This window comes from Mustela lutreola, chromosome 1, assembly GCF_030435805.1.
Source record: "Mustela lutreola isolate mMusLut2 chromosome 1, mMusLut2.pri, whole genome shotgun sequence".
Taxonomy (NCBI): Eukaryota; Metazoa; Chordata; class Mammalia; order Carnivora; family Mustelidae; genus Mustela; species Mustela lutreola.
In genome coordinates, this window is record NC_081290.1 from 24,538,135 (window position 1) to 24,682,313 (window position 144,179).

At 44.2% G+C, this 144,179-nt stretch overlaps 1 protein-coding gene across 4 annotated transcripts; it reads right to left on the reverse strand.

Annotated features, from left to right (window-relative positions):
• Positions 1–11,305: 11,305 nt before the first annotated feature.
• Positions 11,306–98,416, reverse strand: KIT (KIT proto-oncogene, receptor tyrosine kinase). 4 transcript variants are annotated; one of them, XM_059161159.1, is made up of 21 exons: positions 98,171–98,416; positions 60,804–61,073; positions 57,759–58,040; positions 56,303–56,439; positions 51,583–51,751; positions 47,091–47,280; positions 44,108–44,223; positions 29,610–29,724; positions 27,805–27,986; positions 26,076–26,182; positions 25,854–25,980; positions 25,467–25,571; positions 25,270–25,380; positions 23,920–24,070; positions 21,657–21,748; positions 20,888–21,015; positions 19,682–19,804; positions 15,476–15,587; positions 15,261–15,360; positions 14,759–14,864; positions 11,306–13,678 (listed from the first exon to the last, which is right to left on the reverse strand). In XM_059161159.1, the coding sequence occupies exons 1-21, from the start codon at positions 98,235–98,237 to the stop codon at positions 13,550–13,552; spliced, it is 2,919 nt and encodes a 972-aa protein (XP_059017142.1). In that variant the 5' UTR covers positions 98,238–98,416; the 3' UTR covers positions 11,306–13,549. The 4 variants fall into 4 exon arrangements, with proteins under 4 accessions (XP_059017142.1, XP_059017123.1, XP_059017132.1 ...); XM_059161140.1 differs by having other exon boundaries at positions 27,793–27,986; XM_059161149.1 differs by having other exon boundaries at positions 51,583–51,754.
• Between the last annotated feature and the right edge of the window lie 45,763 nt (positions 98,417–144,179).

Sequence of the window (144,179 nt, forward strand, 5' to 3'; positions counted from 1 at the left end):
GGTGGCTCAGTTCCGGGGTGTATTGGGGAGACATATTTGTAGGTCTAGTCCAGAGCCCCCCTTCTAGCTCTTTAAACCCTGTCCAAGTACCAAATTCCCTATATTAAATCCCTCTCTGCTTGACATAGAAGTTATGGGTTTTGCATCAGTACTTTGAATGATACATAAAGTTCCATAAGCTAACATAAACCTTAGAAAAATAGTCTGGAAAATGAAATGAGGGGGAAGCAAGCCATGTGATTAGCATAAAGTGTGTTCATCAAACTGTCTCCACTTTCAAGAGGTAGAGCACTAATTTGGCTCTAGAGAAAGAAGAAGTATTTGATTTACAAAATTCATTAAGCCAAAGCATTCCATTTCATGGAAAAGCACCCATTTGTTACAGAACCAGAAAGAGGTTTCTCTCTTGGGTTTTAAAAATGCTGTTAATGATAATATAGTAGAAGTGATCTGGGCACAGTTATTCATGAATGGATTTAAAAACAAAATTTTAAAAAACCCAACACTGATTAAAGCAGGGCAATTATTTACAAAAACATCATGATACAGGAATATCTTACACCTCCTATTTAAATTAGTTCTAAGAATATATGTTTGTTTCCCAATCTTTTGGTAGGGCAGTGTCCTTTCTTTGATTCTGAATCCTCTGATTTGAGTTATGGGGTCATCTTTCTTCTGTAAATCCCCCCACTTTTAAAATAGCTGTGATACCCATATCTACTTTGAGAGCAATTTTTCTTGGTCACTCACCTTTATGAAGTTTTTCCGAATACTTCCCTTAATTTTTATTGAAATAAATTGCAGTCATACTTTTTGGAGTATTTTAATATAAATATCAAAATATACTACAACGGTAAGTTCAACTGACATAAAAATGTATGGAATGAAACACCTTGCCTGGCGTGAGCACAAGTGGGTAGGCCCAGTAGAGAATAACCCTATTGGCTCAGAGTGTCCAGTGGGTCTGGACATCAGTCTTTATGATTCACAGAGGGTCTAGAGGGCTGGGGTGAAAATCATGCTCAAGGAAGACCATGAATTGATAATGTACTGCCAGTACTTAACACAGATGATCTCATTTAATTCGATGAACAGCTTATGACCTAAGAGCTCTTCTATTTTGATTAAACAGATGAGACAGCTGAGACTCAGAGAAATGATAGGACTCGCCTAAAGTCTTACAGTTAATAGATGGCAGGAATAAATTAAAACTCACGTCTTCTTAGGGTACCTGGGTATTGAAGTCGGTTAAGCGTTTCATTCTTGCTTTTGGCTTGGGTCGTGATCTCAGGGTCGTGAGATCGAGTCCCGAGATGGGCTCTGCGCTCAGCAGGGAGTCTGCTTGAGTTTCTCTCCCCTCTCCCTCTGCTCCTGTCCCCACTCTGTCTCTCAAATAAATAAATCTTAAAGAAAAAACCCACAGGTCTTCTCAACTCCAAACATGAACCACAATAATGTCCTTTTTATAGTATCCTTAATCTGAAGTGGAAGCTGATGGATTACACGACAGTCTAATTCAGCAAAAGCATTTCTGGGGGTTATGGTACAATACAAGCCAGTCCGTGCACACAGCTTTCTTCCGTTCATGGATAGAACTTGACTTTCAAATGAGAGGGGAGATGAACGAATTATTCTTTAGACAACTGTGATTAAGCATGGTTTCTATCAAAGAGGTTTTCTGGGGGTCTGAATGTCAGGGAGTTGGAGGTTACACTGCCTGACAAACACCTGGAGTGCAGCTATTTTCACTGTCAGGAAAGAGTGGGCGAATGCTTTAATAATCATCCCAAAGAGAGGCAAAGATTGACATTCTTGGGGGTAGGGGAGTTGCGATCATTGGACAGCAGTTCAAAGAGAAGGTGATGGCCTATTTTAGTCTGAACGGTTCTTATCTAATGTAACCCTGCTGGGGTTTAGCTTTATTTTACTCATAGGCAACTGAGCTATAGAAGCATGTGTGTGATTGAGAAATAACTCTTTTCTTTCAATTTCCCTTAGCCATCTACGAAAAGCTAATAATCTTACTTTTAAAATACATTGAATAAAAACCAATCCAGGCACACTAATACTCCTTCTCCTTCCTTTGTCCTTTTGTACTCACTGAAGGATAACATTTTCAGACTTCAGTAATGAATGATGCCCCGACCCAGCAGCCCTCCGTGCCCCCTCGTGTGGATCGTCTTTATTTAATAAATGGACTAAAATCTATTATCACATACTTCCCCGTGACCTAGCTTCTAACCCAAACAAACAAATGCATGACATCCTCTACATTTGTTAGAAGTGGACCCCAAATACTAGGTCTTAGGCTTCCAGGAGCCAGTGTGACAAGTTCTTAACTGAAAACATCAGGTTTTTTCCATGTCCATCCTATGGAAAATCAGAAGTTTAAGTTATACATGATGATCTGGAGTGATGATCACAATATATTGAACGTTAAAAGGTAAGTTATAGTATTAATATTCCCATTTCTTTTTAAAATTTTTAAAAGATTTATTTATTTGAGAGAGAGAGAGAGAGAGAGAGAGAGTGGGGGGGGAGGGGTAGAGGGAGAAAAAGAGAGTCTGGAGCAGACTCCCCACTGAGCACGGAACCCCACACGGGGCTCAATCCCCTAACCATGAGATCATGACCTGAGCTGAAACCAAGAATTGGATGCTCAACCTCTATGCTTATTTCTTTAAATAACAGGAATATAAATATAAATATTAATTATATTATATTATATTTATAATATTAATTATATTATACCTTATTAATATTCATTAAATAAATTTAATGTTGATTAAATCAATATTAAATTACTTTTAATAATTAATAAATTTAATATTAATTAAATATAATAGAAATATACACATCTATATGTAAGTAAAATTTGGAAGTTAGAGTTAGAAAGAAATTTGGAAACAAATTGGTGCTGGAGAAGTCTGGAAAAATGGCAGACAAGGGGCGCCTGGGTGGCCCAGATGGTTAGGCCTTCCACTCAGGTCATAATCCCATGGTCCTGGGATCAAGCCCCACATCTGGCTCCCTGCTCGGGCAGGGAGTCTGCTTCTTCCTCTCTCTCCCCATTGTGCCCCCTGCTAGTGCTCTCTCACTCTCTCTGTCAGATAAATAAATAAAATCTTTAAAAAAAAAAAAAAGGCAGACAAGGAAGGTGTCCTTCCTTCCCTATCTCCCTGTTAAGTCAGAAGGGGAGGCTGTAGTTAAGTGGCTGGGCACCGCCTCCGAAGTGCTGCAGGCCTGGAAGTCTTCAAGTAAGAAGAGGGGCGAGCTACAGCCAACCACAGCAGGTGGGATGAGATTTTAAGCTGCTGAACTGCGCGGGACTTTCACTGGTTTCCCAAATGTGGTCTGTGGGAGATGACAGGGTCTGGGGGTAGCTGTGGGACAGGGGAGAAGAGCCTGGCAGGCAGACATCTGGGACCCCACTGCCACTGTTTTGGGATTTTCATATAACTTGGGCTGCAGCAGAGGCAGCAACAAAAGAAGGTGAATATTTCTAATTCCACTGAGAGGGACTTTGGAGTCAAACAAAATTGACTTAATCTTCCTTACACCCCCTCTTAATGCTCATCTGTATAATGCAGATAAATTCATACTTTCTAGGACAGTTATGAGCATAAGGTGAAATGATGCTGCTAGGCACTTAGCGTTTAACATCTATGGTCACTTCAAAGAAAAACAAGGGTCACTTACGTGGTAAACAGAGGCACAAGCAAGGCCAAGTGACGGGCTTGGAATGCCTTATACCTCACCACTGTCTTCAACTTTCCCTGTTACCTTTAGACATTATGCATTTCAGAGACCTGGATGAAATGATCACCAACATGTGTTCTGAGCCCCTGTTCCTCTTTCCCTGTCTGGAAAAGTCATCTCCTTTTGCAAAGTTTCTACCTGAAAGGCTCATCAGCCTGGGGGAAAGAAGACCATTAGGACGGGATGCTCCTGTTTAGAGACCATCACGGGGAAGACCCCTTCTTGGATCACAGGCCAGGCCAAAATGCAAGTCCTTTACTGACCCAGGTAGTCTGTCTTGATCAAAACAGGACAATAAATACACAGAGAGGCAGTTTGACATAGTGTTCAGAACCCGAACTCTGAGACTAGACTCCCTGGATCCCTCTGAGACTAGACTCCCTGCCCCAGCCACTTACTAGCTACATGCCTTGGTCATGTTGCGTCACCTCTCTGTGCCTTTGTTTCCTCATCCATTAAAGAGTAACTATTGTGTATGGTTGTCTAGAGGATAGATTTGTTCACGTATGCAAAGCACTCAGGACAGAGTAAGCGCTGTGTATGTGTGCACCATGAGAGTTAGCACGTACGCTACGTTTCCCATACCCACGTCCGTGCAGACATCAATCAATGACAGCCTTCTTTTTCACTGAATCTCTTTGAGGTCTCTGTATCCTTCCGAACAAAGCCCCTCCACGTGGTTGTTAACTGATTAGCTCGCCAAATGAAAACTATTCTCACATCATAGGATAATGTCAGCTAGAATATTTAGAGGTAAGCGGTAGAGAAAGTTCACCCATCAGGTCACCCATCCTAGTCTTCTACACGGAACACTCCACAAAAGTAATAATGTGTTCTTATTAGAGGCAAATGATGCCATATAAGGGAGATTCGGCACCTAAGCCAGGCAGCCTGCTGCGTAGACACAAATGTGTTCAGTTGCCCTATGTGAATGCATATTCACATCCTGAGATGGGCAGCCATGAAAATGTCCTTTTGCCTGTCCTCATTCTTCATTTGCTAGAGAATCAGAGTGGCTGCTAAGCCACAGACCACAAAGAAAAAGGTCAGTCTCATAAAACACACTGCAGTCCTGCTGATGTGCTTGAAAAAGCACGCACACTTCAAAGCCAACCATGGACGGAGACACATCGGAGAACCACTCGAGAACATTTATTTCAACTGGGAACATTTACCCCGAGGACCTAGCCCTTGTGAGGGCTCATAGAAGAACCCACATCACAAAAGCTGCATTTAACCAACAAAAGGGGAATCAACAGTGAAGGGAGACATCTGGGTAACAGCTTGTTAATTTATAACCAACAATAACAACTGTTTGAAACAAAGGCAAAGTGGAATTTTCACCCCCAACTCTCACTGAACTGAAATTCTTGATTTTCTCTCTTTCTAATGCTCTTCTCTGCACTTCAGATCCCAACCCCTCTGCAAACCCAACATTTTGCTTTTCTCACGAGGCTCAAATGAACAAGACTCTTCTTTGAAAGATAAAGGGGAAAATGTTCCTGGAGGATATGGGGAAGTTCACGTGGTACATAAGGAAGTGGATACATAATTCTGGAACCTCGCATTAATTTTTACGTCAACCACCATTCTCATCAACATTTAGAAGAGTTGGTAATGAGTAGCAAAGCAGTTGATTTTATTTCTTTACCTTTTCTTATGTTTTAGAAGGTGAATGAAATGGCCAAAAGATCATTGAAAGCCCCAAAAAGGACAAGAGAGGGCTTGCCCATATACCAACTAGATTGATGACCTTACTGTTTAAAATCCCAGGATTCGGGGGTCAAACAGACTAGTGCTTGCCTCATGGTTCCAGTGCTCTTAAATATGAAGTTTATGGCAAGGCCATGAGCCCCTGAAAGGCAAAGTTTTTTTTCATCTTTACTTTTAAGATTTATTTATTTATTTATTTATTTGAGAGAGAGAGAGAGAGAGCATGAGCAGGGGAGGAGGGACAGAGGGAGAAGCAGACAAGCAGACTCCCTGCTGAGCGGGAGCCATTGTGGGGCTCCATCCCAGGACCCCAGGATCATGACCCGAGCCAAAGGCAGATGCTTAACTGACTGAGCCAGCCACGTGCCCGTTTTTCTATCTTTAAATAGAGATAAATAATAGCTACCTCCTGGTTTTAAGTATATGTAGAATAGCCAATACAGATCCAGGTATATGGTAAACATTCAATAGCGATTTTCATCATTATCATCGTCATCATCATCACTGATAATGATCCAAGCAAGGTAACCTACCCATTATCACTCTTAGTTATATGACCAAAACATCTAGAAAGATCCCAGAGACAGTAAGTGAGACTCAGTGAGTGTGTGTGTGCTTTAAGAGAGTAGGATGTGTGGTATCATCTCACAAGGCAAGAATAACTGAAAATCAATTCACTGAAATTATATTAATATCTATGAACTACAAACAGGTATGACAGAAATGGCAGGGGGATGATGGCAATGTTCTGAAACTGCATCATAAGGATGAATGCACAACTTTGTAAGTTTAATAAAATCATTGAATTATACACTTACAATGGGGGGGGTTTACTATATGTTAATTATACCTCAATAAAAATGCTAAAACAAATTCTCCATGGACAGGAACTGAAGAGGAATTCAGAAAACAGGAAGACCAGAAACCACCTTGCATGCAGTGCAGCAAAGAAAGATAAAAAGAAGGAAAATATGAAAGTCAGATTAACAGACACTAAGAACAAAGTTAAGAGTCTCTGTGGTACACTGAACTGGAATTCCAGAAGTGAAACATGACATCACAGGCAGAGGCAACTTAAAAAGGGCTGAGGACATCCCAATATTGATGACAGACACCAGTCCACAGATTCTAGAAGCCAAAGAATCCCTAATAAGATAAATGGAAAGAAATTCAAGTTTAGACACACTATAGTGACACTACAAAGCCCAAAGACAAGGAGACAATGTTAGCATCAACAAAAAAAGAGCGATAACTATCTTCAAAAGAATAAACTGATCTTAATTCTCAATAGCAACAATGGAAATGAGACAAGAGTGGAAATAAATGGGCTGAGATGAATGTGCTAAATATAAATGCCATTCTTAAATTCTATTTCCAGTGAAAACACCATTCAGGGATGAGTGACGCTTAGGTGGCTCAACTGGTTGAGAGCCTGACTCTCGATTTCGGCTCAAGTAATGATCTCAGGGTCCTGAAATGGAACCCCACATTGGGCTCCACATCAGTGGGCAATCTGCTTTGCTCTTTCTCCCTCTGCCCCTCCCCCTGCTCGCACACATTCTCTCTAAAATAAATAAATAAAACCTTTTTTTTTTTTAAAGAAGGAAGGTAAGAGAACACATTTAGACACAAAAAACTAAGATTTGCCACCTACAGACCTTCAAGGAAATCAAATTCCTCCTGGTTTTTTTTTCTTCCTATCACTGAAACTCTACATTCTTTCCCTGGGTTGAGCCTTGAGTAGCCAACAATTAATTGGGAGCAATCCCTAACTTCAAGATGTCCCAAATCTAGACAAGGGTTATTAGATTTAACAGACAAAATACAGGATATCTGGTTTAGTTTACATTTCAGATAAAGGATATTTACTTATCTGTGTGTCCCAAATAGGACATGTAACTGGATGTCGTCTGTTTTACCTGGCAACCAGAGTCTGAGAAGGAGGAGGTCAGAGAGAACATTGGAAACTGTCAGCTCGCAGGTGATATCTACATCCCAGGGTGGGGACTGGATGAGATTGACCACAGCTTGGTAAGACCACGTCAGGTGAAAGAAGACAGTCAAGGACCAGACCCAGCGTTCCAACCTTCAAAGGGAGATGACAGAAAACAGAACAGGAACACCAGGGAGGGCAGGCCAGAAGGCAAGTTCCAAAAAGGGGGGTTTTCCATTTTCCATCATATGAGGCTGCATTCATTCAAGTATTGAGTGTCTGCTACAGACCAGGCAGTGTTCTAGACACTCTCTAAACAATAGATACATTGAAACGGATGCCCTGAAATTTGCACTTTGGAGATCATATTCTTCAAGTTTTTAGAGAGCCAAATCTACTACTCTAGTGAGGCTCTGGTCACCTGCTACAATATGGAGGGGTTTGGAGGCCCTTCTGTTATGGATTGAATTATGTCTCACCAAATTCTTATGTTGTCATCATAACAGTAACTAGCCCCCAGGACCTCAGAATGTGACTGTACTTGGAAATCAAGTCATTGTAAATGCAATTAGTTAAAATAAGGTCATAGGGGAGTCGGGTGGGCCTTTAATCCAACATGACTGATATCCTTGAAGAAAGAGAAAATTTGGACACAGACATACACATGGAGGGAGAACACCATATGAAGAAGGCAGAGTCTACAAGCCAAGGAATGCTTAAGATGGCCAGCAAATCACCAGAAGTTAGGAGAGAGACTGGGACAGATTCTTTTGCAGTGCTCAGAGGAACCAACCCTGCCAACACCTTGTTCTCAGACATCTGGTCTCCAGAACGGAGACAAGACATCTCTGTTGTTTCCATCCCCCAGTGTGCAGTGCTTTGTTACAGCAGCCCCACAAGATTAATACTTCCCTGCACAAAAACTCTTTCAAATGCTGACCAGCTAATACTTCCTGCTACAGCCCAATTGACCCCAAAGCCCCTCCTAGGGGGAGGTGTTTCCCCATGTAAACGTCTGCTGCCCCCACTGACCCTCTCCCAAGGTCAAGCCTGGAATAGGGGAGATCTTCTGTCTGCAGTTTCTGTCCTTCCAGCCCAGGGACGTGTTGGCAGCTTCAGTGCCTTTCCCCCATTCCAAGCCTCACCCCTAGTGTGTGTGTAAAATGAAGCCCACCTCTCAGGTCCCGCTCTGGGTGAAAGTCGCATTTTGGGCGATTTCCTGTCTTTCCAGGACCCATGTCTTCCCAGATGGCTCTCCCTTACTGGATGTTTAATTATTCATTCAAAAGTATTAATCACTCAAGAAGCACTGTGCTAGAAGCTTCAAGAGTGTCTGAGACAGAGAACCACCTGTGTCTCATGGAAGTTGAAACGTGGTAATCATCTACATGTGACAGATTAAGACTCTCCTTAGGCTAACTCCAATAGATTTGTATAGGCTTCCTGAAGACAACTGGGATTTCTAAGATGTCATCTTGGTTCCATGAGCGTGATAGATAGGAGTATGTCTGTGAGGACATGGAGTGGGGGATGCCCACATGGGAAGACCATGATATTTGCTACCACCAAAGTAGACTCTGATCTCCATGTCTATTTACTAAGTGAACTTGGGCAACTCTTTACCTCGCACAGCAATTGAACCTCCAAGTGCTTGGGTAAGTGTTTTAACAAGTAAGTGATAACCAATAAAACTAGCAATCGTAGCACATCTAGGTATTTTAGGGTTACCTGATTTTAAGACAGAATAGAGCGGGGGTGGGTAGGAAATAGGAGAACCAAAATAATTACAGTACAAGGCAGAAGAGGTTTAAGAGCAGTAAGTACAGGTACAGAATGCCATGGGAATTGAAAGGCAGCTTCCATCTGAGATCATCTCCCTGGTCTTGAAAGGTAAAGGCAGAAAGAGTGGGGCATATTCATGGGTCTACGGTAATATAAGAGAAGGAAATCTTGATCAAGAATAGGGAGCCCTGAATTCCAGGCTAAAGACTTAGGATTTTAGTAAAACACAGAAATCTCTGAGCAAAGTCAAGTTTCACAGCAAACTAGTGTGATACTGTTTGCACTTAGGAGAGAAACAACTGGAAGCAAATTTTGACTCTACAGTTCCACATGGGATACCAACTGGGTTATGCTGGTACAGCGGCATCTTCCTAGTTAAGTCTAACTAGCCATGAAAAAGTTACCATTTATGACCACTGTTTATGTATTAGGCATATGATGTGGTCTTGACAGCTTCTTATTAGTGCATTCAGGCAGATCATGCTATTATGGAAACTAAGATTTCAAGAGCCGGTCTGCCCAATACCACACACAGCAGTAAGTGGTCGAGACGAGGCTATAACCAGGTCCTACTTGAGCCAGGACACCAAACACCTGAAGCTAGGTGGGCCAGTGAGGGAACTAACTATGGGTTAATAATACAGCGACCGTTGACTGTTTTTTTTTTTCTTTAAGATTTTATTTATTTATTTGACAGAGAAAGATCACAAGTAGGCAGAGAGGCAGGCAGAGAGAGAGGGGAGAAGCAGGCTCGCCACGGAGCAGAGAGCCCGATGTGGGGCTCAATCCCAGGACTCTGGGATCATGACCTGAGCTGAAGGCAGAGGCTTTTAATCCACTGCTTTTAACTCAAGATTTCACATACATGAAAAAGCCTCAATGACAAGGAAAACCTTCAGAAAGAAAGGACTGCTTTTTTTATTTTATTTTATTTTATTTTATTTATTTGACAGACAGAGATCACAAGTAGGAGAGATGCAGGCAGAGAGAGAGAGAGGAGGAAGCAGGCTTCCCGCCGAAGCAGAGAGCCCGATGCGGGACCCGATCCCAGGACCCTGGGATCATGACCTGAGCCAAAAGCAGAGGCTTAACCCACTGAGCCACCCAGGCGTCCCAGAAAGAAAGGACTTCTTTGTTTTGTGGTCAATTAGCACTCATTCCAGTCTGTAATACAGTAACGGAAAATGCTGGGCCAACATGTGGTTGTTTTTCACAGACTCTTGATATGTTCCTGGCCACATGATTCCTCCTGATGGCTAAAGGATTCCTCTTCATTACAGATCACAACTTTCACCCCTCTTTCCCTTTCCTTTCTGGACATATTTCTTTGGCAGGTATAGATGCGTCAATAAGGAAAATCAAAACTGACGGAGTTTCATGCGCCTAACTCCTCTGTAATAGGATTCCATGGTTCAGGGTTGTTGTTTCAAGTTGGGAGGACTCTCGGGCCTTTGGCAGGTTCCACTGGTCTGGACAGTACTTCCTCATCACAAAGGATGCTCCAGCCACAAGAAACGACTCAACTGATAGGCACAAATCACCTTCCTCCAAGCAAGTGATAGAGCTCAACTCTTCCAGAAGCAAGGGAGAGTAACCATTAAAGGCTAGAGCAGGAACACCTCGGGATGGACTAAGCTCTCTTCAAAATCCAAGCCAACAAGAAAACAAACCACTTTCTAAGGAGCCCTCATGTCAACCCTGCAGATTACAATTCATTTGTAGACAATCTTTTCTACGAAGAAACACGCTAGTTACATCAGACTAAACCACATGAAACTGCTATTTAGCTATCATTTTGCCCACAAAAACAGTCATTCCACATAAATCAACCTAATAATAATCGAGCAATGTGTAGTGTTCTCAAAATGTTTCCTGTATTTCTTTTTCAATTTAAATGGAGACCTTGGGTTGTAAAAATAAAATGAGAAAATACAGCACATACTAAATTCTTAATAAATATCTGTTGAATCGTCAAATATATAAAGCCTAGTGATCTGATGGTCTCGCTTGTTATCTAGGGCATACTAGGAACAAACTTTCTAATGTCAGAGTGAATGCGCTTTAATGCTTCAAAGTTGAGTTTCACCAAAGCTTGAAGAAATAATAAAAAAATTCCACTTGATTTATATATGTACATTTTTATTAGAACTCTTCAGAACTGTCAACATAACAGGAAAAAAAAACACATGGAACACCAACATCCTTTAAACTTGCACCGCTTACATATTTACACATAAAGTTACTGTATATATAAAAAATATTTTCAAGGACTCGTGGGCTTGGGAATATTCAAAAGACATTATTGCTACATTTCAATATTTACAAAAAAGCCATAAAACAATTTCAAACAGTAAGCAATGGCAAAGAAACATCCAATGTAAAAAAAAATTATAAAAATATAAACTTTCAAGAATATCCAAGACAAAACTCTCAGTGAGGTGCCCCTGAAGTACCTAGACATCTACAATGAACCACCACTTTTCCTACTATAATCAAAGGCAACAGAAACACAAAGGAAATGTTCCGACAGAGGATGGCAAACAGCGACGATCTCTCACGTGACAACAAAACCCCAAAATCTGTTACCTTTGGAAAGGTGCGAGAGTATAGAACTCCAGTGCAAATGGTAACTTCCAGATAAATGACCACAGTTCTCTAAGCGGAGTCTGAGGGACCCAGGAGGGGGAACCGTGTAGGCAGCACACCCGAATCTCGCAAGACAACACACAAACCTCGGCGCACACCCATGGACCTCTGACAGTTGGGCAGTTTTCTTTTTTTTTTAAAAAAAAAAAAAAAAAAAAAAAAAAGGAAAAGAAAAAACAGGTGAACTTGAAGAATAACATTCAGGCTACTGCCTAAAGGGTAACATTTAAATATGCTTTAGTGGGAGAGCAGCCTTAGGTCTAAGGAAGGGGTACAGTATGCTGAGTACAAACACCAGGATGCTTGAGGTGTCGGTGACTTGCAAATAAATAAGTATTTAAGCACTCTGCTTCCTATTAGACGCTACGTGAGCTTTGGGGGAAGCTCCTCTAGACAGCGAGATGCAGAGAAACGAGCAGTGAGGATGATGAAGGCCAAGCTACTTCTGGAGTGCTGAAGGACCCTCTTGGGCTGGACAAAAGAAAAAAATCCAAAATATTTGTCTATAAGCATGCGCGGAAGTGCGCGCACACACACGCACATGCGCGCGCGCGCGCACACACACACACACACACACATACACACACACATACTGGCCTGGCGTCCGGGACATGCCTGCAGAGGAGGCTGAATCTATATTTAATTCGAAGAATCCAGACTAGCACAGCACTGTTCAGTCCCTCCTGCGGGAGTCATGCAGTGAACCAGTCACTTTTTCCAACGGCATCGAAGCCATCAAGCACGATGCCTTTCTGAAGCTGGTAGGTTTGCTCTGGAGAATCTGGGGAGCAAGGTTCATAGACTACAAAAGGGGATTTTTGTTAAGATTGTGCTTGGCAATTATGGTCTATTTTTCTTTCAAAACAAAACAAAACACTGTTTCCTTCCAACTCGTCTGGCTCTTCATCTATTTCTAAGCACAGCAGACCTGAGCCAGGGTCGCATCCAGAAACAACACCTTGGGGGACGTCCCCCCGCGAGTATACGACCATGTACAACGTGTAGATGAGTATATACAAATGCCGGCTGGGAGGCCTCCTCTAAGACTCGGCGTCCTAACAGCAAACTCTATTTACAAACCCGGTCAGGAGAACAAAGGCTCATGCCCGGGTCTTGATTCATGTGCCGGGAGTACTTTCCCATGGCCTCGGTCTCACTCCCAGCATGAAATACTAGATTGCTTAAGCCTAGATATTCATAGACTTCTGCCCTTTGTTCTAAGAACATTCCATTTTCCACATCAAGTGATCAGGTCTCAGCTTCTAATCTTGCAGCATCATCATATGGTCAAGGATGATTAGGAGGCCCGCAGGTGACCACTGTGACTTACTCAAATAAACAATCGGTGATGCTTTTCAAACCAAAATCAGAGAAGCCTTGGAAAGGACTCAGGGTGCCCAGCCCAGCCCACCCTCCCTTTCTCCAAGTCTGTTATTATTATTATTATTATTGTTATTTTTTCATTAATGGGGGCCGCCTGGCTCTGGGGAGGAGAAGATACAGTTGGAACTCTTACAACAGGATGCTGGCTGGTGACAAAAATCACTGGCCACTCGAGTGTGCGCGTCAAGATGGGATTACAGTGGTGTGTCCACTACTCTGGGACAGGATGCAAGCCGACAGAGAACAAAAACAACCAGTATAGAAACCAAAAGAGCAGGGATCATTCCTGTTGGGGAGGACCCCACCCCCACTCCCACTGGCAGGCCTCCTGCGTCAGACATCTTCGTGCACCAGCAGAGGCTGGGTGGAGGACGCGCTGCTGCCCACGGAGTTGATCCGCACAGAATGGTCCACCACGGGCCGCTCCTGGTGGGGGCTGCCGTTCGCTAGGTTGGAATAAATCTGAGGAACACAAGTCCGCAGTTAATACGCCGGTCCCCGTGACGAACACGGCGACAGGGGGACACGTTGGCAGCTTCGGGATCGCAAGGAACTTACAAAGTCTCTTTGAAAAGGGAGAGGATGGATGGGACTTTCATGGCCAAAAATCCCGAGCACAGTGACAAAAGGAAACATAAGCTTTGTTTGATCCCTCATTTCCCCCAAGGTCTGATACATAAGAAGTGATGGCAATTTTTTTTAAAAAAGTACTTTTCTATTGGGACATATCTGGGAACAAGAACTACCTAAACTATTAAAAAGGGTTTCTAAACTTCTCTGGCCAAGTATAACCCAATGGCTGAGGTCATCTGCTCGGACACTGGTGGCCCTTCCAGGGCTCTTCCGCTGAGACTTAAACACGTGGGTGGGAAATGCTGTTTACTTTGAAACATGCTCTGACACCCAGAAGTGCTAGCTTGAACCCCAAAATATCAGTGGTATACTCTTAGAAAGGACAGCTCCAAGCACACGATCCATTAAAAAAGCAGCTTAAAAAAAAAATCTGAGTTAAAGCAAGGATCACTAGTTCTTCCTTAAGAGTAGGAGAAGAAATAATGGCTTTGAGTTTAGAATCCCTACCCCAACCCCCCTCACCTCCTCAAATCACCGGCGGGGAATCTCTCGACCTCAAAAAGCTCTTCATTCTATATGGCTGTGGGCATGACGGCTAGCTGCCATTTTCTGGCTACGCCTTTTTGAGCAGGAGGCTTATTTCCCTGCCCTAACAGCTGTCTCTTCTATGCTTTTCATTCTAGTTCACATTACCCCAACTGTCCAAAGGCTGAATGGCCCAGACATGTGAGACGAGAACACACCGATCCCATGACCAGCATCTGGGGTCGGGGGAGGAAACAAAGCCTTCCCCTTTTCCCTCCTCATCTCACATCTTTATGCTCAGAATGGGGGTCTGGCAGAAAGAACTTATTGCCACTGCTTTCCTCGCCCACCCAAAGTCCAGTATGCCGCCTAAGCCAAGGAGACAGGGGTTGGGCCCGAGAAGGAAGCACCCGGGACCGAGAGCGGGGGCCGGAGTGTACTCACATGATTGGAGCTATCTGAAATCTGCTTCTCAATTAGCTGCACAATCTGCTTGAACGTTGGCCTTTTCAGGGGATCAGCATCCCAGCAAGTCTTCATGATGTCATACCTGCGAAATGAGGGCCATTTCCTATCACTCCTCAACGCCCTTGGCCTGGCTTCTCAGTGTACGCCATGTGACCATCTCAAAAATCATTCCAGGGCCGTGCAACCGGGCATACTAAATGGCGAGGGCATGAAATCAAACACTGGGCCTGTGGAAGACTGCTGACGCTTTCTGCATATTTGGTGACAAGCGATTATGAAAATAAGCTACAAAAATGACACCTGATCAGGATGTCATCAAAAGGAACCAGGAGGTGTTGATACTTCAGACCGTCCTGGTGAAACACTGTCGCACCCCTCCACTCCAACACACACACACACACACCCACGTGGGTTTCTGTCTTTGAAAAGGTAAACAAAAGGGGAAGCAGGACCTGCAGGAAAATATCTCAACCCTTACATTTCAGCAGGTGCGTGCTCAGGGCTGAGCATTCGGAACCCTTCCTTGATCATCTTGTAGAACTTAGAATCGACTGGCATCCCAGGGTAGGGGCTGCTTCCTGAGGCACAAACAGTTTACGAATCAGTGTTAATAATAAGCAAGCAGGATGCTGATAACAATCTTAAAGAAGATGCTCGGAAATCTAACCAAGGTGCCCCTGGAAAGCACTTTACCTAAAGAGAATAGCTCCCACAGAAAAATCCCATAGGACCAGACATCACTCTCGAATGTGTACACACAGTTGAAAATGCTTTCCGGTGCCATCCACTTCACAGGCAGCCGAGCCTAGAACGCAAGCACAACACACGTGGTGATGTTAAGTAATAAGTTCAAAAACAAAACTGAAGAGAAAATATTCCTACAGCCATCGCTCCTGCTGAGGGGGTGAGGGTGAGAAGGTGACTGCCATCTCACGAAGGCCTTTTACCCTGCGACCTCAGACAACTCCCCCCTACTTCTGAAATAGGTGGTTCACTGAGTACTATCCACATTTTCAAGAAGAGGACCCTCAGGGGTGCCTGGGTGGCTCAGGGGCTCAGGTGGTTAAGCATCTGCCTTTGGCTCAGGTCATGATCCCGGGGTCCTTGGACTGAGCCCTGCATGGGGTTCCTTGCTCAGCGGGGAGCCTGCTTCTCTCTCTGCTCCCACCCCCCGCCCCAGCCCTACTCATGCTCTATTTCTCTCTCACATAAATAAGATCGATCTTAAAAAAAATAAGGAAAAAAGATGGGGACATTGAGTCCGTACAGTGTCATCCCTCCTCCATCCTGCCGTCTGGCGGGCTCCGCAGAGGCCACCTTGCGGCAAGGAGGAGGGTTACGCCAGCGATGGTAGGAAAATGGAGGAGTAAGATTGGGTCCCGGCGCTCTACACCAGCCCCAGTGTGCTGCTAACCACGCTTCTTTTCCTTTTCTTTGGGGTTTTCGGTCATTTCAAACCCAAATTATCCTTTATGAATACGTTGGAAATGTCCTATAAGTATCTGTAATTAAGTCTCAATATGTTCCTCTGTAAAGCAAAAATAATGCTTCCAATTTCCTGAGTTGTTTTGTGGGTTAAGTGAGCTCATGTGGACCGAAGTGCTTAGCACAGTACCGCCGACTCACTCATCTTTCAATAGTCGCCTTGTATAAGCAAGCGCACAAGAACAGTAGCGGCTTCTGGTGACCATCACGGTTCCAAGGCAGCGAGTGGCAGATCTGGGCTTCAAATTCAACAGCGGAGGTTCACATCCTAAATGAACCCTTTCCGTGAAAATCAAACTAAACTTGCTGGGACTATTCCTCTTATAGACATTCTGGATTCCTGGATCTTAGTCTGCCATAAACGACTAGATCAATCCTTCTCTTAATCCATTTAGGATTGAAAACTGGGAAGAGAATTTTTAATCGAGTGTTAAAGTTACTTTAGCCAGCAGGAAAAAAAGCAAGCAAGCAAGCCTTCTAGTATTCCCTCCCCAAATTTATGCTAAAGCTACGATGGGGGCTTTCCATTTATTTGTTTTTTAAGGTTTTATTTATTTAACACAGGGAGAGAGAGCCCAAGCAGGAGAAGTGGCAGGCAGATGGAGAGGTAGAAGCAGCCTCCCCAAGGAGCAAGGGAGCCTGATGTGGGGCTTGATCCCAGGACTCTGGGAGCATGACCTGAGCCGAAGGCAGACACTTAACTAACTGAGCCCCCCGGGTTAGCTCCCACTATACAGGCGTCCTGGATTCAAGGGCCTATGAACTTGGAAAGGAGAAAGAAGGACATTCTTGTTTTCATTAACTTCTATATGAAGTTTAGCATTTCCTTCAGTGGTGAATGAAGGCAGTAACACCCAGCGATCTTCGCTGTTCCTGTGACTTTGTCACCAGCAGGAACCAACAGTCACTTTCACCATCATGTAATGTCACCAGTCACAGCAGTTTTGAGACCCACGCCTAGAACAGGTTGCTCCACATAACAATGCAGCACAGGTACCGACAGCAAAAATGGGCTTTTTAATAGCATGAGAACTCTATTCCAAATGAACTGTATTTCTTGATCATCCTACAGGTTTTATTTTAGACATTTAAGACAACGTTCTGACAAGGGTTCCAACTGGCCTCACCAGACTATGGAAGGGGCCACGGCAGAAAAAATGACTCAGAACCTATGTGGATTGAGTGGAAGAACCTTCTGAGAAGCGGACACAGGGAGACGACACACGGCCACGATGTCGTAAATTTGGGGCAGTAACATGTCGTGTGAGCCTGGTGAAGAGAGATCTGTAACTGGTTAGCTCGACACGCCTAAGCTGGAGCCCCCAGTCTAGAAGCCTGGTGGGACCTAACCCACCCTTGTGCATTTCAGCAAAGGTCCCCAAGCAGTAACAAGTTACTACGAAGCTGAGGCATAACCACTGTCACAGTTATTTATATTCCAAATCAGACATCTACAAAGAAGAGAAGAAAAGAGCTGCTGGGGCGCGTGGCTGGCTCAGTGGGTTAAAGCCTCTGCCTTCAGCTCAGTCATGATCTCAGGGTCCTGGGATCGAGCCCCGCATGGGGCTCTCTGCTCAGCAGGGAGTCTGCTTCCCTTCCTCTCTCTCTGCCTGCCTCTCTGCCTGCTTGTGATCTCTCTCTGTCAAATAAATAAATAAAATCTTAAAAAAAAAAAAAAGAAGAAGAAAAGTGCTATATTAGGAGCAATATGGCTCACACTGTCCTAAGCATGTCACCAAGATGAACTCATTTAATCCTCACAACTTTATGAGGCAGGTGACAGGATCACGTCCAATAGGAAGGAAAAAAAGCAAGGTTGAGGGGCATTGGGTAATTCTCGCAAATATCCCACCGCCACTAAATGACGGAATCAGATGCGAACTCGGCAAGACTGGGTCCAGAACCCACTGCTTTCCTCCTCATGCCCTTCGTTGACTACTGAAAGGCCCAGATAAGGAACAACCCCTTGTTCCTTCTTCCAATAGTGCATGCACCGGGCTGGAGAGAACCTGGTTCCATTAACCCTCATAATGATGAAATCTAGTCTTAGAAGAGATTTATTAGAAATACATGTTTTGAGGGGGCGCCTGGCTGGCTCAGTCAGTTAAGCGTCTGCCTTTGGCTTGGGTCATGATCCCAGCATCCTGGGATGGAGCCTTGCATCAGGCTCCCTGCTCAGCGGGAGCCTACTTTTCCCTATTCTCTGCCTGCAACCCCCGCTGCTCATGCTCTCATTCTCTCTCTCTCTCTCTCAAATAAATAAACAATCTTTTTTTTTTTTTAAGATTTATTTATTTATTTGACAGAGAGAAATCACAAGAAGTCAGAGAGGCAGGCGGAGAGAGAGGAGGAAGCAGGCTCCCCGCTGAGCAGGGAGCCCGATGCAGGGCTCGATCCCAGGACCCTGGGATCATGACCTGAGCCAAAGGCAGAAGCTTTAACCCACTGAGCCATCCAGGCGTCCCTCAAATAAATAAATATCTTTAAAAAAAAAAAAAAAAGAAAGAAATAAATAAACGGCTTGATCAGGACATAAAGCCAGCAACATTTCTACAAAATCAAGTCAAGTATAGCCTACTCTATGGTGATGGCGGAGAAAATACTACATTATCATAAGGGACAGAAATAACTATTTCCAGGAATAAATCTGGACTAGGGAAATGGGCCTGGGCAAACAGACACACAAGAATGTATGCACAGGACTTGATGGCTTCCCATAGTAATGGGATGCTGCTTTGGAGATCACAGGCTCTGGTTTCAGGCCTTACTGAACTGTGACAGCTCTGAAAGAGTGAAGTTTATTACTAAAACATATAAAACATACTGAGTTTTAGTTTTTCCAACTCTGAAAATGTGAGGACATCGCAGGGGGTTGTTCTGATGATATAGTGAGAACTGGCAGGGAAATAAAGCACTTTGAAATAAAATCACTATGTTCTCTAACCCAATTATTACTTATGAACCTATTTAATATGACCGCTATTGATTAGAAGATCCAACATTCTACATACCTAATTCTGAACGCTACCTTAGATATTTTAATCTTTTTCACATAGCATGTCAATCTCCAAATAAAATTGCCCTGCTGTGACCTTCAGGCCCACATTTGTTTCACTTGAACAAACTAGAGTTCATTGCTATTCTCAGGCTATAATGAAAATTAAGGCTATTTCTGTTTCTTTCACATGCCCCATAATTACACAATTAGAATTAGGAATTCTATTATCGGAATGTTAGTTGTAGTAATGTTCAGCATACCATGCAAATTTTGCTGAAGTACACTTAATTTGACTGCTAAAATGCATGATATCTCAAAGGTAGGATTTGCATTAGGAAACTCATAAAAAGCAATTCTTAGAAAAACTTGAAACTAAAATCCTTCACTGGACTGTCAAGCAGAGAGTGGGTACTCACGTTTCCTTTGACCACATAATTAGAATCATTCTTGATGTCTCTGGCTAGACCAAAATCACAAATCTTTGTGATTCGACCGTGAGTAAGGAGGATATTTCTAGCAGCCAAGTCTCTGTGAATACACTATTAGGAGAGTAGGAGAGAAAAGAAAACCATTTACATTTATTTTCAACTCTTCAGGAATGAAAACTATGTCCAACACATTCTAGAATGCTGCTCTGTCACACAAATCCAGTACCTCGGCTTTCCAATGAAACTATTCGGTGCACCAAAAATAAAGATCTAAATTATGCTTTGAATGATGTTCAGAATTTGTGTTTCACATCGTTAGGACCTTAATTACGATAATCACTTTCCAAACCAACTCGAATGGATTTTTTTTTCTCCTTAGGACTGCTCTCATTCATAGAAAAATACATTATAAATAGTCCTATCATATTTCTTAAACCGAAAACTCATGCATGCCTCTCTTTGAAGGTCCTTTTACAGAGTTTTTAAAACATCTTTGCAACTCCAATTCAATGTTTCCCAAGGACACAAGGAAGGGGTTCTTTATTGCAGCCATCCTATATCACACTCTTTCCGTTTGGTCACTGTTGGGAAATGTCACCAATGACCCTGAAGGGTGGGATCCGTTACCTCCTGCTAGACTGCAAGTCCCATTTGCTAAGGAAATCCTCTGGACATAGTCCAGAGACTATGTTCCTCGCTTTGGTTCCCTCATTCTCTTCCTATCCTTATCTTTCCCCCCAATACTTATTACTCTCTGGTTCCTTATTCCCCCAACACTTTCATGAACCCATACAATAGCTGAGGCCTTTCAATAAAACCCAAGTGTGTCCTTCACCAAGCCCAGCACCTGCCATGAGGCACCCCTCCTTTTGCCGATAAAATCATTATCTATTTTCTAGGAGCAGCTCCCATATCCTGACAGCCAAAATTTTTAAATGAATTCACTGCATAAAAAAAAATTTTTTTCATAGAAAGCTCATTTAGACAGGCCTGCACTTTAAAGCTTATAAATGAGAATAGGAATTCCAAAGAGAGAGCAGTTGGAGCATGAAGAAACTGAATTTCCTCTGTTGTGGGTTACCACACTTCCAAATGACACTGTGTATTCTAACCAGGGCTCTAAAAGGCTGCATGGGGGTGGGGGGATGGGGGGGCGGGGGGGGGCGTTCTGCTAACAGAACCACGCCTACTCACATTCTTGGAGGCAAGGAAGGCCATGCCCTTGGCCACCTGGTAAGAAAAGCTCAACAAGTCCTCCAGGTCTAGAGCCAACTCGTCATCTTCCATGATGGCGGGAGTCACATCTCTTTCTATGTATGAACCTGTCAGGAGAAGGAGCACTTTCTTAGCAATTAAACCTCAGAGCTTAGAAAACAGAAGACAGTGACAAGGATACCACGGCTGGTAATGAAGGAGCTGACGTGACTATGCAGGCAAGTCACCTGCCCAGCGTTGAGGAAAGGTAAGTGTCCAAGCTAGTATTCACAATCTGGGGCTTCAGGTGAGGAAGATGGTAAATAAATATAAAAATCTATTTTTGGGGACGCCTGGGTGGCTCAGTTCGTTGGACACCTGCCTTCGGCTCAGGTCATGATCCCAGAGTCCCGGGATCGAGTCCCGCATCGGGGTCCCAGCTCCACAGGGAGTCTGCTTCTCCCTCTGACCTTCTCCTTGCTCATGCTCTCTCTGTCTGTCTCTCAAATAAATAAATAAAATTTTTTTTAAAAAATCTATTTTTTGATATGCAAAATACAATCTGATACCCATGTTATTTTCATATATGCAGTGAGATGTTCCTATACAGTAACAAATGCTCTGACCCCAATACCCACAGGGAACCCTAACTGCCACTGACCGGTGGCACTGGGCATTGGGCCCTACTGGAAAAGAACCAATCACTAGGGGGCAAACTGGTACATTTCACCGTGGTATGAGAAATCCTGATTGTTTGATAGGTACCCACCTATCCTTGCCGATCTCCTCTTGTCCGCCTTGGTCGGCACAACATAGGAAACTCCGGGTTTCATGTCCATGTATTCATTAGTACTGTCATTGCTGTGAGAGATGAAACATCCATCCATCCATCAAATCAGGACTGAATAGAACGGGAGACAGGGGAAGTACCCACGGGGCAGGCTCTATCTCCCCATTGCCTTTTTTACGTAAGAGGCTGATTTTGTTCAAAGAAAGTATTGCCAAGTTTGAATGCAGAAAATCTTGTTCATAAGATAGGAGTTTTTAATATTCAACATTAGGGTCCAACGCCCAGGAATGAGACCGTCTTTTTTGTGTTCAATCACTGATGGGACTCGGGTTAGAAATTTCCCATCTCTTGACACCAGGGATTTAATGGGAAACAGAGAGCCAAAAACATTATCCCCCATCCCCTCAAACTCTCTAAATTAGCCCCAAGAGACAAAATGAAAGAGACAAGGAAGACACAAAGACCAAGAGCTTCCGATTGTGGGATTGGGGGGAAGGCAGGGATCGTTAACGTATAGCGACTGATGGAAGAAGGTTTGAAAAAACCAAGTTTAGTTCAGATAAACACCAATAATTTGGATGATTTTCTGAACCATCTGGACCTCTTGAATCTGCAACATTTGGCTGGAAAGTCTTCAAGATTTCTAGTACTTCCTGCTTCTGATTAGCATAGAAACACTATGACAACAATCTCCTTCGGAGTATGCTGGTGGTTCCAGTCCCATATGGGATCCCAAAACACAAAGAACACCACATCGGATTGAACAATTTGGGCCATTATTTCAGAAAGTTGAGAAACAGATATGGGGCCAAGGTTTCAGAAATAAGGCAAAGTGGCTCATTTACTCACACAAAGAGCATATGCTCTGGAGAAACTAACAAAAGGTGGTTTGTTTCGTATTTTACTCCCACTTGACACCACCTAAGTCTATAGGACTTAAAAAAAAAAAAAAAAAAAAAAGGTAAAATAAAAAGGCTTCATCTGGGGTTTAAAACTTTAGCCAGGGGTACAAAAAAGAGCTTTAAAAGGTAACTGCCCATCAGTAATAGTTACTAAAGTCTTCTCGAGGGCCTGGAGTGAAGTTTAAGAAATAAAGTCCTGCTGTCTCAAAATGCAGAGGACAGAATGAATAAAAAAGGAGAAGAGAAACCCTCCAAACAACTTCAGAAATATAAAGTATAAGGGATTATAAAATATAAAGTATAAAGTATACTTATACTTAAAGTAGAAAGCATGATGAATAGGATTTCTGTTGGGCGGGGTGATCTAGGAAATCTTCCTCAATGGTGGCTCTACCTTTGGAAAGAACAGACCAGGCATGGCAGAGAAGAATGTTATTCTGACTGTAAGCCACACTAGCTGTTCTTAAAGGAATCTGAAGCTCTTTATCCACCATTCAAATTCAGAACAATATTAAAGATGAAAGTGATGAAAATAAGGTACAGAATTGTTAAAAATGTGTTAGAGTCACTGTGCCTTTTTATAGCATGAGGAGTTTAAATTAAAAAAAAAAAAAAAAAAAGGGCAAGGTATACAGAAATAATTCAGAGGTCGATGGTGAGAAACCTATGTGCCGAGATATGTTCAGAGCTCTCTTGCAACCCTGTTAAAAGTTTTCAAGAAATTTACCAAGACAACTTGACAGGCTTTAACATTTTCCCTATAAGCAGCATCTCACTATAGAGATACATAAAGTAGCAAGCCCAACAGAATAAACAAAATGACACAGAAGAATAGAGCCATGGGCGCCTGGGTGGCTCAGTGGGTTAAAGTCTCTGCCTTAGGCTCAGGTCATGGTCCAGGGTCCTGGGATCGAGCCCCGCGTCGGGCTCTCTGCTCGACAGGGAGCCTGTTTCCCTTCCTGTCTCTCTGCCCACCTCTCTGCCTACTTGTGATCTCTGTCAAATAAATAAATAAAATATTAAAAAAAAAAAAAAAGAATAGAGCCATGATAAGAGAAACAGGTATAGAATTCATTCCACGGAACAGAATTAACACTTAGAAAAAAATGAAAGATGCATCCAAAAAAAAATCAATAAAAAATCTAAGTTTAATACTACTTAAATCTTTACAAACACTATTCAAACTTTCCAAATTGTTGATGACACCTAAATGATTTAATAATTCTGATTTGGCGCCTTAAAGTACCTCTGTTCGTTTGTTTAAAGAATCAGCCTTGATTGCAAACCCTTATGACCCCACGAACTGCCTATCAACAGCTATTTATGTAAATCAGTCTTACCACGAAGACTCCTTTGAATGCAGAAGGTTCTTATAAAGTGCCACTTCGGAGTGATCTTCCTGCTTTGAGCAAATAAATGAATCACGTTTTCTTCGCAAAAAATTCAAAAGATCACCATAGCAACAGTATTCAGTAATGACCAGGGTGGGCCCTACAGGCATATAAAGGAAGGTTAAAAAGAGGTGAGTTTTATAGAAACAATACCCATAAATACACTCAGGGGTGATCATAACCATTTTTATTCCGGTTCATTGCTAAGCCTACTGAGAACCAGCGTTCTGGGGAGCACAGCTCTCCAGGTAAGCCTCCTTGGACCTGATGTCCTAAGTGACGTCCGTGCTCGGAGGCCCAGCTGGACTGCCGGCATCACACACAAGAGTTACTGCTTTCGACGTTATACCCTTAACAAATTTCCCGCATGAACCCTTTGAGTCCCTTATTTGTAGCAGAGCTTCACGCGTTCTCAATGTCATTATGGAAATGACAAAGGGCACAAAGTGTGGCATAAAAGGAAAACCAATGGCACAGAACAGCCAGCTGAGCCGAGCCCCAGGGGGTAGGCGAGCACCTGAGTGGCAGGGCGTCACCTGCCTCCTCAGTGCGACCTGCCACCAGGGTTTTCCATGTGGTGAAGGTGCCTCACGCTGCCGCTCTCAAGTTCAGAGACAACAAACCGACTTGGGCAGAAACTTCCATGAACAAGTCATGATGGGGAAGCCACGTGTATGGGGCTGTTTTAAGAAATTCTCTAAGCCGTCAACTTGACCGTGAATCCCTATACATCTCGAGGAAGAGCTCGGTTACATATCTTTGCTCCTTTACGACCAAAATGAGAAACATCACAGACATCCTTGATGGAAGGCTCTGCTTCGGAATCGCTTTCAACTGGAAATCCAGTTTTTTACAGAAGTGAAGTGTTTGCCTCATTTGGTGTGTATTTGAGAACTGGCAGGCTTCAAAGTCTACCTTTGATTGTGGTATGCAAATGAATGGTAACCCTTTAGTGACTGACTACGATTTGGCAAACTATCAAACTTGGAAAAGAAGAGCTTTCTGGGCGAGAGGAGAGACGTTCTCAGGAGACTTAAGAGGTCCCTCTTGATGCAACGGCTATGACAATAACCAGGGTGTGTCCTGGGCTGTCCCACCCCTTGATGATAAAACTAAAATACACATTCTTAAGAACAACAGCTTTTGGGGGGAAGGGATGTAAAATCTCGCAAGAGGTAGCAACCTGGGTAAAAATCTGGCAAGAGTTTGATATAATCAAGCCCTGTTGAAATCATATTAAAATCTCCCCTCTTTTGATAATTTGAAAGATAGTAAAAGTTAATTTGGTCACAGTCTTACCTCCAACGGTGCACGCTCCGAGAAGATTCACAATATTCATGTGATTACCGAGGTAACTCAAGACTTTGAGCTCAGACATTAGGGCTTCTCGTTCAGTTAAATGGGCACTTGCTAAAATGAGGAAAATGTTTCATTTTAGCAAAAAGCAAACACGGCAAGCCAATGCTGAGGGCATAGAGGAGCCTGGGGAAACTTACGTTTGAGCATCTTAACGGCGACAGTCATGGCGGCATCCGACTTAATGAGGCCGTATGCGGTAGCCTCAACCACTTTCCCAAAGGCCCCGGCACCCAGAGTTTTCCCTGCCGAGAAGAAGAGAGTAAATGGTGGTGGTGGGACCAAAGGACCACCTGGGTAATTTCAAAGTCAACAATTAAGGAATTGTTAAGGAATTAAGGACAAGTCTGTCTAGAGACATTTCTCCATTAATGCACTTTATGCGAAATCTATCAAAAGCAGTGAAATGTCACGGAAAATAGTCACTGGTCTCGGATGAAAAGAACAGAGGCAGTGAGTGGGGTTCCCTAAAGTCATTGTTATGTGCACACAAAAAGGTTACGTGGAAAGCCCATTTTCATACTGACCAAAACTCAGCCTGTTTCTGGGAAACTCCCATTTATGATCATAAGGAAGCTGTGTTGGGTCTATGTACACATAATTGTTTCCATTTATCTCCTCAACAACCTTCCACTGTACTTCATACATGGGTTTCTGGTCGGGGGGAGAAAGGGAGAGAAACACCATCTTTTAATGATTAATGTTTCAATCACTGCAGCCTTGAGGGTGGAGAACAAATGAAGGATTACCTGTAAATATTTGTAGGTAAGAATCATCACGATAATGCACATCATACCAGCTGCGATCACAAAACCAATCAGCAAAGGTGTGAAGAGGGTGTGGGGATGGATTTGTTCTAAAATGAAAGGGGAATGTGGAATCACAACCTATTAGCAGGGATGGATCATTGCCACAACCACCTCACCCCAAACTCACCCATCCCCCCCCCTTTACAGCCCATGAGCAGGGTTCAAAGCCAAGCAGATCTCATCAGCTCCTTACCTTGCTAATATCACCTTATTCTTTTTTTTTTTTAAAGATTTTATTTATTTATTTGACAGATTACAAGTAGGCAGAGGCAGGCAGGGAGTGAGAGGGGGAAGCAGGCTCCCTGCTGAGCAGAGAGCTGGATGTGGGGCTCGATCCCAGGACCCTGAGATCATGATCTGAGCTGAAGGCAGAAGCTTTAACCCACTGAGCCACCCAGGCGCCCCATATCATCTTACTCTTATGATTCAAAAGAATCTTTTGAAATAACAACTTGAAACCAGACTGCTGTGGAAGCTGAGATTTCTGTAGCACAAGAAGAATTTTATGCTGTTTTGTCCATGAAAAGCAACATTTGATGAACTTTTGTACTTCAACCAAATTCCTGCCTCAGACAACTTTAAGAAGTTTCCTTTATGGATAGTTTCTATTTTCTTCTTTAAGCTTCCCTGTATTGTCTAAATTTTTTACACTGAGCAAGAATTTCTTCTACAACCAAGAAAACATGTTTAAAGTATTCTTTTCATTGCCAGTCCGAGGAAAAAAATCTGGATGAAGAACAATGTAAGATTCTTCCCCTCATTACTCAAAAACTGGAAGTGTACCACTCACTGGCACACACCTTCGCCAGTTCGAGAAAACAAAAACTATGCCCCACGCAGGTGGGTGCCCGGTTTCTTTGTCCTCTAACTTCATACCAATTCATCAATTTGCCCCACAAGGATCATTTAACTTATGGTAGGAGAGCTAGTCCCTCGTGAACCAAATTTTACAAACATTAAAGAAATAGCTCAAAAAAAAAAAAAATAGCTCAGTGACATAACTTCATAAAATGCAGTGTTCACTTTTGGACATCTGGCAATGTGTTAAAATGCATGATTTTCAATAACTAAAATCTTGAATTTAATTTGGAGGTACCTGGGTGGCTCAGCGGATTAAAGCCTCTGCCTTTGGCTCAGGTCATGATCCCAGGGTCCTGGGATCAAGCCCTGCATTGGGCTTGCTGCTTAGTAGGGGACCTGCTTCCTCCTCCCTCTCTCTCTGCCTACTTGTGATCTCTGTCAAATGAATAAATAAATAAGATCCTTTAAAAATAAATAAATAAATAAATAAATAAATAGAATTTTAATTTTTAAATTGCCCCAATTCTCATTATATTTGGCTATAAGGCAAATGCACTTTCCTATTTTCTCTCTGTATCCCTTTTTTAATGAGAATGACTGGAAATATGCAATTCACTATACATACATACACACATACACATGCATGCATACGTACATATGGGCGCACGCACATAAATGCATACGTGTTACCAATGAACTAGTACAGAATGAAACTTAGTGAGTTTGATGACAGCATGGGACAATGTCGAGATTACCAGAAATGACATGGCCATTGATGGAATGGACTTAAAATCATGACTGATATGGTAGGCAGAGCCTAAACATCCCCTTAAAATTGGATTAAAAAGAAATATACCTTTGCTGTTACCTTTAAATGCAAAGTTAAAAAAGGCAGAACTCCTGCCCACATTGTTGTAAGCCCTACACTCGACCGTGCCGTTGTGCTTGAATGCACTATAATCAATGGAGCTCTGAACCACGAGTTTTCCAGATGGTGAGACAGAGGAGTTTTGCAACTGCACATCCATTGGTCCAACAGGAAGGGAACATCTGGAGAGAAAAAAAGAACAAAAAACTTCGCTCAATCGCTCAATCACACTTGACTTGGCGAACTTTTACAACAAAGCTAGTGGGTCATCATCAGAAATGTCCTCTTACATACAACCAAGAGTGTGAGGATGGATGGGCCCTTCCCTGGTGCCGAGAGCAAGAAGAGCATGGTGGGAAAGAAGAAACAGGGAGTGAGACAGGAGTCTGAATCCTTATTCAAACACCTTACAGACCAGATACTTAAAACTCTCCAGGACTCAGTTCCCGCAGCTAGAAGATGGGGACGGTGAGACCCGCGTTAGAGGGTAACTGAGAGAGCTGGAAATAATGAACAAAAAGATGGCTGGCACTCAGTAGACCTGATCAAGTAACTGTGAAGGGGATAAGTGGGCTGAAGAAAAGAGCCCAGAGGAGGCAAGAGTTCAAGGCTACGAGGATGAAGACGAGGATGAAGACAGGGCGGCTCCCAACGCCCCAGCAGCTGAGATCCTGAGCCAGGTTTTATGGAGGAGACAGAGGCTGGACCACTGGCTTGTACCCCAAGTGGGAAAGCCCATCAGGGGCAAAGCTCAGAGGACCCCATTTTAAATTATGTCCCCCGTATACCTAACACTTTTCTAGTCCCTTACCTCACTTTATTTTCCTCGTTAGCACTTAACTGTTTGTCTTCTGCTCACCTCTACCCCCTTAGATATGAACTCACAAAACAGGCACTCAGGTGCGTTCTGCTCACTAGACGAGCGTCTGGCATACAGCTGGTCCTCCATAAGTGTTTGCTGTATGGGCGACAGTGACTGCTGGGGTTGCCTTCATGGTACAGGCTTTTCCAGGGCTCTCAAGTCCTCCTTACTGTTTCCCAAAGAAAACATACTACTAAAGCTCCGCGGAAAACAGCAATCCTATGTAACCTCTTCCAAGTTGTTGTGATAAAAAGGACTACTCCATGAAAAAATAAAATTTCTATTATTATCCTGACTATTCAATTGTGATGTTACACTGGGCTTTTAAAGCCTGAGCACAAAATAGCATTTGATGGATAAAAACAGCCAGGGCGACCCCATTTTCATCTTCAGGTAATGTGAAAGGACAATTTAAGGCTTAAGTGCAGACCGGGAGGGAGAGGAAGCACAATGCCAGATGTGTTGTGTTCAGGGGCACCTAATCAAGGAGAAAACCTTTTAAAAACACAGAGCTTACACATGCCGTACGTATGTTGTAACTGCGCGATCATTACTTTTTGGTAACTTGGCAATTAACTTCTAAGGCAATTTTTTTTCATGATAACTACAGCCGCTTTTCCCACACACATTGCCTCCCTGTATAGAATGGAAATCTAATTACTCTGTCCTGGAAAATTGCTTTATCTACCTGCAGGCTAGAAATTGCATGATAAATCCAAAAGATAACCACCAAAAGAAGAGAAGTCACTCAGTAATCATTTTTCAGCAAACAAAATTAATGTCTACCACAAAAAATACAGCAATTATGCCCCCCCAAGCCACATGGATAGAAAAATATAATCAAACAAATTAAAAAAAAAAATCTGAAAATCTATCTGACACGCAACTACACTGCAGCCCTCCCCTCATGCGTGTCAAGTAGTACCCAAAATAATCCTCTCACCTTGGCTCGGTTCCTGGGCAAAAATACCAATCTACTGTGGGCTCTGGGAACCCAGATACCACACACTGGAGCATGCCATTCACGAGACTTTCATGACTCAGGATTTCTGGTTTGGCTGCAGGAACAGAGAAAAGGCCATTCATCAGACTGCTGGAAAACTTCATCACAACCCCCCACCCCCACCCCCGACACACACACACACACACACACACACACACACACAGAGTTTTCGAATCCTCAGAACTTTGCTTGAGGCTGAAGAGGAGGACCCTGTGGGAACACGTTCAAGGGGGGAGAAATCTTAAGCTGTGTGTGGGAGGCACAGGGAGGCAGAGATGCAGGTCAGACCAGGAAAGGCTTTCACGGTTCGAGATGCCCGGCCCCAGTGTAGACGGTCTACAATGCAGATTGAGGGGGGGGGTCCCTGAGAAACTTCCTGTTTGGGGACAACGGAAGTGGGGTTCGCAGGACCCCACTGGCCGGGTTTCTGTCTCCAGTGAGGCAGAATCTGAAAGACTGCTTCTAACCCAAACTTTAGGATTCCAGACTGTTGTGAAGGTGGAAATCCTGTTTAAGATTCCTGCCATCAGAATTTCAAATGACTGAATCTGCCACAGGAATTTCAAGTTATGGTGCAGACTGGAGGGGATAAAATTAAGAGGACTCACAGGAAAAGAGAAGGGCCCCCTCCCCCGCCACCCCCTCCTACAGGAATGTCCTTTCTGGGGTGGGGAGGGGCAGAAGGGAGTGGCTGGAAATAAAAGAAGTGAATCACCCTATTTAGAGAAGCCAAAACATAAGAGTAAAATACAATATGGGCTTTTAACTCCAAATTTGTATTTCAAATGCAAAATATGGACAGAAAATTGTAACAGGAAACCAGCCCAAGAGTTTTATTCATACGTACATCTAAACCTGTGTACAATCACTGAAAAGCTAAGTTGTATCAGCAGGAATGCTCTAATTTGACATTTCTGGGTAACGACAATAATCAACAGGTATTCAATCAAGAGTGCCTGAAGCACTGCGATTTCCTGAGATTATTTTCTAAAGGGAAAGGAAAATGAACTTAATACATTCAGTTGTTCTTTTTTCTTTTCTTTTTTTTTTTTTTAAGATTTTATTTATTTATTTGAGAGAGAGGGAGCACATAAGCAGGGGAGCGGCAGGCAGAAACAGAGGGAGAAGCAGACCCCCTGCTGAGCAGGGAGCCTGGGACTCGAACCCAGGACCCCGGGATCAGGACATAAGCCAAAGGCAGAGGCTTAACCAAATGAGCCACAGGCGCCCTATTACATTCAGCTGTTCTACTGGAAATATATCTGAAGGATTCTAACCCTTTAAGAATAAGTAAACTAAGTCGTAGAATCTGACAGCAGGGGCGGGGATGCGCTTGCCCCGAGTCCTTAGTCCGCCATCGGGACAGAACTCTGGGAGCTGCACGCCGGGTGGGCGCACCTGCACACGGACTCCCACGTTCGCCAATCCTCTGCCCTCCATCAAGTTTCCTCATGAGTCATATGGGAACAACAACAGTACCATCTCATAGCGATACTACGAGAATTAAATGAGATCGAGTCCACGAAGAAGCAGGATTCTCAGATAGGAAACAGATTTATTCATTATTAATTTATTAACGATTCAGTTACTATTTTCTATTCAGAGTACCTCCCTTTGGTTAATCAAGTCTGCTACCAATTAAATTAACTGTCTTTGCCACTCTGAATATTCTCTTCAGTGATCTAAAAACGACTTAAGATAGTGTGAGAATTAATGTGCTTGTGTTTTAACCCCATGCACTGGGACTCTGACCTCAATCATGTTGCAACGGATAGGAAAAACGGAGGTGGTGAGAAGGCAGGACTGACAGATCAGAGGCTAGGGGCTGACTTCTACAAAGCAAGGGGGGCACTGTAGAACAGTCTCTCAGCACCTCATCTCCTTGCAGGCAAAATGGCTTGGCGGGAAGCAGAGTCCACACGCGTGGTACACCCACCTGTCACGGAGCCTGGCCCTGCGGACGGCCAGGCCATTTGGCTCACACACACACACACACAAGAGCGGCACTGCAAAGCGATCTCAAGGTAGGGGCATCCTTGAGAGTTTGGATCCAATGCCAGCTTTCACAAATAGAGCAAGAAGACGAGCCACCGTCTTGCGAAAGCATCCATCTGGCAAGTCTCATTTAATTATCATGGGCAACTGTGTGATGGGGCTGAAAAGTAGGACAGAACACAAAAAAACAGTGGAACTTTAGGAGAATGCTATTTGCTGAAGACGGCAGGCGCCATAAGGCAGGTCTCTCTGTGACTCTTCTCAAGTGTCATCTCCTCTTCCAAGCCATCCTCAATTCTCCAAAGCCAAGTTGGTCGGTCTCCCCTCCTTATTCCCACAGCGCGCTGGAGCACCTGACCCTCTTATACAACATCCTGGTCTGCCTCCTCCATCAGACTCTATGTTCTCCAGGGAAGAACCCCATCTTACCACTGGAACCTCAGAGTAGAGTCTGACCTGGGGCAGAAACAGGGTAAGAGCTGTCTGAACGATGTAGTCCCCTCCAAAGAACCAAGATCCTCAGAGTTGAAGGAATTCTATCAGAATCCCAAGAAAGGACCTGGGAAAAGAGCCTGATGGGGACTTTGCTGGGTAGGGACGCAATTGCCACTCTTTTTTATAATAGTGGGCCCATCAGACTGCCACAAGTCTACTAGCCGTGTGACTTGTGCTTAAACACTGAGATTAATGGGGAGAGGGGTAGGCAAACGCAGAGATGCCAAAGATAACTAGATAGGACATAGATGGGTTATAGATCAAGGTCCTAAGACCAATTCCCTCATATTGACATTCCCTCCTAATGCCACACAACAGATTTTTCAGAGTGGAATTAAATATGAACTCAATAAGGAAAAAAAAAAAAAGCTGAAGGGGTACCTTAAGATGTTAACAGTGGTTACCCCTGGGTACTCAGGGTTATGGATAGTTTCTATTTTATTCTTTTGACTTATTTTCTAATTTTTTTTTTTTTTTTACCATGAACATGCAGCTAGCTAATAAGAACCAATAAAACATTTTTTAATTAAAAAAATTGGACCAGCTCAAAATTACATAATCAGTTACATTTCGCTCTGGCTACAAATGCTCCAGATCCAAGCCTTCCAGCGTGACACCTGGTAGCAGTTACACAAGGGCCAGGCCTGGCGAGTCCGTCCGGCTGGCCTACTTGTTCCCGAGTGCTGGTTAACTGGGCAGGTTTTTAAGCTACTGTCTCGGGCCAATTGTAACCCGAGGCTAGCAGAGCAGCTTCTGTCCTGTTGGTCCTTAGCCTGGCCAACCAAGCTCAGAAAGTCTTTAAACCTTAATGTGCCTTCGAAGGACTAAGAAAAAAAATTAAAACAGACATCCCTGCCCCCACCCCCGGCCTCCCAATTCCAGAGATCCCAGAGATACAGAACGCTGAGGATCTGACCCAGCAAGGTGCCTTTTTATCGTACTTACAAAAGACCCTAATCAGGGCAGGGGATAAGGGTGAGGCAAGAGAAGCCCATAGGATGTGGAATTTGAGAAGGCACCCACCCTTCTCAAGGTCTTGCTAATACAGGGCTGGCACCGTGAGTGAGCACCTCCTTAAATTTTACACCCCAGGCGCCTCACCCTAATCCCAGCCATGTCCCTAACATTGGTGATGACAGACCTCATTTTGAAAAGGCTAAATTACATGAGTACAGTTTCAGCTCTACATGGCAAGTTGCACTATGAAAATGTTTAATGCATAAAGAATGAGCTAGGTACAAATCTGATTCCTAAAAATGAAAATCTGGGCTCATCTGCATTTTGTAAGTGCCTCAATGCACTATGTAAGGCATTAAATATGCATTTTGCTTTTAAAGATACATAACTCTGCAATTCTCCAGGTTAAATCTGAGCTGTGGTTTTGGAGATATTCTGCAATCAGCACTATACCAAATGACACATTCCCTAATTCCTCCCAAGTTGGAGGTTCAGATAAGCCTAAGAGGTGCATGAGTTATGTATTTCCTACGGAGATTAAGAAAATAGCCTTTTCTCCTTTCAAAGCATCGTGGACCTGAGTCATTCCAGTGTCTCCAACAACACTGATCAACTCGTAGGCTGATTTCAGAGTGCTTATGACTCCACGGAGAATTTATGGCTCATGCAATTAAAAATCCTAACCATTTGCCGATTTACCCCCAAAGATATGTGATCTTGAAAAATATTCCTTTTCACCACCACCAGGTCCATACGGAAGGCAAGAACAGAACAAATTTTTAAGAACACAGCACAGATAATGAGAGCTGGGGCGGGGGTTGGAAGAGAGGCACAAGCAACAGAGGGAAAGCGTTTCTGAGCGGAGCTCCTCGCGCCCCTGACCACCTCGACCAGCTCCTGCCGTAAATGCACACTTGCCCACACGATACAATCAGCAAAGAACACAGACTGCAGTCTCCTAACAATAAAACACTAAACGAGGAGGGATTGTGAGGATGCATTTTGTTTTTACAACTGTGGGTCGGCTGGCGTTTAACGGACGCACAGCAATTCTTTGCAGCAACTGGTCATGATCCGGGCCTGGGTCGAACTCCTGCTGCAACACCGCTGCGATAAAGGAACTTAAATCAGCTGCAACAGGTGTACAAAAAAAATGCAGGTTGACTTTTACTTATATAAAAGTATCCTTAAAAAAAAAAATCCCCAGAATAGATATTTTGAAAATGTATTTTGTTTTTACACATTGCTTTTGGTTTTTGTTTGTTTTTTTTTGTCTTAAAGATTGCCAGGGAGGGGCGCCTGGGTGGATCAGTCAGTTAAGGGCTCTTGGTTTCGGCTCAGGTCATGATCTCAGGGCCCTGAGATTCAGCTCCGGAGCAAGAAGCCTACTTAAGATTCTCTCCCTCTCCCTCTCCCATTCCCGGACACCTCTCTCTCCCTCCCTTAAGGGGGAAAAAAAAATTGCCAGAAACTGGCATATGGGCACTTTGGTAGAAGTTTGTTTAACAACTGAAACAAAACTTCAACTACAGTCACCTGTACCCAGCTGTCTTTAACAGGAGTGTTTACCATTAAAAACAAACAAACAAACAAACAAAAAACCCCACCCTCCTAATGAAGTGATATTCTAAACTAGGGGTAAGCGAACTTTTCTTGTAAAGGCTGAAGCAGTAAATAATTCAGGCTCTGTGGGCCTTAGGGCCTAGGGTCTCTCCTGCACATATTCGAGTGTGCCACTGTATACCACAAATGTAGCCAGACATGCAAACCAATGTGCACAGCTGTGTTCAATAAACTTTACTTATGGACACTGACATTTGAATTTTATTTTCATGTCTCACAAAAATCCTCTGATTTCTTTTTTCAACCATTCAAAAAAGGTCTAAGTTTATGCGCCCTTCAAAACCTGGCTGCAGGCGGAATCTGGCCCCAGGACTATTCTGTCTATAGAGCCATTAAAGATCTCCCCAGTCCTGAAATTACGTTAAAACAGTAAAGAGATACAACTACCGGCGGAAAAGCTTCCTAGCCAGAATCACGATGCTTGGGTGCCGGGGTGGCTCAGTCATTAAGCCTCTGCCTTTGGCTCAGGTTATGATCCCAGGGTCCTGGGATCAAGCCCTACACTGGGCTCCCTGGCTCAGCAGGAAGCCTGCTTCTCCCGCTCTCACTCCCCCTGCTTGTGTTCCTTCTCTCTCTGTGTCTCTGTCAAATAAATAAATACATAAATAAATAAAATCTTTAAAAAAAAAAAAATCACCCTGCTTGATTTCCGGGGGCACCACGGAATGGATGTATGTGACCCAGACAGGCGGAGAATGGATATGGACACACAACATGGAGGGCAGCCATGGGTTAAATGCTCGTTTTCTACTCAGGAAAAGCAGTGAATTCATTCTGTGACATAATTCAAAAGTGCAGGATAAGGGTTATGGACATAAAACGCTTGGAAGAATTGTAGTTCTTCTTGGGTTAATTTAAATTTACATTAAATTATAGGTGAACCTGTGCACACGTATCCACGAAGGGGGCTAATTTGATGTAAAATCATATCTGGCTCCGCTGGAAAGGAAACTTCCAAATTGTCCAAGTTCCACTCACAGAAAGGAAAGTCCTCATACTGTTTTCAGAAAATGATGCCCCAAGTTCAGGGTCAAATCCTAGCATAAGCTGACCTGTTACAGAACTTAAACCTGCTTCTCCTGCTTTGCTGCCATAAACGTGAAACATCGGCCAGACCACACCAACAAAGGTCATCTAAACAGGTCACCTGTCGTCAAACAGGTTCAGTGTTTTACTAGATCCCCCTATTAGCAAGACCAGACCACCTTTTCTCATGAGATACGAAGGAAGAAGAACACCGACACACTTCCTAAATGTTCTTCAGAATGTAAGAGAATCCAATTCTACTTTAAAAAGGTAGGCTGCCATGAGATCCCTTTTTTCTTCCCACTCAAATGTCTCCAGCAATTCTTGTAGCCACAGACATCTTCATTAGGAGGAAGAGGTATGAAAGTGTCACATCAAAACAACACTCGTAACTCCCAAGCAATTGAACAACAAAAACCCATTTCAAATTCAGTAATAGAGAATAAAAACAGAGCTCAGATCCTGTCAGGTATCACCAATGAACACACACTACCTATAAAAAGATGAATGTAAAAAGACAAGTGCCTATTTTTACATGGATTAGCAACCCCAGGAAGAAGATCTGAAAATTATTCCTTAATTTAGAACTGTCCCAAAAGCCAGCACAGTGTATCTTCTGTGACATATGTTTGAGACATGGGAGCATGGAAGATAATGACAGATGATAACCTTATTTACTGCCAGGCACTTAGGCAAGGTCGCTCAGTTGAGATTAAACAAGATAATTATAAACCTTAAATAAGCAACTGACGGGCTTCTTTAAAACCCCAGTCACATCATTTGCAAACCAATCCGTACTCCACAGTGTTTCAAAACTGTGCCAGATGTGGGGTAAGAAAAATTATGCACAATCCATGCAATGAGATACCAAAAGGAGGTTGCAAAAGAACATTCCATGTCATGGAAAGGTGTGCACAATGCATTCAGCACCAAAACACAAGCTAATAAAGCAATATGACCTCATTTTTGTTGAAAAAAAAATTTTTTTTAAATGCTCAGGAAGAACATATACAGTAAGGGTTTTATTAGCAATAATAATCTATAAAATGTAAATACTTTAAGAGGTACAATTAAAACTTGCTTATTTCCACTTCCTATCCCTCACGTTAACATTTTTATAATAAGAAAAAATTCTTTGAAGAACACATGTATTCAAACGTTTGCACAAACCAAGCTACCTTTCTGGTTACTATGATAGCCTTACAGCAAATTCTCCAAGGCAAGTAAATAAATCAGAAAGGAGTTCTCGTCGGCACTGATTTTATTTCATGTTTAAGAATTCCAGTAATTTGGGGGCGCCTGGGTGGCTCACTCGGTTGACCATCCAACTCTTGATTTCAGCTCTGATCATGATCCTGGGGTCGTGGGCTCGAAGCCCTGCATGGGGCTCCACTCTGGGCTGAGCGAGGAGCCTCTTGGGGCTCTCTTTCTCTCCCTCCATCCCTCCCCACTGCTTGCACTCTCCCTCTCTCCTTTAATAAAAAAAACAAAAAACCCAGAGTAGATATAATAGAATCCGTCTTGTAGGAAGAAACAACAACAACAAAAAACACTGAAAAGCAAAGCCTCTCAAGCAAAACAACAAAAAACAACAAAAAACACTGAAAAGTAAAGCCTCTCAAGCAAAACTCAACAGTCAAGTGGGTGAGTCGTAAGCCTTAAAATGTTTAGGCTCTAATGAAAATATGGTTTGGACACGGTTTGGACATGCAAATATTTGGAAGGTCCTATCAGCCCTAAAAAAAGGGAGACAGAAGGTAGAAAATATTCTTCCCCTTGAAGAGGCAAAGTTCTAGTAACTCTGCTCTCATCTCATGGCGATCCTGAAAGGCACAGACCGAGTCCCCAACTGGAGCAATCCTTGAGAGCCACCCCGCACTACCATTTAAACCTGTGTGAAGGTCGCAGAGACCTTCAGCCAGGTATGTGACCTAGAGGGCTGGCTGGCAGACAGTCCCAGCCCTGTCTCCACTCAGCGAACTTGACAGGTCCGCCCTCCCCTTCGGCAAACGTGCTCCTTTGTTTGCAAGGTGTTACCCTTCAGGGTGGCTTCTCTTTAGAACGAGAGCTTAACCACCCACACCTAGATTGAACTATGGCCAAAAATGTAAAAAGGCAGCCCAAAGTTTGCAAATGCGGTCCAAGAGAACTTTCTCATCAAGAGACCTCATTCTGGGTGACTTATCACTTGGACGGATGCGGGTACACACTGTGTGATCTATAAATAATTGCTCATACCAGACCGGATGTTAATTACATGATATGGTGATTTAGAAATGATGCATTATTTAGCATTTCCTCAAATCGTTTCAACCCCCTTTGAACACTTTGAAGTAGAGTCAGTGACTTTGAGGGTTAATCTGGTGCAATTCAGCAGTCATTTTGGACGGCCAATCTAGGTTAACATTACCGCGTAAGCCCAACAGTGAAGGCAAGCCCCGGGTTCTCGGTATCTTGCTTGTCCCACCTGTCTTCACTGTTAACCACACCTGAGCACCACAGTCCTCTGACTCAACACGCCAGCTCTGTCATTGAAGGGTGGACCTTTAAGAGCGAGGAGAGACCTATTTCTGACCCCGAGAGACCATGTACCACAAATTTTAGATTCATAATGCTGATCAGGAAACGTGACAGATAACGTTTTAAAGAGGCATTTTAAGGTTACCGGGAAAGCAAGACCAAAATGGGCTATCACCCACACGGTTAGCGTGTCTATTACAAAAAAAAAAAAAAAAAAAAAAAAAAAAAAGGAAAGAAAAGAAAAGAAAAAGAACAAATGTGGAACAAACGCACTGGTCCTGGGAACGCAAAGTGGTACAGGTGATGTGGAAAAGAGCATGGAGGTTCCCTAAGAAATTAAAAATAGAACTACCCTAGGATCCAGCAGTCAATCCCACTTCTTGGTATGTATCCTAAGGAAACAAAACTATCACCTCAAAGAGAGACCTGTGCTCCTATGTTCACTGCGGTATTATTCACGACAGCCAAGGTATGGAAACCACCTAAATTTCCTTCAATGGATGACTAGAGAAAGTGAATGTGACACACACATACACAAACACACTGGAATATTATTCCGCCTTAAAAAGAAGGAAATCAGGGGCGCCTGGGTGGCTCAGTTGGGTAAGCATTTGCTTTCGGCTCAGATCATGATCCTAGGGTCCTGGGATTGAGCCCCGCATCGGGCTCTCTGCTCAGCGGGGGGGCCTGCTTCTTCTGTCCCTCCCTACTCCTGCTCATGCTCACTCTGTCTCTCTCTCTCTCTCTCTCTCAAATAAATAAATAAATAAAATCTTTAAAAAAAAAAAAAAAAGAAGAAGAAGAAGAAGAACAAGGAAATCCTGCCATTTGTGACAACATGGATGAAGCTCGAAGGCATTATGTGACGTGAAATAAGTCCCACAGAAAGACAAATACTATGTGGTATCCCTTAAACAAGTTCATCAAAGAAGAGCAGAAAAAGTGGTTGCCAGGGCCTAAGGGACAGGGGAAATCGGGAGAGGCATGAGCATTAAAGGAATTCGAACAGGCAGAAGATGGGGAAGTTCTAAGGAGCTAATGAATTGTAATTCATTACTAATGAATTGTAATTGTAATTCATTAGCTCCTTAGAACTTACCCGTCTTCTACAAGTTCTAAGTAGGTGTACCAACTCCAGTTGGTAACACCGTATTATATAACCGAAATTTGCTAAGAAAGTAGAACTTAAAGGTTCCCACCAAAAAAACACACCAAACACCCCGCCTTCCAAAAAAACCCAGAAAACCAAAACCAAAAAGGGTAAACATGGAAGGTGACAAATGTGTTAATTAACTTGATGGCGGGGGCGGGGGGAGGGGGCAGGGGGTTCCTTTCAAAATGTTTACATGTATCAAAGTCGTCAAGTATACACTTCAAATATCTTTCAGTTTTGTCAAGTGTCCCCCAAAAGAGCTGAAAAAAAAGTCTATTGGATCTTCTCAAAATTGTTCCAGGTGTTTGAAAAACAACTGCTTTATCCTATTAATTATACTTTCCACAATTATGGACATTCCTTCACAATTCACATGGGATTATCTGAAATTATATGCCAAAATAAACTTGTAAAATATGTACATTACTGATTAACATTAAAGTCCACTAAAACATTTGAAATGTATTCCAGAAATATTGGGTGGAGAGGGGAAAAGAGCACATGTATCATTTAGAGTAAAATGTACATTTCGCCTTTTATTTGTCCTGGATCTAGTAAAAACCTTACTGTGTGACAGTTATTGTTAAGCAAGGAGTCCATGGGTTTCTAACTGAGTATCTCAGGCTACCTACAGAATCTTGGTGGTGCTGCTTTTTCTAATACCTCCAGGAATTTTGGAAAGACTAGGTCCTATTAGCAAAGCACTTTGCTTATATTATGTCATCATAGCTAAATATATATTTAAGAGGAAAAAAAAAGGCACTTTTGGGTGCTTGTACAGATTTCAGAATTCTACTCTCCTCCCAATTCTGCTCTGCAAAGCAAGAAAATGGCCATTTTCACCAAGGATCTCCAACTTCTTTTTAGAGCTAAGAATCTGATTTCTGTATACATCTTCCACAAGCCTGGCAAGAGTGATAATAGTAATGCAAATTCAATGCAAAGAATCACTGGCTTTCACGGTTTTGTTTTTTAATGAAAACTCCATTCCCCATGTCCTCTTCCAAAAAGGGGGGGGGGGGTGTCTAAGTGGCTCAGTCAGTGAAGCATCCAACTCTTGATTTCAGCTCAGGTCATGATCTTGGGGGTGTGAGATCACTGAGCCCCACGTCGGGCTCCACGCAGGATGTGGAGTCTGCTTTAGATTCTCTTCCTCTCCCTCTCCCTCTCCCTCTGCCCCCCTCCACTGCCATCCCACATTCTCTCTGATTCCTCTAAACAAAATCAAAAAACCTCCCATCACTTTGCACTGGAAGTTCTGCTGAAAAACAGCAAACATGTTATACAGCTCCTGGCCTTTATAAATCACCTTTAAGGCCACAGAGCCAACTGCACAGACCCAGGGAAATCATAGCTTGGTTAGAGAAGGTAAAAACAGACTTAAAACATTTTCAAGTTTAATATGCTACATATTTTTCTCTAACACAGAATATGGTATTTTTTAAAGCCTCCCACATAAGCAATTAAAACACACGCACACACACACACACACACACACACCCAGTGTACTCAAATTTACATGTGGGGTTTTTAAAACAAATGACTTTTTCAACCATCAAACATTCAACCATTCAAAATCATGGATTTCCATAAGCATTTCTCAGCACTGAATCTATTAAGCAATTATGCATCAATGTCACTGAATAAAAGTCACTGAATTTCTGCACTAATATTATGCATTTATTATTCTGATTTTTATCAGTTCTAATTTTTGCACAGCCGAATTCCTTTCATCCTTGGGGCTAAGCTTATTTACAGAATTAATCACACAGCAGATCTACGGAGGCATTTGGCTCAGCTAAAACATTATGCCAAAATGGACACAACTGCTCCAATTTTAAGTTTCAAAACTGTTTTTGAATACTTTGGATTTTACCATTCCAAAATCTCTTTCAATTAAAAAAAAAAAATCAACAAAGTAATTAGCTACCTTTATCTGTAAAGACCGATTGGACACACTTCACAAGAGGGAGATGTTTTTAAGCTTCACACAAAAATACCACCCCTGTCAAGGCCTTTGGAGCTCGAGAAATCCGATGGGTTGGTAAGTGAAGAAGTGCCTTTGGTTAGTTAGTGTTTGTAACAAACTGAGAGCAACGAAAGACTTCCTGAAAAACTTACCCTAAGTGGGGAGACTCTTCACCACTCTTACCTGTGTGCCCCGCGTGACCCACAGGAGCTCGGCAACTGCTGGGTCTGAGACCCAGGCCCCGGCATAACCAAAAGGCCTTCTGCCCCAACAGGAAATCCAGGGGGTAAAAAAAATCATTTGAAAAGCTTAATGCTGGTTCCCATCTCATTTCAAACAGGCATGAGTTCACCAGAAGGGGTGACCAAGAGGCGCCTGGGTGGCTCAGTGGGTTAAGCCTCTGCCTTCTGCTCAGGTCATGATCTCAGAGTCCTGGGATCGAGCCCCACATCAGGCTCACTGCTCAGTCTGCCTGCCTCTCTGCCTGCTTGTGGTCTCTCTCTCTGTCAAATAAATAAATAAAATCTTTAAAAAAAAAAAGAGAAAAGAGGTGACCAACGCTGCTCCTGCTGGATAGCAAACTGGCCCGGTAAGGAAAACGGCTGCAATTTTGTCACCAGAGAAAAAGAACGGTGACTTTAGAGACATCTTTCAAAGTTCAGGGACTCGCAGCCAACCGGCAGATCACACTAGCAAATGGAAGCAGGAAGAGGAGGAAAAGAGACAAGAGCTTCATGCTTCCTTGACCTTGAAGCCAGGGAAAGAGAGATGCAAATGGCACTTAATTTTATAAAATTTCCAACTGCTGAGCTTCTCCAAGTGAAGTCTGTGGAGCCGGCTGTGGCCGTGATCTGATGTTACTGGTCCAAAGAGGGGTGAGTGCAACCAACCAGCAATAAGCATTTACAGGGAGAAATTGGACAGAGTAATTTTTCTAGCTACTGAATCTCACAGTAAAAAAAAAAAAAAAAATTTAATTTGGATGTTGCGTATGTCTGCTGTTTTTACTCACTTCACCTTCCTAGGGATTGGTTCTTACTGTATTTTATAGCAAGTACTGATCCAGAATAAATCAGAAATTTTTTTAAAAAGGCCCTTTACTACAGTTGGATAAGCGCCACACTAGAGCACCCAAAAATCCAGTTTCATGTGGAGAGTAAGCTTAGGATGCTTGTAAGGATATTGATTTACCTGTAATCGCCTCTTAAATTACTTGAATATTGAGATTTTTCAGAAGCAGGTAATTTGGCCCATGTGTAATATGCTAAGTGCCTCTGATTAACATCTGAATTAATCTAGAGATATTTGAAATTCAGGCCAATGAGATGCCGTATCCATCAGCACTGTTCTGAGGAACTGAGATGTTAATTAACACAATTTCCTCAAAAAAGGTAAGTTCCGTGGTCAGAGCCCTTTGAGCTGTGCACCCCATCCCAAACCCTCTTCCGGGGATTTGGAAGCACATTAAGGATCCTGACAAAGCCTGGAGTGAAGAAACTTGTTTAGTTCCACATATGTGACTCTCTTTATCTAACACCTAAGACCACCTTGTTCTTGGAAATAAGGGTGCCGTTAAAAGACTTCACATTGGCAATCAAACACCCGCCCTGAGTATCACTTTCCTGTCTTCATTTGTAGTTTGATCTCTCTCCCCCACCCTGTACTACCGAGCTACAATCAAGTAAGTAACTTGCACAAGGACTTCACAGTAAGCTCCTTGCGGACAAAAAACTGGCACCCATCCTTTGTTCCCATGGCCCTCCTGCAGCCCAACACACACAAAGGGCTCAACAGAGTTTCTAAGTTGCTCCCTAGGGAATGTTCCAGACTGTCTCCTCACCCCCAGTCCCCCAACACACACCCAGGATCCAAATTCCCATGGTCATCTTGCCGATCACTCCTCTGGAATTCTGCCTCTTTGGAGGCCTCCTGTCCCCTGATCCCCTGGGTGGTGTGGCAGACACGGCTCCCTTCCCTGGATGTGCAGATAGGCCCCAGGGTAGAACCAGGAAGCAGCTTTGCACGGGGCAGGAGTCCCTGCTGGTGAGCATGCGCCCTCGGCCTCAATCTCTGTGCAAAGATGTTTCTCTACAATGTTGCGCAGCAGAGCAGAACCTAGACGTTTGGGTTTCCGTGCCCCAAGCTCTGCTACCCCCTAAACCACCTGCTCCCTCTCCCACAGTACCCACGTGCTCTGCAGAAGGGTCCTGTCGAGCCTGATCGATACTGCATTCATCCTAGTGGGAGAACAATCTAAACACAAATAATATCACAACCCCGAAAGAGAAAGCACTGTGACAAAGAAATCATGTCAGAGCCTGATAGCATCTCTCTCCCAATGAACACCACCAGGTCCTATTCAACCTCTGGCTCCCTGTTTCAACAATCAATAATAATACATTTTCCCGCAAACGCCTGTTATTTTTAACTTCTATGGCTCCTCTGTTTACTTCAAAGGCGGCACCCAGAATCCGAGTGACCTCCACAAGGTCGTGTGGTCAGTGAAATGTAGGCCAAGGAACTGGTCCTCACACACATTCTTCCAACCACCAAACCACGGGGTCTTTGTTAAGGTCAAAATTATCATGAGACGTTATTTACATAGTACACAATGAGCTCGGTTCTGCAGCTGTTACAAACACCCGCCACGACTTCAAATAATAAAAAATAAAAAGATAAGGAACCATTCGCTTTACTCACTGTTCACATAAACATTAAAAGTCACGGAAGAGTTGACATCGGCATTGGACACTTGAAATGTGTAAGTGCCTCCTTCGTTCCCTTTTAATCTGGTGAGATGCAGTTCACTCACGTATCTACGGAAGGAGAGAAAAGAGAAGAACTCAATCCCCGGGGAACAGTGTGCCTCGAGTGTGGGACTTTTCCAGTTTCTCTCTGGAAATACATGCCTGTTCGAGGATGAACAGAACTCACTTCACTCAGCATTAACAAGACCCACATTAATAAATCCAGACACAGACACTTGCATTTAATTTGGGACAAATGGCTGCGTGGGGAGAGGCTTCCTCAGCCCGAAGGCAACCTCGTGGAGACTTCAGCCTCTTTCTCCCTCCCTGGTTGTCCTCATGCCCACGTCCCTCTCTGCCCACAGTCCTTCACCAGCGTCCCGAACTCACCTGTCCTGCTGCACTTTACCACCGAGCACCTGGCCAGGCCGGCAGGTGTCCACGTGGAGGTGTGGGACCCTCGCAGCCAGGTCAACTCTGGGGCCCTCAGCTTCCCTCTCACAAGGACCATAAAGCTCCTGGTTCCCCTTCACCCCACTACTTCTCCCCAGTGTCTTTTGCAGGATTTGCTCTTCGAGCTTCCCTTTCACTGCAAGGACACCAGCTACAGCCATGTAGACGGAGCACGTAGGCGTGCCAGGGGAGTTACGGACATGGGCACGGGTGGGGATGGAGAGCCCCACGCAGCCCCTGACCCGCTGGAGCCACACAGCGGCCTAGTCGGCCTCTCCTCTCACACTGCCCCACCCTGAGCAAGCTACTCTCTGGCTGAACTACTTGCGGTTTGCTCACGACTTTCCAATCTCTACCTCTAGTTCAGACTTCTTGGTCCTACGCCGCCTCTGCAAAGCTATTGTCATGCCCCCAGTCTCCTGCCTCGTGGGTACAGCTAATAATGACTCACACCTGCAAGTCCTCCTCCCAAGTCTTGCCCTGGGACACCCGACCCCATTTTGAAGTTGACTGCCCATCCTGGTCGACAGCCGATGAGTGCCTGTCCGTGGGAAGGGACCTGCTCCAGAGGGCCCCCGCGCTCAGCCTGCCACTCACCCATCCATCCTTTCTTTCCTCCTTTACTTTACCCTCCCTGCCCTGCTCTCCTACTGCCTGCCAGGTCTCTCTCTCCCTTAATGAAGCCCTTGACCCGGAATCCCTCTGCTCTGCTTCTAGGGAACCTGACCTGGGATACTTCCAACTGAATGTCTCCTACCTGAATGTCTCCACTCGAGACAACCTCCAATTTAACAAACCCTCAGCCAAACTCACTGTCTTTGCCCCCACAACCCTTCCTCCTCCTTGAACGGCATTCCCCTCACCATCCAACATGGCTGATGGACACAGAACCCGAAGGCCATCTTCAGCTCCTACCTCTCTCTCCCAGCCCCGTAAGCACTGAGTCTTACTGAAGAGGTAGTCCGACGCCTCCCGAATCCATTCTCCTCCCTCCGGCCCTTGAACTTTGGTCTGGGACAGCGTCACCTCTCACCCACAGCCCTAACAGCCCATACCTCCTGACTGGAAAAAAATACGAAGTCTATCCAGGCATCTAGATCTAGACATCTGAGCCAGGTCAAGTTATGTAACTCACTGTGCCTCACTTTCCTCTTCTCCAGAAATGACAGAAATCAAAGAGCGCCTGTCCATGGGGTTTGTGAAGACTAAAATTATTGACTTAAAATAAGGGAAGGTTCTTAGAACGGCACAGCACCGCCAAGAGCACCTGCAGCCTACGTAGAGTAAGCGACTTGAACGATTTTACTTTTTAATTTTCTTATTATTTTAATTTATTTATTTTTATCTCACTTTCTACTATTTTACGATTGCTACTGTTTTCATTAAAATGTCTTGAGGATCAAATGAAAGGTGTGGGGGCCCCTGGGTGGCACAGGCAGTTAAGTGTCTGACTCTTGGCTTTAGCTCAGGTGGTGATTTCCAAGTTGTAAGTGGTCATCTCGGGGTTGTGAGATCGAGCCCCGTATTGGCTCCGACTTCGGTAGGGAGTCTGCCAAAGTGTCTCTCGGCCCCTCCCTGCGCTCTCAATCTCTCTCTCTCAAATAAATAAATAGGGGCACCTGGGTGGCTCAGTCAGTTAAGTGGCTGCCTTCGGCTCAAGCCCCGATCCCAGGGTACTGGGATGGAGCCCCAAATTGGGCTCCCTGCTCAGAGGGGAATCTGCTTCTCCCCCTCCTTCCTGCCTGTGCTCTATCTCTATCTCAAATAAATAAATATTTTAAATAAATACATAAATAAGTAAATCTTTAAAAAAAAAAAGGGGGGGGGGGAGAAATGTGATGTGACGGAACTTGGCTTCACTGCCTGCCTGGCCCAAAACTACTGAATGAGGCTTAGTTTTCTTTTAGTTTAAGGTTTGTTGGTTGGTTTTTTAGGTTTTGTTGTTGGTTTTGTTTTTTGTTTTTTGTTTTTTTTTTTAGAGAGAGAGAGAGAAAATATGCTCATGTGAGCTTTGGGCCGGGGTAACAGAGGGAGAGAGAAGAGAGAAGCAGATTCCATGCAGAGCCGACAGCCCAACATCGGGCTGGATCCCATGACCCTGAGATCATAACCTGAGCCAAAATCAAGAGTCAGAGGCTTAACCTAGACTGAGCCACCCAGGTGCCTATTTTTCTACAGCTTTTAAAAAAGGATTCAAAGCATCGACTTTCCTCTTTCTCTAAAAAACTACTTAATGGGTCCCTCGTATATGCCAGTCCCTGCTTTGAACCATCCTCCATACTAGAGATGCAAATACTGTTGCCCAGACTTTTTTGTGTGCTTTCAACACATAGCCAAAGGCAATACTGGTCTGAGGGCTCACGAAGGAGCCCCAAACTCCTTTTATCAGGTGTTCTTTCCCATTTATGGGTCACAGAAATAGCATCGGGCAAGCCGAGAGAAGCGGGAGATGTCTAATCCCCAAAGCAAAGCTCTTTTCTTACCTGATATTACTTTCATTGTCAGACTTGGGATAATCTTCCCATTTATCAGTGAAGGTTCTGTTCATATAAATCCACTGCTGGTGTTCAGGTCTGGGATATGCCTCATATTCAACAATCAGGTCCACATTCTCGCCATCATTGACAAATATTGTAGTATTCATCATGGGGAAGATATTAATGAATCCTTTATCTAATTAGAACAGAACAAAACAGGAAGAAACTATTACCCACAACGATGCAACAGAGAACACAACTTCATCTCTGGATCACAAAGATAACTGACAGGTTTCAGGTTATTAATTGGCAATTACAAGACGATTTTAACTGGCCATTAGAACTTTTTTTTTTTCTTTTTGCTTTTGTAGAATCACAGCCATAAGGGGTGGACAGACACACCTGAAATGTTTATTCTCCCATCTCTGTCTCTCAAACAACTCTCTTAAAGATCTAGCTCCTTATCATATATCTAGAATGACTCGTCCTGATGTTTCCTAGGTTAAAAAGCTTTTGGACTAACTAGTTAGCCCCTACCCAGACCCAATATAAATGTATATGTGATAGGAATGTGTCATAAACCAAGAAGAGGAAGACAGCCCTAATGGTGAATGAAGATGTTGAAAGAACACCATTTACTATTTAAAGAAAAATAAACTTACACCTTCTCATCACACTGTAAGTCACAGATGAAATCAAGGACATTTTAACAACCATACCATATTTTTAACTGAACAACAGAATTCACTCCTATCAAACTTCTTCTGTAGAGGGGGGAGCAGTTTTCTAGGCTTTTTAGGAACTACAGAAGAAAAAATAATCATAAAACCATAAAAATCCTAAGACTCTGAATACATAAGCATTTTTAAATGTCTCTACAGTAAAATTAAGACAGTAGGAAAGAGAACATGAAAATATAGATGGAAAAATATTGAAACTAGTAATTAAAATAAGGCTTCACTTTTCACTTATTAAAAATAGCAAAACTTCAATAAAGCTGCTAAAAAATAAAGTATATCCATCCTATGGAAACACAGCAAAACTAATTTGAAAGAAACTCAATAATTTTCCAAGTGTGGTAAAAGTAGCACGCTGAACTACACACTGTAAATTGGCACAAGTCTTTCAGAAAGCATGTAGCAATATAGATTTTCTATAATTATCTATTCTCCCATTTAACCCTGTAACTCCTATCTGAGAACACTTCTCAGTGTATAACTGCATACAGAAGGAATGGCCATCTACCCTGGATGTAGTAATTTTTTTACATCAGAGAACTGGTTAATACAGCAGCCCTCCAAAATGGCTATAATATAATAATATAAGAAAGAGCTTGAAAAAACTGTACTAAAATAATTTCCAATATAATTTTTATAGCCACCATTTACAGAATGTTTACTAGGGGCCAAGAACTGCCCTAAGTACCTTAGTATACATTTAGATGAATAATTATGACAAATATTTAATTTTATAACAATACTAAGAGAGAAAGCACATAACTCCTAATTTATGGATGAAAACTATCCAGTCCAGGAAAGCTAAAGAGCCAGAGAACCAAAGGCAGAGCCCAGATCTGAACAAAGGTTTGTGAGAAGCCAAGTCTGGCCTCTTTTTATGGCAGCATATACCCTAGATTCGTGAGAGAGAAAGAATAAAATCATATGTATAGGGGCGCCTGGGTGGCTCAGGGGGTTAAGCATCTGCCTTCAGCCCAGGTCTCGATTCCAGGGTCCCAGGATAGAGTCGTGCTTCCGGCTCCTTGCTGAGCAGGGAACCCGCTTCTCCCTCTCCTTCTGCCCCTCTCCCCACTCATGCTCCTTCTCTCTCTCAAATAAATAAATAAAATATTTTAAAAATCTTATGTATAATTGAAACCCTGCTGTGTACAAAAATATAAGCAATATACCAAATCTTATAAACAGTTAAATCACATTGGTGGGATTATGGAAGCATTTTCTTTTTTTTTTTTTTAAAGATTTTATTTATTTATTTGACAGACAGAGATCACAAGTAGGCAGAGAGGCAGGCAGAGAGGGGGGGGGGCAGGCTCCCTGCTGAGCAGAGAGCCCGATGCGGGGCTTGATCCCAGGACCCTGAGATCATGACCTGAGCCGAAGGCAGAGACTTTAACCCACTGAGCCACCCAGGCACCCCTATGGAAGGGTTTTCATTTTATCCTTCCATTTGTTTTTCAAAATTTAAGAATTATAAAATTTAAAATTGTTAATCATTATTTTTGGCACTACTGGGGTGACTATATTAAGGTCTCACATAAGTTGTCATTCTAGTATTTAATGCCGGTTAGTTTCCTATAGATTCAGAATAAAAGGTGTCCAACTATACCGATGGAAAAGGAACTGAGACAGGTGTGAATAAGAAATCACCCAGGTGAATGCTGAAGATGGAAACCACCACCCTGTTCTAATACCTGCTTCATAAATGAAACCCCTTGCTATTTTTAAAGCAAACTTAGGTTAATTTGGAGGGAATAAATGTTTCATCTGAGTGTTACATTACATTTTCATGTTCTTAAGGTCCTAAATCCCAAAATTCCGCACAATGCAAAATATTCCAATATTACAGACAACATAATTCACACTGGAAAGTGTTCTCGTATCATCACCATTTGTAAAATACTTAAGTTCCTCCTGAGTTTTCTAGAGTCCTTTGGCTCAATATACTTTTATGTCCTATAGTGGAATAGAGCTTCAAATGCATGAAGTATAGGAATTACCAGGATCAAAGAAATCCGTCAGGGTTTTAACCTACGGTAAGATCTTTTTCAGGTGCTTCTGCATTAAGGAATTGGTGATGCATTAACATTGAATCAAGTACAAACACGATACCAAGCACTTCTATAAACCAAATCTATTGCCTTTTCTCTTCTCTGCAGTCTCTGGAGTTAGAGGCTGTGTTTCTTGGAAGAGGAAATGCAGGCAGAGGTAAAGTAGGGTGCCCTCGAAAGTTAGGTGGCACAGGGCCTACTCAAAACCAGGTAAGGACTAAGCCCAAGCCTCCCACCCCCAACTCCCAAAAGAAATCACTTTTCTCTCTTGTCTCCTCCTGTTCTTGTCCCCTCCCAACCCAACCCAAAACAATACAAAACCAGATTCAGGTTTCCCAGCCACAAGTCCTTCCAGTTACACAGCTATATTCTTGGAAATTGATGAATGGGTTTTAAAAATCTGATTACACACAATAATACGCTCAAAACATCCTTACTAATTGCTTTCTGGAGCTGAAGCTGATAGATCAACATGCTCCCTAATCAACTTAGCAAATTAGCACTTATGGAGTTTAATATTTTAAAAGCATCGCTTTCTATTCAAATTAATAAATGGTTCCCAATCACGTTTAGGGAAAAAGTAAGACTCTCTCTGCACGCGGACTCTAACTGCAAGTAAAGGGTGTTGTTCTCCACGTTTAGTCTGGTGAGATGATTTCCATTACAACATGGGCAGAAATGCCAAAATTATATGAGATTATTGTGGGATAAATCACAGACCTCTAACACTGCTTCATGAATTATTGAAGAAACATGGGGAAAAGAGGAGAGACGAAAACAAATAGCACATCATTTTATTATCCCTCGTGATGAAGAAATCTGCCACCCTATAAGTACTTAAAAGTCAAGCACTAAGACTATAATTGCATTAAAAAAGCAAGAAAATAGATTAAATTCAAACGATGCTCAAAAAACAAAAATGCATAATTTAGAAATTATTATTATTTCCAGTAAATCAAAAACATCCAGGACATTCACTATGTTCTGCACTCATTAAGTAGACCTTGGAAAATAAATATTTAGTGGGATTTCCAGACTAGGGAAGAAAAGGCTAAACCCATTGTGCACATCAGCTATGATGGGGTTAGGACTCTAGGGAACCATGATCTAGCTGATGCTGTCTAGAACTAGTGTGTCAGCCCCTAGTGGGTCTCTTTCCTGAAGGCTTATGCTACAGCCTATAAGGTTGGCGGACGGAGTAAAGTAAGGGGTGTACTAGGAAGAAGAAGCCCAACCCAGCCCTTCCTGCATCAAACAAACTAGTCCCATAAATGGTAAAAAAGAGAAACCAAAGGCCCAGGTGCCTCCCTAAAAGATTCAGAGAAATATTTTCAGCTCCCAGCATCTCACTCCTCCATACAGAAAGTCTACAATCCATTTCCAAGCTCAAGTCATTCAGCAAGGCCTAGAATTTTTGAAAAAGTTCCACTTAACATTTGTTTGCTTAGGAGGTGGATGGTAGAAAAATGACCCATTTAAACAACTTCAGTTACAGCTTTCCACTTCCCCTTTATTAAGACTGGTAGAATTTGCTTCTGTGATCTAGCTGGAAAAGGCGACAACGATCACTTATTCATTCATTCATTCATTCATGTGGTGACAATTACATTTCTAGTCATCTCTCAACATTCTATTAACACAAAAAGGCAACTATCTAGCAATTTCTTCTTTCACTACTGGTAGTAATTTATACATTCCCATAGAGAGATTTACCGACAACTTCCAAGGTGGTTGTGACATTCGCTGATCCAAAAGTATTATTGGCATAACACATGAACACTCCAGAATCATTGACTCTAGCTGAGCGGATAGTCAGCTTTTCCTGACGTACAAAATTGAAGTCACCCTGATGCCAGCTATTACTCTGCGTCTGTGCGTTAGTCTGCTGGTTTTGGAGGGAGAGAAAAATAAAAATCAAACATTACCATAAAATTTAGATTCAGGATCTTTCCTAGATAAATTAAAAATAGCAGCAATTAACTTCTCCATATTAACATTCATTATACGCTCCTTAAGTAAGAATAATAAAGCATCATGACAAGTCTGTCATTGGAACACTTCATGTTACAAGATTATATTGAAAGATAGTCATTATTAATGATTGAAAAAAAACATGAAAATTCATTTCATAATAACCATGGCACACATAATTCCAAATTCTCTGTGGCACTATTTTTTTTTTAACAGGGCCAAATTTTACAAGTTACTCTAGAAGAAATATTACAGAATACTGATATTTTACATTGACTCAGCATGGTGAAGTCATATTAGTATCTGCTGTTAGGCCATCTTTTTTTTATTCTATATCCTAGTGATTGAAAGAAAACACCTCGCTAATTATAATATTCTATTTCATTAACATTTATATTATTTTCACGAAGAGAAGTTGAGTCACAGTGTCTACAAGATTATTTATTTGTTTATTTGACAGAGAGAGAGAGCACAAGTAAGCAGGGCAGCAGGCAGAGGGAGAGAGAGAGAGAAGCAGGCTCTCTGCTGAGCAGGGAGCCTGATGTGGGGCTCGATCCTAGAACCCTGGAATCACGACCTGAGCCGAAGGCAGCCACTTAACTGACTGAGCCACCCAGGCGCCTCGATTCACAATGTCTAAAACTAACTTGGAAATGCACCCTACAGTTCTCACCCAGCAGAATATTGGCTTCTATTAAAAGAGGTTCCAAAGTATGTGAGATATGTTAGACCAAGCCCCAAATTATTTAAACCTGAGTAGAAGAGAAAAAGTTGCAAATTTACTCTTGTGATATCATCATTCTACTCATTCTATTCGTCTGCAGACAAGACATGGAGAGATTTTTTTTTTTTTTTTTTTTTTGGTATGGAAAACATCATGAGAATAAAACATAATAAAAACTATAGCCACTCTGAAAATACTAAAGGAAGCACCATACAGCTTTCTGCATCTTTCAAATTTTCTGTAAAAAACCACATTCCTATTGAAAAAAAATAACAACTGAGAAAAGAAGGTAAATGGGACCCGATATTGACATGGAATGAGATCAAGGGTAACTCACAGGCCAAGCAGTGGTGAACTTCTAGCATTAGACCATTCTGACATTACTGTAAATCAGAACAATCCTTATGGAAAGTAACTGGGCAGTTTGTTCATACCCCTTTATCAATTCCAGCAAATTTATCTCAAGGAAACGACTCAAACAAACAAACAAACAAAACAAAACAACAAAAGGCTCCAAAACATTTACTGTAGTAAAATCTTGGAAATGACCTAAAGGTATACCAAGTATCGAAATTACAAATGTGAAAATAAGGAAAATGTTTGTATTACTTAAAAAGCATAAATTAAATGTACCTTAACACTTCAAACATGATAATACATATGCATGGGGCAGAGAGAAAAGAAATATGAAAAAAAAAAGTAGACAATAAAGCATTTATAAAGACCAGCCACATAAAGATACTGAGCTCTTAGAATGCTTGAGGTCCAAATTACGTTTTAAATATACAATATGTCCCAGATTTTGAAGACTTAATATGAAAAATGTAAAATAACCCATTGAAAACTTTTTATAGTAATTACATAAGATACTATTTTAGTTTTATTAGGTTAAAAAAATGTACTAGAATCAATTTTACTTTTACTGTCATGTGCCTACTGGAAAATGTTAAATTATATAGAAGGCTCACATTTTATTTCCATTGCATAGCACTGCTACATGCAATGGTGGAATTATATCTGTTTCTCTCTTTTTTTCATGTTATTATATTTTTGGAAATTTTTTTTTTTACATTAAAATGAGCATACATAAGAGCAGACTGCCAAAACCGAATGTTTTGAAATAAAAAGAAGAGAAACCTGCTTTGTTAAGTAACTGTGAGATCTTGAGCAAGTCAAGGATACTACTAGTCTCAGCTTTTGTTTTTAAAAGGGAATGAGGGGCGCCCGGATGGCTCTGTAGGTTAAGTGTCTACCTTCGGCTCAGGTCATGAACTGGGGGGGGTCCTGAGATCAAACCCCTATGTCGGGCTCCCTACTCAGTGGGGTGTCTATTTCTCCCTCTGACTCTCCCTCCTGCTCTCTCTCTTATAAATAAATAAAATCTTTAAGTAAATAAATAAAAGGGAATGAGAAAGCAAAGGTCTTCAAAGGCCTTTCCAGTCTGAAGCACAATGCAGACATGAAGATGCTCTCTTTCAAGAGATTCTTCTAATAATTGGCAGAATCTGCCATTTCACTGCAGAAGAGCAATGAGGAAGATCAACAACAAGGTGAGTTGACACTGTTCTGTCCTCTCCCAGTGCATCAGGTCACACACATCTCTGCCAAGACAGAGTGACAACTAATAGGGACAGGTAACATACCACATTCTAGATTTATGGTATATCTTCCTTCTAATTCTTGCAAGAGCCCAAGGGTCTACCAGAGGGAGCTAAGCAGGAACAATGAACACATCAGTGCTGGGAGAATAGCTTGGTCCTAAGTGAGACAATATCAACACCTTCAAAACCTGAAGACCGTAATTCAGGATACTATCAAATATCATAATAAAAAGTAAAAACACAAGGATGTAGATGCATAAGAAAAGCTAACCAAGATTCATGGCCCAAACTGTTCTCTCATCTGAAATCAAGGATTATAGAAAGCCTTAAATAAACTCCAAGATTCTGACATTTTAAAACAAATGACTGTAAAAACTCTAGAACAGTCATTTTATCCTCCATTTCACTGTTGAGTTAAACTTATTCTAAACAATCAGAATCAAATACCATGGATTTTAAAGATAATTTTGATAGTGTTAACAGCGTTAAGTATTCCAAATGAAGCCAAAGGATATCAACAAAAGAGTCATGGATGAACCTTGGCATAGAGCCATGAGCCCCATCTGCAAGTCACACATTACATATTGTTTGCATGTGATTTGGTTTTCCTTAACCCTTGAGGTGCACACTGGGATTTCCCCAAAGGGCTCCCAACACTGAAGGCTTATCTACCAGCGCCAGTGGATTAATTGGGAATGGCATGCGGGACTCCTGGGAAAAAGGGTTCAGAACAAAACTGCCTGGGGCAATTTAATTTCTCATCGAAAAAAGGCTAATTTTCAAGTTATACAGAGGCTCAAATACGCACATGGCCCAAACTGTTCTCTCATCTGAAATCAAGGATTATAGAAAGCCAATTAATACAGGATTGTGTCCTATAAGTTAAGTCAAAAATCCCTATGTAAGCTGTTGTTCTTATTAGCTTATATGATATGGAAAACTTGTTTCTCTGAGCCACTGGTTTGAAAGAACAAGTCTCTAGTACAATCTATTCTCCTAGTCAATGGGCAGGTTTCATTAGCAAGGTATCACCCATCACAAGTCTATGTGAATACCATCATAGTACTTTGCACTATGCTATTCACCATGGTTACTTATGGAGCAAAAAATTCTTCAAACAGGCGTGAAATTGCCAATGTGGAATACAGAGCATAAGTAGGAAGAAGAGGAAGAGGAGGAAGAGGAACATATACTATTTCTTTTCTCCAATGTAATGCATATATGTCTCCTGAAGAAAAACTACCATGACAGCTAATTAACTAGATGGCCAAGATTATGCAAATAAAAGTTATTGAATATTCAGTTGATGGAAATTTTCAAGTGAAATATTTGGGAGATTAGACATCTGAAAGACCTTGCTACTAATGAGTATTCAGAGAGAGAAAGAGGGAAAAAAAAAATCATATAACTGGCTAAAATTAAAGATATGCCCAACACAGCAACTAACATATAGTAGACATTCATCATGCATTTGTTAAATGAATGAGAACTTAAACATGTCCAAATGTTTCAGATTAAAGATAACCATTTTATTAATAGTGACTAAAACAAATAGAAAACCATTAGCAACTTGATCTCAGGTAACCAGCCTCAGAGGGGGTAAGTCAGATCAATACAAAAAGAAACACATCTCTGAAATGGATAAGCCATTTTGTGGGAAAGGAAAGAGCTCCTTGGTTGGTATCTGAGACCATTTTCTCATTTTAAATATGGAAAGGAAAAAAAAATTGACAACTTTCCCCAATATTTTAAATCATCTGGCCTGGATGTATTTAATAGTCTTAAAAATCAAAGGTTATGTGGTTAACCAGAAGTTTTTTTTTAAAATTTCTTTGTGAAAGTCAAAGAGACAACACACAGTAATAATAGGAGTCTGAAGTCCTCTCTTAGATTTTCTCAAAATAAATTGACAAAATGACATGCATTTGTCACAAATAATGAATGTACACATCCACATATGGTGTTCTGAAAGGGGAAAAGATGCATCTCGACACACACCCAGATAGTCCCACCTCAGACAGATACACCAGCTGAGCCTTGCCAGGACAATAAATAAACCCATTAAAGGGAAAACCTTATAATCTCCCACAGGGAGAGAATGATATATTCAGAAAAACAAAGGCAACAAACCACTCACCTGGCTGTTTTCCTTGATCCACATGGAGTCCACAGAACTGGACACATCCTTGACCAAGCACATCACAGAGAATTCCTCCCCTTCCCTAAGAAGAGAGCTTGCTTTGGACACCGACACCACCGGGACAGCTCTGATGGCTGGAAGAAACAGAAATGTGGCCCTCCAGTCATGTGTTCTACAATCATAGGCCATTTTCACTTACCACGTGCCCTCAAAGGCACACAACTTGCGTGGTCGTCTTTTAAATAAAATATCAAGTATGGCACTAACCTATCTGTATTACTTACAGATCTGAAGACATTAGCAATTACATCTTGCATGCTTCGAACAAATTCATCAACATTGAGTGACGATGATAGGACTGTCTGCTCTGAGATGATAATGCTACTGGACAAGGCTGTTTTGAAACAGGGAGAAACCGTGGCATTGGGAAGCGGCTTTAATCTTTACCTCACACAACCTTGAAGGTTTCATGAGAACATGACCTAAAACCAATCATATTCTTTTAACTAAACAGCCATCCTTCTCGGGAGCCTGGATGGTTCAGTTGGTTAAACAACTGCATTCTGCTCAGGTCATGATCCTGGGGTCCTAGGATCGAGTCCCACATCAGTCTCCCTGCTTAGCAGGGAGCCTGCTTCTCCCTCTCCCTCTGCTGCTCCCTTGCTTGGACTCTCCATCCTCTCTCTCTTTGTCAAATAAATAAATAAAATCTTAAAAACAACAAAAACAAACAAACAGGCATCTTTCCCATGAGCCATAGTAATAACCTCTTGCTCTTTTCTGAAAAATCTCCATTTTAAATAACCAATCTTTCCTTAATTCCAAGGAGCACACATTTTCAAAAGCCCTAATAAAAAGTACTCGGTAGCTGAATGTCAGCTGGCGTTGGATTTGATGATCTCGGAGACAAAATCTAGACATTTTCCAGCAATGAAAATAATCTACATAATGCCACCATAATAACAAGGTCCATACTCAGCTGGTACTTTCCTCCTCAGATTGGGAAGAGTTTGGGAATGCATTAAAATCAAATCACTGTGGAGAAAAGTCAATTCCTCTAGCAATAGTCCATCAAGGAGTGAATTGTGTCTATGTTAATCTTTTCAAACAGGGGAAGGGGAGCCTCCCCGTGAGGTTCTCTTGGGAGGGACAGCTCAGGCAGTGAGGAGACTCGGTGTCCTGAGGTCGGGAGGTGTCCCCTGTAGGGTCGGAGCGCCAGTCTCGGCTAGAAGCTGCCCGTTGGAGGCAGCCGTGGACCGGGGGTGTGGGCTTGGGGGCTACGAAAGGAAGAATTCACAAGCAGTTGACGGCAGCTGGGAGGTGGGGGAACCACAGGGAAGAGCCGGCTGCCTGCCTGCCCACACTCAGATGACCGGGGACCGCCAGGAGAGAGACACCGCTCCTCCCTCCACACAAGTCCGCCTCCCCGCCGGAAGACAGAAAGGGCCCCTACCTGCCCTCACTTTCAGGGTGAATTTCGTTGACAGCACGGACTTGCCCTTCTGGTCCGCTGAGCAGTGCAAGCAGAGCCGGTGATACTCGCGCTTCACGTTTCGGATCGTGATGCCGGCCTTGGGATCGGCGACAAACGTCAAGTCCTTGGGAAGAGGCTTCCCCTCGCACCCCGTGAGAGAGTAATTGGTCACGTCTGGGTCTGTCAGAGGACAGCGGACCAGTGTATCATTGTCTTCTTTCCCATACAAGCGAATGTCAACGAGGAAAAGCCGTGCGGGATCTAAAGCGTGTCAAAAATGAGTAGTTTGAATGGATGGTTCCGGGCACTGACAACATTTTTAAAATGTCAAAGGACTCCGATTTTTTTTTTTCTTTGCAAGCAAAAGTAGAATTTATCCACATATTACTAATTAAGCCACAGGGAACATTTGGTAACCCCTTTCACAGGTCAGACACTAAGCTTGGACCATTACACTTTATCTCATTTAATCCTCAAAACACCCCCATGGGATGGGCATTATCGTGACCACCCTTTCAGAAATGAAGGAACCGAAGTCTCAAAAAAGTGACTCCCCTACCAAGTGACACGGCCCAGAAATGGCTGAGCGGACTCAAATCACAGTCCAACGAATACCGTGACTTGAGCTCTTAAACTCTGAGGGTATTTTATCACAACAGTTACTCTCCTTCTACGGTAGGAAATGGTCTGAGGGGGATGGGCCAAGACTCGGCCAGTATGCTGATACCTACCAGGATCAGGGAAAGGGGCCCCTTTCCAGAGCCCCCAGTCTCCAGGATCTTTCAGCTTCTGCATAAAATCTACAAAACTATTAGCAGACCACCCTGTACCAACGACATGTGGGCCTCACCCTTCATATTCCTTGAAAATTATGTATAAATATAAACTTCTGGACATCAAAGGAAGCCATATTCCCAAGGGGAGCTTATGACTTTCAGGAATATTATGATAAATATCATCCAAACCAGAACACTTGACAGTGAAGAGGAGTGCCATTAATAATTATGCCAGGACACCAGGTGTGAACTGGAAAGGCCCCAGCCAGAGTAGGACCTCCTATAGGCAAAGACAAACCTCATTCTGTAGACCCAACAGATAGCCACCTCTGCTGTGTAAAGATAATACAGAGAGATGGCGGGGCCAACAGATCATGTTTAAAGTGTTTCTTCACTGTCCTTTCCACCTGGAATTCAGGTGTTCCACAAAAATCAACCCGACATCACTGAAATACACTTACCATTTAATTTAGGAAAAAAAAAAAATTTCCAGAATGAGTTATGCATCTCCCAGCCTAATGTGTTCTAAGAATAAAGTCTGTCATGATGGTGGAACTAAGGTCCGAGGCCACAGATGGTTTTTTTCCATATACTCGAGTTTCTCAATTGCTTACGGCTAGCTCCTACAATGCCCCAGGTTCCTTCAGTGCTGTAACATAAATTACTTAAGTATCCAAACATCTTAAATCAGTAATAATTCACTGAAGTGGTAAGTTATTGAGGAAGACTTTCCTTTTCACGAAAATCCATGCTTTCTGTGAGACTGACCTGGCTAATTCAGCAGTTTGTCCCATCTATTCCGTGGTCTACCCACTGGACTAACATGCAGAATGACACTTCGAGACTACCTGGAAATTCCAGAGTACCTTCTTGAACATCAAAGAACAACCCCCCAGGATAGCTCAACCATCATGGAACCATACCCCAAGGCTAAGCTGTGCCTTGCCAAGGCACTGACCTAGGAAAGAGTAACAGATAAACTAAGGAAAGGCAGAGTCAATTCCAGGGCAATCTTCTTTACAGTGAACACTATAGGCATCAACTTTTATAAAACCTTGCTAGAGTTCGAGGGGCGCCTGCGTGGCTCACTGCCTTCGGTTCAGGTCATGGTCAAAGGGTCCTGGGATCGAGCCCCACATCAGGCTCTCTGCTCACCGGGGAGCCGGCTTCCTTTCCTCTCTCTCTGCCTGCCTCTCTGCCTACTTGTGATCTCTGTCTTTCAAATAAATAAATAAAATATTTAAAAAATAAATAAATAAAAATAAAACCTTGCTAGAGCTTGAATTTGCACAATTTTGTCTCCTGAACAAAAGTTCGGTGAGGATGACAGGCAGGTTGATCTTCTCCAAATGTTCCAGGAAGAAACTAAAACTCTCTGAGCTTGCTCAAATCTGCCATCTAGAACAAATGTATTCATTACTCTTCCACGGTATCATGGGTGAGGCCTCCTACACTGGCCTGTTTCAATGGCAGCCCCAGTCCAGGCACAAACTCAGGACCAGAACCCAGACTTCATTTCTCCTCCTATAACCTGGGTCTGTCTCTTTAAGCTTAAAGTACTTGTTTGTACATCAACAGAAAGGTTCTTCCTCCCTCCCACCGTCAGCTAACCTCCTGTGGACAAGGATGTGAAAAGCACAAACACAGATGAATCACTGAGTTTATCATAGGAAATGAGATATGGAAATCCAACGATCGTATTTTTCTTCTGTTTCTAAGAGGTCACGGTTTAAAAAAAAAAAAAAAGAATCAAATGACAACCACTAAGAACCTAAGAGGGGACGTGGGGTGCTTAGCTGGCTGGCTTATTTTTCTGGAATTTGCTCCCTCAAAGTGGGTCAGTTCTTTTGAAGTGTTGGGTCTGTTTAGGCCGTCAGAGGCCTTTAGTTCCCTGAAGTGTTTTTACTAAGTGGGAGTATCTAGGATCTCAAGGCATTAAAATGCAGCTCTCCCAAAGGGCCTAATTTATTCTCAGGGTTTACTCGCAGTGCCAGGACAAATGGGCTAACCATATTGTAATCTCATTAGGAAGAGTATCACAGCCTTGCAGACCTTCAGCTGGAGTCATACCCACAGCCACGATGTATCAAAAGATGGGGGGAAACTAACAAAGAAAAATTTGTTTCAGGCGCCCGAGACCCAGCCAGTAATATTTCCTCTCTGGCTCAGCCATCTAGATGTCATCCATAATTAAGAACAGGATATTAAGTTCTCTAAAGCATAGCATGAAAGAAAGCCACACATTTACCTCTAACAAACACATAAATGGACCTGCTTAAGCCGTCTCTGTTGGTGCACGTGTAATTGCCCGTGCTGGCGGCCTCGGCTTTCTCTGTGACCCATTCGTTGTGCGTGTCCTCCTTCAACTGACCCAGGGTCTCAAAAGTCCATTTGACAAATCCTGGATCGGTGCATGACAGCCTAATCTCGTCGCCAGCACTGACTATTAACTCTGATTTTGCTGGATGGATGGATGGTAGAGACAGTTCCCCTGGACTCACAGATGGTTGAGAAGAGCCTGCCAAGAGAAATAAGAATCGTGTTGAGTATGATCTTTTTCCTTGGCGAAATAAAGCATTTCTTCCAATATTGATTGCTATCTTCTGTGTGCTTGCTCTACAATAAAAATAGGACAAAGCTGCCCTGCTATTTATAGTTAGAAAGAGTTCTGTTTCAAGTTTCTTAAGTTCATCTAGAAGATTATTTTCCGCAACTCTCCACTGATCCAAAGGGTCACACTTGGTATGCAAGCCATACTTGGGGGATGCCATGGCCTTCTCTGGGTTAAACACACAGCTGGGTCAAGTTTCTACTCTGAATATGGGCCATTGCCATGGTACTGACATGCTGACACCCAGCTTGGAAATAACAAAAACAAAACCTCACACTATCAAAAAAAAAAAAAAAGCATAACAAAACAAAAAAACTACTGGCCTGTTACTCTTCTGGCAAAACATACTTGACCTTGACATAGCGTGGCTGTGAATTCAGTTATTTGTATGCAATTCTCCTAATATGGTGATGTTCATCAAAAGCAGAACTATTCTGGAGTTTCAAACAAGAAGGCAGAAAATGAAAATCCCATTTTAAAGATCAGACCGTGAGCGGTCTCATGACATACGCTGTGTTGCTGCCTGATCAAACCAATGCCTCGATAGGTTTCCTAGACTCTGGATGTGGAACTTGAACCTTAGAAAATTCACGGCAGCCAAGTCCCTCATTCGCTCATCTACCTGTTGCAGGACCACAAATAACAGTTCGTTAATTATGATCTGCAAGGGCCTCAAGCTAGTGCTGGAGAAAATCCCATGTAAGTGCAACACAGGGTTGGTACACACACTCCAGAGTTTAAAGAACACACTGCTTGTGTATCAGAGTAAGTGAAATACAGCTACAAGTTTTAGCTTTAAGCTGAAGAAGAAGGTGGGTTGGGCCTTTACCATATGGGAAAGGTGAAAGAGAAGATAGACACGTGCCACAGGGACCACCTAGACCATGCAGAGACACTATACATTTTGGCTTTTTTTTCTTGTGTTTTTTTTTTTTTTTTTCACTATACGTTTTTCAGCAGAAAAGTGGCACGTGCAGTAAGATACTGAAGATCTTCGAGATTCCAGGAAATCTGTGAAGAGTTCTGGTCCTCCGGTAGGCAGGAGGAATGATACATATGGTAAGGATCTGAGACAAAAAATGCATTATTCTACTGTAATTAAACTACAAAGACTGACTCACAGATGACCTGGGTGAGCGAGTGGGAAGACAGGGTCCCGGGGTAAGGTGGGCTAGAGCAACAGGGTAACGGAACTCCCCCTCGGTGGGGGGTGGGGGGCTTTCAATCACTTCTGCAGGGTCATGGGGGAGATGGGGTATCTATCCCCTCCCCCACACATGCAAGGTCGGAGACAAGAAGTGACCTGAGTTCTGAAGGAGGAGGAAAAGGCAAAGGCAGCAAGTAAGCCACGCCAGGAAGCTCTCCGCAAGTTTGACAGGACTGGGGTGGGGAGACATGATCAGAAACGGACGGGAACAGGAGGGGCAAGTGCCCCGCTCCCAGGGTCTACCTGGCCAGTGGACGCACTTCTCACCTTATGGCCTGCACTGCAGGTGGGGAAGGAAGAGCAAAAATGCGTGAAGTTAAAATACAGGATCACATAGTCAAGGGTAAGGGCTTGTGGAAAAAAGAGGAACACAGAGAGTACCAATCTTGGAGAGCTCTTCCAGGCAAGAGGGCATAGGTTTGACATTTAAAAATCAAAAATAAACAAGCAACCAAAAAACCACTGCCAGAACGGAAGGGAATTGGGCACTAAAGAGGAAAGAAAGTTTCAAAGAGAGAGTGGTGGGTCCCAGGGCAGATGCTGAGCAGAATCAAGGGAATGAACGAAAGTGATCAAGGGAAGGAACCGACTGTATTGGTGAGAAAGAGACGGCAGGAAACCCAAGAGTACAATTTCAGGTGAGTGGAAATTTCTGCATGCTCCAAGGTTAAAGGCTCTATGTGTAGGCCTCTCCCTGAGGAGCTATACGGACCAAGAAGGCAGAGTAATAGAGCTGCAGTCAAACAAGGTTAAAAGTTACAGAAGAGACCTATTGACACGTGAAGACAGAAGAGAGTCTGGGAAGAGGGACAGACCACGGATGCTCTAAAGAAGCAGGGAAACTGTCCCCTGCAGATGCACAGAGATGACGGGTCTCAATTCCAAATTGTTACCCAGACAAGTATCGCTTCTGGGCACCTTTTGACCATGGCTACCATCGTACCTCCCCAAGATCATGCCAAGTATACCCCAGACGGAAGACCCTCAGCAAACCTCAAGTCGCAGAAGGTTAACAAGGTCAATGACAATCATCAAACATTCTTAAGCACCAACAACATAAGAAGTGTTACAGACAAGACCATCCATACCCGCTAGTCTAAGCACCAAAATGGAGGGGCCAGAATATGGAAACAAAGTGCCTGGGATTGTTTTTAAAGTCTTACAGAGTGTTAAGTAATGAAACTGGGCACAGCAATAAATGGAGACACCAGTATTTCAATTATTGATCCCCTTTATAAAAGGGAATACTTCCAAGCGGATAGCAGTGACATTGAACGAGTTTAGTTCAAAAATTCCTAAAGAATTTATACTGCAATATACTTCAATCAGTTTAGCTTTCTCAGGAGTGCATCTGTGGACAGGTCAATCCAGCTGAGTAAATATTGCTGACTTCCAGAGACCTACCACGCCAATGGAAGTGTGACCTAAGGCACGCCACTCAACTTCTCTGTGCCCCAGCTCCCAGATTTGGAAAATGATTTAAAAAAAAAAAAAAAGAAAAAAAAATATATATATACACCCTCATCTCACAGAGTTTTTATGGGAATCAGAATTGGCTCTCGAGTTAAGACTCTAGATTTGCATCCCGGCTCTGCCAGGAGTTGAGTGTATGATCCTTAGGTAAGTTACCCATCAACTCTGTCTTGGTCTCCCCATTTGAAAAGCAGGGACGGACGGTAGTTGAACCTATTTCATAAGGCTACTGTACAAAGCTGTGTGTACTCAGAACTGTTTGGGGACCCACAGAAAAAAACATAATAAATGTCAGACACAATTATTCTAAAAACAGAACCTCTTATCACCCCTCCAATCAGTCCTGACTTACTCACTTCCTAGGAATATAAATGCTTCCATCATTTCCCAAACGAGTTCCCGCCTGACTTCTGCCTCCTTGGCAGCAAATCCTAGCCATCTTTCCTTCGGAGCCTCTGCCTCTCATCCTTGTCTGCCTTTCCACTCCTGCTGCCCCACCCCAGACCAGCCACTTACTACCTCAGAGAGATGACATCCTCTCCCAAAAGACCTTGAAGCTCCAGCCAGTCCCAACTCCCAACTCATCAAACCCTGAGATGCATCAGCCTAAAAAACAACCATCTTTCAACAACCCACTCCCAGCCTCAAAGACCATCCCAGAAGTGGCAGCAGCTAAGAGTGACATTACCTACAGCTTAAAAAACACTTTCACGGGATTAAATTCTAGCTGCCTCCACCAGACCCTTACCTGCGTCTCCTGTAAGACGGATCCTCAGGCTGGCTTCCGAAGGAGCCCATGAACAGCATCCATTCCTTCCTAGGCCCCTCTGTCTGCCCATGACCCCAGAACACACCTCCTCCACAAATTCACCTTCTTGCCATGTGGAAAATCCTGTTTTTCGTGGGTGTTGGTCCCTAACCACAGTCACCTGTCTTCACTAACTCCATCTAACACGTCCAGCCCCATCACCCCTCAGTCTGTCCTGATGCTCACTTGTGGTCTAAATCTAGGTCTCACCTCCTCCAGGAATCTTAAATTGTAATTTTCCCCTGGCAAAGTCATGAAAACATTCCCATGGATCCCTGAACACAGAAAAGACTGGAGGAGGGACAGGTTCCTAAACACCCAGCCCCTGTAACAGGTGTCAGCAGTCTACTGGGCTATCCCCAAGAGAGAACACATGTCATTTCTGCTGCTCCACTAAGAAAAGGGAGTGGCTCCATTCATCCATTCAACTCTTATGGATACATTCCAAAAAGGAGCCTCCAAATTTTTTTTTTTAAAGATTTTATTTATTTGTCAGAGAGAGAGGGAGAGAGAGCGAGCACAGGCAGACAGAATAGCAGGCAGAGGCAGAGGGAGAAGCAGGCTCCCTGCTGAGCAAGGAGCCCGATGCGGGACTCGATCCCAGGACGCTGGGATCATGACCTGAGCTGAAGGCAGCTGCTTAACCAACTGAGCCACCCAGGCGTCCCAGAGCCTCCAAATTTGAAATCCCTGGTTTCCATTTTACTTCTGGGGCTTTAAAAAATAAATTTTAAAATAACTGCCACCAGAGGCATTAAGGGTTTTATTTTCAAAATAAATTAGAAGTTCAAGCCTCAAACTCACCCTAGAAAATAAAAATAGAGCTTATATCAGAGTGGGACTCTGGGTATTATTAATTCTCTTTTTTCCAAACTATCTTGAACGTTGTTATGATGTTCTCACAATAAAAAAGACTAGAGATTCATGTTAAAAGGTCTGTACCTGTTATATTTAAATATATGCTGTGTACCTATTATATTTAAAGTTCAATACCAATAAGGTATTCCAACTGAGCTTTGAAATTGCTCTGAAATTACACATTTTAAAATGCATCTGGTACATAGCAGGATCTCAACAAATGTTTCTTGAATTGAGTTTTATCTACATCGGGACTCTCTGCATTAGAAAAATGTACTTCCCTAATTATGTTTGGCTAAGGATAATTTAAAAGTTGTTTTCTATTCTCTGAACACGTGTTAATTAATGAGCCGGGGGCGGGGGGGAGATGGCACAACTTACCATTCTGGGGACCACCTACCGTAATGTATGATGGCTCTGGACTAGGAACTAGTCAAATATTTATATATGTATCCCGGTTACCTGGCTAAGTGCCGAACCTAGAAGGCAGTCCTTGCTCTCAAAGAGCATCAATAAGGGAGAAAAGGAGCACTTAGGTTGTAAGATTTTAACAATATGAAGATAAATGCCAACACACTCTCTATAACCTCTCTCATGTGTATAAAATTCAACCATACCCAAAAGAACTGAAAGTAGGGATGCAAGCAGATATTCGCACATCCATGCTCACAGTAGCATCATCTACAAGAGCCTAAAGTGGAGGGGCGCCTGGGTGGCTCAGTGGGTTAAGCCGCTGCCTTCGGCTCAGGTCATGATCTCAGGGTCCTGGGATCGAGCCCCACATCGGGCTCTTTGCTCAGCAGGGAGCCTGCTTCCTCCTCTCTCTCTCTCTCTGCCTGCCTCTCTGTCTACTTGTGATCTCTCTCTGTCAAATAAATAAATAAAATCTTTAAAAAAAAAAAAAAAAAAATTAAAAAAAAAAAAAAAAAAAGATTCTCTAAAAAAAAAAAAAAAAAAAGAGCCTAAAGTGGAAACAACCCAAGAGCCCGTTGATAGATCAACAGACAGACAAAATGTGGCAGGTGCACGCGATGGAATATTACTGAGCCCTGAAAAGGAAGGGAAATCTGACCTGGGCTACCACATTCATGAACTTCAAAAACATGATACTATGTGAAATAAGCCACAAATAAAAGAACAAATGTGGTGTGATTCTACTTAAACACAGCACCTACAGTAAGCCAGTCCATTGAGACAGAAGTAGAGTAAGATTGCCAAGAGCGAGGGGGAGGGAAGAATGGAGAACTAATGAGGTTAATGGGTACAGCATTTCCATTTGGGATAATAAAAAAAAATGTTCTGGAAATGGAGAGTGGTGAGATGGGTGCACAACACTGTGAATGTACCTAATGGCACTAAATTGGACACTTAGAAACAGTATATTTTATATTATGTGTATTTTACCACAATTAAAAAAAAAAAAAACTAACATTGAACAAAACAAAACAACAATTCCTCAAAGGCCCTGGCCAGTGAAGCCTCAACCTGTCTCAGCTACCCTGGTTCTTTCTCGGCTGCCACTCTGACCCCCCAGTATTAGCCTTTGTGAACACCTTGACTTTGTTTTAAATCACGTCATTTAGAAAAACTGTTGTCATTATTTTGATTTGTCCTACACCGTTGTGCTTGAGGGCACGAGGGGCATCTTGGCTCCCATCTCTCTGCTACTTTACACAGAGCAGGCATTCATAAAAGCACTTTTAACTTTCTGGGCTGAGTAAGCTCCAAGTTTCCAACCACACGGACTCCAGCGCAGGGGATCCTGGGTGCCCACGACTCCTGCTCCCACCGTCAGGGTCACGTGGTCTTATTCTCAAACCTGTTTCTCAAAATTAGACTTGGGGCCTACTTTATACCCAAATTAAGAGCATGTTATGAAAATTGAGGAAATAGGAGTGTGTGTGTTGGGGAAGAGCTCCCTATCGTCTGGTAACAAAGAAATCTGCTAAGCGTGGCTCAGCTAAGACCAGTGTCCAATTAAATGTGGGTGAAACATGAGAAGACTGGGCGAGGGAGGCTCACACACCAAGAGAGGGGGGTGCTCTGCCTCCCCAGTGCTGTTTCGCAAGCAGGACACTGAAGGAAACGCAGTTAGAAACTGCAGACCTTGCTTGGATTCTGGGTGTGGTGTACACGGAGAACCCCTGCCAGTCATCCCAAACCCAAAGTCAACCAAAACTGCAAAGTCAAGGTTCTGCTTCTCCATTAGAAAGAATGCAGCTATCGACCTTACTTAAGTGACAATACACTACTCAAGGTACATCTGTAGTCTTGTATCCTGTCGATGAAGACACCCATTGAGAGTCCAGGCTGGGCTTGTCCTGTAGAAGGTTCTCAACCACTAGTGCAAGGGAGAGCCACCTGCTTGAGCGCGAGGCCCTACCTGGGCCCACTGCGTCGACGGCCCATCACTGCAAATCTTTTCTCAAAGATCCTCTTAAGGGCTTTGTATGCTTCACAAACATCTAAGCTGCAGAGACTGGGTTTACAGCCGGGGTTAAAAGTAAGGAAGTCATTTCAAAACCTTTTCTCCTCTGGACACAACTATAAGGAACCAGGTAAAATAACAGCGGGGAGGCAAACCCAGGTCGATAGGCCTATTCTGGTCTTGAGGAAGTAGAGTGGGAACCGCAACTAAGACAAAGCCCAAAGCTCCACGGTAGCCACGCGACTCCTAAATTCACGTACTATTTTACCACAATTCATGATTAAAAAAAAAAAAAAAAAACTAATGATTTGTATACCCCCTCCAGTTTCTGACATACTTTTATATCCCCCCAGGAATAAACTGGATAAAAACCAAGATGGAAGGATCCTAGTAATTGCCCACAACCCCCATGAGGCCTTAAAAACAAGTAGAGGATACTGGAAATAGAAAAAAGCTGGGGTGGGGAGAGTGGCGGGGGGAGTATGAGCTCAATGAAAACCAAACAAATCTGAAAAAATGCTCTTGGCCCAGTCGGGGGACAAGGGGAGCCTGTATATCCACTCGGGGTCACCCACACAAAGTTAAGGAAACCAAGGGCGTATCCCAGAACAGCCCCGCTCTCCTGCACCGAGTTCATGCCACCCTAACCACAGAAGTTTCACAAAACCAATATAAACAAAATAAAAATACTGAAAGGTGATCGACACATCCCATGTCTCAAAGAGGGCAGCTACTCTACGGCCCAGAAACATGATGGAAAGGTCCAGAAGGAGGGACCATGAGAGTTGAGCCAGCAAGCCTTTGTCCATTTGCAAACATATATGTGTACAAGGGCATTCAAGGAGGGGAAAGGGGAAGACAAAGTTCTCAGACTAAGGTGTATGGTGGTCAGGAAAAGCTCATCCTGCAAGGACCGCCTCCCCACCAGCCCTACCACACCCCCAAAGGGATAAGCTCTCAGATTCCAAAACAAAATCTGTTACTATCTCCATCCTCCAAGCCTCACAGAGCACCAGGTACACAGACAATGACGATAAATGCACGGTGAAGGAAATTACTAGATTTATTAGCTGTGCAGGTGCAGGACAGGGGAAGGTAATGGGGGACATCATCCTACAGAGCAGTACTTCTCTGGTCTTGGATGCTTTGTAACCAGCATTCCTGAAGGCTGATTGCTGTCGGTGACAATTTCTAAATACTCTTTTCAATTACGTATCATCAGATAGAAAGTAAAATAAATTCGGGCGGAAAAACATGAGCTTTCCGAGAAACTAAACCACTTTACAGCTACATACTCCCAAACATACCACCCAAATCCCTAGTACTCCCAACCCGGAAGAGCACCTCCATGGACAAGTTCAAGAACAGTCCTACCACATCACATGATTCCAGATTCACAAGTCTGCTATCTCCAAAGGATTTTCTGGGTAAGAAAGAGTTCGGATGGATCTTTAACCTTGTAATACAGAGATTAAAAGCACTTACCCAGGAGGGGCTCATGGTTAAAATCTCAGGTTAGACACGAGGTAAACAGTCAGTAATTGATAGACTGTCTTCACTGTCTTAAGTCTTTCACTGCAATACTCCCGTGTCTGTGGACTCAGAAACTATTCCCTTGGCATGGTGGAAATTTGTACTTAGTTCTTCAAAATGAAAGAAATTTTCTTTTGGCATGCCAGGGCTTGGGAGTATGTTAGGTACAGGATTTGTGGTGATTATATAAAATTTCAGTATTTAAGACTGTACAATCTCAACCTGTAGCAATATACCATTGTAAAATGATCAGCATTTGAAAGTCAGTTTAAAATCCCAAAATAACAAAAAGACTTCACTAAAGCAGAGGTTTTGTTTTTTTTTTTTTTAAAAAAAGCATCTCCAGGGCGCCTGGGTGGCTCAGTGGTTTAAGCCGCTGCCTCTGGCTCAGGTCATGATCTCGGGGTGCTGGGATCGAGTCCCGCATCGGGCTCTCTGCTCAGCGGGGAGCCTGCTTCCATCTGTCTCTCTCTGCCTGCCTCTCCATCTACTTGTGATTTCTCTCTGTCAAATAAATAAATAAATAAAATCTTTTTTAAAAATAAATAAATAAATAATTAAGCATCTCCATAAGTATATTTCCATGTTGGTCTAATGATTATGAACTAATTGACAGAAGGGAACTAAAGGACAGAGAAATAAAAGCTGGTGCATTAGTCATTACTGGCAGAGAAACGGATCCGTAACAAAGCGAGCGCTTCTGAAACTGTCTTCGTTGATGAAATGGTAACTTGAGTTCCTACTGTTTGTCCTGGGTGGGGCTGGGGACCAGGAAGACAGCATGGGCTCCGGGCCCAGTGGGGAAGACAGACACACAGAGAATTACCAAAGAATGAAGGAAACACAGCCCACAGGGAAATGGGAGTGGGGAGAACAGGGCCACGAAAGGATTCCCAGAGCTCAAATTAAAGACTCTGTGTGACCTGTTCAAGCTCAGAGGGAGAGGAGGAGAAAGTTCTACTAGGGAAGGGGAAGCACAGGTGTGTTCTTCTTATCAGTTATTCTGAATTGCTACAGCATCAAGATGTGAGGCCAGAGGTCCTGGGAGGGGGGGCAGGACCACTGGAGGGTCCCCTTTGTCACAGGGGGTGAGCCCACTTTGGTGGGGCGCTACTGATGTGTGCTTGGGGGGGCCGTCAGGGAGCAGTGAAGGATAGTACTGATGGGTGGGCTGGATCTGGGCAGTGAAGAAGCAAGAGTTAGAAGGACACCTGATTTGGGCTTAAGTGATGGGGACACGGGGTGCCAACAGAATGGAGGAGGAAGAACAGATTCAGAAGCACATTTGGGCCAGTGGGTGGGTGGCACTGAGACATCGTGGGAACTGGGCTGCGGTGGGGGGGCTGTGTCAGGCCACGAACACACTCACAGCACACAGCAGGTGATGGAGGGTGGGGGTGGTAACCAGCAATATCCCCGAAATGATCCAGGGAGGGAGTGGGGAGTACAAACAGAACCCCAAAAGGAAATGACAGGCGCAAGGTAGCTGGAGGAGGATAGAGACCGGCAATGCCTCTGGTAAAGGAGAACCAGGAGACTCCACACAAGGTGGTAGAAAGGGCCTTCTAGATGAATGCCAGAGTCTCCGAGGACATGGCAGCAGGGAGGGGAGCAGAAGTGGACAGAGAACCAGCTGCATGGCCCTGGGCACACAGGGTCACTGGTCACGGACAGGTATGAGGGTAGAAAGAGAGCCAGGCCAGGTCCTGCATCCCTCATCTTAACTGTACGGGAGAATCACCCACATCCCAGCCCCCCTCCCCCACCCGTCACACCAGGATCTCCCAGTGGTCCTGCAGTCCCAGGATGTGGGCGAGGAGGAGCCTTGAATGCACACTCTGCTGGGGGAGAGGAATCTTGGGGCCAGCAGGGGGCGGGCGGGGCATGGAGAGGAGGGGAGAGGAGGGGAGGGGAGGACCCCTGGAGCTGCAGAGCATGGGCAGCAGTGGCTCCCAGTGGGCTCCGAGTTAGAATAGGGGATGAGTAGCCACAGAGGCAGAACACCGCAGAGGAATGGGAGTCAGGGAAGGTCAGAAAAGCAGAATCGGCTGGAGGACACCTGACCTTGGGGCTTGATAATGTGCAGCCATAAGGTGCATGAGTCCATCTGGGGTGTAAAGGCACCAAAGCCAAGGTGAAAACGCTATGTTCCAGGGTCCTCTCTTCAGAAAAATACCTGTGGCGCAAAGGGGCCAGTGGTAGGACCCGTGAGTCCTGCATCGTCACGGACAGCCAAGGAAGAGTGCCTCCCCAGGCTCCCCAGTGCTAGAAAGGGATGGCCCGCCATAAACGGGGTGCTCTCCTCTGGGCAGACAGGGTCAGGCCGCATCACCCCCCTCCTACCTTCTCACCCACTCACCTTTCTGTGGGCTTTGCAGCCTGGGTGGATTCACCTGTGGTTTGGACCCTTCCTGCCTGCGCTGCTGAGAGTGGTTTCCTCCTAGAGGCCAAATCAGCTTCTCTATTCTCTGCCTTAACCACAGAACCAGTAAGGTGCGTGCTTGGAGAAACCCAGAACTGCCAAGTCACCTGTGTTGCTCAGCCCTTCCTGGAGTACTGGCATTTCCTGCTTTCCCGGCTATTACTGGGATCCCCAGTTAAGGCATGTGCACTCGTCCTCTGCCGTAAAGCACTTCCCCCCTCAGATCCCTCAGCACTGGCTGGACCACCGGGAGAGTCCCTGAAGTTGGACCCTGAACGCCTTCCTTCCGGGGGCTCCTGATTCACAAGGATGCCACCAGTGGCAAGACAAGACCCCACCCGCACCACTGTTGTTGCTGTTTGAAAAGCACACCCCAAGATCAAGGAGATGTTAGATACTCTGCTTGCTTCTAAGGAAACAGACTATGAACACCTGGCAACCAAGATTCAAACTTCCAGGAAATGCCTTTTAAAGATAGGACATCTGTCGGGGCACCTGGGTAGCTCAGTGGGTTGAGTCTCTGCCTTTAGCTCGGGTCATAATCTCGGGATCCTGGGATCGAGTCCCGCATCAGGCTCTCTGCTTGGCGGGGAGCCTGCTTCCTCCTCTCTCTCTCTCTCTGCCTCTCTGCCTACTTGTGATCTCTGTGTGTCAAATAAATAAATAAAATCTTAAAAAAAAAAAAAAAGATAGGACATCTAGCAAAGCTTCTCTCAGGTTGAAGGAGGCTAGCAAAATTATTATTTGGTTTCTGCTAAAATGTGCAGTATTTGTACGCTTTAGATAAAATGTAGAACAGCCTCATTTTACTCTTAAGCAGTTAGTGAAGGGTGTGAAGAGGAAAAAAAGAAATGTAATCGCGGTGAAATACACAAATTGTAGATTTGGAATCTTGGGCAAGCCACCAACGTTCTCCAGGACTCAGTCTCCTCTTCTGAAAAATTATAAAGAGGCCATCAAAAAACCTCCAGGATTCTCAGATCTGTTATCAAACACTTGGGCCACATGAGGGTCAAGATCCAGGGGCTGGACTCAGCTAACTGTGGCAAGAACGGGGAGCAGTGATTCTCTTATGATATAAACATAAGGAGTCACATACTTTGTTTTAAAACTACTGTGTGAACACAGAATTAGAATAAGGTGCCTACTCGTGGCCCCTGGCTCTGTTGTCTTATAAAGTGAACAGGAAATGTGGAGAGGTGCGGATCATTCAGCACTGAAAGAAAGGCCCTTCTCCCCAGATTATTTTGCACACTTTCTTCTAGCCATGCATATATATGGCCAGGAGCAAAGGCTTTCAGGGGACTACTCAATATACTTCCTACTCCCTCATCCTAAGAAAATTACAAGCCAATGCTGGAGGAAGCAGGACTTCCTCTTTTGATCTCAAAGACACACATGGGGAGGAAACCTTTCTCCGCCATTATGAAGCTGGTCTTTGGGGAATCAGATAAGGTCTGGGTTTGACAAACACAATACATCAGGATCCATTCCTACAACAGAAAAGAGGAACTTTCTCATTTCCAGGGGGGGTTTCCTAATAGCCCAGCACAGCTTCTATTGTAAATAGGCAGATTTCTGTGTTTCTGAGTTCTGGAAAGCACTAGAAATCAGAATCAGATAAGAAGCATTAAGGATTTGAATACAATAACCATCCCAAGAATCCTGCCACCTGTGAAGTCTGGGGCAGGGGTGGGGGGCAGGGGAAGCTCTTGACTTCTTTCAACTTTAACTTCCTTAACTTAAGGCAGGATTAGGGGGAACAAAGTGAAAACCCACAGCACAAAAAGAGCACGGGGAGGGTCAACCACACCAGTCCGAGACCAGCTGTTCCCCAAGGATTAGCAGGCACCCAGGAAGAGCCCTGCCTGTGTGTCTCATCTCTAGCCCACCGTCCAGGCTCCATGCTCCCACCACAGAGGCTGAAGCGGATCCTGCTAGATTTTGCGGAAGGACCCGCTGGACGTGAACTGCCTTCACATTAGCATTGTCCTGGGCACACGGGGCAGCGTGGGCAGCACGGGCACGGGGATCCCCGACGCTTACTCACTGCTGAACCATCTCCTCCCGCCAGGAACTCAGAATTCCTCCAAACAGCTCCCCGGTTCAGGAGGGGACATGGGGTTGTGCTCACAGCAAATGAAAACCTGAAGAAATCACAACACGTGCCAACCATAAGCTCTAGTTCTAACTCCACAGCATCTAATCCTACAGGCGTCAGATAAAATGCCAATACGAAGGAAGGGGCCGGCTTGTCAGCATTTACACACACAAACACAAATATACGCCAGTGGGGGCATTTAAGTTTTGTTTTTGTGGTGGCAAAACAGATATAACACAAATCTACCATTTTGATCATTTTTGATTATACAGCTGAGTGGCATTAAACACATTTACAACGTTGTACAATTAACACCGTTTTCCACCTCCAGAATTTTTTTATCACTGAAACTTTGTACCCAGAAAACAACAACTCCAGTCCACCACCACTGGCCCCCAGCCTCTGGCAACCACCATTCTATTTTCTGTCTCTATGAACTGCCTGATCCAGAAACCTCACAAGTCGAAACCATAAGTTTCCATAAGTGGAACCATAAATATTTCTCCTTTAGCGTCCTACTTATTTTTTTTTAAAGATTTTATTTATTTATTTGACAGAGATACAAGTAGGCAGAGAGAGAGAGGAGGAGGAAGCAGGCTCCCTGCGGAGCAGAGAGCCCGATGCGGGGCTCAATCCCAGGACCCTGGGATCATGATCCGAGCCAAAGGCAGAGGCTTAACCCACTGAGCCACCCAGGCTCCCCGTGTCCTGCTTATTTAAATCAACATAAGGTCTCCAAGGTTCTTCTGTGTTGTGGCAGGTGTCAAATTTTCCTTTTGAAAGCTGAGTAATACTCCACTGTATGTACACATCACATTGGCATTTATCCACTCATCCTGACATTCTGGTTGTTTTCCTAAAGCATCTTGTCTTCAAATGTAATCTCCATTTTTAAAAGGCCTCCCTGATTTCCTAGTTCTTAAAAAAAAAAAAAAAATACTAGGAACTAGGCTTGGCTCAAATAGATATTTAAGCTCATTTTCAACAGAATGGGTAAATCAACAAATTTTACTGGTGAATAAATTCTAAATCCTGCTTTTAATGGACCTGTCAGATAAGGGAGACTGCACCTTCCCCTCCATCCCATACACAGACCAGACAGAACATTTTTTCCTTCTGTTTCTACTTTCAAAATGTCGTTTTATAGCCACAGGGCTGGTTTATACCAAAGGAAGTAAAAACAAAAGTATTAATTTTTTAAAAAGGGACTTTTATCTGAGACAGTGGCCAGAGAAAAGGTTACCAGCATTGGTTAACTAACTGTCTTGCAAACAGACTTGACTTGGCGGGGACGAGTTTAGCTGCAGGTCTGGATAACTAGTGGGGGGTAATCCCCTCTCTCCCCTCTTTACAGACTAAGTAGAAACCTACAGATCATATAGGTTGAGTGACATTAAACACACTTACAATTTGCCTTTGTGTTACCTCGCCAAGAAGAGGTTCCGTTTTTTAGGTGCTAGAGAGAGCCAATGTCCAAGAAGGCAGGTGCGTTTTAGGGTCTGCAATGAATTTGAAAGACTCAGATTAAGGTGGAGGGTGAAAGCAAGAAGATCAGAGGTGTTCCTCCTTGGAGGGAGCTCCTATGTTGGGGGTGGGGAGGAGGGGCAGAACCACACTTTGGTGGAGCGCAGAAGGCGACATTCATTCTGGGTGGCCTCAGTGCTCTCATAAATTATAAGGCAGAGTCTCCTTCAGATGGCTCTTCAGGGAGGCCTACTGGCAACTTACTGTCAAATGCTTCAGAAAAAAAAAATAATATGTATATACACAAAGGGAATGTGTCAAAATGTTAACAATCAGAGAGCCTAGGTGAAGGGTATCCTGGAGTTCTTTGCACTAATCTTGCAACTTCTCTAACTTTATTCAGCACTCTTCTAAAGTCTAGAGCCCAGCTCAGGGCCTGGCGATCTTGGTGCTTCTCTGACCTTCTCAGAGCAAGGGAAGGAAACAACAGAACGGAATGGAAAAAGATGTTGGCTTTGGAGTCAGAGAAGCATGGATTCCAATCCAAGCTATGTGAGACTTTGGGGAAAATTCCTTGACCTTTCCAAGCTTCCGTTTTCTCATCTCTAACTGGGGGTGATATATTTCAGGATTCCTACTTCATCTCCAAATCCTACATGTATCTCGCAGCAGTAAATGGGGCCGTTCCTACTACTCCCCGCTGCGATGACTTGACAGCAACAGAGGAGGACAACGGAGTACCAGAGAAAGCATTAGAGCACGCTGGGATCTCGAATGGGCAAGCGAGCAAGCAAGGTAAGGCAGCGGGGGGGGATGTGGAATGATTGCAGTTAGGAGGGAAAATGGCATCTGACAGACAAAGGACATGCACCAAAACATAGAATTATAGTCATGTGCGCTCTCCACGCTCCTGGCGGGCTCTGCAGATGATAGCTATCCTGATTACAGTTACTGGAGTGAGAAATCGTGTTTATGACTTTTGTTCTAAAACAAGTTGCATTTATTACATTCACTTAATCTAAAAAGAGTTTATAATAGGTATGAGAGAGTATGTTGTGCCTCAAATATTTAAAAAAACAACACCACCACACAATTAAACACACAATCAACAACTTTACAAGTAGGCAACAGATCAGTTCTATTAAAAGCAAGATTCCCATAAGTACCTGAAATATATTTCAGGATTGCTACTTCATCTCCAAATCCCTTGTCCCATCTTTACCTGCTGGGTCTTGAAAACCCTACCTTTAAAAAATAAAATGAGCCCTTGTTCTCAATATATGTATTTTTTTAAAGATTTTATTCATTTATTTGACAGACAGAGATCACAAGCAGGCAGAGAGAGAGAGGAAGAAGCAGGCTCCCTGCTGAGCAGAGAGCCCGATGTGGGGCTTGATCCCAGGACCATGACCTGAGCCAAAGCCAGAGGCTTAACCCATTGAGCCACCCAGGTGCCCCTCAATATATGTATTTTTATAAACTACACACACGCAACCTATTGGCAATCCTATTAAATATCAGCATAGTTACTTACTGTCTTACTTGAGACAAATGCCCCCACCTTGAAGCTGTTGCCTCAGGGAAGCAAAATGCCATGCTCTGTCCTTCTGGAACAGAAATGAAAAACCCGACTTTATCCAGGTCAAGACAAACCAACTAAAATAAGGCAAAGGAGGCCACCATCTCTGTTCTTCTAAGAAACGGACTTGGAAGTGGGTGGGAAGACATCCAGCGCCCCCTCATCAAACTGTATGAGCAAAGCAGGCAGCCCTTCTTGGAAGCTCTGAGGGGACAGGGGAGGGACAAGGGTCATTTACCTGAAAATTTCTCAGAGGCCACCTTTACCACTCTAGCTGCTGGCTTCTGGCACAGGTATCATGAACATCTCCAAGTTCAGAGGATTGGTCTCCTTCTCCATACCCCGGGGTAGTAATACTCAAGACCTTCTCTTGGGTGACCCAAAACCCAGGCCCCAAATTAGAATTTGGGTTATAAGAGTCTACTGACCCTGGGCAAGGGGCTGGCCCTTCCAGTGGTAGGACTGGATGGTGGTAGCCACTGAGACTATAAATAAAACTTACTAGGTGACATCTCTCTCCAACTGTATACATTAAGCAGCCCTATGACCCAGGGATAGAAAGGGGACTGCCCTCCCCAATCCATTTACTCATCCATCTAAAAATATTTACTAAATGCTTGCTCCCTGCCAGGCCCTTAGGCAGCAAGGAAATAAGCAAGGTCTATTCCCCTCACTGAATTTCGATTTAGCCCCATGGATGAGCAATGAGCCAGTAACGATACAACTGTATAATTACAAAGAGGACGGTGAAGCGCACTGCACAGTGTGAGAACAGACCTGACCCACCCTGGGCGGGAGAGGAGGCGAAGAGAATCACAAAGGCAACACCAGTTGGGGATCTGAAGGGGGGGTTCCGCACGACAGTCCCTATGGACGGGATGTGGGCAGAGGGGCAGCTCCTGCAGAAGCCACCAGGCGAAGGAGCAGGACACCTACAAGGAGTGACAAGAGCTGTGACAACCAAGGATACGGCTGGTGCTGTGTGAGAAACAAGAGATGCTAAGGAGACTCTGGGTGCCTGGGGTGGGATCTGCCGGGACTGAATCAGAGAGGGACATGATTGCATCTGTCCTTCCATAATACCACCTCAGGGCGCCTGGGTGGCTCGATGGGTTACGCGTCTGACGCTTGGTTTCAGTTCAGGTCATGACTTCAGGGTCCTGGGGTCAAGCCTACGTGGGGCTCTGTGGAGTGGGGAATATGCTTCAGGTTCTTTTTCCCTCTTCCTCTCCCCACTCGCACACACTCTCTCTAAAATAAATAAATAAAATCTTCAAAAAAGAAAAGAAATACAATAGAATACCACCTCTAGCAGGGCCACCCCACCCCCACCCAGGCACAGGCACGTGTTCTGAAGGCCCCTTGCAGCCTCTACAGCACAGCGATCGGCTGTTTTCCTGTCTGGACTAACCGAAATTCATATCTATCTTTTTAGTGCAACAGAAAGAGAACTGAAAATTGCACCCTGGTCCCACCAGTCAAGAGGCCACAGGAGCTTAACCTTCTCAACGACCACTGCCCTCACTAGGACAAGGCCCCAGTGACTGGAACACGACTGGTTGGCAAACTTCAGCCTGGACCGGGGTCACCTGGAAAGCTGTTCAAATGGACCCCGCTGGGCCCTGCTCTGGGCTTCCCATTTCAGTGGGGCTGGGGTGGGCAAGGAGAGTCTGCATTTCTGAGAAGCCCCAGGTGATGTGGTCCAGGACCACACGGGAGAAGCAGTTATTCCCCATCCCCCACAAGACCATCAGCTACTGAAAGAAAACCACGGCAACAGTACAGCAAAAAAGAAACAAAACAAAACAAAACAAAAAACGAGAGAGAGAGAGAGAGAAAGAAAAAAGAAAATGAAAGGAAAGGAAAGGGAAAAAAAGAGAAAAGGATAAAGAAAAAAAGATCCTATCAGTCTCTGTATCTTGGAAGTCAAAGCAAACCTACACAAAACAGATTTTCTTGAGTGAGCAAATCTGCCTGGCTTTTACACCTAGAAATCGGCCTCGCACTGGGTCCCCCTGACAAGCTTTGGCAGCCACTCGGGCACAGATTTCTCGAATCCCCAAGCTTTAGAAGTGGGAAATGTTGCAGAATTCACCAGTCACAGCTAAAGGACTCCAGAATAGTGACACTGGGTGGCAAATACAACTTCTGCAGCACATCAGACTTCAATCTGGTGCACTCCATCTGAGGGCCCAGAGCCCGAGCCCACGGCCCCCTGTGGATCCAACGCAGGGCTCAAGCTCCCATGCGCAGTGGGTGAGAAACAGAGCAAACAGAACAGGCCTCTCTCCCAAGACCATCCACGTTCGTGCACGTGGCCCAATCAAATAACAGACGTGTCTTGGTGAGGAGTCAGATACCATCCACCGATTTTCTAAACCGCTGCTCAGAAAATTGCTGCTATAGTTAATTCTGCAGTCATCCTACATTTGAATAAACAAAATAAAAAATAATTAGACCAAAACAATCACATTGGTCTAAAAGTACACTGATGGACAAAATTAGTTTATTCAAATTTGTTGCGACATTCATCAGAACACTTGCTGGTCAATTTGCTTAATGAGTGCTCACTTTTCCCTTAATTCTTCTTCGGTGACATTCACTTACAACAATACATTAAGCCTGCTACCCTTTCACAAAGAATTCTTAATGACCAGCTCTGTTGTCAAAATTATTTCTTCTCATCTCTTCGTAGAAAATAAGAGGGAATGTCTGAAGTGATCTTACTCTGTTTCCCAGAATTTTTTTTCAAAGTTTCCAATATGTCCACTAAGAAAGTTTTACTCCTTCCTTATATGATTTTATTTTTTTTTAAGATTTTATTTATTTAATTGACAGACAGAAATCACAAGTAGGCAGAGAGGCAGGCAGAGAGAGAGGAGGAAGCAGGCTCCCTACTGAGCAGACAGCCCAATGCGGGGCTCGATCCCAGGACCCTGAGATCATGACCTGAGCTGAAGGCAGAGGCTTTAAGCCACTGAACCACCCATGCGCCCCCTTATATGATTTTAGAATACTGGCTATCCTGAAAAGCAGTGGGGATAAAGAGGCCGATTCTAAAATTGTAACCTTCTAGTAGGTAATTTAAATCAATGGCCAACTAAAGGAAACTCAAGTTGGAGGAAAGAAATTTAGTATTTTTGGAAATCTAAATTAATATTACATCAAGCCCTAGCAGCATTTTTTTAAATGACTGTAATTAAAGATATGCAAATTTTTCATGAGGAAAAAAAAGCTGAAAGTGAAAAATGCACCTAATTAAGTAATGATTTTATCTTTATTAGATGGTATTAAAAGTATTAATGTGGCTTAATGCTTTTAAAACCATAAAATAGCATTCTCTCCTTCAGAACTCAAGGAATATTACACCAAACAATGGCAAAAGTGTGTCACTTCTTACACATTTCCCTCAGAAACAAGAGGTCAGATAGAAGCTTCCTGGTACTCTGATGATTTCAACCATTACATTTTGCCATAAAGAAGCTTAGAAAGTTAATGCCAGATCCACCATAAAGTGTTCAGTTCCAGTTTTCAGATGGCTACAACCACTAACTTTTCTCTCTACAACCCATTTTTAATAACTTATTTTGGAAGAAAATTATTTTTTAAGTCAGCTACCAGTGACATTTCAAGACTTTGTGGCTTTGATTCCAATTTAGTAGACCGAAAGTTTACAAGTCTAATTTAAAAAGTCTATGTAGGGACACCTGGGTGGCTCAGTTGGTTGAGCATCTGCCTTCCGCTCACGTCATGACCCTGGGGTCCCGGAGTTGAATCCCACATTAGGCTTCCTACTCAGGGGGGAGTCTGCTCTTCCCTCTACCTTCCACTCATGCGCTCTCTCAAATAAATACAAAAAATCTTTTTAAAAAAGTCTATGCAGATTCTTAGAGTGGAAGCAGCCTCATTATCGGTACCCACCCGAACCATAACAACAGACAAATAGAGCAGGACCAAAAACCCAGGAACAGCATCTACAACAGAACCAGGTGGTAATGTATTCCCACGAACCCTATATAGGAGAAGATGAGGACAACCAATAGCTTCCAGAATTGCCATTACCTATTCAGTGGACAGAGCGCCATTCTGAGAAGGCCCACGCAAACTGCCAGATGGCTTTGCAGGTTCCTATTTCACAAGTAAGGGCAGGGGGAATTGTGACCCATGTATGTCTTAAGTGCTGGAATGTTCTGTGTTGGGGAAGGTCTGATTTTTAAGAATAACAAGAAAGGAGGAAGCCTCATAGGGAGGGGAAAACTGATGGGGATGAATCTGAGATGTGCAAAACGAGGGCAGAGGTTGGGGTGGGCAGGTGGGAATGGGAACCAAAAATGGAAGACCTCAGACTGCCGAAAAGTAGAGTCCACACACCGCTCCGTGAAAACAACGTAAGAGGTACTCTAGAACCGTGAAACTAGAAAAGCTGTTCTGGCCCTACAAAAAAGAAAACTTATAATGAGCAACAGAGAAGAACCACAGCTGAATTCCAAATAGTTATTTAAAGAAAAAGCATGGAGCAGAATGACATCCCCAATCTAGACAATAAAATTATGCCAGAAAGAAAGAAAATAATTGTAAACTCCAACCCAGCATTTCAAAACAAGCTAAAAGAAATTAAATCAAAGAAGCTATAAAGAACCATATAAAGCAGAAATCAGATGATTGGAGAAAATGGAAGTTTCGAGGTAAAGAAGGTAAAGAACTAAGAAAAGAATTAGACATAAAAAGGGGCCACCTGGGTGGCTCAGTTGGTTAAGCAGCTGCCTCTGGCTCAGGTCATGATCTCAGGTTCCTGGGACTGAGCCCCGCATTAAGCCTGCTTTCTCCCTCTCCCTCTGCTGTTCCCCCTGCTTGTGCTCTCACACTCTTTCCCTCTCAAATAAATAAAATCTTAAAAAAAAAAAAAAAGGATTAGACATAAAGGGAAGAAAATCATTTCAGAAATGAAGGGTGACAAAAATACACACACTTACACACAAAGAGCAAATAAAACAAACACTGCCTTAAAAAAAACTGGAAAATGGAGAACAAAATATTTTAATTCACGGAAATTATGAAGACACCCAAAGGATTTGGGAGAAAGTGAGCAAAACAGAAGACAAGCAAAGAAGATCTAACACACACCTAACGGGAGGTCCTGAAGCCAGAGACAAAGAACAGGACATAGCGAAACCCATGCGACAAGAAGACCTTCCTGGGTGATTCCATATTTACGTGGCATATCACCTCCCTAGAAAAAGCAACACGGCAGCCAGCACTGTGAACTACGACGTATGGACTTCAAAGAGTAAAAGTAAAATACATTCCTCTGGCTAGCGAGGCAAACGTACCAAGTTAAACGTGAGGAAAAGAGAATCAGATTGTCAGCAGACTTTGACAACACTCTATGGCAAAAGACAGTACCATAAAATATTAAAGAGACTTGAGCAAAGGAAAGATGAGCCAAGGATTTTCTATCAGCCAACCTGACTTTGAAGTATAAAGGCGACAGACGAGCTGTTATGAACATGTAATTCAGGGAATACTTCCCGTGAGTGCTTCCTAACGCATTGAGCAGAGGACAAGCCTCAGAAAACCAACCTGCCAGGAAAGACAGGATATAAACACCAGTGGCCGGCATTAAACGTGTATTGGCTAGTAGGACAAAGACGGGTAACAAAGGACACAGCAGAATAGAGGGTAACGATATATTCTTTTTTTTTTTTTTAAGATTTTATTTATTTATTTGACAGCAGAAATCACAAGTAGGCAGAGAGGCAGGCGGGGGGTGGGGGGGAGCAGGCTCCCCGCCGAGCAGAGAGCCGGATGTGGGGCTCAGTCCCAGGACCCTGAGATCATGACCTGAGCCAAAGGCAGAGGCTTAACCCACTGAGCCACCCAGGTGCCCCACGATATATTCTGATAAAGCCATTTTAGTATAGCTCTCAGTAAAATTAGGGGAGGGAGGAGTAGCCGAAAGGGAGCGTATGCTCACCGACCGACCGTATAGATGTAACTGCAGTGAGAGGACACTGCTTCAAATGCCAAGCCTGGGAGGGAGAGGGAAGAAAGAAGAAAGAACAGAACAGGCTCCTAGCCAATTTCTTTATTTTTTTTTAAGATTTTATTTATTTATCTTGACAGAGAAAGACAGTTCAAGCAGAGGGAGTGGTAAGCAGAGGAAGAAGGAGAAACAGGCTCCCCCTAAGCAAGGAGCCTGACACAGGGCCTGATCTCCGGACCCTGGGACCATGACCTGAGCCCAAGGCAGATGCTTTACCAACTGAGCCACCCTGGTGCCCCCTAGCTAATTTTAAATGTTACTCACAGTAGGAAACCAAAAGAAAATGGTACCCTCCCCTACAAGGTGGGGTACAAGGGTAATATAAAAAAGCAAAACAAGGGTATTATAAAAAGGTATCAGGATAAAAGCAACCAGCAGAGTGAAAAAATTACAAATATTTGCCAGTATTCAAAGGTACACCGAAAAAGGACGGTTACCAAACAATATACCAAGTATTAAGTGGACTTGTTGCGGGGGGGCGGGGGGGGTGGATCAAACCTCTAAATCACTAATTTACTGGAAATACAGGGACCAGAGAGCATGTGAGCCATCACCACAGCAACAGGAATGCTATCAGCAGAACCAGCAGAATCCAAACTGTGAAAAATTGCACAGGACAAGTACTAGTTTCTTCAACAAAAATGGGGAAGGAGGACCTATAATAAATAAGAAATGACTTAAAGACCACATCAACCAAACTCAATATGGGAATCTCGTTTGGATTCTATCAAATGTGTTCGTGTGTGTGCGCGCACGTGCATTTAAATATTTTTATATTTCTTCTATTTCAGTGGGGAAAATATGAACACGGGATAATCAACAACACTGTGGAATTATACGGACTTAGAAGGCTGTGACACTGGCATTAACATGGGCAAGGGAAGGGAATCGTATTTTTGAGCTACACACTGAAAACATCTAGAGATGAAATTCCACGAGGCAGGAGATAGACTTCAAAAGAACAGGGGGATGAAGGGGACAGAGATAAAGCAGGAGTCTGGTTGTTGATCTCACTGTTGAAGCTGGATGACGCGTATAGGAAGGTGCATGGGACTATTACCTATGTCTGAAATGTCCCCATGACTGATGTATTTATCTAAATACATCAGTCATGGGGACATTTCAGACATAGGTAATAGTCCCATAGATAGAGTTTATCTTTTTAAGAGACAGAGAGCAAGTAAGTATATGGGAGGGGGTCTGAGGGAAGGAGAGGAGAATCTTAAGCAGGCTCTGAAGCGAGGCTTGATTTCATGACCCTGAGATCATGACCTCAGCCCCAAATCAAGGGCTGGGCACTTAGCCGACTGACCTACCCAGGCACCTCTATAATTTATTTAAAGTTAATGTGAGGTTCAACTGCTTCATCTTTTAATATTTATTTATTTTGAGAAGAAAGAGAGAGAGTGTGTGTGTGTGTGTGTGTGTGTGCGCGCGTGCATGCACGCATGCTGGAACAGAGGGCAGGGAGGAGGGGTGTGCAGAGGGAGAGAATCTCAAGCAGATTCCCTGATTACTGGATGATCTCACCACCCTGAGCCGAAACCAAGAGCTGGACACTAAACAACAGATGAACCCACGTGCCCCTCAACTGCTCCATCTTAAAATAAAATGGCTACTACTAGGTTTTCAAACAACCCAAGGAATAGTCTCAAAGTTCAGGCCTCCTACTTTTTTTCTTTTTTTTTAACCCTTCTCTAATGAACTGATAGCAAACTTAAACAGGGTCTATTTAAACCAGGCCGTGAGGGGAGCCTGGGTGGCTCAGTGGGTTAAGCCTCTGTCTTTGGCTCCGGTCATGGTCTCGGGGTCCTGGGATCGAGCCCCGCATCGGGCTCTCTGCTCGGCAAGGAGCTTGTTTCCCCCTCTCTCTGCCTGCCTCTCTGCCTACTTGTGATCTCCTTCTCTCTCTCTCTCTCTCTCTCTGTCAAATAAATAAATAAATAAAACTTTTAAAAAAATAAAAATAAAAAAAATAAACTAGGCCTTGAAGTTCTCACCCTAAAGAGTCGGTACTAACCAACAATGACCACACCGGACAAGAATTCTCAGATTTACAAACACTAGTCTTTTGTTAAATCTGGAGCAAGTATATTACAGCAACTGAGTCCATCATTACTTTGGTACCCACACCTGTATACCTAAAGCTGGTCATTTGGTCAAATTGTTAGCTGACATCCTTCCAAGCCCCTGAGGAATCTTTAAGGCCTTCTACCTAAGCTGTGGTCACCAGGGCCAAGCCTTCTTGGCCACAAATCAAAGGGGTACCACTCTCCACGGCCAGACCGTCTGCACCTTGTATTTATTCCTGAAGATCAACCCTAACAATTCCAAAGTCAGCAAACAGTCCTACTCGATGCCCAAGAATTGACAGAGAAGGACCTTTCCAGTCCTCAGGAGTTCAACAGGGTCAATTTTCATTTGGGGGTATCCTTGATTTGAAACTAGAGAGCTTATCGTTTCATGGACCTCGGAAAGGCCACTCTCGGGCCAAGACACAGAAGATCAGATGAAGCCAACCTGCTGTCACCCACCCCCCCAACGCGGCCACCTACAGTAACAGGAGAGTGGGCCATGATGCTCAGAAAACCCGTCAGCAGCTAAACGGCCCAGAGTCAGATGCAAAGTGCCATCAGGGGAGCGTAGTTATTATTAGACCCAAGACAGTCTGATTTTAGCAAGGAAAGGATGAATTTAAAAAGGTGAAGACCCTCTAATCCTTGGAGACATCCTGAAGAGCACTCAGCCTGGACCCCTGAAGCATCTCTCTCAGCTGTGAAAAACCATTCTGGTACGTTCTGAGAAAAAGGATTCCAAGCCTCCAGACTGACGAGGCACTGTGGGACAGGGAAGGCTCCGTGAAGTCCGGAAAGCCAAGACACCCATCTGCGCTCCCCCGTGTCACACACACTTGATTCAACCCCCCCCCCCCCCGATGGATCCTTCGAGGAACCCCTGCTCAAGTGGCCCACCACTCTGGACTGCTGTCCCTCTGTCACACTGGGAAGGGGAAAAGCTGAGACAGCAGTGGGGGCTCAGCCCTTCCCAGGGCAGACAGCACTCAAGGGACCAACATCTTATCTTCCAAAGCTCCCACTGGGTCGGCCCCGGCCTCCCTTTCCCCTTCCCTGTTTCTCTTCTTGCCCGGATCTGGTTTGCCTTCTCCTTCCGCATGAACCTAGACCCCACTGACCATCTGAGAAACCTTACCTTTCTCTGCTTCCTTCCTTAACTGACCCTAATGCAGAACTGAAATGAATCTAAATTAAGCTGCTTTCTATGAGAGACCCTGGGCTTTCTTCTTTTTCTTTCTGGGCTGTTTGTGGGCCTGGGCTCATGAGACAAAAAGAATGCACTGGAACAGAAGCCCCAAGATGACGGAGATTTTTGCTTGGTGTGTTCACTGCTATACTCCCCTCCCCCAATGATTTCATAATTATTTATGAACAAATCTGTGAATTCCTGCTCTGTAAGGTCAGTTTAAAAGACACTTGGAGGGACCAAGACAATGAAGCTGTGAGACTTAAGCATTACAGTCTGATGGCCAGAGCTGCTGTTCCAGATTTCCAGTAGGAAGCTAGAAGCCAGCTACACCTGGGGCTGAGCTGTCCTCATCTCCAGACTGGCCACCGCCTTTGCCCTCCAGCATCCACTCCCTTGGCCAGCCTCTCTTCAGAAGGCAGTCGTTCTCAAGCTAAGGTGATCATTTTAAATAATATCCCTTGAAAATGCAGAAATGTAAATTAGGCTACACATTCAGATCTACTAAAAAATTCATAAACCCTTCTACATATGCTAGTTTATTTTAAAAAGCAAAGGGGGGGGGTTCTTTTTACGAAAGTGCTGCATTTTGGTTGAGCTAGAAACGTGTCTACTATTTGCCTGCAGTAAATATCCCGAAGATACTATGATAAGTAGAAAAAAACATTGCCACAAGAGGCTATTCAAATGACGTATTCTGAATGAAGAATCTAGGTTTAATTTAATGAGGACAAAAAGCCTAATGACCCTTCCATGTGGTTCTCCCAGGCCATTTCTTAAAATGAGGATCTTCCCAAGGTACACAGGCTCAGCGCTGCCCATTAAAAAAGAAATCCGTGAAAATGGGAATGGAAATGCATTTAAGACATTTTACAAACCCCGAAACCGAGTCACTTTAAAAGTACCCGTAGTCTTTCGAAGTAGAATAATTCTCCATTTTTTTAAACATGTTCTTGTTTTCTCCCAAATGAGTACTAGCCAAGTAGAGTAACAGAGAGCCAATGCACCCCCCTTGACACTTCTAAAATCACCAGTGTTTTCCGCAGAAGCCAAATCTATATTAGATCCATTTCTATAAATACCTCCTTCCAATAAAAAGACACACCAAATAATTTCCAAAGTTCTTTGTGCTAAAGACCTCCCCTGCTCTACCTCTGCTAAGCAATCCTGCGGCCCAAGTAGGTCATCCTATATGTAAATTACTGGAAGCCCAGGATTGTTTTGAGGAATTTTCATAAACACCCTTTGAAATAACCTGAGTCACCTGGGATAAATCCAAAGGAAGCTAGATATTTTGCCTCCCTCAGGAACTTAAAGATATAAGAAAAGGAATGAGTAAGGGTTTCTCACTCTTTTCATTTTCCCTATTATTTTGTTACCACTTGGTTAGGAACAAGGCTCTCCCCTGTTTTGCCTGCCACCACACACCTTTTCTTGAAGTGACTGACTTCTCCTCCCACAAAGAGTCACCTGCCCACCCAAGGATCACTGCTTTGGAGAGAGCAGTAACCAGTGCCCCTAATTCCCTTCTCATTGCCCTCTAATGCAGGGCTGGTGAATCCAGGGCAAAATCTCACGATATCCTAAAACATTCAGGACGCTTCTTATCAAGGTTGGGAGGTTTCACTTGTTGCTGGTTTTTTGGGAGTAGTTTTGTTTTTTAAAAAATGAATGGATTTATGCAGACAGCTACGTATGCCTGGATTATCATTTTACTAAATATTTAAAATCTGCTAATAAGAACCAAAAATCATCTATTGGATGATGTTGAGCCATCGAAATCTGCAATCTTGGCTAGCGGTGAGGAGGTAGGAAGGTGGGGGAGGGTAATTAGTCTGGACTTAACAGCAACTAGAAGTGCGAGTCTATGGCCTTGCCCTGGACTGGCTTGTCCATACGTTATGTGTAATATATGTGAAAGTGAGATCTGCACTTTTCCATTTTTTAAAGTTAATTTCTCTGTGTAAGTAACTACTTGACCAGATTACACTTAACAAATATCTCCTCACATATGGCACCGTAGGAAGTACTGCAATTACTGACGAATTAAAAAAAAAAAAAAAACCTAAGAAATTACCCTAACTCATCTTCCAGTAGATTCTTTTTTTTTTTTTTTAAGATTTTATTTATTTATTTGACAGAGAGAGAGCACAAGTAGGCAAAGAGGCAGACAGAGAGAGAGAGAGGAGGAAGCAGGCTCCCTGCTGAGCAGAGAGCCCGATGCAGAACTCGATCCCAGGACCCTGAGATCATGACCTGAGCCGAAGGCAGTGGCTTAACCCACTGAGCCACCCAGGCACCCCTTCCAGTAGATTCTTTCCATGGGGGGGCACCTGGGTGGCTCAGTGGGTTAAGCCTCTACCTATGGCTCAGGTCACAATCCCAGGGTCCTGGGATCGAGCACCGAATCAGCTCTCTGCTCAGCAGGTAGCCTGCTTCCCTTCCTCTCTCTCTGCCTGCCTCTCTGCCTACTTGTGATCTCTGTCAAATAAATAAATAAATAAAATATTGAAAAAAAAAAATTCTTTCCATGGGAGTCTTCTGGCTAATGGAAACCCTTTCCTTTCAGATTCGCACCTTTACCCAACTCCTGAACCGAGATTTAACTCGGGCCCCAGTTCTTCCTCTGCATCAGCCTCTCTCCTCCAGAAATGATGCCTATTCCTCTAATCCAATGGTAATGAATATGCATCTTGGCTTCTGGATCAGGACTGTTATTTAAATCTTATTACAAATCCTATTACATGAGCACTGACCCCAGCCCTTATCTTCCCGTAGCTCCCAGCCTCCCAGCCTGGGATCACCTCCCAGACATCATCCCACATTTCCAACAGGACAAGTGAGGCGGCGTCATCAACTAGAAGCTGTTGGACTGCAATCTCATTTCCACCACCTTCCCCTACTGGAAGGCGGGCTGATCTGGTATGTGCGAAGTGACCAAAGGGAAGAGGCAGGTGGGAAAGGAAGTCAGCGTGGTGGGTAAGCCACAGAGCGAACAGTCCACCAATCCACCAGAGCCATCAAGGGAAAAGGACTTCCTTCACCCTGAACAGATTTCTCCGCCCACGTGGGGCGCGGCTGGCATTCTCACGAAATCATGAGCCAGTTGGGGGATGCCAGGGCACGATCGTCCTTAGGATTAATTATGATCAAGGACACATGCCTCAAGACCTTGAAACTCCTTTTGTGTCTCTCACCTTGGCCCTCACCTTAAGTGATCACACCGAGATCATCCATTTTGTGGTTGGAAACCCCGGCCCCCCAGCACATCAATAATCCATGTTTAAGCTGTGGGTTCTTTACTGGCTATTTTCAGTACAGCCCAAAACTGGCGAATCGTGTTAGAGTCGAACAAGAATTTAGAGAAACACTCTGCCCAAAACCCAGGCAGGGGAGAAGGGAAAATGGCTAGGTATTTTATTTAGAAAAGGTTTCAGACAAGCCCTTAAAGGGTCAGCAGACCAGCTGAGGTAAGCAGGACCTAACCATTCAAAATGAAAATATTTGGCTTTCCTCATACTTGCAGCAAAGACCCTACCGACTAGTTCTGGGAATGCAATAAAGTATTTTCCAAGCCTCCAATCAAAGAATTTTCCCTAAAAAAAAAAAAAAAAAAACCAAAAAAAAAACTCAATTTTCTTCTGGGGCAATTTAAACTATTCTCATTTTGTCCCATTCCTCACTCACATATTACAAATATTTGGAGACTGTCATTCCCTAAAATTTCCTCACCTTATCTTCTCCAGCTTAATAAATCCAATTTCTTCATGTTGCCTGCAAAGGGCCTATTTGCCAAAGCTTTCATCAACTCTGTCCTCCGTCACACCCACAATGCCCATTCTGTTCTCTGAGAAAGCCAATGAACACCCTTTAAAATGGCTTAATGCAGAGAATAAATGCAGAATTATCTTCCTTTTCACGAAAATTTACTTTTCATTTTATGACTGATCAACAACCCACAATTCTTAAAATCCCCACAGCCTACCGCTGATATCACATGGCCACGTTCTGGTGACTTCTGGGGTGTAGCTTTGCCCTTATATGGACCTGACCCTATGAAGAATCTCATTTGTATCTACCATCATGTCTGCAAAATTGAGTTTCAAATAAACGCAACCCATAAACAGTCAATAAATAACCACAACAGAGACTGATACCCTATTCCTCCCCTCCAACGGTGGGCTCCTGCTCTGGCTTTATTTTCCATTTACTTCACAGTACCACCAGTCTTCCCAGTTACGCAGGCCTGCGGGAACTCCGCGCCCCTCTTCCCGTCAATCTCACCCAAGCCTGATACACCCACGATGCCTGTGAATTTGCCAAGTGAATGAAGTCGACCACCTTTATCTTCCTGTCTCCCATGTGTTCTCCCTTCTTTCTAGAGCACGTACCCTCACACCCAGGCCCTCATCCCTTTACCCAGGCGCCATGGAGAGTCTGAGCGCCCCTCTGCCCAGCTCCCCATCAACACACAGCTCGGCCATGAGCCTGACCCGTCCTAAACAAGGCCCCTGGGAAACTCTCCCGCAGATATCTGCACAGCCGTGTTCACAGCAGCATTATTCAGAACCACCAAAAGGGGGAAGCAACCCAGGCAGTGTCCATTGATGGATGAACGGATAAACAAAATATGGTATAAATTAACACATGTGCATATGCATATGCATACACACATACACACAGCCATACATTTCCCTCCTTAAAAAGGAAAGAAATTCTAACATATGTTACAACATGGATGAACCCTGAAGACGTTATGCGAAGCGAAACAAGCCAGTCACAAGGACAAATACTCAAGGATTCCATTTCTATGAAGTCCCTAGAGTAGTCAAATTCATAAATACAGAAAAGAGCATGATGGTTGCCAGGGGCTGGGGGAGGGCGAATAGGGAGTGAGTGTTTAATGGGCTCAGAGTTCCTTTCGCAAGACGGAAAGTGTCCTGCAGATGGGTTGCACGACAATGTGAGTGTTCTTAACACTTCTGAACTGTACACCTCAAAATGATTAAGATAGTAAATGTTATGTATATTTTACTGAAATGTAAACACACACGTGCATGCATACACTCCTCCCCCAGTCTTGGTTACCCACAGCAAGGGGGAGTCCAAGTTTTCGGGGCAGGTTGGGGACTGGATTGGAATGGGGGAGTGAGCCACCTGGGCTTAGTCAGCAAATCCCAGAGAGCCATTCCTGGGTGGAGTTCACCTTACTCCTGACCTCCAAGCTCTTTTCAGAATCTGGACCAAACTCAACACTAGATATGCCCTCCCCTCCAATGTTCCCTGAGGCTAATCAAAGACCCCACCTCTCCAGCCTCTTCCCTTCCAATTCCCTACCCACTGCAACCATCACACCACCTGAAAGACCCGACAATCCTCCAACAAGATCTTAAGTCTTATCCTCTGTTCCCACAGCTTGCTTCCAAAGGAAGCCTCTACTGGAGACCCTCTACCCTCTAATGCACAGAAATTAGCCTTAAATATTATCTTCCACCTGGACACCTCTACTAATCTCTGATCTCTATCATCTGCCCACAAAGACATAAATTCCTCTCCTCTGAAATCCCAACACCTGCAGTGCTGGCAAGGACCAAGGCCTGGGGATTGACAGATTTTCCTTCAACTCTTTCTGAAATGTTTACTGAGCATTTACTATGTTCAAAGCGCTGTACAAGTCCTAGAGAACAGGAGACGTTCATATATACCAAGCCCCTTTGTGTGCCTAGCCTGGGGCAATGGCCATGGTCAGCCTGGTCCCTCACTCCAAGGGAAGGCAGTCACAGAAAAGGCGAAAAGGCCCTCACTCTTATGGTGACATCGATGCCACTTTCCAAGGTAATAGGATTCCTAGACTCTATGTGTGCTACTCTTACTGGGCGACCTTGAGAAAAGGGCCATTTTTCCCTCCTCAACTTTCATCCAGAAATCTGTATTCACCGAAATGTGCAAAAATACGGTGAAATAAAGAACCAGGGAGAGAACAATGCACTGCCACTAACAGTAGATTTAAGAAAAAAAAAAAAAAAAACTGGACATTAAATGTATACATTTCATAGTACTACTAAAAAACAAATACCCACCACTCTATATAATCTGATTTTAATCCATTTCCAATTTTTTTTTTCCTAAGAGACAAAGCTAAAAGAGGAACATAAAATCGCCCTGTTGTGCAGTCCCCATGCTGTCCCTGTGAGGGACACCATGATAGGGACATTACGTGGATCATTTCATTTACTCCTTTTGGGAGCCCATGCCACCATCCCTGGGTCACACATGGAGAACTGAAGCTTCCACGGAGGACGAGTTTTCTCCCAGAGCGGACAGCTGGCAAGGGGTCAAAACTGGGTAAAAATCCAGGTTGTCCCTTTCAGAGCCCAAGGTCTTACCTCTGACGCCCTTCATCCTGGATAACAATTTAGCTTAAAGCTTGCAAGTGTTGAAAACCTAGCTGTCAGAAATGGAGGCACAAAGTGTGCATAAACCAAAATGTAAGCATAAAAGCTAAAGCGTAAGATGAATGGCGGAGTCCTACGTGACTGTTTGCCCTGGAGAAATGAGCTGGGTTATTTGTCTTTCTGGGGGAAGGGGGAAGGTCCAAGATCTGTTTTGTCTCGGAGCAGTGATTCCCAACTGTTAGGTCAAAAGCTATCTGAAACGCACAACAAAAATGAAAGTTTAGTTCACGTTAAAAGCCATCATGTTAGCCCTTACTGATACCTGCACGCAAAGGTGGTGGCAAAGCAAAAGTCACATTCTACATACTCACAGAGCTCACTCGCTCATCAGGTACCCATCCCAGACCCTGGGCCAGGTCATCTGTACAAAAATCTCTTTCTGGGGGCGCCTGGGTGGCTCAGTGGGTTAAAGCCTCTGCCTTCAGTTCAGGTCATGATTCCAGGTCCTGCCCCGCATCGGGCTCTCTGTTCAGCCAGGAGTCTGCTTCCTCCTCTCTCTCTCTCTGCCTGCCTCTCTGCCTACTTGTGATCTCTGTCTGTCAAATAAATAAATAAAAATCTTTAAAAAAAAAAAATCTTTCTGATTTGCAGGACAACCGACCATATTAGAGTGGGCCTGATTTCCATGCTAAGCATAACAAGAATCCCTATTTTACAGATAATAATCATGACTGACTTGTACGGAGCTTGTACTAGAAAGCGTGCCAGGCAGCACCATTCTAAAAACTCTCCAGGTAGAAACACATTTACTGGCACAGGATGGCACAGAATGGTTAAGGAATTTTCCAAAGTCACACAGCTGAAACTAAGACGGAAAAAGTAAACTCAGCAGGGCAAGCGACTTGCTCCAAGGCCCCAGCGGGTTCAGCCACAAAGTCAGCAGACTGACACAAGGCTGTCTCCCTCCTTGGGCCTGTGCTCTGTCCACCAGGTACCTGTGTAGTCCCATCTACAATCACCAGGGCCTAAGGCTAAATGTCTACACGTTTAAGGGTCAGCTAGAGAGCGTGATTTCTTAGGGCCTCCTAAACACCACAGGTCCATCGAAAGGGACAGAGTTCTCAGTTCTTCAAGAGAACAGACAAATCGAGATCTTGACATAATTCTCCAGATTTTTAGTACGGCCTGGATGTTTTCTTAAAAAGCATGGGGCTGGGAGCTGGGGGGTGGGGGAGGACAACAAATGCATAGATGGGCTATCAGCCAGTAACCCTTCTCTACTTTAGAGTCAAAGGATGAGCGGTCTCTGGCGTCAAACGTCCAAAATCAGAGGGACTAGGCCAGACTTCCTCCAAGACCCTCCCTTTCAACAAAGATTGGCCCTCGACTCACACTTGTACCTCCGCTTACTCCCGGGGAGGCACTCTTCCCTCCAGTTTCGAACTCATGCACTACGCATTCAAGTTACAGAAGCCACCTATAAAATATTGCACATTTAAGATCCTTTCCCATGTCTTTCAATCCCTTATTCTGAAAGTCAACCACACACGAATGCGGCAAAATAAAGCCCTTCCCTGTCCCAGCCTGTCCACTGACCGGTCAACTAAATGCATTCTGGAGCAAAGGCGGCTGTGGCCTTGACCACTGCCTTTAAGGGGTTCCCGTCCCGTAAGGCCAGCTTCAAGAATTCCGCTTGGAGGGCGCCTGGGTGGCTCAGTGGGTTAAGCCGCTGCCTTCGGCTCGGGTCATGATCTCAGGGTCCTGGGATCGAGTCCCACATCGGGCTCTCTGCTCGGCAGGGAGCCTGCTTCCTTCTCTCTCTCTCTGCCTGCCTCTCAGTGTACTTGTAATTTCTCTCTGTCAAATAAATAAATAAAATCTTTAAAAAAAAAAAAAAAAAAAAAAAGAATTCCGCTTGGAGACCTCGGCTCATTTCCTGGTGTCCTTCTTTAATCAGCTGGGGGGGAAAGACTTGAGGAAATGAGTCAAAATCCTAAGGGTAACTTCTAGCAGCCGTCAACAACAGCAGCAAAATTCATCACCACAACATCTGTCCCTAAATGACCAGCAGTATTAACTCATTCCTTGGGGGTCTGCTCTTACACAAGTATGCCACAAGTATGTAATAATGCTGAGAGCATTTTTTTTTTAATTTTCTGGAGTGGGAGATGGGAAAAAAAGATCAACTGATTTCCACCATCACCTTAGAAGACAGCTTATCCTCATTTCTGAGGGCCTTTGGAATGGGACAGCTAAAACCTACAGCCTTCTTGCCCACGGTCCATTGCCTACACACTCCCCAGGGAAGCAGAATTTAAGGACTCCCCTTCCCAATGAATACTTCTCTTCAAACTGAGAACACTACCTCAGACATCCTAAGACAGGCAATTCTGGAGATTGTTTTTTGTTTTTGTCTTTTTAAAAAAAAAACAAAAACAAAAAAACAAATTTTGGAAGGTAATGACCTTGACCATCCTGTAGTCCCAGAACCTCCAACAATACCCTGACATATAAATATGTGTTCATTGTATAGTTTCCAATGAATCACACACCTGACTCTGTTAAGGCATGTGAATGGATACACAGTTGGGCATATATGTGGGGCTAATGTCAGGCTTCACCAAGGATTAATTTGGTAACTGACTAATCCTCAGCTAGTTTCTCCAGCTATGAAATGGTAGGGATGGCAAGAGTACTACCCCCACCCTGCCAGGGTTTGTTGGAAGGATGAGAAATACCAAGTATAAAGCACCACCCCCCCCCCAACCACCCAGCATGGACCTGGCCCAGTTCCGAATAAAGAACAACTATGTACAACACACAAAGCGAAATTTAAGGCGTATCAGAAAATGTGTTGCAATAACACAGCATACATAATTTATCAAGTCCTAAGGAAAAAAAAATCTGTGGATGAGTGGGAAGACCAGCATGGGGCTAAATGACTTTCCTGGACTTTACGAGATCATCGTATTATTCCCAACAGGGTAAGATCCAAAATGTCCCAGGGCCAGCTGCTGGGTATGACTTCGACCTCACACCTGCAGGAACAAGGGGGAAAAGTATGATTCACTATTTCCTTCAGGTTCACCTCACTGGGCACAGGAGTCATAAATGCTGAGGGGAGTGGTGATGGAGAGTCCTACAGAATTGGCGCCTCCTTGAGCGAATTCAAAGGGAAACTGGGCAAACGTGCTTAGATCCTGGAGGGAGCAGAATAAACCACAATTTCCTGCTTTAGCCAGAGGCTGACCAGCAGCATACCACGAGTGGACCCTGTGACCAGGAGAGGCAGAGGAATTTCAAGGAGATCGAAAGGAATCAGGAAAAGAATTCAGAAAATTGCAATCTACTCTCAGAACACTGTCCAGAGGAGAATTTGGGGCCCAAAAGATGGTTCACCATCCTCTTGAGGAAAGTGGGATCTCCAGAATTTAAATGACCTGCCAAGGGCACACGGCTAATAAATGCTGGAAAAGGAGAACCAGAAGGGAAGCTCAAGGCTCTGTCACTATACCACACTGCCCCCCAGGAGCCAGACCTTAAAATTCCCTCTGCCCGAAATCTACTGGATGGAGCAAGAATAATTACACGAGGAAGAAGGAAGCAACGGATTCATTTAATTTTTTGAAAGGTAACTATTCTGTGTGGTCTGTCGTGCCAGCGCCCTATTTGGGTCCGTACACATACCTTAAGTGAAATGAAAAATGCCAAGGCATTTGTGCCTTCATTTCAAGGCACAAAGAGGTAAGGACGAAATATGTCATCTGAAGCTTGAACGGTCAAATCTGCCCCGGAATCCGGGCACTCACTCAGGACCATTCCCTCCTCCCTCCCCACCGCCACCACCACCTCTCAAGGTCCAGATCCAGGTGCGAGGCCTCCCTTCCTCCACAGGCAAGCCCTCACAATGCCTTTTCCAGCCCCGGGAGTAGGGAGGCTGCACCTTGAGACTTTATGGGAAATGGGACCAGTGGTCAATGGAGTACCACGACCGTTCACAGCGATGCTTCCTCGTTTAGCCCTCAAATCCCAGTTCACACCCACTTTCTGTTTTTGCATCACCGGGATAGCCTTAAAGGTTTTTCAAAAAATGACCTGGGAGAGAGCAGGGTTTCACGGCTTAGCCGGGCGACCTGTTCTCGCTCGCGCACCAGCGACACCCAGGGAAAGGAAAAAAAAAAAAAAAAAAAAAAAAAAAGAAGAGGCAGGAATCTGACCGAGAGCTTCCAGGAGCCCGCAAATCCTCCTCCTCCCCCACCTTCAGACCCAAGTTCCCGCGCAGACAGAACCGGATTTTCACGACAGCTTCAAGATCCAAGGAAGATTCACAGAAAAGTTCCACTCCATCTCCCACCCCCGCCCCAGGCGGGCCTTAAATAGTGTGGCTATCACGTGGGGGAAGGGTGTTGCAAATCTCAAAATTCCCAAAGAAAAACGGGGACCCGAAATTACAGGTCGCAGACACCGATTCGAGCGGCTTGCAGAGCCCCGCCAGCCAGTCCGGGCATCCCGGCGGGGCGCGGGAGGCGGCCGGGTGGAGGACCTGAGCGTCCGGGCGCACGGTCCCTGCCTCCCCCGGGAGCTGGCGGCAAACGCAGCCACCAGCCGCTCGGAGGCGCGTGGCAGGAAAGAAACGGCACACCGGCGGAAAGGGGCGAGTCTCTGGCGTGGGATTTACAACGGCAAAAAGTCTGCAACCTAGCGGCTGCTTTCCACACGCCCTGCCCAAGTTGTCTCCGTAGCCTCCACCTCTAGGTTCGCGGGGTCCGGCCCCAGAGCCGCACGCCGCGCGCTCCCCGGGCAAAATGCCTAAGCGGGGGACCCGGGGACGCCGCGAGGAGAGGCGGCAGAGGGTCGGTCCCCAGCTCTGGGCCACAAAGAGCGCCCGCGGTTTGGAAAGCGGCAGCCGCAGAGCGACGGAAAGGCTCTCCAACTTTGCCCTCGGCGCGGCTAGGAACCTGCGGGCGGCTCGTCCAGTGCGCTGGTCACACACGCGCAACTTTTAACAAAAGGAAGCGGCGGCCGCGCCTCGCACCGCGGAGATAACGCGCTGGGTGCGGACCCAGGACCCGCCCGCCTCGGCCCCCCCGTACCCTCTACACAAAAGCAGCCCCGAACTCGCACGCAGCCTGCAGCCGGCGGCCGCACCTCGCCCGCTGCTGAGCCCCCTCGCTGCCCTCCTTCCCTCAAGACCCCCGGCTCAGCGCTCTCGCCACCGCGGCAGGGGCTCCCCGCGCAGGTGAGCGAGGCAGGACGCAGGAGAGTCCCGGGAACGCCTCGAACCTTCCCGGAGCCTGAAAAGCACGGGCACTGAGGGGCCGTCACCTCAGCCGACGAACCACCCCCCCCCACCCCTGCGGGTTCGAGCCCTCGGGGGCACGGGCTACAACGGGGCGGGGGGCGCGGCCCCGGGGACCCGCGGCGCTCCCCACCTGTCTGGACGCGGAACAGGAGGAGCAGGACGCCGAGAAAATCCCAGGCGCCGCGGGCGCCTCTCATCGCGGTGGCTGCGCTGGGATCGGAGCTCCGTTCCACGTTCCTGCTCTCGCCCAAGTGCACCGAGCGCGGCAAAGCCAAGCCCCCAGAGCCGCGAGCGCCGAGCAGCGGCCCCTCCTCCCACGCCCTCCCCCTGCGCTCTGACCACGCCCCTTCTCCGCGCCCCTCCTCGCCTCCCCTCCCTCTCTCGCTCCCGGGTCTCGCTCCCTCCTGGCGGCGTCTGGCCTCTGCTCCTTCGACGTGCTAATCCCCGGGGGCTGAGCCGGCGGGGAGGAGGAGGGCGTGCTGGCCCTCGCCGCCTGCTCCTGACCCCCGAGCTCCTTCATCTCTCTACCTCTCCGCCTCCCCTGTGATGTGGTCGGGGGCCCGAGGCGGTTCCCAGACCAGGGGGGGTGCAGCCCGCGCGCTTTGTGAAGCCCGGCACCCAGCGCACATTAGGGCACGGGCCCGCCACCTGGCAGGTGCTCCCCAGACAATAAAGGTCCGCCGCCCGGCCCTCCAGCACGCTCCCGAGGGAAGAGAAGAGACACCGCTGGTGGCGGAGGTGGTGCTGGAACCGACAGGAGTTGGGGCGCAGGGGATTGGGAGTTGGGCCCCCACGTTCTTTTCTATTTATGTTAAGCAAGGAGGGCCAAGCTAGGCGCCTGACACCGTGGTGAAATGCTGAGCCGGAGTGTAGGTAATTCTTTACGCTCGGTTTCTCCACCTGCTCTTAACCGTAAGAACACAATTGGTTTCTATTGGTCGGCGTGGCCTCGGCCAAAGGAGCCCCTGCCGAGACTTTCCTGGGAATCCAGCTTGGCTTGCGAAGTTTGCTCAGGGATCCAGAGTTTTTAAACCCATTTCTGCCAGGGTCTCTGTGCTAAGCTCTTTGCGAGGCTCCCCCTCCAACCCCACCCCACCCCCTGCACTGTAATTTCTCTGCCTCGGTACCAGAGGATTGTAACTGGCACAAGGGTCCCGAAGGTCCTCTTAGCTGCCTCCGCCTGTACCGGGAGCAAAATAATAATAAAACAATCATCTTAAACCGGGTTCCACTGCCTGGGAATTGCTTTATCCAAGGTAACAACAGTATCTGTAAGGGATTTTATAGTTCCTTCTTCCTCTAATATTATTCCATGCTCACCACAGCAGCTGTGTGAGGTGGGTAGAGCAGAATGTTTACTACCTGAGTTTTAAAAGTGGCCCAAGACCGCACAGCAAATAGAAGGGAGAGCCAGTCATTTTAAGACTGATTCCGGATACGATGACCTTTCCCACTGCGTTGGAATAAACCAAGAAAACACCTTACCAGAGAGCTTCAGAGTGGAAAATAAATAGGAGGTGCCCATCAGAAAAAGTGGGGGAATCATATAGGTATACCTAGACTCTTCCCTAGAATAGCATCCAAAATGTATAATTAACCAGCTCCTCACCCCACTTTTTTTTTTAATATTAAAAGCTCTCCTGTTTGATATTCATAGCACCTAAGTTAGTTTTTTTAAGAAAGGATTTTTTAAAGCTAATTACTTAAAAATGAGCACTTCTGGGGCACCTGCATGGCTTAGTTGGCTAGGTGGCTGACTTTGGCTCAAGTCATGATACTAGGGTCCAGGGGTGAAGCCCCTCACTGGGCTCCAGGCTCAGTCCTCTCTCCCTCTGCCCCTCCCTGCACTCATGCCCCACCCCCCACCTCCCACCCTGCAAATAAATAAATAAATACTCTTTTTTAAAAATCATCATTTCTAGGTCAATCAATATGTGTGATTGCCTCTCCTTAAACTCATGTATTTATTCAACAAGCATGTAAGTGTCCACTCTGAACAAGGAAGACCTCGTACTTGGAGTTACCATTGTTAACTGACGGGGTGGGCCCTACCACAATCCCTACCGTCAAGACTAGGACCCCCACCCCAGTGTTTTAGCAAATGTGTCAAGTCAGACAGCTGTGGGAAAACTGAAATTCAAAGGTCTCTGCTTGTGCTATGGGCCATCAGACCACCTCTTTTCTTAGGATGACTGAGATAAAAGATACCACTCAAAGCAATCATAAGTTTCTGGGATCTTGATTCATTTCTAAAATCCATTTTGTAGTAAGAAAAAAAAATCACTGGGAGTTAAAATATCAACATTATGCCTGAGAGAGAAAATTTACAATTTTCTTCTTCAATCAACTGATATTGGAGAGGATAACAAGTCTTCTGAAGAGCAGGTAAAAAGAGACCATACTGCAATTTAATTCTAGGCAGGAAACTTCTATCAGGGAAAAAAAAAAAAAAAACCCAGAATAGGGAATTATACAATGCTGGACTGTCAGTCATGTTTACCATCCAACAAATATCTACTAACTGAGGACCTGGGTAGGCACAAGACCTCCAAAAATCAGTAAGACAAAGTCCTTGCCAAGGGGGGTTCACAGTCTGGGAAGGTAAGCACGTACCCAAAAAGACATTCTCATGCCTGCTGACAGGGGTTGTGTTCAGCCAATACACACCAAATTGGCCACATAGATTTGTAGAATATTGAAGTTTTTCTGTATTGACTGGAAAAAGGTCACTGTCCTAAACACCAAAGTGCCCCTTCACTCCAATCCCTTTCTTGAGATACCCCAAATCTCCTCAGATCCACCCATTAAAGGTTTAATGCCAGGCATAGCAGAAAGCCTGCAACACTGTGCCTTTAGGGTGACCAGCTATTTTTAATAATACCTCAAGACAGCAAAAGAAGGCATCTAGAAAGTACTCTAAGTGACCTGCTATGGGAGTGAACTACATTTTAGAACACACCCAACAGAAACACTTCCAACAACGGAAATGTTTTCCATTGTCAGGTAGGATGTGCAGGGCCAATTCTGTAATCTTTCTTATGACAGCCCTGGAGCCTTTTATAAATTATACTTTACATAATTTATTGTTTTCATAACCGTGTTAGTGAGGACTCTTAATTGCAACTTGTAGAAACCCAGCTCAAACGGACTCAAACATACAAATAAAAAAAAAGGAACCTAAAATGTAAGGGTTCTTAGAACTGGAAAGTCCAGTGAGGCTAACATTTGAGACTTTCCTAGACTCAAGAATTCAAAGTCATCAGGACTTGAAGGTGGTGTGTGTGGTGTGAGTGTGTATGTGTGTGTGTGTGTGGGGGGGGGTGCATGTGTGTGTAGGGGGGGTTGCACATGTGTCTTTCTCCAGGCCCGTCCTTCAGCAGCACTCTCTTGTATTACCTCCCTGTCTTCATACACAATCAGGCAGCTCTAGTCTTGTAGCTTATTAGTGTCAATGTGAGCAGAGCTTTTCTGTCCCCGCGAACATCTATAAAAGTACGGACCTGGGTTAAGTCACATGTACATCTGGGGCCAGTCACTGAAGCCAGATGGGGAGGATCTGATGATTGACCAGGCAGGACTGGATCCCACATCCACTCTGGGAGCTGGGGGCTGAGGGTTCATTTCATCCACACCGTGAGATCTAAGAATGAGGGAGGATGTGTCCCCAAGGAAAAGGTGAGACACTCTCACAGGAGGAAGGAGGAAGGGTGCCACCCAAATGGAGCAGAAGATGTTCATTAAAGCCACACAGTCAAAATTTCTAACCTGCAAATTTTTATGTTTCTGATGGTAAAAGTCAAGGGGCCTTTGTAGAAAATTTAGGCAATACCAAAGATTATAAAAAAACAAAAATCACCCAAGATACAATTACTGAAGAGTTAATTTTGGGTGTGTTTCTGTTAAATCCTATTTCTCTGCTTATTGTAAGGGTTTCTTTTTTTCCTTTGTATCATTTAAGATTTTACAATATTTGTTAGTTTTCCATCCATCTTTTTCACTATGCATAACATAAGCATTATCCCAGATGATTAAAAATTCTCTGGAAGCAGTGGATAATGGCAGTATAATGTTTAATTGTATTACGTACCATAATTTTGACGGTTTAATTATTTTTCTATCTTTTCCAGATTTTTTTTTTTCTATCACAAATTACTCAGTGATGAGCAGCATCTTGGTGAATAAAGCTTTTCTGCCTCTGATTATTTAGGAGACATTCCTAGAGGTGGGATTACCACCCAAAGGGTATATTCCCTTTCCAGAATGCTCCTTCACAATCCTTGCTTCCCCAGTAACTGTTTGAAAGTCTTTTGTCCATACAGTGGAAGAAATGAATGTATGATCCTTATGGGTAGGTTCTATTCTAACAATAAGCACCTCACAGCTTATGAAGATGAAAGAAAATAATGTATGTTTTCGGTTCAAGCTTCCATTCAGTATTTATTGAGCAACCTCCATGAGCCAGCTGGATTACCCTAGGTATAGGAATGCAAAGTGAGGTAAGAGGTAGATGCTGACCTCAAGGGACTTGAGAGAAAGAAAGGTTGATACCTAAGGGGGTCAAAGACTAAACTGTCCTACATCCTCTAACAGAGGCTTGCACAGAGTGATGTTGGAACACAGAGGGGCAGCTACGTCATGTTGTATAGTGAGGCTTCCCAAAGAGGTTGCACTTCGATTCTGAGATATCAGGAGAAGAAGAAGACACAGCAGAGAGGGGAGGATGTTTAAGGGGTAGAAAGCACAGGTGTGAAGGGCCAGAGGAAGAAACAGCATTGGGGGGGGGGCATGTAGATCAAGAGCCCGAGGTCCCTGTGGCACAGTACAGCCTGGGAAACTGGGCCCACAGGGAAGGGAAGTGGAGAGCACAGAGATAAACAGGATCCATGGGTGCCAAGAAACATGAACTTCATCCTCTAAACTATGAAGGGTCAATAAAGGACTTTAGGCTAAGGCCAGATGAGGTAAGATTTGCATTTTGGAAAGCTATGGGGACGCTCAGAGGAGGATGAGTTGGAAGGGGACAAATCTTGAGACCTGAAGAAAATGGCGGGAAGCCTGATGCAGGGATCCCTGGGAGAAATGGTGAGCGGAACCGAGTTGGTGCAGATGAGAATGTGAGAAGGGGCGAAGAAGAGAGAAGGCAAGGACTCTGAGTCAGCCTTGATCACCAACAGTACTGCGGAAAACGAGTGCAAGGAGGAGCTCCAGGACGTGCCTGGCTTCTGGGGTAAGCTGCAGTGCGCTTGCCATCGGCGAGCTCAGAAGTGGGTTTGGAATGGCTGGTGACAAACTTGTAGTCGAGCATGTTGAGTTCAAGGTGCTTGTAGACTTCTTGAAAGCTTGAGATCCAGGCCTGGAGCTCAGATAGGAACAGGCCGTAGGGAGGTGGCTGCCACCAAAGACTCGGTGAGGTCACCCCAGACAGCACACAGCACCAGGAATGCCCCACTTTGGGGCCCCACCACTCACAAGGAGCTACCAGCAGAAAAAGGGATTCCACAAAGGAACTTGGGAAGCCAGGGCCAGAAAGGCAAAAACAGAGAGGGTGGTAGCAGAAGGAGATTTTCAAGGAAGTAGGAGAATTCAGTTGTATTCTATCTCTTTTGTAAGTCAAGTAAGATAAGGACAGAAAAGCATCCCAGGCAGTTTGTAATCATCAAACCAACTGATAATGCCTAGCCAGTTCCAAATTCTTTATACTTGCCAAATCACTTAATCTTCACAATAACTCTACCAGATAATTTCTGTCTTCCCACTTTATAGTTCAGGAAACTGAGGCACAGGGAAGTTAATTAACTTGCACCAGGATTTGAACCTGTGGCAGGCTGAGTCCATAGGCCCTGGGCTTGATTACCATGATAACTCACTTTCCTAGTTAAACTAGAGGTTTTTGGAGACTCAACCTGTACACACACACACACACACACACACACACACACACACACACTTAGAGTTTGTGGGGCCAGAATCCAGGCTGCAGTGGAGGGAACAATGCATTTGAAGGGATGAGGCAGACCCAAGGATTTAGTGCTTGATAAGTTTTCAAGAAATGTAATGGTATGAGGGTGCCTGAGGGGCTCAGTTGGTTCAGCAGCCAACTCTTGATTTCGACTCAAGTCATGATCTCAGAGTCATGGGATCGAGCCCCACATTCAGTTCTGTGCTGATCTGATGGTGGAGTTGGCTTGAGAGTCATTCTCCTCCAATGACTCACAGGCTCTTTCTCTCAGAAGAAAGCGAAAAAGAAACGAAGGAACGAGGAGGGAGGGGAGGGAGGAAGGAAGGGAAAAAAGGAAGGAAGAGAGGGAGAAAAGTAATGGTAGAAGAAAGGAGGGGTTGGGGGAGAGATCGAGGGGACACTGCAGGGTCTTGAGCAGTCTGTGGCTGAGGTGAAAGCACCAGAAGGAGATTTTGAAGATCTAGTTGCTGCCACGGAATGGTTGCAAAAGGGACATGGAAACAGAATGTAAGGCCAAGATGGAGGAATGAACACAGAAGAGACAAGACCAGTGTGAAATGGGAGAAATGTGGGAGTCAGTTTGAGAACCCTAGAGTCCATCATATATGACACAAACTTTCTCTCTCTCTGTGTAACGTATGTAAGATATGTAAGATACTAAGATATGTAAGATATATATAAGATATACATAAGATATATAAGATATTAAGTATATATACTCTATATAAGATAAAATATGTATATTATATATGTATAATATACATATTACATATGTATAAGTATATATGTGTATGCATAATTGGGTAATATATATTATATGTACATGTATCACATTATGTTTAGAATATAGATGGATATAGATAGATAGATAGATATAGATACAGATATATGTAGTACTTAAAACAGACCACTACAAGATTGCTTTATTGTAATTATCAGCAACCATTCCTGAGAACTTCATATGCCTGGGCCACTATACAAACATAAATAAATAAAAAAGCAACATGATAGGGCTTCTTATCTAAACCTACGCTACTTCCCAGAATTAGCAGTATTTCTAAACGTCAGAGTAATGTTTGTGTTCTAGAAATCCCCACAGCACAAGGTTCAGACATCCCTGTAGTCATATATCTTTCATTGCTTTATAATAGGATTATTCATAACCTTGTCATGGCCTCTCCACTAAATGATACATTCTTTGAGGAAACTGTGCTATAATTCCACGGTGGATCTTACTGAAGGGCTTGCCCAATACAAAACCATGAAACACACAGTAGGCACCAACTGTCTGCAAAATAGAATTACTGACCAATTATGCATCTGAGTGCTTTTTCTAGGATTTTTATATTATCAGGATTTGCTTTGGCTCCAAGAAATCCAACTTAAAAAAAAAAAAAAAAAAACCAACTTATTATTGTTTTCATACATTTGTATAATCCAAATGTCTTAATCTCATACTAAGCACCATGACCTTTTCACCTTTTTACATTTCCCTAAGGCTATGATAAAGAAGTCATATTGCAGGAGTAAGAACAACTTGCTTTAAGATGAAAAGTAGTAAGTGGTTTAGTAAATGCCAGGAGTAAGAAATGCGTTTGACACACAGTACATATAAATCAGGTCTCTTGATTGGTAAGGGAGGGAGGAAACAGAATTTTTTAATCTATTTGCAATTCCTAAAATTTGCAACTAAATGAGCTCAGATGAGGGACCCACCCCTCATTCTTGATTGGTAATTGAAGGGGTAGCAATAGGAGCCAAGCCCTAGTTACATCACCCAAAACTGTGGCATAAACCTTTGCTAGTGACTGAAGGTAGTAGCTCTGGTCATAGGTTGCCCCTAGGTCCCAGTTGGTTGTAATGATGGTGGAGGCCAGGGCATACACTGGGCGGGGTGGGAGTGGCAGGTCCACTAAGAGGAGGTGGGGAGCAACAAGACGAAGAGGGGAAGGTTGACTCCAAGCCACACGGTTTTTAAAACATGCCTGACGTTCTGATTTAGATATAGGTCAGGTGACCATATACTTATCATCCAAAATGGGATGATTTGGGGAGTGAAAGGTGACAACAGGCACAAATCGAGCCATCCAGAATGGATGGTCAGCCTGAGCAGAGGGATTGTAGCAATCTCTTTTCTGCCACCCCATTTCAGTTAAGAATCAGATCTCTTGTATCCCTTAGGCCCTTTGAGGAAGAAAGGCCTTGGAGATGTGGCTTTAGGGATCAAGTCCTTATGACCTCAGCTTGGAGAAGGGTGTGAGCAGGGAGAGAAATAGGAAGAGAGAGAGAGAGAGAGAGTATGAGTGCAAAAACACTCCTACATTACTTGTAATTGACAATTAAAGTCAATTAATTTTAATTGACTTGCACATTAAAAAAATAAATCCTGGCCAGAATCATCATCATCATCTTCATCATCCACAATAATTATTATTATGTATTATTATTCATGGCATAATAACCAGAACTATCCACCTTTCACTATCCACTACAAAGTGACTTTAAGACTTATTAATGGGTCATAACTATGTAGGGATATTATAATAATATCTAGTGTTTAGTCCATAATTATCATATTTCATGTGCTGATGTAAGTGTTTACCTGTGTTATTGCATTTCTTCTCCAAACCACGCTTTGAGGTTGGTCTGTTATCAGCCCCATCTTACACGGAAGGAGTGGGGGGCACTGATAGGCCAGGCGCCTTACTTAAGGTCACCTGGGGAGTTGGTGGTGGAGGTTGGCTGAGGCCCAGCGAGCTGGTAAGCAAGGCTTCACCCCATACTGCTTCCCCCCACGCACACCACGGTACACATTTGATCCACTTTAATAGTTGGGTTTCAGGTTCATTCTTGTCCGTTCAGAACCAAAGGGTAACGATTTTTTTAACCATCCCTGTGTCCTCTGCAGTGTCTTACATTTCCTAAAAGTTCAAAACTTGCTTGCTGCAAACCAACTATTAAAAAAAAAAATGTGTGCTGGGGCGCCTGGGTGGCTCAGTGGTTTAAGCCTCTGCCTTCGGCTCAGGTCATGATTTCAGGGTCCTGGGATCGAGCCCCACATCGGGCTCTCTGCTCAGCGGAGAGCCTGCTTCCCCCTCTCTCTCTGCCTGCCTCTCTGCCTACTTGTGATCTCTGTCTATCAAATAAATAAATAAAAAATCTTTAAAAAAAAAAAACAAAAACGTGTGCTAAAGGAGGCAAATGAACACTATGAAGCTATTTGATGGTATGAAGGATGTTGTTATTTTTGAGGTCTGTTAACAGTATTGTGCTGATATTAAAAAGAGAGCCCTAATTGTTTAAATTTATACTGAATTGTATGATGCCTGAGATTCCCTTCACAATTCTCCAGTGGGGTTTGGAAGGCAGGGAGTGGGCAGGAATAAAGCTAGAGTGGAAGAGTGGGTAATGGCTGTTGAAGCTGGGTGTGGGACATGGGGTTCCCCTATGCTACTGTTGAAGTTTAACTTTCTCCCCAATAGACAGTTTTTTAAAAATTGCTTTAAATGTGGATGACTGAAGGCAGTAGGCAAAATCTACACCCCCCCACACACACACATTAGCATGAAACTTGCCCAATTCCCTTAAATTCTCTGGGCCTATGTCTTCCTCTTTGGAAAGGAAAGGTGTGCCTTTGACAATTTCTGAGATCCTATCCAGCTCCCAAATCTTCATGATTTTCTGGTTTGGGAGCAATAGCCCAAAGGGAAAAAAAAAAAAAATCAAATTCTTGCCCTAGTGCCAAGCAGAGATGCCCAAAGCACTCATTCTTCTTTAACCTTCAAATATTGAAACTCTTGCTTCTGTTCCTCTTACTTCCTAGCTGTGTGACCTTGAGCAAGTCATTTAATCTCTGCACTTGTAAAATGGGGGTAAGAATAGGGTCACCTCATAGGTCTGCCATGACAATGACACAAGTTAACATATATAAAGTGCTAAAAAGCAGTGCCCGGCATAAAGTAAGCACCCAGGAAATGACAAGATATTTTTTACTGTTTTAATTGTATAACCCTTAAAATGAATTGTGGTTCGCTGAGGAGAAGGGATTCAGTTAAATAAATAATAAATAAATAATAGCTTTATTTTTATTTTTCAGTTTTAATAAATAATAGAACCGACATTTAAAGGCAAGTTTTCTGGGGTGCCTGGATGGCTCAGTGGGTTAAGCCTCTGCCTTCAGCTCAGGTCATGATCTCATGATCTCAGGGTCCTGGGATCGAGCCCCGCATCGGGCTCTCTGCTCAGCAGGGAGCCTGCTTTCCCCTCCCCCTCTGGCTGTCTCTCTGCCTACTCGTGATTTCTCTGTCAAATAAATAAATACAATCCTTAAAAAAATAAATAAAGGCAAGTTTTCTGACCATGAAGCCAATGCTGTTTCCCCTCAAACTCCCCTCCAAGAGCATGATGATGAGAAATTATAACAACAACAATCTGGAGGAGCAGGTACTATTCTCCAACTCCGCAGTCATCAGAAACTAAGTTAACATTTATTGTTAACACAAAAACTTCGTCTGAGTTGCAGACTACAGCCTCTGTGTCTTGGAGCCAGCCAGCCTCTCTCCCAGACAGCTTGGAGCCCAGCCCAGGGCAGGGGAGGCTGGGTGGCTGGGAGTCAATTACTCGAGGCAGCAGGAGTCGCACAGCGAAGACACTGGGGGTGGGTTTTGGTTTTCGTCGTCCTGAAAAGCCTCTTCACCATGTCCACCCGGGGCCCCATGGAAAGAACTGGGCCTTCTGGGCAGGCTGACCCGAGGTGACCAGCTTATTTGCCAAATGGTTGCATGTTAGGAGTCCTTTTTCCAGCAGTTCTATCCTCCTAAACCTCTCGGCCTCTCTATAGCCCTAATTGATCTTCTCAAGATGATTTTCTTAATAGCCCTTTTAGAAATGTTATGCACAAAAACAACAACAACAAAAACTGATCTCTATTTGTTCACATCAAGTTTAAGGATTTATGGTTAGGGAAAGAGAGGAAGTCGCAGGATAACATGGGAAGGTTGACTCAAAGCATGTTAAATATTAGGTGGAAGTAGAGTTGGCCAATTTTGACCCACAAAACCAGCCATTTTCCATGGTTCCACCTAATATCTAACCCTATCTCTGCATGCATGTACTCCAAACCATCGAGTGGCCGTCCTTGGCAAGCGGGGCAGATCTGGGAAAGAGGGAGGGTTAAGTAGGGGGCAGTTCGCTCCTTCCCTCTTTTCCTTCTGTGCCCTTGGAAATTTTCTTCAAGGATGCTCATGTATTACTTCTATAATTTAAAAAGAAAACAGTAAGTTGGGCTTTCTTTGGCCAAATTTAGCTACGCCAAATATTTTCTGCAGTGAACTTAGGAATTAATAAATATTTATGTCAAATTAAACATTCCTACTCTCAAATATTTTTGCCTTTTGCATATACCAGGGCCCCACACATGTCCAAAGGCACAAACTTCCAGCATCCCTGCCTTGACTTAATTTTGGCTTTTCTCATCGGTGGGACTCTATTGAGGAGGCGGGGTAGTGGGGATGGTTTTCTTTTCTTTTGTTTTGAAATGGAGACAACATATCTAACCCCTCAAGACTGAGTCAGGGACCCCACCACGTGCTTTAATTGGTGACACATCTGTGTCTCTGGACATCTAGTTCTTTCTCTGTTGTGCTCCCCCCTTGACGTGCTGTGTTTCCTGGTGTGAACCTCTCCCTTCCTCACCGCCAGCAACTGGAATCCAAACACCACATCCGCTCCTGAGCCTTCCTAGCATACAGCGTCTGGCACAACCCGAGTGGGTAGCTGAGTTGGTTAAGCATCTTCCTTCAGCTCAGGTCATGATCCCAGGAGCCCGGGATTGAACCCCCTCATCTGCTGGGCAGGGAGTCTGCTTCTCCCTCTCCCTCTGCATCTCCCTCCTGCTTGTATGTGCTCTCTCTCTCTCTCTATCAAATAAGTAAATAAATAAAATCTTTAAAAAAAATTGTTCAGTGGATGAAAGCTTGCATACATCAGGGGGACACACTCTTTTGATGAACTTCATTTTCATCTCTGAGAAAATACGTGCCATGGTTACAGCAAAAGCAGAGCAGAGCTTGAAAGAATTACTCATGTAATGGTACAAGGGCAAAGAGCTAAAAGCAAGTCAGAAACTTCTTCATGTTTTGTTCGAAGCCCACTAACACTTCGACATGTATTAAATGTTAATAAGCAGCTCTCTGGGTCAGTGGGTTAAGTAATAGCGATGCTGGAAGGCTAGAGGTGAAGAAATACATGGAAATTACATTCGGGGACAGCAGCAAAGCGCAGCTCACGTAATAGCATGCAAGTGACTTACCCGTATTATCTTTTTCCGTTTTCTCATACAGCAGGACTTGGGAAAGGGACAACATTCTCTTTATTCAGGCATCTCGTAAAATCTGGAAAATATCAGGGCGGATCCAAGGGTTCAGTCACCTTCTTCTCCTTAGTGGCAGAAAAAAAAAGAAAAAAAGAAAATCACTACATTTAACAAAACTGTCAGGAGCTGATTATATAGTTTGTGGCCATCCTTCCCTACGCCTTCCATCTGACCATTTCTTTTCTGCACATTCTCACGGAGGCCAACGAAAGGAACAAAGAGATGTTGTAAGCCGAAGAGGCTGCTGCTTAAAACCAAGACAAAATGATAATCATCATAATAGAGACTGCCTTTGAGCACTTGCTATGTGTGAGTAATTTACCAAGATCATTGCTTGAGGGGAGGGAAGTGGTTTGACCCAATAGGGGACATTCGGGACATTTGGCGATGCCCAGAGACCATCTTTGTCACACCTGAGGGAGCTCAGAGCTCAGAGAGGCAATACTGGCATTGGGTGGATGGAGGTCTGGGATGGTGCTGAGCCTCTTGCAGTTCACAGGACCATCCACCCACGACAAAGAATTATCCAGCTCGAAATACCGAAGAGGTCCAAGATTAACAAACTGTTAATAAACTGCTGTAGAGGAATCATCTCATTCAACACTCAAAACAGCTCTAGAAGAGTCTTGTCAGTGTTGCACATATAGAGAAACTGAGGCACAGGCAGGTTAGGTAGCTCTCTCTAGCCACCCAGCTTGTAAGCCGCAGAGCACCTGCTCGCTCAAGCCTGTCTGACTCTGGCAGACTTCACCTTGATACTGTGTATTGGTGGGAAAGAAGCAGGTGATCTTGGATTAGCTGTGGATTTTATGATTTCATCACAGGGAATCGCTGCCATAGGGCCCCAGGGTCCATCACTGACACTCTTTAGGAACATAGAGATTCTACCTCCTCTCTCAGCCCAAAATGTGAACTCTGTGAGTGTACTTACTGCTCTTTGCCATTTTTCAACTAAAATGATCTGAGAGTCATTCAGCATTTGCCTTTGGCTCAGGTCATGATCCCTGGATCCTGAGATCAAGCCCCGCATCCAGCTCCCTGCACAGGGGGAAGCCTGCTTCTCCCTCTCTCACTCCTCCCACATGTGTTCCCTCTCTTACTGGGTCTCTGTCAAATAAATAAATAAAATCTTTAATATATATATATATATATATGTATATATATATATATATATATATATATAAATTAAACTGTCTGCGATTGTATTATTTTTAGTAAGATAAAGAGTTATAATTAGTAACAATGCTATTTAATAAAAATATTGATGAAGCATTTTGTGAACAATTCTCTGAAATAGTAGAAGTGTTAGCAAAACAGTGAAATATGAAATCCAGCCTCTCCTTGTTCCAAGGAATTTCTCTATAGCCATACATATCAGTGGGCAGAATGTGTCCTAAGTTATGTGAAATTCATGAAACAGCCTTATATTCCTTACCAGCTGTCATTTTCCATATTTTATAAGATCTGAACATTAAAGTACGTTTCTACCAGTCTCCGACCATAATACCAGACCCAGCAATAAGATATTTCACATGGCTGTAATTGTATTTTATATGTGAGGGCTCCCTTTTCTCTTCAAAACCCCCAAAGGCCTGTCATTGGTAGATGCCACTGAAAATCATCCATTTTCCATGAGGCCAACACGAGCTCCATATATAATGGACCAATATAAAACATATTAGAACTATTAGTATGTGTGTTGTGCTTTTCCCCTTGTCAGTGGACTATGCTGCTTTTTTATTCCTACTTCTGGTCATGATCAGATTTCTTGTTTATTGGCTTCTTACCACATTTGATTTGATAGTTTCCATCCCATATACCTTATAGCACTTCAGCTTTCTGTAGCAAAAGAGAACAGGCATGTTGAGGTCCTTCAGACCCAAAACTGTATCCGAAGCCATTCTTGCTTCAATGCCTGATCATTCCTGTTTCAACGCCCAGACTTAGCATTGCTGCCCCAGAGACAGCACAGAACAGCTTAGAACTCGGTGAAGGGGAAAGAGGAGAAAGGAGGTAAAGATCCTAGAAAAGTCAAGAAGAGGGGGATATATTTAAATAAGTATATTTATTTTTTCACTTTTACTACCTTTTTAAAAAATATTTTATTTATTTATTTGACACAGAGAGAGAGAGAGAGATAAAGAGAGCAAGAGCAGGGAAGAGGGGAGAGGGAGAATCAGACTCAGTGCTAAGCAGAGAGCCTCATGCGGGGTTCAATCCTAGGACCCCAGGATCAGCACCCGAGCCAAAGGCAGATGTATAACTGAATGAGCCACCCGGGCGCCCCTTACTTATACTGCCTTTTTTTTTTTTTTTAAGATTTTATTTATTTATTTGACAGAGATCACAGGTAGGCAGAGAGGCAGGCAGAGAGAGAGGAGGAAGCAGGCTCCCCGCTGAGCAGAGAGCCCGATGCGGGGCTCGATCCCAGGACCCTGGCATCATGACCTGAGCTGAAGGCAGAGGCTTTAACCCACTGAGCCACCCAGGTGCCCCACTTATACTGCTTTTTAATGAAAGATCATATTGGTAAAACATTATGTATGTATATCCTTCAACAAAATAACGCAATTTGCTAGGGGCACTATTCCTCAAATATAACATTACATTAGCATTAAGCGGCACCACAGAACCAAGTAAAAATTAATGGGTATTTTATCTTTTAGACTTAAGGCAGAAGACAGAGACAACCCCAACTTAGACTCAAAATAGCTTTGACTCTTCCAGCCCCACACCCCTTCTCTACAACCCATGCTACACCATGCACAGAATTCTTTTTCTAAAATGAAAATGTGATCCCTCCCACAAAGCTTAGTGGCTTTCACCATTACCTAGAAATAATGTTCCAAGGCCTTAGCAATTTGGCTGTCCTATAGCTTTCTAGCCTTATTTTTGACCAACTCTGACTTATCCCTTTTATTTTTCTTATCACTCAGGAAGCTTGCCCTCCAGTCAAAGCTTACCACTCAGGGTTTCTCAAACATGGGTTCCTATTGGCAGACTCTTTATACCCAAAGGCTCCTTGTCAGCTCACCACCCAGCCCAGCCCATCCTTCCAGGCCCAACCCAAATGGTGCCCTCCTTCCTTTCCCATTGCCTGTTGCTTATCTCTCGACAATGGAATTCCTTAGAGCAGCCATTAGGTATTTTTCTTACTTGCATAGATATCTGTAACCTACAATGGCTTCTGGGGTCAAGTGTGATTCCTCTTCTGTAATGTGGAATCATGTGCATAATTAGGGGGCTAGAAATGTTTGCTTTGAATTAAGTGACCATAGGGAGTATGCTTTTCGCCCTAATTGACCTGGGCAGGCTGAGAATAAATATCTACTGGGCCCATCCTTTACCTTTGGTGTATTTTGAAAGAATTCAGGTGGAAGCGGTGGGAAAACCATATCCCGAATTGTTCAGTCCCTCCAATAACCGTGAGATGTGAGGAATTCCTAATCAGGTTTATACCAGTTCAAAGGCCTCTCCTGAGACCACCCCCCCCCCAACCCCAACTGCCCACCTTGAGGCTGAAGATGCTTCTGCAAAACTTGAAAGAATTTTTCCCACTTGTGTTTTCCCAGAAAAGCCACTTCCTTTCAGTAATTCCAGTCATACAGTAATTATTATATTGATACAAGGATTTTGGACACCGTGCCATACAATTTTCATTATAATTTGCAAAAACCTGGCAATTTAGGAATGTCTTTACTCTTGCTGGAACTGCACATAACCAGGGATATAAACATTTGGCCTAAATTAAGGCCCACTTGGGTATATTATACTTAGGAATTTGTAAACATAGAAATTTTAGTTCTTTGGATCCTTTCTGGAGAAGCAGTCACCACATTCCCTCAGGCTCCTACTCCCTTGTTTCTTTCTTAAAGACTCCCTATGCCCTGAAAATGGACTAGCAGAAACTGCTTTCCTGACTCAAAAATTAAGGAAGAATGAGCGGGCACAGGCCTGGTTAAAGGGTCTACCCCCTAGAATGTAGTCTAGAGAATCAAAGGATGCTAGTGTTGAAAATGACCCTGGGGTAAGTAAGAGCCAACAGTTGGACCATCTCCAGGAACCAAGCAGAAAACCCACATATGAGCAGAATGGTGGGTAGAAAGCAAGGCTGTTATTGGAAAATAAGAGCTTGCGGCTCTTTTAAGAGGAGCAAACCCTACTTTTTCTAGGAGACATTTGCCAAGTAAGAATGAGGGTCCCATTAAAGTCCAGAATTTCCAAATTTCCAAAAGAAGCTGAAAATCCAGATTTGGAGGGAAATCTCCCTGCTGAGAAACTAACTGAAATTTATTTTTGAACATCACGTAGGTCCAAGTAAAATCCGTCTGCAGGCTGGAGGGGGCCTGAGTGGCCCCCCCCACCTTCCCCCCTCCCCCAGATTACAGTCCTTGTTTTAGGGACCTTTTAGCCCACCTCCTTCATCTTACAGACAGTCGTGGTGCAGGAGAGAGAGAAATTTCACACAGTTGGGTGGGAACAAAAAGATGACTAGAACCTCAGGTCTTCTGATGGCCGGTCCCCTTAGAACCATTCCCCTCTGATCAGTCATTTGAATCTGAGACAATTGGGGTAGAAGGGTCGAATCAGCGTGGAGGGTTCTTGCCTAGTTCAAACTGTGGTTCAGAACTCACCTGAGTTTAAAGGACAACAGGGTGACAGATCATGTCTGGTATCTTCTGGAACTAGACCAGCCCTTTCCCTCATGTGGCCAACTGTTAGAGAGACCTAAGGAATAGTCAGAACAATAGATTTCCAGTTTCCTAGAATGGAGCAGTCTGAAGCTCTAGGGACGTGTATATTTTTTAATAACCTCTATCAGTGATTCTCAGTGACTCTAAAGCTTGGCCACTCTGGGTGGAGAGTCGGTGTGAACCAGACCTGGAATTCCAGATGAATCCCAACCCAAGCCTGTGGTCCTTGAACATGGGGCAGTGTGACTCATCCCATGAGTGACTAGACATTCATTTTTTCCAAATTTTAGCATGCTTTTCTCCAATTTCCTAGATTCTTGTGCCTCACGCTTTTAGGGGGGGGGGGGGAAATAACTAATCCTGTTGTGGTAAAACTTTTGGTTTTCAATAGTACTGCTTGATGCAAGATATTTTTATTCCAGCGTGAACCTGAACAGCTGTGGTGAACTACGAAATGAAATCATGAATGATAGATTTCCTCATAAATTATACTTAAACATTTTACAATGTTAATAGTTCTATTTTTTTAAAAAAACTATAATCTGTAAACATGTAAGTGGAAGCTGTGAATTAGATTTCAAAATAGATGAGTAATTTTAGATTGCAACTTCCATTTTCATAGCACTCCAGTTTATTTTAAGGGACAATTAGTAACACTTGGAAAAAAATCTATCTAATTGCTAGATTAAATCAAACTGCACAGTACTTGGATGTTTTTGCCCTCATTGGGCCTATTTTTTTTTCATAGTGACCAAAGCAATAAGGGAATAGAGGCAAAAAATAAAATCCGAGGGAAAATGCTTATAATAAACATAATTATCATTTTGAAATCAGCGCAGATTCACTTAGGCCAATAACTCCTTTCTAGGTCTCATAAATCATCTGTTGTTTCGACCCTGATGGCAGACGCGGCCAAAGTGTTTTCCTGATGAGATGTAACTCGAACCTCTTTATGTCAAGTTCAAACAGTTGCTTATATGTAACGGGCCTTAACGTGTTTTCAAATGCCCCGATGAAAGCTCAGATTTCATCACCGGGAAAATAATGCCAAAGCTCTGGGGCCGCTAACTCATCATCAATTGATAAAATATGTACTTTGACTTGTCCTGTCCAGCCGCTAGTTTTTTTGGCCAGTTTTCAATACATGTGGCCCAGTAACACATTTAAATAAGGCCTATATTTGTTTCTTCCTTTCTCTGGATATTGGGGGCATGGTGTCCTTGAATAATTTTTATGAACTGACTTAGCTTGGTCCTAAGATAAAGAAATCAGTTTAGCTTCTTCCTCCATGCCCAGAATTTCACAACACAGAGGATCTCGAGGGTAAATAATTTCGATTCCAGCCACTTGCGGAGAGCTTTAAACAAATCTCCGAAGGACTAATCAGGCCTAACTCCATCTCAATCTTGCACAAATATTTCCCAAGTTGGTTCTTCATTTCTGGTGGGTTTTCTGCTGAAACTCTCTATTTACCTACTTTAAAAATCCCCCAGTACGATTTTCAGATAATGGGAATGGGGGCAGGATTCTCACATCAACACAAACGGTTAGGTAAAGGAAATGGAGAGGGTGTGAGCTTCCAAAAGGGGCAACTTCTACCCAGCCTCTGCCAGTGGTGCTGTGTGGGCAAAGAGGAGCCTGTGTGACTCGATCTCCTGGCGTTTCGAGAAAAGTGGACATATGTGAAATCCCAATTTTAAAATCTAGGTGACTGATTTAAAACAATTTCAAACACTCTCCAAGCCAAACAGTACACTTCTGTTAAGATGCCTCTAGCCAGTCTGCAAATCCTCTAAGAACCATTGCTCTGTGGATTTATAGTCTCAGTGCTAAATCGGTTTAGAAATCTCACCCTGGATGGTTCTTATGTTACCACAATACATATATAATGCTACTAGGCGTCAACTGTTGTTAGACGTACAGCAGGAACAGAACAGACAAAAATGAAGCTTACATTCTAGCATACATCCATTTTCGTGGAATTCATAAAGGACGAGACAATGAAATGGGAGAAATCAGAGAACAGAGGCAGTCGCAACGCAATTTAGAACTAGGTGAATTTACCAGACACTCCTGCAAGCCATCCAGAATTCAATAAAATTAAAACTCTAAAGGCAAACTACTTCATGGAAAACGCAGCCATGTTTAAAGCCCCCTATTCAGAATAAAGTGTTTCTTTGTTCAACAGGTATCTGTGTAGTCCCTACTTCGTGCCAAGTGCCTTGCTCAGCAAAGGTGTGCAGTGGTGAACAAGAATAATGTGCCTTTAGCCATCTATGTTCAAGGGCCAGAAGCAGAAAATCAATCAGAAAAAAAGAAAAATAAATAATAATAAGTAAAAACAGTGACAAATCATGATAAATGCTATAATACAATAGAATCGATGGTCAGAATGAGAAACCTAGTTTAGAGAAGATAGTTAGGGAAGCTCTGCCTGAGGAAGTGGCATTTAAGGTGAGATCTGAAGAATGAGAAGAGAAGGTCACTTGGAAGAAGAGGATTGGGGAATGTTACCTAATAGAGGAAAGAGCACATGCAAAGGTCCTGAGGCTTGAAAAGGGTCACTTAGAGAACTGAAGTCTGGTGAGCCTAGAGGACAGTGGGCTGAACCTGGAGGGACAAGCAGAGCCTTGTATCCTCAGTAAGAGCCTGGGATTTACTCTAAATTATGAAACAGTTTCAGTCGGGGCAGTGACATGCTATAATTTACACTTTTTGAAAATCACCATGGCCATTGTGTGTGCAAAAACCACCCAGGGGTCGGGCAAGTATTGACACAGGGAGATCGATTAGGAGGCCATTGTAAATAGTCATCATAGTTAGAGATAATGGTCGAGTACCCTAAGATTGTGGCTCTGGAGACAGAAAAGACATAGATTTCAGATACATTTTGTTTTGGGGCTTTCGCCTTAAGTCCCATGACTCTCTCTGTTTGCCTAGTCTTATATTTTTTTTTTTTTTTGAGAAATAAAGACACAAGGTTAAAGACAACTACAACTACACTTTCTGATATGAAAAGTCAGTGCAGGAAATGGCCAGTCCATTCTGCCCTTGTAATGACATCTCTGTGAACTGACATTCATGGACTTTAAGTCCACAAAGATAAAAATCAAGGGCATGATCCTGTCTAAATATCTCCCTTAATGCCAAAAACTTGGGTCATTAGGAGTTCTTTGGATTCTGAAAGATATGAACAGCATGATCGCTCTGCTTATCAAAATATTTTATGTGTTATTTTATTGCTTACTTGTTAAAAAAAAATAAATAAATCTGACACCATAATTGCCAAAGAAGCTTCACTGTGACTCTTAACCAAATAAAATGAATGGGGAGTTAGTCTTGGAGAAAGTTTAAATGAGTCCATCAAACTGATCCGCGTTGAGACTTGGGATTCCCATGTCTTATTTTCTTACTCCATGTGGTTAAGAACTCGGTGAGGCCAGCATGTGCCCAAGGGAGGCAGTGTTAAGGACAAGGTAGGCTTGAAAATCAAGCCCTTTTGAAAAGGTAAATCAAAATAAATGTCTGATTTTTTTTTTTTTTATTTTTTTCAGCTCAAAGCAGGGAAGGGGCAAAGAGAGGAGCATGGGGAGGACAGCAGGAGCTCTCAGCCTCTCTGCAAGGGCAATGTTCTCTGAAATCCCCTCTCTCTGCCTCCAAGCCCCCTCGCCCAACTTCATCCTGACCATTCCCATTTAGCTTTCTGCAACCATTCCCAGCATAGCTTTCAACTGGGGAGAAAGAAAATGGGGAATATCTAATACAAGAGGACATGGTCGATTTATTAGGATTGGGGTGTTGGAAGTTCCTCAAGGATCAACTTCCCAGGTGAACCAAGAATTAAGAAAAGGTTATAAATGTGTAAAGAGCACAGCCTACCTCCCCGTACCTTCTGTTACCTTGCTGGGGACCCAGGATTCTCAAAGAACACCACTTCCTTTAGCTGATCTCTGGAGCTGTTTGTCCTAACCTCTCTTCTCCAGCCAATCCCACCTCAGACTAAAGTCAAGGTCACCAGCCTCTCGGACCATCCCGTTACAACTGTAAAAGATCCAACACTTAAACCAGTGCATCCGGGGCTGCTATGGGGGCTAACCTAATAACAGAGGAAACAGAGTTTGACAGAAATTCAGTCTGTCTGTCGTGTCCGTCCCCCCCCCCTCCGCCACCCTGGTGCCCGGGGTTTTCAACATCCTGGGAAACCCACAAGGTCTGAAAGCAAGGCTTCTTCCCTCAGTGCTGCCTCTGTGGACAGGCCATTGTTTAAGGATGAGAACAGCAAACAAGGGTCCCTACGGTGTCAGGCAGCGTCCTGAGAGCTTTACTCCCACCACCTCCTTTAGTTCTCACAATGGCTCTGTGGAGCCAACCAGCTGGTCAGTGCACAGGCGCCCTTAATGCCCTTCCTCCCCTCTAATCCCCAATCCCCGCCCCCTGCTGGAGTTCCTTGTAGGTCTATTAACTGGTGATAAGTATTCTTGTAGGATTTTTCCCTCTCCTTTCCAGCTTACACCTTACACATTTGGGTTTGAGTCAAAGGGATAAAGTAGGGAGAGGAATGTGGGCATAGCATTAACCACAACATCTAACATCTAGGGGATCTGCCAGACTCGCTAATAATTCTACAATGATGATCCATCTCACCTTTGCAACAGATCTCAGAGGGCAATGCTATTACCCCCAGTAATCATGAGGGATGAGGAAGCCAAGACACAGAGAGCTTGAGTAAAGGTCCAAATCACACACAGGAAGGAGCAGAGCTGAGATGGGGAGTCAGGCTGACCCGTTTGGGAGGGCAAGCTCTCAGCCTCTTACCCTGTGCCCTGCAAGCCCTGCAAGGACTCATCATTTGTGTTCTCTTTGGTCTTTGCTGTAAGATGAGAGGGCTCCACTGGGTAGCTAATACACTCCCCAGATCCTCGATGAAGGACACGGGTCCACCCACCCAGCTGCGGGACCCAATGGCTACTACTGATAGCTCTCCAAGGCTTCCCTTGGTGGGAGAGAGTCACCTGTGGTCAACGCGGTACCCCTCCCCAGGCAACCCGCATACAATGACTACATGTAGAGATAGGGAAGCTCTGGCCCCTCGCCCTACACTTGAGTCAACCCTGAGTTCCCCACTGGGTAGACTGAGGTCTTTGCTGCATCTTCAATGGCAGTCTCCTTCCTCCCTATTCAGCTTCCCTTCCTTCATCCATCACAACCCAACAGTTGTTGATCCTAAGACCATGTCCAATGCACTCCCAGCACACAAATCTCAAAGTCTGTTTTCCCAGGAATTCAGCTCGTGATGACCACCAAGCATCCCCGTGCCCTCTCCCAGCCCCCTCTCTGGACCTCATGAATGCCTGTCATCATGAGCAGAGAAGGGGGAGGGAATGAGCACCAGGCATGCCCTCACACTGTGCAGGGAGCTGTCGGGGACACCATAGTCTAGCCCTCTCTCCAGCGTTCATACACCAGCCCCTACCCAGGGTGGAAGGGAGAATGTAGGACTGAGGAGTGGATACTCCGATCATGACGTTTCTAGTGGACCCCTGCTATATCTACCCTTGGGGGCCAGTTGGTTTCCTCTGACCTGGGGGTGCTTGATTTGCTGCCTTTCAGGCATTCCCATCCCTTCATCTGTGATCAGGATCGAGCTCTTTGAGGAGCCTAAAGCAACTTGAAAGGAAAAAACAGGGCAGATACGATGTCTTCATCCCTCTTTAAGATCAGGGCTTTTCATCAAGGCTAACAGTTAATTGAGTATTGACTTTCTGAGGTTTGGGGTGAAGCAGAGAAGAGAAGCATTCGTGGTCTGCTAGAAGGGAAAGGAGCATTTATTGAGTCCCTGCTCAGGATTGGTATGATACCTGTTTTATCAAGGAGATAATTAAGGCACTTACTCAGGATCTGCTAAAAAGTGGCAGAGCTGGATGCAAACCCGTTTCATTCTGTTTCATTACAAGCAGGGCACGGAGCCCTTTCTTTTCATGCTGCCCTTTCTATCAGACTTGTCTTTTAGAAATGATCAAATTGTAATTTTTCTTCCTTCTCCAATATCATCTCCTAATTCACAAAAAAACACAATGCCTATTTCTAACTATTTTAAAAACCATATTCCCATCTCCCTCTATAGATGACTCCTCCTGGGCGTTCCACACACCTACAACCCATGCCAGCTCCCGCCCTCCCCAGAGCCCCAACACCACTCCTTTGCTAAGTGCTTGTATCACCTGTGAGGCTCACTTGAACCTGTGGCTTCAAGTGTCCTAGGGCTCCTGAGCAAAACCTGAACTGGTAGAGACCTGTCTCTTTTCCAATTCCTAAAACCTCAATGTCCACTATCCACTTGTTCCTAAAGCCATGAAGTACTTGTACTTCCGACTCCTATTGAGAAATGCAGACATGTCAAAGTCTTATAGACTGAAGAACTTAAAGAATTACAGAGCTGGCAGGGTCTTCATCCATTTTACAGATGAAGATACTGAGGCCCAAGATCACACAGTGAGTTTACGGGTCAAGTCTCCTCCTTGGGTCAGTAACAAGATTCTACAAGCACTGTACTTTCAGTCACTGATGGGGCTACTCACTGACAAAGAGTTCGAACTCTAGATTCAGATTGCCCGGGGGTCCAAAGCCAGTGTCTGCTACTTGCTCACTGTGTGACCATGGACAAGCTTCTCAACATCTCTGTGTTTCATCCAGAAACTGGGAATAATAGAAGTACCAGCTTCATAAGGTTGGTTGAGAATTAAATGGTTGAGTATGTGTAATTGTCCAAAGTAATTGTTCAACAAGTGTTCATTATTCATTATTATTTCATCCAATGCACTGAAGATTTTAACGAAACAGAATTACTGAACTTTCCTGCAGTGGTTGGAGAGACTTCCAGATGTTGGTGGACATTACAGGAGAGTAGGCAAGAGGAACCACGAGAATGAGTTGTCAGGGTCCATATCTTGGTTCTGGCTTTTTGTGCTTAAGAGACTCAGGAAATTATTTAATTCTTTGTGCCTCAGTGCCCTCATCTCTAAAATGGGAGAAATGAAAAGTATTGAGCAAAAAGGGCTGCTAGGGAAACTAAATGAGACAATCTAAGCTCAGTACCCTGTACATAAAGACTTAATCTGTGTCGGCTCTTAACCTATAATAAGGTAGGTATTCATTATATATATCATACATTTTATAGATTATTACGGAACAAAAGGGACTTCTCTTCATTGATTTTAGTCCGGTCATTTGGAAAGTCCGCAAAAGAATTACTCAGTCTATATAAAGCTTTGCATTTACAAAATGATTGCTAATCACTGCATAATTTACTTAACCAGTTAATGTGCATTACTCAAAATAGCCCTGGGAAATTATCTGAGTTTGTCTCTATTTGTGATAAGTCTTAGAAACCTGAGGTCACAGAAGGAGTTGTCGGTAGAATTACAAAAGGAACTTGCAGCCATCTCCCTGAAATGAGCTTCTCTATCTCTCCTTGATCATTTATCCCCATCAGAAGCAGACACAGTGCCCGTGTAGCTGGGCGTCAGTGGGTGACCTGACTGCACACGGGCTATAAGGGACTCAGTCCAGGAGATTCCTGTTCACACCCTGGCAAGTGCGGCTCAAGAGGCAACTGAGGGCACCAGGCGGGCGGCACACTCTGATCTGGGGCTGATGGGTAAGAAGGGGACCAGGGTAAAAGCTGGGAAGTAACGCTAATGAACTCCAGATTCTGAAAATACCTGAAAGACAGCCGGAAAGAGTGAAGTGACTTCTGTGGTTGAGGTGAAGGGGAAAGAATGATTTTGGCAAAAGCCTGCACCATATCTGAAGAAATGCAGTATCCCCAACGGTGTGTCCTCACGGAGCTGTCCCCGTGTTCACAGCCCACATTGTCCCAAGGACAGAGTCACCTGGCAAGAGCCAGGAGTAAGTTTCCGAAGCCTGGAGCCAAACTCCCTCAGGAAAACAAAAGCAGGCCCGGTCTAACTCAGGAGCCTGACCAGAAACCATCTCCGCCTCCACCACCCCTCCCCCTGCCCCCCACCTGCCCTGCCCTTGCGGAAGACTCCGGGGCAGGCGGGCCCCCAACAACCTGTCCCTGGGCAATAGCCACACCTCATTACAGCTGAACGGATCACTTCACAGGCAAATGCACCCGATAGGAATCAGGTCAAATCAGTTTTATATCCTGAAATCCCTGTTCACTATTCCGGACAGATGAGCCCATTTCCCCTACTAATGTCCCAGGTGCAAATGGGTGGCTAGAGTTTCCTTTTACACAATAGCAAGGAACCAGGTGGCAAAAATCAATCAATCAAACAAACAAACAAACAAATATATATATATATTAAAAATAAAAGCAAAAAATCCCCTTGTAAATCAAATTGTATGTGTGAGGTGTGTGTGCATACTCGTTTTTGAGAACTATATGGTTTTAAATATAATAGGAGAGCTTGCAGCTTCAAGGACTCCTCCCTTTGGGATGAAAGAGGTTCTGTGTTTTGTTTGTTTGTTTAAAGAATGATTTTTTTGCCTCTTGTTTCTTGAAATAAAACATACCTTTCCACTGAAAGCACTCTACTTCTGGGAGATGAAAATGATGCTCAGGAAAGACAATGAATAATTGTGGCAAAACAATATTGATGGGTAATAGCCCGTCTTTCTTGACCTCTGACCTGAAAAACAAGGCCTGCCATAAAAGGCCCCCAGGAGCCTTTGTTATAAAGCAGGTTTATTTACATAACACAACAGAGTTTCAGGAAACACTCCAAGGCTACTCTTTCATTCCAACTCAAGCAAGGAGGGTGGAAGGACAGATGGCAAACCCAGTGACTTTAAGTCCAGTGAGTTCTAGAGACGTCCCAAAGACCCCTCTCCAGAACAGCCTTCCTGTGTGGTGTGGGGGCTGGGTTTCCAACTAGGCCTCATTTCTTTCCTGACGTGTTTTAGATCGCTCCAGGCTAGCTGAGTTAGAATTCAAGATCCATCCATAAAATACCACCTACCCCTCTTTTATCACATGACCACACAATGTGGGGTCCTCCGGGTGTGATGGCTCATGAAAATGTGCCCTTTGTCCATGAAATCGGTCCACCAAACCAAAACACCAGCCCTGCGGAGGATGGCTGGCCTGTGCGGGCCCTGAAAGTCAACCACCAGGCATTTCTTTCAGGCTGAGAAAGGAGGGGCAGGTATTCTAAATGTCAAGGCCCTCTATTTGGAATACCCAGTGTCCCCATTTTAAATCTGGGAGGCATCAGCAAAGAGCATCCTGGCATGTCTTAATGGTTGTCAAGGGATGAAGGCTGATTAGACAGATGCTTGGGCCCAGCTGTTCCCCAGCTCCACTGAGGTCAGAGCAAAAAATAACATTTTAGATCAGTATGGGGGGAGGGCAGGTCATTTAGAGACAAGAATAGAAAGTATTTAGGAACTAGAAGCTTTCACAAGGAAGGTGCTCAGTATACATGAACTCAGTTGCTTGGATGAATGAACAGTTGGATGAAGTTGTAGGATCCTCTGCCTTCAATGTACTAGGCTCATTCCTAAATATATCTGAGGCATGGGCAACATGTGAGCAGCTATCCCCATTAGTTCTTTAAATCCCTAAGACTTTACAGTCCCAGAGACATTTTATTCGGAGTCTCCCCTGGGGCCAGGCCCTGAGAATTCCCCTGAGGAGCTTCGGCCCAGTGAAAGAGAACAAGACCTAAACAGAGTCATACCAAGCAGGAACGCCTTATGAGGGGAAGCTCCGTAGAATTTTTAATTCAGAATAGGAAATTCTGCTTCCCGTTCAGCTTGTGGACTGAATACAAGCATTTGTTGACAATTTTAAATGAATTCTTTCAGCCATCAAATATTTATTAGGTGTTGACTATATTCCAGGCACATTCTGCACAAGGGAGATAAAGTAGTATATGTAACAGAAAATCTTGGCTGGAGCGCCTGGGTGGCTCAGTGGGTTAAGCCTCTGCCTTCGGCTTGGATCATGATCTCAGGGTCTTGGAATCGAGCCCCGCATCGGGCTCTCTGTTTGATAGGGAGCCTGCTTCCCCTCTCTCTGCCTGCCTGCTCGTGATTTCTTTTTCTCTCTCTCTATCAAATAAATAAATAAAATCTTTAAAAAAAAAAAAACAAAACAAAACCAAAAAACCAAAACTGCCTTCCAGGGAGAAGACAGCAGACAATATACAAATATATAACATGTCAGGTAACAATAACACTGTGAAAAAAATAATAAAGCAAGATAAAGAATATAGAGGAATAAGGGGTATAACAGGGTGTCGATTTATATAGGCTAATCAGAAATAGCCCTCCCAATAAGGTGACATTTGAGCAGGAAAGACTAAATTAGAGAAGTAAAAGAGTAAGCCATGCTGCTATATGAGAGCAGAGCATTCTTGGTGAGGAAAGAGCAGGTGCAAAGGCCCTGAGGTTAGAATGAACTGACAGGGTTCCAAGTATGGCAAGGAAGCCAATGGTGATGGAACAGAATAAGTAGGGAAAGATTGAAAGACCATGACGCCAAAGACATAGCAGGGCCATATCTTATAGTACCTTTTATCTGAGTGAGACAGGAAACCGCAGGAGAGATTTGAGGAGAGAAATAAGGTGATAAAAGGACAGTTTCAGCTGCTGTTTGGACAATGAATGGGTGGGAGAACGATGGCAGCAGGAAGCCCAGTCAGGTGGTTTCTGTAATAGTCTAGTTGAGATAAGATGGCATCCTGTACCGGGGATGGTAGGAGTAGAGCTGGTGAGAAGTAGCTGGATTTGGGATATATTTTGATGGTAGGGTTGACCAAATTTTCTGTGGATTGGATATAGGGCATAAAAGGGCAAAAAAGGAGACAAGGGATAATTCTAAGGTTTCAGGCTTAACCAAGTGGAAGGACAGAAGTGCCATTTCCTGAAATGGGGGAAGGTTGTGGCTCCAGAGGGGAAGAAGGGGTTCTGTTTTGGACAAGTTAAGTATATGGTGCCTGCTGGACGTCCACATAGAAATGTCAAGTCAGCAGCAGACGACGGGAGCCTGGAATTCAAGTGAAGACAGAGCTGGCGATCTAAGTTTGGGAGTCATAAACGTTTCGATAATTTTTAAAGCCATAGGGATGGGCTTAGGAGTGAGTATAAACAGAGAAAAGAAGTGGTCCAAGGCCTGGGCCCCAGGGCACTCTCATATGGGGAGATCAGAGCTAATTTTCCTGGTTCAGAAAAGCAAAAGTGATGCTCATATATTCCTTGACTCAGCAGGGATTGATTTGACCCAATATTGTCCATGCCATTGTTGTAAGAGAAAGGAAGAAGGAAGAAAAGGTACAGGTAGAGTGAACGAAGTGGCATGTGCTCATCTTCCAAAGTAGGAATATAATGAATATCTCAAAATTATAAATAAATAGCTCTATAAAGATGATATATGGAAATAGGAAGGAACGTGCCACGAGAAATAACTGAAGAGTAGAAAATGGCTTCTTTGGTGGGGGCCGTAGGAGAATGGGGAAGGAAAGAATGGAGCCAGAGATTACTCTTCATTTAAACTTTGTACAGTTGACCTTTGAATTAGACCACCCAACTCCCTGCACGGTACAAATCTGCGTACAGCTTGTGACTCCTCAAAGCTAACTGCTTAGACCCCGTTGTTGACCGGAAGCCTTGCTGATAACATAAACAGCTGATGAACACAACTTTGTGTATTAGGTGTCTTCTGCACTGTGTTCTTACAATAAAGCAAGCCTGAGAAAAGAGTTAGCAAGAAAATCCTATATACAGTCCTCTACCGTATTTATTGAAATAAATCTGCACATAAGTGGACCCCTACAGTTGAAACCTGTGTCATTCAAGGACCGACTGTACTTCAAGAGCTGAAGAGATGAACAAAATGTGGCATACCCATACCATGAAATATGATTCAGCCATAAAAAGGAATAAAGTGCATCTTGCTGTACCCAATACACACCTTGACACATGATGCTAAACATAAGAGGCCAGACACAGAGGTCCGTATATTGAGTGATTCCATTTATATGAAATATCCAGAATGGGCAAATCCACAGAGACAGAAAGATTAGTGGTTGCCAAGCGCTTGGGGCCGGTGGGGGTGGGGAGAAATGTGGAGTGACTGCCAATAGGTACGGGTTTCTCTTTGGGGTGATGAAAATATTCTAGAATTAGATGGCTGATGGTCGTACAACCTTGTGAAACCAAAAAACTGTTGAATTGTACGCTTTGAAAGGGTGAATATTGGGGCTCCTGGATGGCTCCATTGGTTAAGTGTCTGACTCTTGATTTCGGTTCAGTTCGTGATCTCAGGGTTGTGAGATAGAGGCCCAGGTGGGCTCCATGCTGGGTGTGGAGCCTCCTTAAGATGGTCTCTCTCCCCATCTGCCCCTCTGTCCTCCCTCCCGCTAGGAAAAATAAAAGAAAGAAAGAAAAGAGAAAGTGAATGTTATGGACACAAGTTAGGTATATAATTTTAAAAGTCATACTATTTGAAATATTAATTTATACAAAGAATTCCCTCAGTAAGAATTAAAATTCATTAAAAAATACTACTACCTCTCCCCCCCCCCCAGCCTTCAACTGCCTTGGAAATAGGTAGGGAACCCCACCTGATTTCAACTTTAGGATTCCCGTTACTCTCACCTGGTGATGAAAGCAGCCTAAACCAGGAGCTGCGACTGACCTCAAACAGTGGCAGTGAAATCCCTGGAGGAAGGTGACATCCGCACCACTGTCGCCTTTCCCATCTCACATCAAGGACTCAAACTGGTGGAAAAGGCCTCTACCTACCACGTGGGACCCAGAGTAAAATGAAACTGCAGGGCCCTTTGTTCAAAAAGAAGGAAAAACATGCTGTTGGCATTACAACAATACAGATTTTTTCCCTTTCTTCTGGCGTCTCTTTCAGCTTACAGTGTTTTTTATTTGCTATTAATGCCTTCCTCAGAGAGGAAAAATTAAAAATGTAAATTATTAGCATGAGTTTTACCATTTATCTTTACATTGTGCAATGCCAGTTTCAAATACAAACAGAACAGCACTTAATTTGCATGTAGAATCACTGAAATCCCCCGATTTGTATTTTGTAGCTTGTATATGCATATGTATGTTGTTCTTATCAGAATAATGGAAACACCGCACACAACTAACTCGACTGGTTTTAATTCACTCTTTGGTATGCACGTATCCCACCAAGATTCTGCGCCTTCAGCTTGCCGCTGAGCAAGGAAGGACAGAAAAGGAAAGGAACTTCGGCCACCCTGTCTTTGCCTTTCCCTCCGCGTCTTCATTGTTAGCATCAGTGGTTGGCCAATTCCAGGGAAGTGAAAAATATGCGAATAAAGTAAGATGTGATACACGTACCTTAGGGTTTCGTGGTTTTTTAAAAATGTCTTGACGTCCTTCCTGTGTTCTAAGGAAATTCAGTCTCAAGTGGAAAGTGTGGCCTCTTAGGTCTTGTACTGTGGATTCAGTTGTGTAGGTCGTGTACTCACTGCATACTTGTTTTGCGTTTTGTTGAGCTCCCACACACTGGAGGCTGCCAGATTCTGTGCTTGTGGGTTGCCCCGAGAGCTACACGAGAGCGGGGCGGCAAGGGACAGCAGTACACACTCCTACGGTGGGTAACTCATCAGCTCAGGCATCCTCCCGCCCCCCACCGCTCCGTGGTCCTGTCGAACGTCACTTACAAAATACAAAGTCAAAGCTAACATTATTCAGGGTCTAAGATTGGGAACTGAAGAGCATGAAACCAAACCTGGAGCCCTTCTGAGCAAAAGGTCTAGGCGAAGACACAGGTTACAGGCCCAGAAGCTGGCCTTTGCTGGTGGAACCGCAACCAGGCCTTCTAGATGATGGAAAATGCACAGGACCGTTGGTCTTGCTGGCAGCTTCTGCACTATGCATGTCCAGTTGGAGGCCATCAACACAAATTCGGAATGCCGGTCAAGTGCATGGGCAGCAGACCCTTCTGGATTTTCTGTCTAGAAAGAATATCTGTCCAGAAGCTGGGAAGATCCATCTTTTGGCTTCAGTTTGTTCATTGATTAAACTGAGACAGTTTGGGTGATCAGCTCACTTTGTCCAGGACAAATTGTGTTATTCGCACAATTCTTAGAATCCACGGGGAGGAGAGAACTATAGGCGTATAGCAGCCTTACCATATCCTTTCCTCTCAGTACCCACTGGGATGTCAGAGGTTGTGAAAATAATATTTAAGGTATTTATTTGTATTTCTATTAAATTAGTGCTATAGCCTTACTGGAAAAAAAAATCACTGACGCTACAAGTATAAAAAACCCCCAATTATCCTGAACTTCAGTATATCTTGGGAAATAAGAATATAGCTCTAGGGGTACCTGGGTGGCTCAGTTGGTTTAGCATCTGCTTTCAGCTTAGGTCATGGTCCCTGGGTCCTGGGGTGGAGCCCCTCACCCCACGCCCCACAACAGACTCCCCGCTCAGCAGAAAGCCTGCTTTCCTCTCTCACACTCTCCTTGCTTGTGTTCCCTCTCTTGCTGTCTCCCTCTCTCTCTTTGTCAAAGAAATAAATAAAATCTAAAAAAACAAAAACAAACAAACAAAAAACAACCAAAACCAAAACAACAGAATACAGCTCTAATTCATGGTATTTCACCAGTTGTACTAACTTCTGTGCATAATCCTGTTCCCCAAATCCATACCCTGTATTGTACCTTAATTTAAGAAATGCCTCAAACACAAAAGAAGTAGAAAGTCAGACAGACTATCAGTATTTCTTGGAAATAGCCCCCCCCCAAAATGTATGTATTAAATTTATAGAAAAATTGGTCCTTCTAATGAACTTCCAAGGACAGACGGATGACTTGCTGAAATTGCCCTATTCAAGAGTCATACCTCGATGGTGTGACTGAGTTAGCCTTCTTCCCTTTCTTCCCATCCCCCCAACACCAGTACTAGAACACAGCTTTGGTCAACCTAGTCACAATCTATGTGAATAATGTCAATTCCTTCCCAAAATGAATCCTCCAAGAGGGATCCTAGTGTGAATGCCTATGGGGAATGATGGAGAAGATATTTCTTCTTTCTGGGACCAGATGTCTTGGTAGAGCTGTTGTGTGTATTTTTAATTTACAATTAAGGGACACTGGGGCTTCAGGAAGCTAAATGACCTGCCCAAGTTCATGTAGCTAGGATATAGAAGAGTTTGAGCCCAGACCTTCTGTGTGTTAAACCAGTAGGCTTTCTAGTACCAGCACTTACCTTTCATTCATAAAATGGAGGGAAAGGAAGAGGGACTATTGGAATGCATAAGAATTTGAAAAAGAACTCTACGTTTACTGTCAGCTTTTACCAGTTTTGATCCTAAATATAAACCAGCCATCCAGAAACATTTGGAAGTGAAAAACAGAACAAAACAAAACAAAAAGACACTAATGAAACCAGTTGTCTTCTTTCTCTGTTATTCACACACTTAAAAGACGGGAATGCTGATAGCTTAAATCCCCATGCTTCATAAGTTCATGGGAAGATGAGGGTCAGAGATTCTGTTCACTAAAATGACTTTCTTCTCTTTCATTTCACAGCTGGACTTCATTTCCCATCCTCTCTGGCGACCATGTAACTGAGTTCTAGCAAATGGGAGCATAGCAAAAGTGATGCGGGCTCTTTCCTATCTAGCTCGGAAGTTTCTGCGTGTCCTGCTCCAACCCCCGGAGCAGTCTTAGAGGGTAGATGCTAAAGGTGGCAGAACTACCCTCCGTCTAGGTTACAGAATAACTGAAGAGTTCTTGGAGCCACACCCTACTTCTCAGAACTAGACCTCTCTGGACTGTCATGTGAGAAAGGCATAAGCTTCTGTTATGTTGGCCCATAATCTGTTTGGGCCTTTTCATTACAGGAACCTGTCCTAAAGAATATAGGCCCAAAGAGTTCCTTCTTCCACACTCAGGCAATGCCCAAGTGTTGTGGTCTTATTCCTAAGTGCAGTATTTATACATAACTGTAGACCAAAAACAGATGGTAGGTGAGAAGCGGGCAAGAAGGAAGAGATCGGTATTTGATGACTTGGGTCTTGGGTATCCAGCAGTGATTAATTCCTTGCATTTCACAGAGTAACTGCTGGTGTGCCCCACCATTGGTGGGTTGGGGTTTCACCCCGAATCTGTCACCAACTAGCTCTTAATTTCCACTTCGTGCAAGAAGGAATTGAAGAATAAGATATCAAAGGGCCCTTCTAGTTCTATTAAGAGATAAGTCCCAACTCCAAGGCCAGGATTAAATGTAGTCTGAGAAGCAAGCAGGATTTTGTAGGACTATCATTCAGCTTGAATGGGTTAACAGTTATCTGCTCTCATTTACTGGAAAGCATGCTGGACTTCTTAGGTATTATGAACATCATCCTTGTTTCTTTCTGACAGAAGTCAAATTTAGAACTTTCTCAAGCTTCCTGCTTTAGTCAGATTATGTGAAACGGGAATGAGTAAGACCAGTGTGTTCCCAAATTTGGATCTGAGGAATATGAGTTCCGAGATGTTAATAGGTGTTATAAGAAAAGAAAATAGGGTTTGGACAAATAAATTTGGAGAATAGTGGGTTGAACAGATATAACTCAACTCGACAGATAGTTTTCCCCCATCCCCATCTTTTTCAGCTAATACCATGTCAACTCCATGCTTAGTGGCATTCATCCCCTTCACCAATTTCCACAAGACATTTCAATTACATGCAGCCATCTTGTGATTTTATTCTTTCCAGTCTTTGATGAGGCTTTCTTGGGGAAAATGGAGAAGTTTTATCCTTCTACCCATAGCAAGCTAATTTGAATATGCTCATGAGATATACCTCTTTTCCAAGATCGCTTTTTCTTGACATACGTGGAAGTCCTCTTTGTCCTTCCCTCCTCCACATCCAGCTTCTTCACTGTCTTGAAAACGTTGGCCCCAAACCTGAGTATTGCCTTCAGTAAAACAAAAGTCCTATAGTCAATTGGCTCCTCTTTTCATAGAAGTCATTCAGAGACCATCTGTTGCTTCTTAAGCAGTCCCTTATAGACTCAATGCCACCTTGATCTTTGGTAGATTATTAAAATACTCCTTTCAACAATCTGTAGGGTTTTCCCAGGGAGCAGTTAAATTAAAATGCATTTCAAGAAATTACTGGATGCTATTTCTTTGTTGCAGAACTTCTCAGAGCCTTTAATATGCTGATTTGTAATATAAATCTTCTGTGGAGGACATAACGTGCAGTGCTTCTTAGATTGATCATTGGAAATACATTTTGAGAAATATGGGGTATAAGTCAAGCCTTCTTTGCTTTGGATCAGGACGGGATCCATACCTCTGCCTTCCCATTTTTGCCACAGGATCCTATAATCCTTTAGTTTTCCATTGTGTCCCCGTTTCTAAGGGTTCTCTGGACTGTTCTGTGGAGCTAGAGAGAGTCGTCCAGGTCTACGGATAGAATTTGCTCAATATAAACTTAGCTTGGCTTTAGGCTGCTCATCACTTCTTTTATTCAGCCCTGGTTGGTAGGACTACATTTTTAAACTCCAAATTGGGCATAAAATCTGACCAGTATTCGTGTCCACATGAGTGTGCTTTTGAAGGGGATTATGGGAGAGGATCCAGAACTTAGGGCTGTGCCAGGGAGTCTGGGGTGTGTGGTTGTCCTGGTTAGAGGCCCCATGGAAGCCACGCCCACTCTCTCCCAATCTCCTCCCTCCCCAGACCCCTTTCCTTCTCTCCTCCCCATCAGCAGCAGCTTTTTCTCCACTTGCACTGGGATGATGTCAAAATTCAGTCCCCTAATTTTCTTCCTTCCACGTAAAAATATGCTGTTATCTACTACCCATTCCCTTCTTTCCCCCATTTCAGAGGGAAAAGCATCGATCCCCCTTTCCAGCGTTGAACTTCTCACCTGGGTTCCTGATAGCCTTCCTCCAGGACCCAGAGGCTCTTCCGCATTGACCAGCTCCCCCTTTCCCTTTGGACCGTCAGCTTCTCCTCTTCTACTTACAGTTCTTATCTTAGTCAGCTCGGGCTCTTACAACAAAACATCACAGACTGGGTGGCAGAAACCACGGACATTTGTTTCTCGTGGTTCTGAAAGCTGGGAAGTCCAAGATCAAGGGGCTGGCACATTCAGTGTGTGCTGAGAGACCTCCTCCTGGCTTGTAGACTGCTGTGCTCTTGCTGTGTCCTCCAGTGATGAAAAGAGAGAGGGATCTCTCTCATGCCTCTTTTTAGAAAGAAACTACTCCCATGGTGACAGCTGTACCCCCGTGGCCTGATCTCCCCCCAAGCCCCCACCTCCAAATACTATCACATTGGGGGTTAGGGCTTCTGCATATGATTTTGGGGGGATGCAATACAGTCCATTGAAATCACAATTAATTAGCAAACAAACTTAAAAACAAACTTTACCTCCAACTTTCCCATAGTCTATACCTCCCTTCACTCACTCCCTGTCATTTCCCAAGCTCCTGCCATCTGTCCTTGTCCTTCCTCTTCTCTGTCCACTTACAGTCACTGAAAACCCTCTGCATGCAGATCCAGTTACTTCTATTAACACCAATAATTATATTTTAAAGATTTTATTTATTTGACACGGGGCGGGCAGCACACAAGCAGGGGGAGAAGCAGGCAGAGGGAGAGGGAGAAGCAGGCTCCCTGCCGAGCAGGGAGCCCAAAGCGGGACTCGATCCCAGGGCCCTGGGATCATGACCTGAGCCAAAGGCAGATGCTTAACCAACTGAGCCACCCAGGAGCCCCAACATAACTATTAATCACATTTATTGGGCAGGTCGGGTGTTAAGTGCTGACAAGAATCATCTCATTTAATCTCTACACCCCTCTGAAGACAGACTGGAGTGAATAATGGAAGGTCACAGTGCAGAGGTCATACAAAGCTTCCCTGGCTTAGGATGGAAGTGTCAGCTGCTATTACTAGTAGACTGAATTGGCTTACATTTTTGTACTTCCATTTATTATTAACTCTCTGACAGTGGATAAGCCATGTTCCCAGTCTGTGCCTCAGTTTCCTTATTTGTACAACAGAGATGATTAGCATTAGTTTATAGAAATGCTGTGAGTAGTAACAAAAGCAGGTGTCGTCCATGAGGGACCCGCAGACCTGGGCACAGGCGAAGTTCTGGAAACATACTGATTTCCCCAACCTTCCCTCGTGGGTGATGTCCCGTCCCCATTCATAAGAGGACCACATCCTTGGCCCAGCATTTAAAGGATAGAAGTTGTAACTACAGCCAGAGGGGAAAGGGGACCACAAACTGTCTAGAAGCAAGTCGTGGCCAAACAGGTTTGTGCGTTTCCAGCCTCCAGAATGCTTTGCTCACTGTCTTGCAAGCTTGAAACCTATGGGCCAGCTCTTTCTATAACTTAGTATTTTTATTTATTCTCACCTTTTTTTCTGACCTCATTTCCCTCTTCTGGTACAAACTGGAAGCAATTTCTTTGAAGCTTCATGTATTCCTAAAGAGGAGAGGTTTTTCATTTTTTGTTTTGTTTTGTTTCTCTTGAGCGGCTCCTGGCGTACCAGACTCAACCACAGGTGTGTATATCCTGGGGCCACGTGTGTCCCTGGACCCTGATGATACGGGTTTTGTGAAGAAGCCAAGCTTTTCCGTTATTCCAAGCATTCTGAGTCTCCTTCATGTTGAGGTTTTTTGAGTTTTACTACCTGTCTTCCTTTCACGGATTATCTGAGGCCCTCACGTCCCACCACTGGTGAAGTGTCTTTGATCACCCTGACCTTGTGCTCACATCCAGCTGGAGGCACAAATCTGGCCCCACAAGGTGTTTGGTTTGGAATGTACGAGTCTCCATTGGATTTCGGTGCTACTCCTTGAAATGTACTTGTTCCGCAGACAATGACAGATCTTGTGATGCTGAGTCCCTGTGCATTCACATCAACGACTGGCTGCAGCCAGGTCCCTGCTGTCCACGCAGCCCCCTTCTCTCTTGCATGGAGGAGCAAGGTCTCACACAATTCTGCCACTGCCCCCAGCAGGCCTTTGAACCTCCAGCCCCGCTCGGATGCTTCCAAGCCGAGGGACTGTCAAACCGTGCTGCTGGGGTGGAGGCAGGGGGCATTTGCAACCGTGGCATAGGAGGACCCTCTGCTTGGATCCTGTGCTCATGCTGCCCTAAGGCCAGCTTCCACACCCCATCCCTGGCCCTCTGCAGGCCCTCTGGCCTCCTGCCGTGCCTGGTCCAAGGTCAGCCCCCAGCCAGAGCCATGCAGTTTCCTGTGGCCCTAACCACACCCCAAGGGCCAGAATGAGTTGCCCCTGTGTACTGCTGGATCCCTCTAGTCATTACGGTTAGTCCGTCCAACCAGGGGATTTTGAAGAGACATTACCCCTAGAAGCACTCCCGAAAGGCATTAGCCAAAGTGTCCAGAATAGAGTCTCCACTAATTTTATAGTTATGCAGCTCTACAAATGCAGTAGCAGCTGGCCCTGATGGAAACCGAGGCTCGAAAGGTTCTAGCAGAAAAGCTGGTGCCCCCCAGCCCCCTCCAATCCCCAAGGCACAGGCAGGCCCTCACATATAAACAGGACACCTATGCTGTGTGGGGAGCTGGGGAAGTGTGAAAGGAGGGGGTAGGAGGAAACTTGAGAACTCTCCAATGTTAGAAAGGACTCCAAACTTCGTATAATTCGACTCTCTATTAATCTACGAAAAATGCCACCTGACCTTGTTAAAGCTGTTTTTTCTCTAAACAAAAGCCACACGTGTGCTTCTGTGAGCTTCAAGAGCAGCCGGGAGAACGCGTGCGGCAGAAAACCAGCAGCCCCCGAGCGGGATTACATCGCGGTGTGCGCACGCCGGAGTTACCCGGGGCATAGGCACCGCGTACACTGTGGGCTTGGGGTGCGGGGGTGGGGGATGGGCGGGTACCCAGGCAGGGCGTGGAGGGTGGGACGGCCGGTATGCGGGGATTTAAGGCTTGTAGAACAGTTTAAGTGGAAAGGTTTTATTTCCTATAACAGAGCGATGGAAGAAATGTCTGAATGAACGCATTCGTATATTTCAGAATCCATTACAAGCAGCCTCGCGGCGATCGAGCAATCCCTCCTCCTGAAGGCTTACTTCCCTGATTAGCTGACACCACCCAGAGAAAACAAAAACTAGGAGAGGTCTTTTGATTTTTTGCTGCGCGGGGAGTGTGTACTCTTGGGTTTATAAGTTTTATGCAAATAGGATGCATGAGCCTGCCATAAATGATATTTTCCCGTTGTGCTACATGCTGGCAGTCTTGGAGCCTTGATCTCATTACACTGTGGATACTTGAAACCATCTATTTGAAAACTTCTATTGTGTGGTCTCAGAAATTGCTTGCAGGCAAAACTGCCTCTGGAATAGCAATTTGCATGTATTCGTTTCACTCTCTGACCCAGGCTTTGAAGAGGGGCCTGCTGGGGACAGCTGCTGGCTGCAGGTGGAGAGCTCAGGGGGCTCCTGCGGTACCATCACGTTATCAACCCCCTTTCCTGCGACTGGGGTCGGCCAGCCCAGTAGTGATGAGCAGCACTTTTCTCAAAGAATCTCGAGTAGACCTTGAAATGTCTTTTTCTTTCTTTGAACGTCCTTTTGTTTCCCTGGAAGGCTCATCTCTAACCTCTCTCCTGCCAAACTTCTCTCTTCTGGCCATCCTCTTCTGACCCCAATTCTCTATGCCCTCCAAGCAGGGAGCTCCACTTTCTCTTGGCCCAAATATTCACTGTGAACAGGGTTCGATGGCTGACCCCGTGTTAGGTACTGGGGCCCTCAGTCAGCAAGAGTTGCCTGCTGACTCACCGTCTCCTAGTGGAGACAGGCTTGTGAAGACACCATTATAAATGGTAGGATAGCAGCAATCCTAGAGAAATGATGAAGAACTCAGAGGGTCCATAAGACAGAGTGAGTTCAGAGAGGTGGGGGTGAGGCGGGAGCAGGGAAATTTGTCAGAGGCAATATAGAAGCTGAGTTTTGAAGAATGAACAGGAGTTTCCCAGGCAGACAAAGGGGAAAAGCATAAGGAACAGCATCGTGCTTTCAGTGTGCAGCTCTGAAGTCCCTACTATGCATTAGGTACCATGCGAGGTCCACTGTCATTGGAACTTATGCACTCATGGGGAAAGACAATCCCAAATTTAAAAAATAAATATGGAATAGCACATGCAAAGGTCCTGAGGCATAAAACAGTATGGTGTGTTTATAAAACTTCAACTGTGGCTGGAGTGTCCCACTCGGGGAAGGAGGGAGAATGGCAAGAAAATAAGTATTTTCTCACCCCTCACTACCTGTAGAGCTGTTGCAGCTCATAAATGCTTGTCCTACTGAAACTCAAGGCTTTGGAAAATTGGGAAGATCACGGCAGCCTTCTAACTTTGGAAATCTCCCCTGCTCATTTCATTTAAACCTGACTCCCTGGGTCTCAGTCTCCAATTCAGAGAGTAGAGGATAATCTTGCTTGAACCTTCCTCTAGCACCCTTCCTGCAGTGAATTCAAGACTTGGCCCGGCAGGCTGAAGACAGGGAGTCTGAGTCTCGCTGCCCTGTTTTATCTTCGGTCCCTCATCACCTATCTCTCTGAGCACCTGGGTGTCTGGGATTTTGCACATCAGCTTTTAAGACCACCCCCCACCCCGAGTTCCCATGTTCTCAGCATGAGGGCCAGTCCTGACCTCTGCTCCAGCTAGGTTCTCAGGAGCCACTGGAAGATTGAAACCAGCAGAACAACAAGCTCAGACTTGAAGAACATGGCTTCGGTGGGGGTGCACCGGAAAGACTGGGGTAGGGAGGCCGAGACATGGTTGTTAGGGGAGAGCCAGGAGACCATGGGAAGGATACTGAGGAATGCTACCTGCCCAAACGAAGGCCCTGGCAGCAGAGCTGGCCAGAAAGGGGTAGAGCTGAGGACTCTCTGGAAGGTAAAATCAGCAGGATCTTGTGACCACCTGGATGCAAGGGCCAAGGAGAGATAACTTTCTCACAAGTTATCTCCTAGATAACTTCTAGGAGGCTGAGTGGGGTGGTAATGCCATTAAGTGGATCAGGAAATTAAGAGAAAGGACATGTTTTGCCGGGAGAAGGGCTTCAAGGAAGGCACTTTGGGACACATTAGGCGTGAAGCTTCTCTTGGGTCTTCCGTAAGAATGTAGGTAAGGGGAATCAAAGAGGTATTTTTCAAATATCTTCATATGCCAAGGACCCCACTAGGCGTGGTATGTTTTCTCATTTAAAAACCCCAGAAGCAATACGCTGTGGCTTATTTTACACATAAGGAGACTGAGATACATAATGTTGAGTAATTTACCCAACTTCATTAGCTGGGAAGGCAGCGATGGGGAGCTCCAGCCCAGCTGCATATGAGTGATCATTCTGGACTTAATCGGCACGTCTACACTACAGTCAGAGATGGCAGCCTCACCTAGTGGATCTTTCGTCTACATGCCCTTTGCCCATTCAATAATGCACTCCCTGAAGTCAGGAATTGGACCATGTTCTCTGCATCCTGGAGCAATAGCGGGTGATGAATGGGTAATCTTAGGAAAATGGAAAAAGTTGAGCAAGTGTGTCTTTCCTACCTGATCTTTGCTTTCCGCCTGCCGTCACTGTCCAGCTGACACTCCCTCTTCTCAGCCCATCCTCCTGCTCTGAGTTCCGTAATCCCTGCTAGTATTTATTGAGTTGCTACTACATGCACTGATGCACAGTTTTATTGCCGTTAAGGCTCTCTTTGATTTCCCAGGGCTGTTGTAACAAATTACCCTCAGCTTGGTTTAAAGCAATAGAAATTTACTTTCTCACAGAGCTGGAGGCCAGTATACCAAAGCCAAGGCGTCCTCAAGGTTGTTTTCTTCTGGGGGGGGGGGGATCTGCTCCACGCCCCTGTGCTTCTGGTGGCCACTGGCCGTTCTTGGCGTGCCTTGGCCTGGAGATGCAACACTCCAGTCTTAGGTCCGTCCTCATGTGCTGTTCCCTGCTTCTCACATCTCCCTCATCATCTTCCTCTTGTAGGGATGATAGTCATTGTATTTAAGGCCCACCCTAACTCCAGGATGATCTCTCCTCCAGATCCTTAATTTCATTACATCTGCAAAGACTCTTATTCCAAATAAGTTTACATTCTGAGGTTCTGGGTGAACGTGGCTTTTGGGAGTCACATTTTAACCCACTGTGGATGTATAACAACTTCATGAGTTAGGAAGAAGACTCGCTTTATTATTATTTTTTTTTCTGTTTTGCAAGTGAGAAACTGAAGGGAAGATATGAAGGTCTCTATAGAGGAGAGCAGAGCCAGGATTCAGATCTGTGGTCGGTCTCCTGGGGCCTTGCTTTAACCACTTTGCTCTTCCTCCTCTGCACCTGAATCTAAATGGTCTATTGAATTTGGCTAGAGCTTTCCTATCTCCTTCTCCTACTGGCAAAAGTGCATTTAAAGGATGATCTTCAAGAGATGATGTCAAAAAGAGCTGAGCAGAGTGTGTACTCCCCAGATTGGGGAGGGGGCAGGGTAGCAGGCCTCGGGGGTGGGAGAGTGGGGAAGAAAGTGTGAGAGAGGCCAGGGGAGCTTGTAGGTGTCCTTCAGTCACACCAGGTAGATAGCCACCAATTGGGCCACCAAATCATGGCAGCGCACTTAGAATACTCTGGAAACCACAGATGCCCTGTGCGCAGCGTGCAGGCTGCAGGGCCAGTTTGTCAAGAGGTGAGCTTGGCTCGTCACAAAAAAAAAAAACAAAACAAAAAAAAACGGGAGACATTTCCTTTCTTACACTCAAGGAAATCACTGGATCTCACACGTGACTCCTTTCCCAGCCCCCCACATCTTTCCCCTGCGATGCTGCCACGCGCACACGGTATGAAGAGCTCCTGTATGTCATGGCACACAGCCAAGAGAGCAGCTCACACATGCTCCCGACTCCTTCCCTGTGCCCTGTCGCACCAGAAGGTTGAGCAGCCTGTGCGCATTTCACTTCGCACACCAGCGCGATGCCACCGCCGCCGAACCAAAGGAGAGGGCCCCTCCTGCTGCCCTCATCACCCGTTTCCCATCCTCAGCAGCTGGGAGCTGAAAGCAATTCCTCTCACCAATCGAGAGGCGAGATTCGTCATTGCACTTAATCTCCACATGTCCTGGGCTTGAGCTCAGCAACAATTTTAAAAAGCTATTTGGGGTTCAATAGGTAATGCGAGGGATGTGGTGTGGAGAGAAAATTTGGAACGTTCTATCCTAATTAATCTGGCTTCTTCATACCATCTGTCCCTGGCTTGTTGGATTCCCACCCCCCCTCCCCCCACCAGTTCTGGAATTTGAGGTTTAGGGTCATTTGGGGGGTGATGGGTGTGATTGTGTAGATCTACGTTTTTGCGGTTCCAGATTAAGTGCCAATCTGGGAAACCTTAAAAAACACTTAAAAAACAGTGTATGAAGATAGTGTTCATAGAATGCCATTTTTCGTCTAAGAAAGGGAGATATCACTACATGTATGTAATTGCTTTTATTTTCAAAAAAGAAACAGTGCGAGAATAAACAAGCAAACTAATGATAATGGCACCTGTAAGGAGAGAGGAGAGGAGAGGAGAGGAGAGAGGGCTTAATGTGGAGGGGACAGAGCTAAAAGAAGCTAGGCTTCTCTGTGCTTGTCCCGTGCATGGCTTTTGGCTTGGGAACAATGTAAATGTTTCCCATAAGAAAATAAATTTTTTTTTTAAAGATTTTATTTATTTATTTGACAGAGAGAGATCACAGTAGGCAGAGAGGCAGGCAGAGAGAGGGGAAGGGAAGGAAGCAGGCCCCCGCCGAGCAGAGAGCCCGACGCGGGACTCGATCCCAGGACCCCGAGATCATGACCCGAGCCGAAGGCAGCGGCTTAACCCACTGAACCACCCAGGCGCCCTAAGAAAATAAATTTAAAGAGAATCCCTCAAAAGTTGAAAGCAACCTAAAACAAATGAATTTAACTCTGTGTCATGTTGATAGTTAACCACACAGACTAGAGAATTTCTTCCCTAAACTAGGATGTCCAACCCTCCTAGTGTGACCAGGACTGTCCAGGTTTTGGCTTGGATCTGGAATCCCCTCCTCCAAGTCGGGGGCAAACCAAGGTAGCTCGGCACACTAGCCGTAATTATAGAAGCCACTCTTTTGACTGTACATCACCAGTGAGATATAGTCTAAAGACAAATAAAAGCCACAGAGAAATATTTAACTGTATTCGGTAGACTTAGTGCGCCTCAGACTTAGTGTTTTATTGGAGTATTGCTATTCTGAAACCATTATAGGATGTCTGTAGTATATTATAAGTATAGTACAATACAGTATAAGATAAATAAATATGTTCAGATAGCTAGCAATCAAGGTTTTCAGCATATGGGGAAAAGGATAGAATCAATCAAGTTATATAAACCTTGTAAGTACCAGTGTAACTCCTGATTTCATACATATGTCCTAACTCTATCCACTGAAAAGGCTGGAATTAATGACAAAATGGTAGCAACGAACACCTGTAGCTCTTAGATCTCAGCTTCTAAATACTAGCTCTCTGCTAAAAGGAGTCAGACTTCTTGGAGAAAGGACTGATTTCAGAACTGGGCAAGAATTGTCTAAGATGAACCTGCAATATCACCTTATGCCCAAAGCAAGGAAGCAATCAAAGAAAAATAAAATCATGACAAAGGGACATTTGGTTAATCATAAAGGTGCTTGCAGTGGTGTAAGATGGGCAATTTGAGCATTAAAAGGAATAATGACTGCAATGGATTGAAAATACTAAATTATAAAAATTATGTGCTCATCTGAAGCAAACAATCGAACTAAATTTCCTTGGTCACTCCCGAAGCAACAAATCAGTTACTTTGGAAATAAAGTAAAATAGAATAATAATAAATAATAATAATAGTAAATAAAATAAATAGAATCAAGCATTTTTTTTCCCCTTCACTATTCCTGTATAAACTTTATCTCAGGAAAACCAAATAGTTGAGGAGAAAATATGCTTTTTTATAGAAGAATTAAAGGTAATAAATTCAGAAGGAATAATTGAATTAGAAAATCATCTTTCTTGACATCTCTGATGAAATAATGAATCTAGGCAGTAATTGTCAGTAGGTGCCAAAACTATTAACTAAAAAGTTAATGGTCCAGAGAATGAGGCTATATGCTGCAAACTGAAAGAAAATACTTGCAAAAAAATAAACAACAATAAAAAACCACCTCATATCTGATAACTGATGTTATTTAAAATATACAAAGAGTTCTGGGACGCCTGGGTGGCTCAGTTGGTTGGACGACTGCCTTCAGCTCAGGTCATGATCCTGAAGTTCCGGGATCGAGTCCCACATCAGGCTCCCAGCTCCATGGAGAGTCTGCTTCTCCCTCTGACCTTCTCCTCGCTCATGCTCTCTCTCACTGTCTCTCTCTTAAATAAATAAATAAAAATCTTAAAAAAAAAAAAATATACAAAGAGTTCTTACAACTCAACAATAAGAAAGAGCATCCCAATTTAAAAGTGGGCAAAAAACCTGAACAGACACTTCACCAAAGGATGTGTACAGGTAGCAAAGAAGCATGTGAAAAGATGCTCTACATTACATGTCATGAGGGAAATGTAAATGTTGTTTTCATTTACAACATGAGACACCATTCTGGGCCTATTAGGATGACTAAAATCCAGAACACTGACAACATCAACTGCTGGTTTGTATCTGGAGCAGCAGGAACTCTCATCCACTGCTGGTAAGAGTGCAAAATAGTACAGCCACTTTGCTTGGCAATTTCTTTCAAAACACAGCTTGAGAAGATAGCTTGGCAATTTCTTCCAAAACGGAATGTATTCTTACCCTATGATCTAGCAATTGTGCTCTTTGACATTTACCCAAGTTCATGCCCACACAAGAACTTGCACATGATTGTTTACAGCAGCTTTATTTATAATTGCCAAAAGGTGGAAGCAACCAAGATGTCCTTCAGTAGGTGAATGGAAAAATACACTGTGGGCCATCCAGACAATGGCATGTTATTTAGCACTAAAAAGAAATGAGCTATCAAGCTATGGAAAAACATGAGGAGATCTCACATGCTATTATTAAGTGAAAGAGGCAGATCTAAGAAGTCCTGTGTGATTTCCAAATGTATGACATCCAGCAAAAGGCAAAACCATGGAGACAGAAAAAGGATCTGTCGTTGCCGGGAGCTGGGGGGTGGTGGAGTGGGGTGAGGAGTGAGTAGGTTGAGGGCAAAGGATGTCTAGGGCCATGAGGCTACTTTGTATGACACTGTAATGGTGGGTACATGCCATTTTACATTATACATATCCAAACCCACAAAATACATAACATCAAGAGTGAACCCTAAAGTAAACTATGGGTATTGGTCAATTATGATGTGTCAGTGTATGTTACCCCATTATAACAAATGTACCCCTCTGGGGCAAGATGTTGATATTGAGTCTGTGGGAATGTGGGGTGGGGGTTATATGGGAGGTTTATACCTTCTGCTCAGTTTTTGCTGTGAAACTGGGACAGCTTTAAAAAATGAAGAGTATCTAGGGGTGCCTGGGTGGCTCAATCGTTAAACATCTGCCTTTGGCTCAGGTCATCATCCCAGAGTCCTGGGATTGAGTCCCGCATCAAGCTCCCTGCTGTTCCTCTCACTCTCCCTGCTTGTGTTCCCTCTCTCACTCTCTCTCTCTGTCAAATAAATAAATAAAATCTTTAAAAAATAAAAATTAAAAAATGAAGACTATCTGAAGTTGCTTGGGAACTTTTTAAGTGGACAGGTCAGGCTAGTAGCACCTGAACCCACTGATGAATTAAAAAAAAAAAAAAAAAAAGATTGAAGCAATCTCAAACATACAGAAAAGTCCCAAGTTCGGTAGAGAATCTTTTTTTGTTCTCCAATAGTAACTCACTCACGTGATGCCACATCACTCCTAAAGACTTCAGTGTGTGTTTTCTGCAAACAAGGACATAATCCTATTAAACTAGCGCACAACCATCTAAATCAGGAAATTAACATCAGTTTATTACTGTCAAGCATTGAGAAGCGCTTGAGTTTTTAACCCCACTTACAAATCAGCGGTTTAGCCCGTCATGATTTCCTGGATGCTGGCAGAAGTCATGAGACTCCTGAGTTAGATACA

Coding starts and splice junctions, on each gene's coding strand:
- KIT (XM_059161132.1), bottom strand. CDS start 98,237: ATGAGAGGCGCCCGCGGCGCCTGGGATTTTCTCGGCGTCCTGCTCCTC. Junction 26,183..27,792: donor ATTTAAAGGTAACAGCAAAG/GTATATTTCTTT, acceptor CTTTCATTTTAG/AACAAATCCATCCCCACACC. Junction 25,981..26,075: donor TTACCTACAAATATTTACAG/GTAATCCTTCAT, acceptor CCCCCCGACCAG/AAACCCATGTATGAAGTACA.